This window comes from Elaeis guineensis, chromosome 1, assembly GCF_000442705.2.
Source record: "Elaeis guineensis isolate ETL-2024a chromosome 1, EG11, whole genome shotgun sequence".
NCBI classification, from domain to species: Eukaryota; Viridiplantae; Streptophyta; class Magnoliopsida; order Arecales; family Arecaceae; genus Elaeis; species Elaeis guineensis.
Genome location: NC_025993.2, coordinates 183,074,650 through 183,218,828, shown reverse-complemented (window position 1 = coordinate 183,218,828; position 144,179 = coordinate 183,074,650). Strand labels below are relative to the sequence as shown.

At 38.4% G+C, this 144,179-nt stretch overlaps 7 protein-coding genes, 1 long non-coding RNA gene and 2 pseudogenes across 14 annotated transcripts; 5 read left to right on the top strand and 5 right to left on the bottom strand.

The window, feature by feature from the left end:
• Positions 1-6,231: 6,231 nt before the first annotated feature.
• On the bottom strand, positions 6,232-7,522 carry LOC140857586 (uncharacterized). The gene is made up of 2 exons (XM_073256806.1): positions 6,612-7,522; positions 6,232-6,541 (listed from the first exon to the last, which is right to left on the bottom strand). The coding sequence occupies exons 1-2, from the start codon at positions 7,520-7,522 to the stop codon at positions 6,232-6,234; spliced, it is 1,221 nt and encodes a 406-aa protein (XP_073112907.1).
• Positions 7,523-14,385: 6,863 nt separating this feature from the next.
• Positions 14,386-17,624, bottom strand: LOC140857585 (uncharacterized; annotated as a pseudogene).
• Positions 17,625-19,039: 1,415 nt separating this feature from the next.
• On the bottom strand, positions 19,040-24,068 carry LOC105040030 (ATP-citrate synthase alpha chain protein 2). Of its 2 annotated transcripts, none has more exons than XM_010916410.4 (11): positions 23,811-24,066; positions 23,110-23,286; positions 22,771-23,013; positions 22,487-22,538; positions 22,070-22,184; positions 21,900-21,981; positions 20,280-20,375; positions 19,978-20,079; positions 19,753-19,869; positions 19,554-19,670; positions 19,040-19,343 (listed from the first exon to the last, which is right to left on the bottom strand). In XM_010916410.4, the coding sequence occupies exons 1-11, from the start codon at positions 23,907-23,909 to the stop codon at positions 19,272-19,274; spliced, it is 1,272 nt and encodes a 423-aa protein (XP_010914712.1). In that variant the 5' UTR covers positions 23,910-24,066; the 3' UTR covers positions 19,040-19,271. The 2 variants fall into 2 exon arrangements, with proteins under 2 accessions (XP_010914712.1, XP_019704028.1); XM_019848469.3 differs by having other exon boundaries at positions 19,304-19,440; positions 23,811-24,068.
• Positions 24,069-27,256: 3,188 nt separating this feature from the next.
• LOC140854869 (uncharacterized) lies at positions 27,257-28,217 on the top strand. Its single transcript, XR_012137973.1, has 2 exons — positions 27,257-27,524; positions 27,869-28,217. It is a non-coding gene; the product is annotated as an uncharacterized lncRNA (long non-coding RNA).
• A 7,238-nt stretch (positions 28,218-35,455) lies between these two features.
• Positions 35,456-38,477, top strand: LOC105040072 (putative disease resistance RPP13-like protein 3; annotated as a pseudogene).
• A 15,004-nt stretch (positions 38,478-53,481) lies between these two features.
• On the top strand, positions 53,482-61,259 carry LOC140850882 (putative disease resistance RPP13-like protein 3). 2 transcript variants are annotated; one of them, XM_073250911.1, is made up of 2 exons: positions 53,482-56,340; positions 61,132-61,259. In XM_073250911.1, coding segments are annotated over exons 1-2 (2,742 nt in total). In that variant the 5' UTR covers positions 53,482-53,600; the 3' UTR covers positions 61,134-61,259. The 2 variants fall into 2 exon arrangements, with proteins under 2 accessions (XP_073107012.1, XP_073107013.1); XM_073250912.1 differs by lacking the exon at positions 61,132-61,259 and having other exon boundaries at positions 53,482-56,198; positions 56,264-56,353.
• Positions 61,260-80,725: 19,466 nt separating this feature from the next.
• On the top strand, positions 80,726-87,993 carry LOC105040029 (putative disease resistance RPP13-like protein 3). 2 transcript variants are annotated; one of them, XM_019848468.2, is made up of 4 exons: positions 80,726-81,192; positions 81,289-83,582; positions 84,178-84,226; positions 87,704-87,993. In XM_019848468.2, exons 1-3 carry the CDS (start codon positions 80,897-80,899, stop codon positions 84,189-84,191), a joined length of 2,604 nt encoding a protein of 867 aa, XP_019704027.1. In that variant the 5' UTR covers positions 80,726-80,896; the 3' UTR covers positions 84,192-84,226; positions 87,704-87,993. The 2 variants fall into 2 exon arrangements, with proteins under 2 accessions (XP_019704027.1, XP_010914711.1); XM_010916409.3 differs by having other exon boundaries at positions 80,726-83,582.
• A 3,362-nt stretch (positions 87,994-91,355) lies between these two features.
• On the bottom strand, positions 91,356-105,468 carry LOC105040028 (uncharacterized). 2 transcript variants are annotated; one of them, XM_010916408.4, is made up of 6 exons: positions 105,279-105,468; positions 103,130-103,201; positions 98,051-98,189; positions 97,787-97,894; positions 92,562-92,636; positions 91,356-91,825 (listed from the first exon to the last, which is right to left on the bottom strand). In XM_010916408.4, the coding sequence occupies exons 3-6, from the start codon at positions 98,182-98,184 to the stop codon at positions 91,591-91,593; spliced, it is 552 nt and encodes a 183-aa protein (XP_010914710.1). In that variant the 5' UTR covers positions 98,185-98,189; positions 103,130-103,201; positions 105,279-105,468; the 3' UTR covers positions 91,356-91,590. The 2 variants fall into 2 exon arrangements, with proteins under 2 accessions (XP_010914710.1, XP_010914709.1); XM_010916407.4 differs by lacking the exon at positions 103,130-103,201 and having other exon boundaries at positions 105,279-105,467.
• An 11,566-nt stretch (positions 105,469-117,034) lies between these two features.
• On the top strand, positions 117,035-134,550 carry LOC105040027 (uncharacterized). 2 transcript variants are annotated; one of them, XM_029263006.2, is made up of 21 exons: positions 117,035-117,263; positions 117,672-117,844; positions 118,927-119,097; positions 120,270-120,380; positions 120,460-120,537; positions 121,872-122,065; positions 122,136-122,196; positions 123,184-123,267; positions 123,599-123,676; positions 125,396-125,458; positions 125,559-125,642; positions 126,175-126,332; positions 126,545-126,584; positions 126,681-126,824; positions 128,389-128,508; positions 128,600-128,818; positions 130,479-130,652; positions 130,833-131,514; positions 131,672-131,868; positions 132,013-132,142; positions 134,237-134,550. In XM_029263006.2, the coding sequence occupies exons 1-21, from the start codon at positions 117,119-117,121 to the stop codon at positions 134,395-134,397; spliced, it is 3,267 nt and encodes a 1,088-aa protein (XP_029118839.1). In that variant the 5' UTR covers positions 117,035-117,118; the 3' UTR covers positions 134,398-134,550. The 2 variants fall into 2 exon arrangements, with proteins under 2 accessions (XP_029118839.1, XP_010914708.1); XM_010916406.4 differs by having other exon boundaries at positions 117,036-117,263; positions 123,193-123,267.
• Positions 134,551-134,956: 406 nt separating this feature from the next.
• LOC105040026 (uncharacterized) lies at positions 134,957-141,224 on the bottom strand. Of its 2 annotated transcripts, XM_010916404.4 has the most exons (9): positions 141,028-141,224; positions 140,860-140,925; positions 140,471-140,776; positions 140,118-140,388; positions 138,447-138,504; positions 137,234-137,320; positions 136,968-137,099; positions 135,876-136,011; positions 134,957-135,448 (listed from the first exon to the last, which is right to left on the bottom strand). In XM_010916404.4, the coding sequence occupies exons 1-9, from the start codon at positions 141,099-141,101 to the stop codon at positions 135,220-135,222; spliced, it is 1,359 nt and encodes a 452-aa protein (XP_010914706.1). In that variant the 5' UTR covers positions 141,102-141,224; the 3' UTR covers positions 134,957-135,219. The 2 variants fall into 2 exon arrangements, with proteins under 2 accessions (XP_010914706.1, XP_010914707.1); XM_010916405.4 differs by lacking the exon at positions 140,860-140,925 and having other exon boundaries at positions 141,028-141,212.
• Positions 141,225-144,179: the final 2,955 nt, after the last annotated feature.

The following is a 144,179-nucleotide window of genomic DNA, read 5'->3' as shown; positions in this document are numbered from 1 at the left end:
CCTAATCAGGAAACACAATTGGTTGGTATTCTGAAGGAACACAAAAAGGCTATCGGTTGGTCCATTGTCGATTTAAAAGGAATTGACCCCTCTATTTGCATGCACCATATTCATTTTTAGGCAAATGCCAAACCCCATCGAGATATGCAGAGGAGATTGAACCCAAACATGCGTGAAGTAGTAAAGAAAGAGGTGGTAAAGTGGTTAGATGCTGGAATCATCTACCCCATATCCGATGGTAAATGGGTCAGTCCCACTCAAGTAGTATCTAAGAAATCAGGTATTACTGTGGTTGAGAACGAAGAAGGTGAACTGCTTCCCACTCGCATATCATCTGGATGGCGAGTATGCATAGATTATAAAAAACTAAATATCGTTACTAGGAATGACCATTTTTCATTGCCCTTCATCGACCAAATCTTAGAACGGTTAGCAGGACAAAGTTTCTTCTATTTTCTTGATGGTTATTCAGGGTACAATCAAGTACCTGTATTTTCGGATGACCAAGAAAAGACTACCTTTACCTGTCCCTATGGCACCTTTGCTTTTCGACGTATGCCATTCGGGCTCTGCAATGCACCCGCTACATTTCAACGGTGCATACTGGCTATTTTTTCGGATATGGTGGATAAATGTCTTGAAATTTTTATGGATGATTTTCCTGTGTTTGGAACTACCTTTGAGGATTGTCTCGATAATCTTTTCAAAGTTCTTAAATGGTGTATGGAGACAAATATTGTCCTAAGTTGGAAAAAGAGTCATTTCATGGTGCAGAAAGAAATTGTATTAGGACATATTATTTCTGAAAGAGGGATCGACACTCATGTTAAGATTCGAGCAGGAATAGGATAGACACTCTTTTAGCGTCTGACTGAAGACGTTAAACTTAGCACTTTTTGGGAGGCAACCCAAATTTCTTTTATTTTATTTTAACTGATCTTCATTTTTTTTTAAGAATAAAAGACCGCTCTGTATGGAAGAGTCTGTCAATAAACTTGACGTCTGGCTAAAGACGTAAAACTTAGCACTTGTTGGGAGGCAACCCAATGATTTCATATTTTTTTTACTTTACTGCAGCTACAGAAATTTAGAACAAGAGCCTATTAATCAATGAAGCTATCTTCAACTTTCGAAGCAAAATTATCCTAGGTGCACTCTCTCCTTTTATTTTTTTTGCTTTCCTACTCCATTGAGGACAATATAGATTAAGTTGGGGGGAAGAAAATTAATCAAATCCTCGAGTATGGTCAGAAATAATTAGTTTTGTGTATCCGAATTTTATTTTGATTAAGAGTCAATTAGGCATCCTAATCAATGAATGATTAACGGTCAAGATAATTTTAGAAATATTGATGAATAAATTATTAAGAAAACCCAATGCATGATAGGGTTTAGACTAGACCAAATTTTAGGAGTGATTCTACAACCCTCTTCTTACTGATCTCAATAAAGAATCTGCTTCATGAGAGATTGGGTGGAAAGGTCGAGGTATGCAAAAATTTTTCTTAAAATTTATTTTTTTAAAAAAATATTGATTTCCTACTGAGTAACCGGGTCCCTTCGCCTAAGTAAGTATTGTGGTTCACGTAAAAAGGTAGGCAATGTTAAAAAAAATAGTGGATAATAAGGGGACTAAATTGCAAGAAGATAATAAACCTCTCTCACATTAAGTTAGAAGATTTAAAGAGTAAAGTGGGGAGTTGGTGAAAGAAAAGCTCTTGAAATTTTTTTAGTTAATACTCAGCCACTAATTGGGTCAAATTGATAATCCAATGAAGTATCTTTTTAATGGTCTGACCAGATATCATCTACCTTTTGGGATGCCTAACCTAACTTTGTATTCAAGACCGAGTCGGTACACAATGCTGATATATCTATCTTACTCGAGGATGAGCAAAATTCAAGTTGGGAGGTGTGATAAATACTTAATTTAAATCATTTAAAGCAAAAAATTATAGTTAATTTATTTTATTTATTAAGAATTTGATGCTTCTTTTTATGTTTTACAGGAAAGATAATCGTCGATACAAAGAGTTTGATTCATAGATCAAAAAGACTCAAGTTTGAAGAAAATTAGATTTAAAATAAAATTTAAATAAAAAAAGGATGCATATGAAATTATAGAAAATGAAGATACTATGCAAGGAATCTAAAGAGGATATAGAAGTCATTTTAAAGAAACAAAAGTTTCTTTTTGTAATCGGCAAGGCGCAGGCGTGCGGTCACACGGTCATGCAAGGCGCGCGGTCATGCAGGCGCGCAGTCACGCAGGCAAGCGGGCACGCGGGCGAGCGCAGAGGCGCGGACGAGCGGCAGTGTGGGCGCGAGGCAGCGCGGGTTCATGGGAACAAACGAGCGATGGATTGAAAATTAAAGGAAAAAAATATATACTTGAAAATACTTCAAGAAGAAGAATTTGTATTTTCTTTATCTGCTTGTGATCTTTTCATCTCATCCATCCATCTTTTAGTCTTTAGTATTTTTTTTAGTCCCATATCAGAAAATCATGTAAAACTCCTCCTTCCTAACACCTATAAAAAAATTTTTGTACTTCCATTGGAGGGGGAGCTCAGAAATTCTTCTAGAGCCTTGCATAGAGGAAGAGAAAGGGACTACTCCATGAGCAGCTAGGCTAACAGTCTCAGGAGTGGAGAAAAAATTTTGTAACGACACAGAGTGGGTTTATTGTTCTAAATTTTTTGTATTTCTTTATATGCAATAAAAATTATACTTTTTATTTAAATCATCATGAGTTCTTTATTTGCTCTTTTTCATATGCTTTTATTTATGCTTTCCTATTAGATTAATATTAGGAACAACTTTTACTTTCTGAAGACGCGCCGTGATCTATGGGTACGGGACATGCCGAGGAAAGAAGAGTTGTTTACCTAGTACTTTCCGGAGACATGCCGTGATCTACGGGTACGGAGTGTGCCGAAGAAAGATAGGTATTTTTTCTAAGATTAATCTCATCTATTTAATTAAAAAAGAGATACAACTCTGCTAGTGCAAAATTAATTCAAAACTCCCGAGCCCTTTATTTTCTAATTACATCAATTTTAAGATAATTTATTTTTTAAATCAAAACAACGCTTCTTTCTTTTATTTTGCAATCTCAACTTAATCCAAAGTCTCTGAGGATACGATTTCGACTCATCCTACCTACGTAGTGAGTAGAGTTATTTTTGATGCTATCAAGGACTACGCATTACCAACTTAAAATTTTTTCATATTACATTAATCCTAAAACCAAAAGAAAACATCTGGGCTGCCTTGAGTTTATTGAACATAGCTGCATTATCTTGCAACACTAAAAAAAATCTAATTTCAGCACTGAAGAAGCCATGAGAATATATTTATACTGGCTTCTAACGCTGACAGGTACAATTCACCCAGCTCCCTTTGTAGCAGACTTCCTTAACCAGTGCCGCTGAAACCTCTGCTTTGCATACTCCATGTAATTGAAGTCGATGTCATTGACACGTTCCTGCAGATTAACGAACTGAAAAGGTTGAAACCAAATTCCAAGAACCAAGAGCCCAACCGAATAGGAAAGCAGACAGAAGCGACCTTGGAAAATCAACGGGGTGCGTGGAAAATCAATGGGACCTTGGAGAGGTTCTCGACGTCACTGACGGAGCTCTGGTAGACACTGATCCTGAGATTGCAGTTGCCGGCCGGGAAGACGGTGCTCATCCACCGGCACACGGTGGAGTGCTCGCCCTGTCTGCCGGGCCCGCCCTGGTTAGAAGGTGCGTCATCATTGGAAGGGACGGCCGTCGCTGCTGTCGGAGCTCCGGGATGGAGGATGAGGCTGTTCGGCAAAAGAGGAGGAGGAGGAAGAGACCGGCTCAATGGCGGGGGTCTGCTGGGGCTTCATCCGATTGGTTGGCTTATGTTCTCTCCTTCTTCGGCCGCTGGAAGCCTCCCAGCCGATTGGAAAACGGAGACTACCCAATAATCTTCCGGCCGCTGAAAGCCTCGCAGCCGATTAGAAAACGGGAAAATAGAGGAAAATGGAGAAATATTACGGAGTCATGTTTATCGCTTTGCTATAGATATATAGATAACACGAGGCATATTAAGAGATTACCCTATAATCTTAATTGTCAACATGAAATATCACCCTAAAACCTGTTATTGCTATATATATATATATATATATATATATATATGAGCTAGGCCAAAATCAAATCGGTTTAATATTTGCATTTAGGCTTAATTACTGAAAAGAAATCCTATTCTTTGGTTATTTGGCCATTAATGTCCTCGCATGGAGATGAGGTGGGAAACAACAATGATAAGGTGGCAATGATGCGGAATGAACCAAGTTACAATGGAAATAAAAAATTCTTCCTCCTACCCAAACCCTTCCCCTCCTTCCGGTCATTTCTCCACCTACCGCCTCCCAACTCCCTCCACCTCTCCCATTACCTTCTTCCATTGTTTAATCGGCATCCTCTCTCCCTCCATTTTCTTGGAATTTTATCAAGCATCTCTCTATCTTTCCATGGTAAGTTAAATCCAAGCCCATTGCTCTTTTTGTTTTTTTCTCCATAACTGGATGGACCTCTCCAGCTTTGTCTCTCTCTCTCTCTCTCTCTCTGTCTTTTTTCGCTTTAATCTTCCATCTGAAAGTAGTTTGAGGAGTTGTGAGTCTCTTTTAATCTTTAATTACAGGAAACCCTTTCTTCGGGGAATTAGGAAACCATGAGTTGGTCATCTTGTTTTCCTTTATTTAGTTACTTTTTTTTAGGCTTAATATTTTCTTTGAGAAAACTCGACTCTATTTCATTTAGCTCCTCACTTAATATGGTTCGCTTTCTTATTAGTCAGTAACTTGAGATTTGTGTTCCTGTTAGAGCAGTAATTATCGGAGAAATCTTTGAAAATTTGATGGGCATGACCACCATCGGCATGGCCATTCCCCATTCTTCAAGAAGAAAATTTAATGGACATGACAACCATCATTATGGCCATTCCCCATTCTTCCGTTCCTAAAAGAAGCACGACTGCGGCGGCTCAAAGCACCAAGTTGCGAGCCTCGAGCGTTTTGGTAGCCGGCGAAGTGTTGGAAGTGAGAGATCAACAAATCATCTTTTGAAATTCCTCTCCTTTAGGAAGATTGATTGATATGAAGTCCAGTTCATCCCAAGTGAAGGCCAAATGGGTAGCAAGATGGCCATTTCATAGCAAGGTAGAAGCCAGGGAGAAAGAGATGGCGAGAGATTTGGAGGAAAGAGAGAGGGGAATTGGGAGGAGGGAGGTCGAGGAAGGACGGAGAAGAGAGGATGAATTTAGGTAGGAGAGAGCTTGATTTAGTTTACTCCACATCTTTTCCACCTCATTACTTTTATTGCCTATGTTATTTTCAAAATTTCCTATGTCATAGCATTTTAACGGCAAACATAGATTTCAGTTAATGGTGGACCAACATTACAAAACATTTTATAAAATATATATACTTGATTACAAAATTAAAAAAAGATGCGAAACAACATGATTTTTTTTTTTTTGGTAAATATATTAGAGGAAAAATAAAACTCAGACATTACAGAAAAACTAAGCAGAAAGCAGAAACAGGCCGCTTAGGCATGGAAGAGAACGGAATCAAGGGGCCGGAGAGGAGGAAAGAGCCACCGATTCCGGCCAACCAATCCGCAGCAAAATTGCCCTCTCTGTCGGACGGAGAATTGAAGGAATTCTGCGGAGAACTGGCAAATCTCGTGCACCAAGGGGCAATTGGACAACGGGCTAAGCAGCTGATCAAGCCACTTGATAACAGTCGAAGAGTTCCCCCTCAAGGATGATGCGTGGCCTTGTAAACATCCTCTGGGCCACCTTCACAGCTTGCAGAGCTGCCCGGAGTTCGGTCAAAGGAACAGAGGAAGGAGAAAACCTCTGAGCTCCGGCATATAAGAGTCGGCCAAGGTGATCGCGAATGATAAATCCACCGCACGAGCTTCCCTCCCTAACCGACCCATCGAAATTTACCTTCAACCATTCGTGGGGCCAAGACACCAGTGTTGGTGGGTGAACAGAGGAGCTGCTAGAGCTGCGGATGTCCCAGGGCACATCGTTGAAGAAGGTGTTGTAGAATTCATTGGCCAGCCGAAGGGAAGAGCCAAGAACTGCATTGGCATCGATAAATTGCTCTGGTTGTGAGTGCGAGAATTGCGAGCAAACCAAATATACCAACCACAGTAAGCCACAGAAGTCTGGCGCGATGTGTCAGGTGCTGAAACCAGAAGCTAGCTGTAGAACATCTTCAAGAGAGTTGAAGGGCTGAGTAAGGCCAAGATACACAGCAAGTAAGTCCCAAGCTTGCCTGGCCACCGGGCAAAAAAATAAACTGTGGTTGATATCTTCTTCAACTCTGCAAACATCGCATTCTGCCTGACCCGGGGGAATGATTCCACGTTGTTGAAGAATAGCTTTACATGGTAGAGTCCCCCATAAGACTTTCCACCAAAATAAGTTTGACCCGAGGAGCAGCAACCATGCTCCAGACCGCCTTAAACCTCCTGGTATACTCAGACCCCTGACATCACGGGATATCAGCAATTTAGAAACTTGATTTACTTTTGAGTTTTGAAGCACCTGACTCTAACCAAACACATTGATCCTTGTCTTCTATGTGAAGAATCGGGAGATTTAAGATGGTATTAATTAAATCAGGGTGGAAGTAGTCTGCCGAGGTTTCCAAGTCCCGTCGCCCAGGTTCTGTCATCAGGGAGGATACCCTGTCATCATCCATAACGGCGTCTGAGTTAAGCATAGCAGGTAATGACCGGAGAGGGGTGTTCGATAGCCAGGAGTCATTTAGTATGCTGATCTCGGAGCCGTCGGCGATCAACCATTGCGTAGCATTCTCAACCACCCAATCAGATTTGCAAATGAGGCGCCATATACCTGATGTTTTCCTGGGGGGCCTGCAGCTGCTCCACCTTCCAGAAATATGGTATTTGTTCCACACCACCTGCGACCATAGGGAAGTGGGAGTCAAAATAACTCTTGCGGCCAGAGTTCCCATAAGAGCCATGCGCCTCATCCGAAGGTCTTGGATGCCTAACTCGCCCAGCTCCTTTGGCTGACAGATCTTGTTCCAAGCTAGAAGATGAATCCGTCGTGTACCAGTCTCGTAACCCCAACAGAATGCCTTAAAATGTTTCTGAATTTTATCCAGCAATCCGATTGGTGTAACACAGTGTGCTAGGGTGTGAAGTGGGATTGATGTGAGGATGGACTGGAGCAGAATCGAACGTCTAACTTGAGATAACAATTTCCACTTCCAACCCGCCATTCTGGTAGTGATCTTCTCTATGATAAAATTGAAATCAGAGGTTTTCAGCCTAGATCCACTCAAAGGGACGCCCAGATACTTCAGTGGACCGGGTTTGGGTTGGATTTGCAGCAGGTTGGTTATAGTACCACGAACGTTTCTGTCAATGGTGGGACTGAAAATTATTTGGGATTTTTGCACATTAACGCACTGCCCTGATTGGTTACAGAACCTCTGCATTTTGAGTGGTTGCTTTGGCAATGAGGATCAGGTCATCAGCAAACATGACGTGCGATATACTGGGTCCCTCAGCTCCTGGACAATAGGCTTGCAATCTCCCTTGCTGCACTGACTGATGAAGCATGCGAGATAACATCTCGGAAACTAATACAAATAGAAACGGTAACAGTGGGCACCCGTCTAAGGCCCACTGAAGTATGAAACCAATCGGAAGGGCTGCCATTCACCAGCACGGCAAATTTTGGTTTGATAATGCAAGAAGCAACCAAGTAATGAATGTGGGATGAAAGTTTACCAACTGCAAAACCGACAACAAGTAATTCCAGTTAACCCTGTCATATGCCCATTCCATATCCACCTTTGCCAGCATTAGAGCATGTCTTCTGGGAGCCTGTTCATTCTAGGGAATGAAGGATTTCCTGCACAAGCAATATGTTGTCGGATATCTGTCTGTCGTGCACAAAGGCACTCTGTTCTGGAGATATAATGAACGACATGAGGTACTTCATTCTGTTGACTAGCAGCTTTGCCACCAATTTGTAGATAACATTGCACAGACTGATTGGTCTGGAGTCATTTAACTGCGACGGCTTAGATTTCTTGGGCAAGAGAACGATAAATGTTGATTTCCAATCATCCGGCATATAACCAGAATTGAGGATTTCTATGACAGCTGCCTGGACATCCCTGCCCGCTATGCGCCAGAAGGATTCGAAGAATAGCGCGGAAAACCCATCAGGACCCGGTGACTTCTCCGAATCAAGACTGTTCGACACTTGCTTCAGTTCTTCACCAGTGACCGGAGCCGTCAATCGCCTGTTATCATCTGCGGATATTTGAGGTAAGGAGGCTGGGAGGCTAAAGTCGGCGGTCGTCCCAATAGGATTCCATTTATTAGAGAAAAGAAATACTCTCGAAAGCATTCCCTGATGTCATCCTCTTGATTAATACTTGGTCCCTGAAGATTAGTAATTGTCCATATTCTGTTCTGTTGGGGGATACCCACCGACCGACCGACCGACTATCGGAGGGCCCCGACCGGCTGGCGGCCCGACCGACCGTCTCCGGCTGGCGGCCCGACCGACCGTCTCCGACTGGCCGACCGACCGACTGACGGGCATATCGACCGATTGACGGTCGGAGCGCCCCGACTGAAAGCCGGGAGTGCCCGACTAACGGACGCTACTGACGGCTTTTCAATGGCCCAATCGCCGACTGGAGGTATGTCGGGCGTATCCCTCCCGACCGACCAAACCCAGAGGCCGACTCACATGAAACTCGCCGACTGACGGAGGAACCCGACGCCACTCTGCTGGCCACCGACCAAGAGTCGGCCGTCTCCTCCCATCACCGTACAGCCGCCAGACCTTGTCAGCTCTGACACGGACATGCGGCACAGTTACCCAGGGGCATTGTCCCGCCGAGAGCGAGGTCAACCCTGGTGATTAGACGGCCACACGGCGACATGACATTTTCACAGCGGCTCTGACAGTCTACAGTGAGTTGACAGTTCCTCACTTGTCTGCGCCATTAATGACGGCGCCAAACCGTGCTCCACTATATATACCGGGGAAGGCAACAGTGCAAGGACCGATCCGCTCGTCTCTCCCACTTACGCAGGCTCGCTCCTCTCTCTTCCTCTCCCTCTCTCCTTCTCAGAGCTCTCTGTCTGCATTTCACTGTTGCCCAGTCACCTCTCTGACTTGACCGTCGGAGGGTCCCCGCCGAAGCCGCCTCCGGTCAGTGCAGACTTTCTTTTGCAGGTGCACGCTTCCCGACGATCGGGCGACGAGGCGATTGGCCGCAACAGATTGGCGCGCCAGGTAGGGGACCCTCCGACGGTCAAGTCAGAGAGGTGACTGGGCAACAGTGAAGCTTAGCGAGTTCGATATTTAGTACCGACCGAGGCCTGCCTTGAAGGCTCAGGTCTTGGCCGACTTCATCGCTGAATGCCCGACGACCGACCGAAGGTCGGGAGCTGAAGGCCCGGGACGAGATTCGGTCTCTGAGCCAGACCCGATCTCCACCTGGGTACTTCACATCGACGGAGCCTCCAACGCTCAGGGAAGCGGGGCCGGGCTCCTGCTCACGAACTCGGATGGGGTAGTCACCGAATACGCCCTCCGGTTCGACTTCAAGGCCTCCAACAATCAAGCCGAATACGAGGTACTCCTCGCGGGCTTGAGGATGGCGAAGGAACTGGGCGTCGACAGCCTCCGGGCATTCTCCGACTCTCAGCTGATCGTGGGGCAGGTCAAGGGCGACTTTGAGGCGCGAGATCCGACCATGATCAAGTATCTTCAGAGGGTAAAGGATCTCGTGGCCCACTTCGGGCATTTCGAGATCTCCCACATCCCCAGGACGGAGAACACCCGTGCCGACGCTCTCTCCAGATTGGCAACGTCGGCCTATGATTCTTTGGGTCGGACGTTTGTCGAAAACCTCCAACAGCCGAGCATCGATCGGGTCGAAGAAGTACAGCAGCTAACGTCTGAACCAAGTTGGATGGACCCGATCATCCAGTACCTGTCCGAGGGGACCAGTCCCGAAGATCCCGCGGAGGCCAAGCGACTCCGATGGTCGGCGTCACAATATGTGATCATGGACGGCCGACTCTACAAGAGGTCGTTCTCCCTCCCTCTGCTCAGGTGCTTGGGACCGACTGACGCTGATTACGCCCTCCGAGAGGTTCACGAAGGAATTTGCGGGAATCACTTGGGAGGCAAGTCCTTAGCCTTCAAGGTCTTACGAAAGGGCTACTACTGGCCGACCATGAGGAAGGATGCGGCAGAGTTGGTCCGAAGGTGCGAGCCATGTCAGAAGTATGCCAATATTCAGCACCAACCGGCCAGCCAAATCACTCCCATTGTCGCTCCATGGCCCTTCGCTCAGTGGGGAGTCGATATTCTCGGCCCCTTCCCACCGGCGTCGGGCCAAAGGAAGTTCATCGTTGTCGCCATCGACTACTTCACGAAGTGGGTCGAGGCCGAGCCCTTGGCGCAGATCGCCGAGCGAAAGATGGAGGACTTCGTCCAAAAGTCCATCATCTTCAGGTTCGGATTGCCGCACACCATCATCACCGACAACGGACGGCAATTCGACAACCAAGACTTCAAGGACTTCTGCGCCAGGTTCCACATCCGTCATCGACTAACTTCAGTCGGGCACCCACAGTCCAACGGTGAGGTTGAGGTGACGAACCGAACCTTGCTCCATGGACTCAAGACCCGACTGAACGAAGCCAAAGGTCTCTGGGTCGACGAGCTGGGCTCCGTCCTATGGGCTTACCGAACGACCCCCCGTGTCCCGACCGGAGAGTCACCGTTCAGTTTGGCCTACGGGACAGAAGCTGTGATCCCGCTCGAGATTGGCCTGCCGTCTTCAAGGGTCGAGCAGTACCACGAGCCGGACAACTCCGAAAGTCGGAGGGCCGACCTAGACCTTCTCCCCGAACTGCGAAATGAGGCTCAAATCCGAATGGCCTCATACCGACAGAGGGTCGCCCGGTACTACAACGCCAAGGTCAGACCAAAGCTCTTCAGGCCTGGCGACCTAGTCTTGAGGAAGGCGGAGGTGTCGAAGCCCTTGGACCAAGGGAAGTTGGCTCCCAACTGGGAAGGACCCTACAAGGTTGCTGACACCTTCGGGCCGAGAGCCTATCGGCTGGAAACCCTTGAGGGAAAAACCATTCCCCGGACTTGGAACGCCGACAACTTGAAGCTGTATTGCCAGTGAATTCTGTAATTCAATTGTCGGAATACATGTTCAGTTTGAAAAATTGGAGTTCTAACTCTTCCACTACCGGTCGGCGCTCAGCCCCGACGCGCCGACGCGGATCTGGCACCGACGACACATCGGCCCCTTACACGGACCGATGCATCTACAACGACGGGAGTCAATATTCCTTCGACGACTTGTCGGACCTCCACAAAGGGCCGACGGACTCTTATGAACGGGAGTTCATGCTCCCTCTACGGTCGAATTTTCGGGCAGAATCCGTCGGCCGACAGGCCGATCGGGCCCCGACCGAAGAAAGGCAAAAAGCCCACGCGACTATTGTCGCGACTTCCGACCGAGCTACGGCCGGTCGAGGGATGTTCGGCTTACCACCGTCTGTCACACGACGCGACCTTTGTCGCATCTACGACTTGCCGACCGACCAACGGCCGGCTGAACGACATTCGGCTTACCACCGGACGTCGGAAAACATCGAACCCGACGCAGGGGTATGGGGACCCGACTTACTATCGTTTCCCCGACACTGCGCCGGACGCCGACTTCGACTGTCGGAACCCGACCTAAAGTCGGGACACATTTTACTCTCGGGGCTGAACAAGTTGCTGAAGCCCTACCGACTTATGCGAGTTGGTGACTTGACTAAGTCAGCGACTAACGTTCGACATTGCAGACATGTTTGGCATTGCAAACAGGGGGAGAAGGCAAAAGAGGAATTCATTCAAGACTTAAAGAAATTTTTTCCATAAACAAAGGAAAGTCTACAAGGTAAAGGCCGGAGCCCGATTACAATTCAAAGCAAAACAGAAGACAAAATAAAACCGACTAATCATCGGAGTCGACGTCCTCCACTGGACGACGATGCGAGTTGGTCGGAAGATCTGCTCCGACTTCAGCCATCGGAGCCGACTGGTCTTCGGCAACCGGCTCTCCGACGTCTTCGGCTTCTGCCCTGGTGGAGAGACCATCCGACGCTGGTCCGGCCGTCTCCTCCGCAGCTGGGGCCTCCGACCCTGGCAGAACCACGTTGCTGAGGTCAAGTTCGGGGTACAAGCTCCGAACGGCTTCCCGGGCATCCTCGTACCCGACTTGGTACGAGAGGTAGCCGCTCTCGAGGAGCTCTTCGCGGTACTCCTCTGAGTCCCGGAAGACCTCGACCGCCCGACCCAAAGCCTCCTTCGCCGACTCTGATTCGGCTTTGGCAACGTCTGCGTCGGCCTGAGCGGCGGCACGGCCCTCTTCAGCCTTAGCGAGGTTCTCGAGACTCGCCCGAAGTTGCTCACGCTCGCCCTCCAACTCTTTGCCGACACTGTCTCGCTCGTGTCGGAGCCGACGGATGGTCCGAGACTTCTTGGCCGCGTCATCCTTCGCCGACTTGAGCTCCGACTCCAGCGACGCCTTGGCCTCCTTGAGTCCGGAGATCTCCTCCGAAAATCGGGAGACCTCCCCCTCGAGTCGGTTCTCCCGGTCGACCGACTGTTGAAATTGGTCGAGAAGGATGGCCTTCTCGGCTTCGAGGCCCGCGACCTTATCTCTCCAGGCCGCGCGCATGTCCCCAAACTTTCGATATCCGGCCTCCAGCTCGGATATGTTGAAGACCAGCTGCACAAAAAAGAGCCGACTGTTAGTAAGCCGAACTTGCGATGCTGCGATTAAAAACAGAGGGAAGGAGAGCTTACCCGGATCATCATCGGATAGAAGGACGACAGCATGTCGGAGACACGCTGGTTCTTCATCGCTTCGATGTCGGCGGGAAGGAGGAGTGCTTGGCATAGTCTCCTGGCCAAGTCGTGGTTGGCCAGGCCCGACGCACCCTCGGGAAGCGGAAAGTCGGCCGACCCGCCCGCCGACCGACCTTCATCACCCGACGCCATTGGGGCCTTACCTCGGCTTGCCGTCCAGGCCCTGACGTCGGAGATAGACGGCAAGCTCGAGCCCGACCGAGTCTCGGCAGACGGCGCGGCGGTGGCATGCGTCGGCAGCTCAGGTTCGCGGACTTCCTCCCGAACCTCCGGAATCTGCTGGGCGGTCGGCGTGCCCCCGGCAAAGTCAGCCGCTCGACGGTCGGGCGAAGCAGCTCCCCCGACTGACGGTCCCTCGGACGGGACATCAACAAGCACTGTCGGCACCGACAGTGCGATCACCGGCTCTGCCTCCGACCCGGCTGGTTCGCTCGGCGGAACCACGCGGGGCCTCTTGGGAGGCTGCGACGGTCCGGCACCTGCCGCCGGCCTCTTCCTCACGGCGTGCTGACGTATGTCGGCTGCCGACAGTCGCGTCCTCGGCGGCATATCTGAAAAAGACGACGAAAGGTTAGAGCTAAAGAAGAAGACAGAAAAGAAAATGAAGATGTCGGGAGAATGCAAACCGACCTAAACGGGGGACCGGGCTAAGGCCGGCGTCGTACAAGGCCTGCTCGGTGACGAGCTCGCTCTGCTTCGGCACCGAGATATCCTTTAGCCGATGGAAGTCCTCCCGATCATCGGCCTCCACCCGACTGTTCTCATTTGGATCGGTTCGGGGGTTCCCCCAACGGACTGGAAACCCCCAAGGGGCAGAGGACGACGTGAAGAAGAACTGGTTCTTCCATCCGTGAATGGATGTTGGAAGACCAGTAATGAAAGAGAGCCCTTTCCGAGGAATGAAGTACCACCACCCTCGGGCTTTAGGGTGAGGGCGGAGGACAAAGAAAACTCGGAAAAGAGAGATCCGAGGTTCGGTCGGCAAAAGCCGACACAGGAGGGCGAAGCTGACTATCAGCCGAACCGAGTTCGGCGCAAGTTGTGCCGGGCATAACCCATAATAGTCCAGAACGTTCCGGACGAACTCCGGAATCGGGAATCGAAGGCCGGCCCGGAGATCCTCCAGATAGAAGGCCACCTGACCCTCGGGCGGGCTATTAACCCGACCATCGGCGCCAGGGCCGAACAGCCGAATCTGCTCCGGGACGCAGTACTGCTCCCGGAGCCGATCGACGTTCGGCCCCGAAAGTGAAGAAGCCTCCACCTCCGGGGACGACCGAGTGTCTTCGGTCGGCTCTCCCGACCGACTGCCTCGTGGGGACGTCCTAGCCATGAGCTCAAAGAAATGGCAAGGAAGAAAGGAAAAAGAAAGAGGGGGAAGGCTCTCTAGCCCTTGGAAGGAAAGAGTCGCAAATGGGAGACAGAGCGGAGAAGTACCTGGAGCGGAGGCTCAAGTGGGCAGAGTCTCGACTGTAAAAATGAGAGGGGTAAAAAACCATGTGGGGGTAACTTTGTATATATAGTGCTCCCCAACGGTCGAGATGAAGGCACGCCCAGCAAAGACTCCCCAGATTTCGCCGCGTGGCATCATCAGGGCCGTCCAACGATCCAACGGTTCGACGCACCCCCCTTCAGATTGCGCCACGTCGCCTCCATCCGCTCCACCGAACGCGAACCGATGGCCACACGCCACGTGTCGCGGCGGGACGCGACGTTTTGTCTTCCCGATGGGACACGACGGTTCCACTTCCCGATGGGACACGACGGTTCCACTTCCCGATGGGACATGACACCTGGCACCGGTTTTATCGCTGACACCAGCGGGACATCCGGCACGGCGGGACGTCCGGCGCCGACCGACACCTGATGCTGATGGGATGAGACGCCTGGCGTCGACTGGATGTCGGGCGTCAGTAAACCTCTCGACATTTACAGGGCGCCGGACACCGTATCAATCGGCGGTACGGTCGGATCCTCGCGTACGACAAATCCACTCCTAGTCGTCAGCTCACCACCCGACTTAGGAGTGGAGGGGGGCAACTGTTGGGGGATACCCACCGACCGACCGACCGACTATCGGAGGGCCCGATCGGCTGGCGGCCCGACCGACCGTCTCCGGCTGGCGGCCCGACCGACCGTCTCCGACTGGCCGACCGACCGACTGACGGGCATATCGACCGATTGACGGTCGGAGCGCCCCGACTGAAAGCCGGGAGTGCCCGACTAACGGACGCTACTGACGGCTTTTCAATGGCCCAATCGCCGACTGGAGGTATGTCGGGCGTATCCCTCCCGACCGACCAAACCCAGAGGCCGACTCACATGAAACTCGCCGACTGACGGAGGAACCCGACGCCACTCTGCTGGCCACCGACCAAGGGTCGGCCGTCTCCTCCCATCGCCGTACAGCCGCCAGACCTTGTCAGCTCTGACACGGACATGCGGCACAGTTACCCAGGGGCATTGTCCCGCCGAGAGCGAGGTCAACCCTGGTGATTAGACGGCCACACGGCGACATGACATTTTCACAGCGGCTCTGACAGTCTACAGTGAGTTGACAGTTCCTCACTTGTCTGCGCCATTAATGACGGCGCCATACCGTGCTCCACTATATATACCGGGGAAGGCAACAGTGCAAGGACCGATCCGCTCGTCTCTCCCACTTACGCAGGCTCGCTCCTCTCTCTTCCTCTCCCTCTCTCCTTCTCAGAGCTCTCTGTCTGCATTTCACTGTTGCCCAGTCACCTCTCTGACTTGACCGTCGGAGGGTCCCCGCCGGAGCCGCTTCCGGTCAGTGCGGACTTCCTTTTGCAAGTGCACGCTTCCCGACGATCGGGCGACGAGACGATTGGCCGCAACATGTTCTTTCTACGACGCAGGATGGTGCTCTTGTGAAAAAAATTTGTATTTTGGTCGCCAGCATGAAGCCAATTCACCCGCGACTTCTGTTTCCACAGCACTTGTTGTTGATGGAGGACACGTTCATGCTCGGCGAGTTTCCTTAGGAGCATGTTATGTCGAACCTCACTGAGCCCACCTGAAGTAACATCCTCACTCTGAAGAGCATTGATTTGCTCCTCAAGATCTCTAGCTTTTTTTAATAGATTCCCCACACTCCTTCTGTTCCAGTTTAGAAGAGATCGCTTCGTTGATTTCAGAAGTAGAGTGACTCTAAGGGCAGGAGGTGAGGATTGGTGCCCTTTTCAAGCACGTCGCACCACTTCATTAACGCCTGTGCAGGATAACCAGAATCTTTCAAAACGAAAGGGCGTGGGCTTCCTATTAAACTTTGATACAACTTCGATGAACAGGGGACTATGGTCTGAACCAATCCTGGGTAGATGGTAAACTTTTGCCTCCGGGGGTATCCGGCGAGCCATCCATTGGTGCAAAATCCTCTATCCAACCGTTCCCATACCCGCGCTCTCCCCTTCCGATTGTTACACCAGGTGTATGGGACGCCTGTGAAGCCCACATCAATCAGGGAACTGTTGTTGAGGGAGCTCTGGAACTCCAGCACCTTTTGACTGTATTTGAATTCTTTACCCCCTTTCTTATCGGATGGTTGAAGGGTAACATTAAAGTCGCCCACAAGCATTGTAGGAACGCCCAGAGAGATAGCTTTGGTAGCCAGATCCCAGACGATTCTCCTATGAATTCTGTTGGTGCGGGCGTAAATAACTCCGAGGAACCAGGGGGCAGACCACCGCTATAGCAATCTGATTATCAACCTTGATGAAATCTATACAGTGCAAAATCTTTTTCAGTCGATCACAGGATTGATCAGACGGTCTAGTTTCCAAAACGCAGAAAATATCGGGGTCTTTTCTCACGAGTGAGTCTTTTGAGGTTGTTGAAGAAAAGATGGTTTGTCCGCTCCCCTGCAATTCCAACAAATAATTCTCATGATGATAATGATGGGTTAGAGGTGGGAACCGATACCCTGTGGATGCTGTCGGAGACGGAGGGGAAGCTTCGTCGTGATCACATCTGGATGGCGATCCCGTGACACTTGGTGGGAGTGTTGCAGGAACACCAACCCTCGAAGAGTCATTCGAGGCCTGTGATGGAGCAACTGTCGCCTTCAGGAGTTCAACCTGTTTTCACATGTGTACTCACATCCTTTCCCTCGAGGACCAGTTCATCCGGAGAAGGGCGGGTGTAGACTTTCAAGCTAGCCTCAATGTTAACATCAGCAGGCTTTGTGTTGGTTTGTATGGGTTTACTCCCCTCCCTCGGCTTCGATTTCAGGTTTGCCACCTGCTTGACATCATCCAACGGAGTTACCTTGGGTTCGGGTTGTGTGGGTGAGGGAGTCCGATTAAGTTGGGTTGTGTGTTGAGGCGAACGCTTGCGTTTGTCTTTCTTGGCTCCAGGTCCACACTCAACCACGCCCTCCATTGGTTCACAACATGATTTTTTTTAGTAATTAAGCCTATACACTTATGTATATATATAAAGAGAGAGAGCTCCAGATTCAGTGAGGTTCCCCACCGTCAAATCTCCATATATTTTCATGCAGTAAATCAAAAAGTTAACTGCCACTTTTCCATTCATTTTGATTTAAAAAATTAAAGATATACACCATCAATGCAAATGGAACAAAAGCCCATGCTCCACTAATATGAAATAAACAACCATGGAGGGGTAGGTCATTTTACATCTCCTCCATAATAAACAATAATGATGGAGGATAAACACAGACTTTAAATAAAATAAATACAAATCATTTTAAAATAAATATAAATATTTTAAAAATAAATATAAATAAATTTTAATTAAATAAAAATAAAATAAATAAAAATATTTTAGAATTAATACAAACTCTACAAATAAACAAAAACATCCTCCAATAAACACAAATTGAACGAGTTTTCATCCCATATATATATTCAAGATGCATGGACTTCTGTTCCATCCGTATTAATGATATATTTTTTTTTATATTTTTTCAAGTCTAAATGGATAGAAAAGTGGCTGTATTTGTTGCATGTAGATTCGTACGAATTGGACGTGAAAACCTCACCAGATTTGGAACCAGATCTGGCCGACTTCGGCTCTCTCTCTCTCTCTCTCTCTCTCTCTCTCTCTCTCTCAATATATATGTATGCACGTGCACGTGCATGTGGGGATGAGGTCAGATCAAGTCAGTTGAATCAATTTTCTAAAAACTCAAATCAAAATCGAACCAAATTTTTTCATACACCCAATCCAGATTGGCTTTGCGGTTTGGCCTCTTTTCTTTTTTTTTTGGCATACTCCGGATGGATGCAAGGATCAGGGCATACATTAAGAAAGATTATTCAAGGGTCCATTCCCAGATGGACGTTCAGTATTTGCAGAACATTTTAAAGGCAACAGACAATCGCATGAGCAAGCAAACAAAATGGTCATGCAACTGGTTTATCTCAGCAAGTCATTCTACAACGATTACGTAGTCACAAGATAGTTACATATTCTGCAGAACCCCGATTTAATGCTCGATTAAACAAAACATACCTATGTGAACCCTGAAAAACAACATTATTTCAGCCTCTTCTTCTTTCTCACTGTATGTCTGTGGGTCAGCTTGGACCTTGGCACAGTTTCAGCCACAGGTTAAAACCTTCAGCATAAGGCTAGCCCTGCCTTAAAGCTTGGCCAAGGATGCTAGGCGGAGGCCCGGCTCGACATAAGTCCTGCTTTCTTCTCCATCTACCAGAGTTCTACTCTCCCATAGCAAGAGCAAAGCAAGAACTGAACATATTTCAGCAGAGCCAATCCACACATAAAGCAGGAGGAAATGCTGATAATATGACCAGACTTCTTGAAAGTTTCATCTCCATGGAGTTAGAAACCATGGTAAAGAAGCATGTGACAGTGTGCATTAAAATGAACCCACTCGAAGCTAAAAATATCTTCACCTACTACCATATCTGATTCTCAAAGATTAAGTTCATTCAATACATCTACCAGGCACGTAAGCTAGTAACATGAAAAAACAAAAAATAAAAAAATCCGCTGCAAACTTTCCACACATCAAGCTCAAAATCACTGGAAATTCAAGCTGAAATAGAAATTTTCTATGAGAACAAAACTACGTTCACTTAGCACAAGTTGCAAGTTGCACTACAGAAATTTGAGAAGGCAACCAAATGATGGTCTCGATTGACTCATTTATTCTCTATAAAAATATTTTCTTTTTATCATTCACCGTGGAGGAATCACTGAATTCTAATTTTTGCTTGACCAAAAATATATGGAGAAAAACAAAAGGAGTAATGAAATCAAAATTATGCGGTAGACATGACGCAATCAATAGCTTGCTTGCAAATTCCAGTCATCGTTGCCTCTGGCCCATACACCTACAATAAATCATCATGCGTCATTTTCATGTAAGTATCCATTAGAAACCTTGAAAGTTCTCCACCATGCAACTGGAATAGTTGGGAGAAGTCGCAACTGAAGAGGGATATAAAACTTGTTCAAGTTGTATCCCACAAGGCAAGAATTGGTGAATAACCAAATGAAATTTCATGTTTAACAAAAGAAAGGAAATGAGTGCAGATCATTACCTCAAAGGGAATGCCCAACTCCTCACCCAGAGCCCGCATTTTGGCCAGACCTCTTTGATAATTAGGGCCACCTCTTCGGACATAAATGTGCATCCTTGCAGCCTTTAGCTTGGATTCCTGCAACAAAAGGTGAAAATATTTGTTTTTGCACTGAAAATAGAAAAGGTAAGAATTCACTGTCTTAGCTGATAAACCAAACCTTCTCCCTCAGGGCACGGATAATGCCACCAAAAGTAGCAGCAACATCAGTGAAGTTAGCTATACCCCCTCCAATGAGAAGGGCCCTCTTTCGGCCATCCGGATCAGCAGTCGCAGACTACAATAGCATAAAGAAACCATAGTTTTGGGTGAATAAAATGGAAGAAGTGCCTCAAGTGCAAAAGTAGGATGAAAACCAAAGATAATGAATTGAACAAGCACTTACATCAAGAATCACTCTAGCATACTGCAGGACCTCATCCTCATTAGGGGCACCACTGTACTCTGCATAGTTTCCGAGCTCAGATGCATAACCCAAGTCACCAACCTAATAAAGTAATAAAAAAATAAAAAGGTTAGGTTTGCAGGCAGATCTTTTGCACCTGGTCTGCATTCTGTCACTTCCTATGACTCATACACCTAAAAGAAATTTGCTGCCATGTAGGTTCCAACTACATCTATGAAGTACAAAGAGATATCAAAATTTAATTAAACCATGCAAAAGGACATGGATAAATGTAAGCTTACAGTATCAGCATATATGACACTAGCGCCACCACCAGCCACCATGGTCCATATGCGTCCTTTGGGATTTAAAACAGTAAACTTCAGGGAGGCACTAGTCTGCAATGAAATAGCTTAGCGTATCATATATTTGCTCTAGGAAATGCTCAGCAAATCTCATGCATTCTCAATTGTAGAATTGCAGAACATGCGAAAGTTAGTACGCTCTCTAAATATAGCAAATACAGCTCTAATTCAGTGCATTACAAGGCTGTAGAACAAAATGGAAAATATATTAAAATGGAAGTACACTGCTATCTGTGCTAGCTGGCAAGTTGTGAATATTTCAAGGCTTTCTCTCATTCCACCTAACAGTAAGCATTTGCTATAAAGTGTGGAAACTTACATAGCACTTATGGGACTATTTGGTTGACAAGTTTTATTAAAACGCATATATAAAAAACACAAAATATGGGTTTTATTGAAACAATTGTTTGGTTGTTTTCATAAAACCTGTTTTGCCAAAACAAACAAGTGATAAAACCTGAAAATGATTATGAAAAAAGGAAGAGACTATTTTTCATAAAATCTGTTTTACAGAATCATGTTTTATGGATTTCTATTTTAGTAAAACTCAGTGGCAACCAAACAGCTCCTAAAAGTTATGAAGTATTGGGGAACCCTGCCGAGTCTTGTCTCTGTTCATAGGGACCATGATTGTGTAGCTAACAAAATTACAACAGAAGCAAAACATCCAACTGGAGGGAAAAATATATATGTTTGAGGAACTCAATGGTTCGATATTGAAGTTTAACAAACTCATGAGAATATCAAAACAAAAAGTATTCAACAACATAAAACCATATGACATGGCAAACCAAAACAAGAGAATCTCAGTATTCTTTCTAACAAAGTAGCTATTGGAAATCTATATTGATCCCTCTGCATTAAAATTTACACTAGCTAAAAAAAAAAATTCTCGTTCAAAATACTTGCCATACAATAGCTTAGAAAGATGATATTTATTTCCAAAAGTTCCATTACCAACTAGCAATTTTCCCCATTCTATGAGAAGATATTGCACATATATTTGTTCTGGTATTACACGTTTATACTCTAGTGCTATGTACGTAACAGTAAACAATAGAAAAATGCATCGCCGGTCACTACCTATAACTATAAGCCATTATGATGAGCTTTGAGAAATAGCAAGGCCCATCATATAGATAGGCTAAGGCAGTAAGGCTACTTTATCCATATCGACGTATAAAGTGATCCATTAAGAAACATTTTCTTCTAATCTAGAATTTCTTTTCCAGTTCTGCAGTTTCACTTGAGAGATATTTTATATAGCTAATCCCCATCTTTCCAGTGTTCTCTTTCTTTCTGGCCAACAATTAAGCATTGTAGGGACTGCAATCATTTCTGACAAAATGTTGAATAAGTAATCATTTAATTCATCATGATAAGGATTGTTTTGTAGGAAGGAAGATTTAAACTCAACTTCAGTGTAAACATTGGAAAGTACCTAGTACATCATGAAATGGTATTAGTGTAAATATTCTTACTTTTCATCCCAGAAAGTTTTGATCAAATTATATAAACATGAATTGCTAATAAATGTAAATCAGGAAATATTGCCACCTTCTCATCAAGTTTGTGAATAAAGCTTTCTGTAGGGCTCAGGACTCTGCCAAAAGGAAGTGGAAATTCTATATTGCCCCACCTGCACATCGGCATATAAATAGACACAAGATTCTCAAGTGAAACAATGTTTGATAAGATGATAATTAAGCCCGTGGCATTAAACCTACTTCTTGAAGTTCTTGAATGCAGCAGTGTCATCCAACTCTCCCCGCATATCCAAGGGGTATGGCTCCCCATTTACCAAACTAAATGGGTTCATCTCAAGAAAAGTGAAGTCCAAGTCTGTGATATATGCACTCAATCAATTCCATGCCAGAAAAGATGTATCAACAAAATGGCAGATACAATTGGGCCAAATCAAAAAAGTCTCCAGATCTATGTATTCAGGAAATGAAATGGCAAAAATAAATAAATAAATAAAAAGAAAGGTTCATGAGATGAAACTTACTACAGAAACTACAGTATACTGAGATTATAGACAGCCATATATAAATACGGCCTTTTAAAGAAGTTTTATACAGGATTATTAAACTAATTTAACATATTTTAGAAAAGTGGCCATGTAGATCTGTCTCCCAGCATACCTTGGAAAACAGCAAAAACCCCTTTTATGAAGTCATCTATTTTCCCTCGTACCTGAGCAATATTTGCAATAAGTATTATCAGAATAGTTATAACATTGCAAAGTAAGTCACCAAATTATAGCATTTAAAGTAAGTTAGCACTCCACCGTCCAGGAGGAAACAGCTTAAACTAGATTAACCAATAGCAAAGATCATTATGTTCAGAAATCAGGTACCAAAACTAAGATTTAGTACAATAATGCAAGCAAAATGGATAGATAGCATGTGGAACAAATGCACCTCACCTCCAGGGGAAGGGTTGCAATAAGTGGAGCACATGCGTCAGACGTCATAGGATTCTCAGCAGGAAGATAGATAGTCTTAACTTTGTCCCAGTTCTCTTCAACTTCAATTCCACCACATTCTGAAAAGCTGATGGTGCAACCAAGCCTCTCAGAGACAAACGAGAGATAGTACTCTTGGTCATGGGGAACAAATGGCTCAATTATAAATGTGGTGATCGGGGCCTTGCACCCACCCATTTCAACCTAACATGAAAATAAATTGGAATACATTTCGTTCTATTAATAATCACTGACTCAGTAAATAATTAAAAACTTAAACAATGTTAATCCCATAATCACCTCAACTCCAAGGCGTTCCTTCACAAACTGAGCCACCTGTGCCATATCCAAGTCCAGAGCCACCAAACCACTCTTGCCTCGCTTCCCAAATAGCATGTCGGGCTTCACAACCAGTTTCGTGGATGAAAGCCACGGCTCGTTTTTCACTAACTCAGTAAAGTCCGTAGATTCCGTGACCTTATTTAACCAACGTAAATATATTAACAAAAGATCACCACTACCTCCAAGAATCGAAGAGCGGAAGCTCACCATCCAATCAATAACCAGGAAATTAATTCCATGCTTGAATCAGTGAGGAAAAGTAAACAGGTTCCGCTTTATCATTAAATCCAAAACATTTCACGATCTGAGTCTCATAAAATCCCGCAAAGCCACGAGAATCGAACATCAAAAACACATTTTTAGTCAGAAAAACGGGACAACAAAATGCACTTGATTATCCAATCATAGACACATCATGTTTTTAGTTTTTTTTTTAAAAAAAAAAAACGCAAAGATTATTAGAACACAGTCTAACAGTCAAAGGTACATGAAATTAATCACAGCTTTACTCTTTTTTCCTGTCGAACAAGTACCCGTTTAGCGAAAAAGAAAAATCTCCCCGGTCTCGAGTGCAAGACGAATTTTTCGGCCAATTCTCCATCAATCACCACACGAACCACGCGGAAAACGGGATCAAAATCGAGATCGGAAGAGCTCACCTGGGCAGAGCAGATCTGGAGGTCGATGCCGACGATCCGCTTGAGATGCTCCTTGAGGAGCCGCTTAGAGTCGTATTCCCGGATCTTCTTTCTCGCCATCTCCTCCTCCTTCTTGGATCGATTTGGAGAACGATATTTCAAGAGCTCTCAAACCTCGATTCGAGCTTCCAAGGAGCGATGGCTTCGAAAGGAGATGGATGGAAGCCGAGAGGGAGATTTAAAAGCGAGGGAGGTGGGGGCTGTTGGGTGCGATCGTGGGTGGGCAGTTGCGGTGGCCGTACAAAATAAGCAAGCATCCCACCTAGCCTTTACCCGCACCCAGCGACCCCACCTGGACAACGACAGCGGTAAAACTTCAAGCGGGATTAAAGATCGGCCGTCCCTGTAAATTTTTTATTTTCGAGAAGATTGGAACGGTGAATGATTGTTCGCGTGGGAAGTTTGTCGGGACGATTTGATGGAAGGAGGAAGGGGTTGATAGCTAGTTGATGCACTTCTTTTCCGATAAGCATTTCGGACGGGTGCGACCGATGTTGCGTGGTCCCATGTCACAGAGAGCGGGCGTTCGATTGGGTTCTCGGGACTGGGTGGTTTTAGATTTGGTGGTGGTGAAGGTTGGGACGGTGGCCACGTGCGAGCGTAATTCGGTAGCGTTGCATAAAATGATAAAAAGAAGATTAAGATTAGCTGTGGAGCTGCAATATGGCAATTGGGACCAATGATGCATTAATTTTACGGTGCATATCATTTTTTTACTTTTTCTCTTTTCGATTGGGTAGAAACGCACCGCTAACATGCGATTGAAAACCATATTCAAGGCACCCTTCGGAAAGGATAGGCATTACTTGGCCTATAGTCCCACAAACTTTAGAAATTATTGGTCCGATCAAATCCAGCTCAGAAACCGACCAATGCAGTCACAATCAACATGCACAAACACAACTGTATTATTCATTTTTGTTTTTTTATTCATATTTGTGTATATTGATTTGTTGTTTAATTGATCTATCATCAAGCTGATAGATCTGATCCAATCAATAAAATAAAATATTTTATGTTTATTAATATTAAAATAAAATAAACTTAAACTTCATTAAACCAAATATCTCCTTAGAGAGGGAATGATTTAATTGGTTGGATTACATCCCATGTAGCTCATCATACTGATAATATGATGAATTGTTTTAGATGGTTACATTTTAGCTATATTTGCCATCTAATTCACCGAAAAAGAAGTCATAATTCTAGGTAGATTCAATTGGATAGAGGGAGTTCCATTGAAAAATATGATATTTGAGGATATTAAAAATTTAGATCAACCACGTGATTGAGGACTTTGTCCAAATTTTTGGACAATTTGGATAGAATTAACAGCCGGCCTACTCGGCAGTTCAATAATCATCAAATGTTCTATTGGTTTTTTGTCCCCTTGGAATACTGAAGTGCAAATTACATAAAATATATCATTTGATGACTTCACCATCCGAGTATAAAAAAAAAAAAAAGCATTGCTATTTCATAGGCACGTTTAGACCGTGGATTAACATTTTATGCAAGACATCATACAAACACATGACAGGGTATCCCATGAGGGCGAATCTCTTTCTTTCTTTTTTTTTTTTTTTTTTGTGAACTAAATTATGCAAAAATTTTAAATTTTTTAGAGATTTTCAATTTCATCATTTTATTTAGTGCAATCAAATAATTAAACTTTTAAATTTCTTCGATTCGAAAACTGACTCTAATTTCTGGCTACTTATCATAACTAGATTATCACGCAATATATATGACCCACTTATGTGGCTTTCTTTTATTGATCTTAAAAAATATATACAGAAATCCTCTCCTCTTTCTTCTATCTTCTTCCATTTAGAATTTCTATCAATAAAAAAATAAAAAAAAAATCCTCTCCCTTTAGATCTCTATCCTTTCTTCTTTCCGCTTCCTTGAAATTAAAATATGAGATTTTACTTTTAGATCGGTAAAGATCAAAACTAATGCAATTCTATCTCTTCCAATCTCTTTTCACCCCAACTCCACTTTTCTTTCACTTCTCATCAATAGTTTGGATTACTTTCTGCTCAAAATCACTAGCAATATTTGATACAAAAGCAATCTTTACATCATTTTTCAGATTAATTAAGGGATCCCTGATATAAGGATTAGAAATTATAAAAAAAAATATCTAAAATCATAATATATTTATGGTTACAATCTAATACAAGTTGAAAATATTATCATCATTATGAAAATTAAAGATCATTCACCACTGCTTGTCACCGAAGGCAAACACCACCTCTCTCAAGGCTGTCATCGATGTTTAGATGCCAAGAAGATGAGATTAAAATATGTCAAAATCTTAATTAAAGATGGGCTAATTTGGAAAATAAAAATCACTATTTTGCCTCATCATCATTTTTTGCCATATAAGTAATTTTTTACTATATAGACAAGTCATGTTATAACCCTGTCATGGTATGGTAGGCTGACGGAAATTACAACCAAGATCCGAATTGAAAAAATTTAAAAGTTTGATGATCTGATTGTATTAAATAAAAATTCAAAATAAAATTAAAAATTTCTTAAATATTCAAGATTTTTTGTATCAGTATTTTTTTTCTTATTGAGAGGGTAATTATTATAATAATATGATAATATATAATAATAAAATAATATAATATGTTTATATATAATAATATATATTAATATATTATATTATATTATTATATATAATAATATTTATATAATAAAAGATATTACGAAAAATATGATAGATTATATCAATTTATTCAGAAAAATAGTAATATAAAAAAAATATGGATAATAGATTTTCCAATTAATTTTTAATATATAAAAATATAAATAAAATATTTTAATGTTTAAATATTATCTAAAAAATATTTATTTAAAAAAATATAATTTCTTGTATAAATCTTTTATCTGCAAAACAACAGGCCCTGAATCTCGGATAAAGTGGGTCCAACGTGAACATGAGCAATTTAGCTATTACGGAAAGTTTTACCTGCATTGCTGGCCATGCCGCATGTCCTCAATGGGATCCAGAAGATTGCTTGTCCGATGCCTCGCCACCATTGACGAGAACAAACATCCCATGGCAGTCACGAAAGGTAAGTCCTTCCTGGCTGAAGCTTCATTCTTCCCATCTTTATACTGGACGGATATATTTACCTTTTATTGGTCATGATCTGGTTTAGTTATTTTTTTATTTGATGGAAAAATGATTTAGCGACCTCCTAGAGGAATAAATTTTTTTTATTTCATAAATAAATATTATTTATAAAATATAATTTATTTATTAAAAAAAAAAGAGAATATGGTTAAGTTAGCTGATGGGAAGCCGACTTATTTTTCCATAATACTTACCCACGAAAGAATGGGCCTATAACGATGAATCAAGAAACAGGACATGGATAACGGTCGGAAGACCAAAACAGAGGCTTTCACCCCTCTTCCTCTCCCCCCTCTTCCCCTACTTGTATGGCTCCTCCAGCAATCTTCTCCCATCTTCTCGTCGTCTCTTTCCAGCCTCACTTCTTCGCATTTCGATCTGCCGCACCAACTGAGGCCATCAGAGACCTACTCCTAGGGTTTTCATCCTCCCCACAATCCCCCATTTCTTTTGACATACAGTTGTGGTTGGGTTCCTGCGGGCAATGGAAGATGGGAACAGTTCTGTACTTATCTCCCTACTCTGTCAGTTGTCTTTTCCATCCACTTTACCGCAAAAGTTTGCTCATGGGTTTGCATCGCAGATTAACTGCTGTTCATTTTTATGTTTTCTTGGTTGAGATTCTTGATAGAGTTAAATAAATGTTGTTTTTATTTTGTCATTTCTTCTTAATTAGATGGAGCAGAGTTGATTACTGAAAAAAAAAATAATAATAATCGCCCACTTTTCTATTGCTGTGTTTTTTTGGTCCACGTTTGTTCTGATTGGATCCAGATTGTTGATATCTTTCAAGAAATTTTGATTGTGCTTTGTTTGAGGACTAGATCAGAGTGCTTTGCAGCTTACTTCTTCTGTTTGTTCGTGCAAGCATTGACTGGGATTTCATGTTGTCGCTGTTTCTTAAGTAAAGCAATTGGAGTTATTTACTTTTTAAGAAAGGGAGGAGACTCTCTCCATCTGCTTCATTAAGAAAATGAAGAGAGGTACAAGAATTCGGCTAAGCAACAGGTAGGCCAAGAGAGGTGCAAGAAAACGATCTAAAACATTCTTTTCCCCCTTCCCTTCCAATACGTTGTTTGACTTGTTGTAATAAGCCTCCTGTTTGGGTTGGATTCTTGATGGATATCAATTAATTTTGATCTTTCACATATATGTCTGTGTTTCTGAACCCGTTGCAATCACTGTTAACTCTGTTAAGAGAAAATTTTTTCCCCTCTCCTGTATGTTCTTTGATCTGCCATGTCTTGTTGTCGTATTAGAACATTTCCGTTGTTTGCATTTGCCATGATCTTGTGCTCCTTACATGATAAGGCATTTGCATTGCATTTGGCATAATTAATCAAGCAGTTGTAGTTTCATGTGGAAAATTACCAGCTAATGTTCCTACTTCCTTTTTTTGCTTGTTTTGGTTTATATCGATTTACTATTGAGAACTACAATAACCGATATGCACTGGGCAGACCTTGCACAGATATTGCAGTCCATTATATAAACATATCAAAGGGTAGGAAGCCAAGAATATGTTATTATAGGTCTAACAGTCCAAGATGGCACTCAAGTTAGAGTTTGTTTCATTTACAATAAGTGGAGGAATTATTTTACCTAAAGAAGTGGAGGAATCAAGCAAAAAGGTAATGAGAAGGCATTGTGTTTGAAGTTTATATAAGCTCCGATCAACAAAATTTTGTTCTTGAGTGCACATGTTTAAGAGAATGTGCAATTTGTTTAGGTTTATAAGTTGTGCTCATGCTAAAATTCCCTATTTTAGACAGTATATAACAATGTAATACTGATTAAAGCGATGGCTTTAAAAATTGTGTTCAATGAATTCAATGTACGTTCCATCTTGTTCAGAAGATGGCTTACTACTATTTATGATTTACAACTCTATAATATTGACTGCACATGTTTAACACAATATTGAAAGAAAGTTATTCTTTACAAATTTTTTGTAACATGACTATTTCAGACAACAATGTTTAAGCATGTACAATTTGAGCTTAGTAGTGGCATTAGTGGTGACATAATTTGATACGCTACTTATTATCAAAGTCTACAATTTCGTAAGTTTATAATACACAACTTAATTAATAGTAGGGGCATTGAAACTTACTATCCAATATAGGTATCATCCATGAATCAACCTATTTATAATATTGATTGAGCACATGATAGAATATAATAAATATAAATAAGAGATGCAAATATCCAACATAAAACATTACATTCAATATCATTGGTGCATAACATTGATTACCAAGGCAATTTTCAAAAGCTTAATACACTGGCTTATCCTCTTGATGCTACCACTTCTAAATTCATTACATAATCACATATATGGCAGTCACTTAAAACATGATCACTATTATTGGTAGAATTTATAAAAATATATTTGCATCATATATAGCTTCTCTTTTGCCACATGCTTTGCAAGCCCCTCAATCAGCATATTTTGCCTTCACTTTTATTGCATCATTTTTGATGTCACTAATCTCTTGTAACAAATCGATTGTTTCTCATTTTAGTTCTGCTATATGTATGTATGGTGTGTGTGTATGCACACACACAAACTAAAATGGACGCCTCTCAACAGAGAAGCCTCCATTCGACATGTGGGCTTTTGGAAAAGAGAGGAGGGAGCCGCGTGGTACCATGGCAAGCTGCGGATTTGGAAAAGAGGGGAGGAGCCACATCCATATTCGGCCACTCTAAGCATCCACTCGGTTGGGACTCCTAAGGACAGAAAAATCAGAGAAAGTTGGAAGATTTGACACATTGTGGAAGGGCAGCACAATCACAAGCCATCATCTAGGCTTCCGTATTTGGTCGCTCCAAGCATCCCATTCGATTGGGACTAGGGATGGCAATCGAGCAGATTTTTTAGATATCCGATCCTAAATCCTAATAGGATCTATTTAGCATATCCTATTAGGATTTGGAATGAGTAGGACTGAAAATGGGCCACCCCTGCCCAAGCCTAGCTCGAAATTTTTCTTGGGCTTCGGGCCAAGCTTAGGCCTGAAAGTTTTGAAAAACTCAGGCCGAGCCTGGCTCGAGCCCAGGCCCAAACTCGATTGGACCAGCCCAATCTGATTTTCAATAGCCCTCTTCCCCCTCATAAAAGAAAAAGAAAAGAAAAAAAAAAAGCCTAACCTCTAACCTCTGGCTCCTCCGACCGTGGCTGAAGATGTCGACACTTCATCCACTATCGACAGCAAATAGCTCCCATCCTTCCCGACTCCTTCATCTGCTCCACCTCCACCGTGTGCTCTTGTCGCAGTGCCAATTATGTCATTACTGTCGTCATCCTCCGCAATCTGGTCCTAGCGGTGCTTCCTCCAGGGTGGCCCGCTACCTGATCTGGAGTGGAATCTCGATCAGAGACATCATTGGGGTGGTGGAGGAGAGCGATGGAGGGGCCACTTTGTGCTCGTCGCCCAGTATGGTCGGTGGTGGCTGTAAGGAAGCCATGGTGATGGGGTTGTGTTGAAGACAAGAATGGTGGATGGGGAAGACAAGACACCCACATCAACGATGGGGAAGATGGAAGATGGTGATGGCTAGCGGATGGCCGATGGATGGACACGGACCATGACCCCAGGGGCTAGGGCATCGAATAAGGGAAGTTGGGAAGAGAATGAGAAAACGAAAAAGTGGAACTAGGTTATTTCACTCGAGTAGTTAGGCTAAATCAACTTAAGAGGGAAAGTCATGTAGGAACTAGGTTCAGGCCTCAGATACAAATTATCGGATTGAACTTCGAGCTAACATTTGGGCCTAGGCTTGGGCTGGTTCCGGACCGGACCAAAGGTATGCCCGAGCCCGACCCAAAAATATAAACAGGCTCTGCATTTAGGGCTAAGCCTGGCCTGAATTCTTTCGGACCGAGCCCGAAGCCCAATCCGAAGTCGGCTTGGTTCGATGGGTGTCGAGCCGGCCCAAGCCCAGTTCTAGCCCTAGGGATAGTTTGGGATTTAAAACTAAAATCTATTTGAATTTGGAATAGATTGAGATTTATCCCTTGGTTACCTACTATCTAAATTTGTTTATATATAAATATATAGCATTAGCCCTAACCAACATCTAAGCTTTTCTATCAGCCGCTCCAAGCCTCCCACCTGATTGAGACTCTTGAAGATGGAAAGAAAAATAGAGGGAAAAGTAGGGGAAAAGAAAGGAAATATCAAGGAAACAAGGAAATGGGAAAATATCAAAAGGTAAGACCTTTTCCAACTTGGATGATCATTTTTTTTCTTTTCCCTTCTTGTTTTTGGTCATTTCATTCTCTTTCTCTAGAGATCCATGGGAACGAAGAGCACTAGAGCGAGATGGGAAGGGTTTCTTAGGTTTTAAACTTCCCACCTGATTGAGACCCCTGAGGATGGGAAAAACAGAGGAAAAGCTGATGCAACAAAGAGAAAAAAAAGGGAAAAAAAAGTAGAAAAAATTAATAGTTAAGAGGCACCCCATTGATTGAATCAAGATTCCTAATTAAATAACTATCTTTCAAGTACTTACCTTAGACATCGATTGATCAATTGGTTCAAATAGATTAGCTTAAATGATTCAGGCTCGAGTCACTGAGCTAAATCAGATCTTGGATCAATCAATTTAACATATGAATGTCAATCGACTCAATCAACTACAATTGTTGGTTTGATCTAGAGCACTCTTAACTTAATCTTAATCAACTCTTGACTTGGTTTGATCAACTGTTCTAATCGACTGAGTTCTATTATATTCAAATCATTAATCTAGGTGTAATATAATTACTTGACTTAATTGATTTACTCATGTCCAATCCCTCATGCATAAAGTTTAATTTTAGATCTAAATTACTTGAATGAAACATTAAATTAAGATCTCGAAATTAATTTCATATCTAAGCATGCATTCATACGTCTCATAGATGAATAAAATCAGATCTAAACATGAAAACACTTTTCACATATGTATAATTTCAGATCTAATCTTAACAATTCAGATCTAATCATATCAATCCAAACCTCAACATATAAATTCAGATTTAATCATATGACTTCAGATCTTATTAGAAATTAGATTTCAACTTATTTTTCATTCATATGAACCCATGGCTCTGATACCACTATTCGATTTCGAGGTGTCATGTATGCAAAATTTTTTAAAATAATTTAAAATGATAGTGAAAATAGATTAATATAATTTTTAATCTACGCATGGATAGATCTGATCTAATACCTACAAATCTAGTTCATATGATGAAAAATAAGATAGCAACATGCATCTGATTTCAAAATAAAATAATCATCTATCTGTAGTACAAAACTTCTCTTCAGATCGGATCTGAAATGTCTGCAGATTCTATTGAAGCCGCACATGCGTCTGGCTTCTACTGGTATCCACACAGGACTGAAGCAAATCGAAGCGTCCGTGACCATTGAGGTGCTAGCTCTTTTGCAAATCTCACTCCTTCGGGTTTAGTTCTGATCTCCTTCTTTGCCTGTCATAGAAGAAGATCTGCAAGAACTACTGTCGCGCAGCATTGGAGGAACGCCAAGTTGAATTGAGAGAACTTTTTTTTTCCTCTCCTTTTCTAATCGCTCCTTCTCTGATTTCTCTCCTTTGTGGCCAACCAGATGAGGGATTTGGGTGTATGGAAGGTGGAAGGAGGATGGGGCGGCACAAGGTGGCTAGGTTGATTTTTGTTGTTGTGATTAATTGTTCCACACCCAAAAACCCTAGCCCTTTTATAGATGTAGGCCAATAGATGGATAGAGTTCAATTATTTTTAAACTCTTATCTGATAAGAGCTTAAGTTAAACTCAACCTAATCCAACCCAATCAGATAGAGATTGAGAGAGAGTCCCAAGGAAGAGGGGCATCAACCTTTGGTGCCTCTCTTCTCTTTTGTTGCATGCCAAAGGAGGGGGCACGCATCCCCACGTATGCCCCTCTTTCGACCATGAGATAGGAGAGAGTCTCCTAGTAAGACTGGGACTCTTGCATAGTTAGCTAATTAGATTTAATTTGGATCCAATCTGAGTTCAATTTGAATCTGATTCGAATCCGATTCGAATCCAATTCATTCCAGACTCATTCTTAATCCGATTAGGAATTAATTTGAATCCAAATGTCTAATTAGACTCAATTAAGTCAAGTCTAAATAAATTAAATCTGATTTAATTATTTAGAACTTGATCTTTCAACTTATTTTTCATCAAATTGGATTGCAATAATTATAATTAGGTCCTCCTAGCTAACTGTTAGCTGATCCTATCAATGTAATGCTAAAATCTCATTATTTATGGTAAGAGGTCATGCCCAGCATCAAAAAAGCTTCCAGTCGAACAAAGGATGCTGAATCAATATGAAATCAATAAATTTGCTGCAGTGCAAGCAATACTAAAAAAACCCTTCATTAGCATCACCTTAAGGGCCTATTCTTTTATGGATAAAAAATTTATCCAGAAGTCAGTATTTTTCTGGATAAATATTTTCAAATAATATTTAGATAGAAAAATAATTTATCCATATTCTTTTACATTATTAGTTTTCTGGATAAATTGCTAAGATCTATCCATATTTCTTGTAATACTTTTATTATATAAATATTATTATATAATAGTATAATAAAATATTATATGATAATATTCTATATTATTATATATTATTATAATATATTATATATTATAATATATTAATATATATATTATTTATTGCTATATATTTTTATATTATTATAATATATTAAAAATATTATATTATATAACCTCTTATATTAGTATGATATAATATATATTTTATAATATGATTATAATATATTAATATAGTATATATATTATATTAGTATATATTATATATAAAATCTTATATTATTATATTATTGTAGTATTATACAAATATTATGATATAATTATATTGTTATATATTATTACAATATTATATTATACTATATAGTATTATATATTATATTAGTATATATTATTATATATAAAATATTATATTATTATATTATTGTAGTATTATACAAATATTATGATATAATTATATTGTTATATATTATTATAATATTATATTATACTATATTGTATTAATATCTTATATTTTATAATAAAGTATATATTATTATATTATTATTATATTTTAGTATCTTATACTAATTTATTATAATATTATGATATAATATTCTATCTTATATTATAATATATATATAAAATATATTATAGTACATTATATTATAATAATATATTATAAAATCTAATATAAATATTATATATGTTATATTATATTGTATTATAATATATTATTATAAGGTTAAGGATACATTAGAATGAATTAAAAAGATTATTTTTTTAGTTAATCAGAAAATGATTTAGCCATCTTTTAGTTGGATAAGTTTTTCTTTCATTTTATGAGTAAATACTATCAATGAAAAAGTAATTTATTTATTTTGAAAATCGAAAGAATATGAATAAATTAATCAATAAAAAAATTAATTAATTTTATATAATATTATTCATAAAAATTGGATCCTAAAAATGGCTTGAATAATTTTTTTCAGTACTAAACCATCGTTGTGGTCATGAGGAACCTGCCATGCGCAATAAGCGGGCGCCCCAAAGAATTTTCTTTTTTAACAAAAATCTAGGACTATCATATATAATTTCACCGTCAACCGTGCAGCTAAGATGTTTTGGTGAGGTCGCCATGGCAACTGGACTCTAGCTAATGGCGTGACCCAATCCGTCCTACACGGGCCAGCTGGAGAATGTATTAATGGGATCAGATCTATCATGGATCGCTAATAATGTTTTATCCTGAACGTATGCTACTCGTCCAATCAAAAAAGTAAAATATATAATTATAATAATTCTTTAACTATTTGGATTGTGGCAACTAGCTTCTAAATAATGTTGCGATCGTAGACGTCCTACCTCGGCCGGCTAGAAAAATTATTAGTGGGACAAGATCCATCACTAATAAATTCATCATAATGTTTATTGCTAGTCCAACCAGATAGCAACACACATTAAAATAATCTGTTTTTCCATTTTTTTATGTATAATAATAAGAATATGTGTTGGATTAATTTATTAGTAGTATACGGAAGATGTTGTCAAACTAATAATTTCTCGCCAGCTGATATAGTAATACCGCATTTGGCGCTCAGCTATTTCTTTAAAAAAAAAAATCTATAGTTTTCTAAGCTTCAAACCACATCCCTTAAAAACTCCGACATTCAACCAGCCTCGAGAGCAACGAAGCACCACATAATGTGAAACCCATGGTCGATGAATTCCAGTGATGGCCTTGGAAAAGTGGGAACAATCGGAAGCGTTGGAACGCACGTGAAAATGTCTGAATATTAAGATGAGTTGCTAAAGTAATTGAACTTCCTATATTAATTTTCATATATATGTAGTTTGATTATTAAAAAAAAAAAAAAAGTTTTTTGTGTAGAGAAGATTCCACGGCCATTAGTGACGGATGGCATCCGGGCTGAGAACTTCTCTCAGAGAGATCAAAGCCTCTCTTTCTTGGCTTATACATTCCACCATCGTCTAAAATCCTCTTCGTCTGAGCAAGAGAGATGCCAGAAGTGGTGGCTGAGTTTGCGGCTCTTAGAGCCTGCTTTCAGTGCTTTACCAACAATCTCGGGCAAGAAGCTATTTTCTTGTGGGGTGTGAGTGATCAGATCGAATGGATGAGGACACAGCTCCAGTTGTTGCAAGGCTTCCTCAAAGATGCAGATTCCGAAAGGAAGAGAAGAGATGCAAGAATGGAGACCTGGATAAGTGAAATAATACGCGTATCATATCACATGGAAGACGTCATGGACAAAATCAACTACGTGCTCCAGAGGCGACACCAAAGGAGGGGCTTCACGGGCTCCATTTCAAGGTACTCTCACAAACCTTGTGAATTGATCACCCTCCATAAAATTGGTTCTAAAATTGAAAAAATAAGTGAGAAGATCCGCGGTATCACTGAGAGCAGAGCCACATTTGGCATCAATAACCTGGGTGAAAGTAGTGCAGTGAATGAAAATTCGCAATCCCTCAGACAATTCTTTTCTCGCCTTGATGGTGACATCCCCATGGTAAACTTGGAGGATGACAAGGACAAATTAGTGAGTCAATTGCTTCATCCGACCGAGACACGACGATGTGTGATTTCTGTAGTGGGTATGGGTGGACTTGGCAAGACCATCCTTGCAACGAAAATCTACAAGGACACCAGAATTAGAGAACATTTCGATGCCTTCGTTTGGATTTCAGTTTCTCAGGCATCCCCAGACATTAAGTTTCTGATTCGAAGGAGGCTCAGAAAGGATGCGCCACCCAGCACAGGGCGGCCACTCAGTTGTTAGGTTACTGAAGTATCTGAATGAAAAATTAATGGAAATAAGAAAAAGGAGAGAAGGAACTGCAGGAATAATTACACCACAACTATTAGAGCGGATGGGTGAAGAAGATGTGAGAGAGCAGCTCCGTGTTTTCCTGACAGACAAAATGTATTTGGTTGTGATGGATGATGTATGGTCTGTGGATGTTTGGAGAAGAATGCGTCGAGTCTTGCCTGATGGAAACAATGGCAGCAGAATACTGCTTACTACCCGTAACAGTGAAGTAGCAAGACATGCCGAGCCATGGTTTACTCCACATGAACTGCACCCTTTGAATTACACACACAGTTTGGAGCTCTTCAGCAGCAAGGCATGTCCCCCAAATCAAGGTGCCTGCACTGACTTTGCCAACGAGCTCGCAAAGAGCTGTGGTGGACTTCCTCTTGCACTGGTGGCGCTCGGGAACATCTGAAAGGGCATCCTTGTGATACGTGGCAGAGAGCAGCTAAGAACTGGGAATCTAGTGAAGCCGGGCAGAAGTGCTTCGATATATTGGGTTTAAGTTACAGAGACTTGAAATATAATTTAAAACTATGTTTCCTGTACATTGCCGCATGTCCAAAGGACTACTTCACCATCTCTGCTTCAAAATTAGTTAGGTTGTGGATCGCCGAAGGTTTAATACCACAAGAGCAGGAAAAGACATTGGAAGAAACCGCCAGGGATTGGTTGGGTGAGTTGGTCCAGAGGTCCATGATCCAGGTTGTCGAGAGAAGCGTGGCTCATGGGGGCATCAAGAGCGTACGCATCCATGATATGTTACGTAAAGTAGGCCTATCAGACGCCAGGGATAATAAATTTCTTCACGTTTGCAGGAGCGACATGGATCTCAGGCAAGTATCTACTGGTATAACGAGTTATCGTGCAGCTTTCCACGAAGTTATAAATAACGAGGTTGCTGTTTTCTCACCACATCTCCGTGCTTTGCTGGGCTTCAATTTAGCGTTGAAAGGCAGTGCTGCTCGGGGAAGATTTTGAAAGGGCTATACTTATTAAGGGTGCTGGATTTGGAGGGAGCAAGAGGTTTGAAGAAGTTACCGAAACAGATCGGCAAGATGATTCATCTACGATACCTGGGATTGAAAAACACTGGTTTGAAGAGACTTCCATCCTCCATAGGGCGTCTCTTGAATCTGCAGACTCTGGACGTGAGAAAAACGGACATTTATTGGCTTCCGAAATCATTTTGGAAAATCCGGACACTGCGGCATGTATATATTAATAGCTATATTTTTGCAAGCACACCGATAATTGGTGATCAGAAGAACTTGCAGACTCTGCGAATCACGGACTTTGAAGCTCACATGGATACCATCTGTTTTTGCAGCCGTGCAGACGTAAGATTCATTAGAAATTGGGTTGCCACACCAGGCTGTACCGAGGAGGCAAGAGTACACAAAATGTTTGAAAAATTACTCGGAGAAGCACTCGGAAAAATGGATAGCCTCGTCTCCTTTACTCTGACTATGAAAAGCTCTGGAGTCCCTGGGGATGTCCTTTTTGCGCATCTGCGCCAGCTTCGTTCATTGAATCTGGAGGGACGGTTGTTTTTCAGAGAGATGCAGCTCCCACATAGCGGTCGATTCCCCCCAAAGCTCACCAAACTCGTATTAACAAATTCCAAGTTGGAGCAAGACCCAATGCCAGTTCTGAAGAACCTACCAAACCTCAAGCTTCTTGCACTGAAATTGGATGCATACGTTGGGGAGAAGATGTCATGCTCTGCTGATGGCTTTCCTCTACTGCAACACTTGATATTAACGAGTCTGACAAATTTAGAGGTATGGAGAGTGGACGTTGAGGCGATGCCCAGCCTCACCGACTTAACCATCAGTTTGTGCTGCAGGTTGGAGATACTTCCTGATGAATTACAGCGCAGGATCACCCTTCAGAAACTAAAGCTGAATCATATCACCCGTACCTGTAAGTCACTCACTCTCTCCATTTCTTCCTCCTCTATTGCATTTTATTTCCATCCCTCAAGATTCTACTTATGGAGGAATAACCTTCTTGCGTGATTGGATATACTAAGCTTGTAATTGTAGCATGCCACATGTTTGACATAATACAATTTAGGGTATTATGATTTGCATAGCTTTATGAAATATTTATAGATTGCACTCTGTGCAATTATGATGAATAAAATGTTTTATTTTTCTCCAACCTTTTGAATGTACTAATTACTGAAATTCTGGTTGAGTTTTAGCACTTTTGATGCAGTAAGTTCGGAAAACTGATTCTAAAATTCTTTCGCTTCTCTAGCTTGACAGAGCTTTGAAAATGAAATACGGCTGGTCGTACTGGTGATTGATCTTTCCTATATCTGTTTTTTTTTTTTTTTTTTTTTTTTTGGTCACATACAAATCAGTTGGTTGACGGGATGGGGCAACTCAACCCACCCCTTGTAACACCTCATGCACTAAAACACCGATAAGACGATCAATAAACCTAATTACATATAAAATATGATGCTTTGCTCCGGAACTGCCTGCTTGCATGTACCCTGTTAGTCCCCATGCTACGGTCTCTAGGTTCATCCGCTATCTGGCAAGCGTCACGTTTTGGTTACAGACATCTCGAAGAATAGCATTCATGTGCTGACGCTAAAATGGGTTTTAAAACATGCATGCATTTCTTAGTCTCGGCATGAGAGACAAGCAGTTCTTCTTGTAACCCGTCTAATTATTACTGCCTGCCACAAGGCTTCTGCTGGAAGGCGGGACTGCGTCATTAACTTTTCGAAGCCAGAATTTATATTTATTTTCTCTTCTCATATGAGAAAAACTGTAGATGATAAAATATTATCCACCGATCGATCTGATTCATATTCGATATATTTTAAATAAATTTAAATTTAATTTAAATAAATTTAAATTATAAATAAATTAATTTATTTAATTTATTTTGAAATAGATCAAATTTAGATTTAAATTTTTTAATCTATCCAATCTTTTAATTATTTTTTATTTTTATTTAAAATATAAGTTTGAATGGCCCATTTCAATTTTGATTCATTTTCGTGACTGTGATCCACGAAATTTGAGTGGCCAGTTAAAAGCTCGACATCTATCGTCCATTGGTTGATGAAAGTCGCCTCGCTTGGCTCTTTTCATCTTTTTCTTCTCCAAAAAGTCTTAAATTCTTGCTGCCTCACCCTCCATCGTCTCTCTCTTCCATGCCAAAAGGCCAAGCTTCACGAGTTCCTCCACATCATCGCCTCTGCAGCCGCTCACTTCCATCGATCGCTCACACCAGTCGCCGCCATTGCTGACTGTCGGAAGGAACTTGATCGACGCCATCCACTGCCAGTGGTCTACCATCAGCCACACCACCGTCAGCCCTCAACCTGATCTACTCCATCCACAGCCAATGGTTCGTCGTTGATCGCATTGCCATCATCCCTCGCTGCGATCGTCGCCATCCATGGCCACTGATCCGCCATCAATCGCACTGCTATCACCCTCGCCCCAGTTGGCTCTATTGATCGTCAGACTATCAATGGTCGGTCGTTGACCATCGGCCGCACAACTGTCACCCCTTGGCCTAATCAACTCTATCTATGATCGTGAACGGTTTGCAACAGCCTCCTCAGCATCTTGGCGGCAATCACCTCCAAATGCTAGTGGTGGAGCCTCAAATGGTGATGACCTACGGCTTTGTGACTGTCTGAGTGTTGATCCATCTGAAAAAGTTTATGATAAAAATGAGAATCTCTCATCGATCATTCTTCATTTTTTTTATTGAATTATCTGATAAATAAATTATATAGAATGGATTAGATAATTTATTTATTAAATAGGATATGTTTAGATTTCAAAATCTGATCAGCTTAAGAATGAGATTGGATTGAGATTAGAAAAAAAAAAAAAAAATTTGACTCTTGTGTGTCTATATATATATATATATATATATATATTATCTGATGTATTTATATCCGATCTGGCTTGATTACCATCCTTGGCTGTCATCCAGTTTACAAAAGAAATTTAATGGATACAGAGGGAGGGACTCGACCAAAAAGCATGGAGAAACTCAAGATCTGTTCTTTGGACAACCGGTGACCCTGATTGCCATTACTGCTGGTTGTGATCCTATGACTACTTTACCAACACTTTGTTTTAGCAAAAAAGGTCGTAACCCGTCAATTCAACGATTGAAACTTAGTACGTTCTTCAACTACATAAATGAGACAGGAACATGCACTAGTTCTCGTGTTGCTTTAAGTTCAAATCATGATTTATCCATCTATTTTTTTTTTATTATTATTGAGTTCCTTGGCACAGCTCTTCTTTTATAACTCATGACTTTATAACTTCAAATATAATTTAAGCTACTAATATATTATTAGTACTTCAGTAATTTAAACGCACTCTTATTTTATAATCCACAATATGAGAAAATATGAAAGTAACCGGATGATTCTTGGTTCTCACCTTTCTGGAAGTTTTTTCCTTCATTTGATGCATCAAGAAACTTAATTCTGGTTCCTTGTAGAAGGCAGGGATTTTAGAGGTATGCTAAATTTCCACCATGCCAAAGGTTGCACATGTTTACGAACTCGGTAAAAAAATTCCAACAGTTTATCATTGCCATCCAAACAAATAACAAATCTATTGTTTTCTGTCTTGCAGGATTTCTATTTTAATTGATGTTAGTAGAAGCGATGATCCAGTCAATAAGGTTCTCTCACTTTTTTTTTTTGGTACAACTCTGTCTTTCTTTAATATGTAGATGGAGACTTTTTTAGCTATTTCTTATGGAACCATATTGGAAATGTTGATTGTACGAGTTCTTCATTTTCATTGTGACATCATATTTCTTTAGATTTGATGGAGTTGTTAATTTTCTGGAATGTACTTAAAGATGCTTTTGCAATGAACTTCTCTTTCAACTTGTGAATGCTTATCCAGTAGCATCCTTGGAAACCATATCTTTCGACGTTCTTCAGATTCAATTAGCATGTTCATTAATTCATGTTCGCTAAACCTAAGCGAATCATCGAGTGAAATTCATGCTTCTCAACCACACTTATTGCCAATGGCCTGGTAAATGATCTACGACTTATTTTTTCCAGAAATAAAGATTAGGGTAAGGTCTATTCTGAAATGTGTATGTGTGTGCGTCTGTGTATATATATTTCTTCTTTTGAAATGTTATGTATCATACTTTCATTTTCCAAATAGAAGTGAACAGACCTTACCTTAATCTTGCGCGCGCACGCACACATACATATGTATATACATATATATACATACATACATACACACAGAGACACACACACACATACATTCATACATATGTATGTATGTATGTATGTATATGTATGTATATACATATACATACATCCATATTTACATACATACATACATATATATACATACACACACATATATACATTTGTGTGTGTATGTGTATATATATGTGTGTATGTGTATATATATATGTGTGTATCTACAAATCATAATAGCTGTGCTCCAGCTCGTGATAGTAATCTCAGATATCCATATTGCAGCCCGTGGTGGCAAACTCAAGTACCACGTTTCTATTCATGGCAGAGCTATTCTCAGTTTAATGTAGCTAGTCTAAACATCTTTTTCTTGATCATCAATTTATTAAATCTCAAATATGTCAAAAATTATTGAATCATATTATATTCTTTTTAAAAATCTCAATAATCAATGTCATAATCCAAATCATTCAAAAAACCATCATTATTTGATACAAACATATGATATAGAATATACAAATAATCATACTAGTGATAATAAAACAAATATCGATCATGAGAAATTAAATCATGCAGTATAAAATATATATATATTGGTGTTTGTATCCAAAATTTTTATCTTTATCGATGATTGTCCAATATAGGAATCGATAAACTCCATAATTTGCGAATTCAAAATCAAGATATTCTACTCGACATCGTTGTATCTCTATATAATCAGGGTCAAAAATTATTGATGATTGAGGACAATGAAAAATTATGCCAATCCTAATATTATAATTTCAAGACCCTCTCAGGGTCAATCAAGATCAAGGTTACCTAAGCATCTGGACCCTCCACTAGTTCATAAGGTATCTAGAGAGAGAAATCCATGAAGAGAGAGAATATTCTGAAAAGAAAAATTAGACAGAGAAATTTATAGAGAGAGAACCTCATACAAAAAGTGGATAGAGAAAGTAAAGAGATGAGAGGGAAGAGAGAGAAATTCTCTCTCTTTTTTTTGTTTCTTTTTTTTCTTCTTTTCTTCTCTGTTGAAACAAGGGAAGATGTTCGGAAGACAGCCACTCCTATGGCGGTGAACCCTGACAAGTGATAGCCCTTTGGCACTGGCGGTGATGGCTCCAATCCTTGACGACCATGGCAAGGCTACATCCGGCAACTAGCCAATCTGATGGAAGGAGAACAAAAAACCAAAAATAGGGAAAGTTTGTTTCCATGAAATCTGGTGGTTGGCAGCACAATTCGGCCATCAAAAGTCTTGTGGGGTTCGAAAAAGAGGAGAAAAGAAAAAGAAAAGATCAATACCTTAAATACGGTGATGGTTTGACAGTGGCTTGTCAGAAATTAATCGACAAAAAAACCCCCATAACCATAATTTCAATGATGGTTGTTGGGAATTTGGGTGATGTATTGAGAAGGATGGGAGGGGGGATTTATAGGCATGGATCTAAGATCCTCGCTGGAGTTTGGAAGCCCCAAGGATTCTTCTCCGGTTCGAACTCAGAAGTGGAAAGAAAGGTTCCATCGAGAGTCCTCTTCTATTCCTTTTTTTTCTCCTGCTTTAAGAGTCATGCTATAAGGTTAAAAAAAATCTAGATGAATTCTCACATTCTTCTTCCTTAAAATAATTTCGTCCTTAAAATCAATATATTGCAAAGTTGAAACCTTAAGGATATAAAATTCTTATCTTATCATCGAGCTCCTAGATAGCTTTCTTCACTTGAAAAGAAATTCAAATCCTCGAACATAATATTCTCTAAATTAGAACCAATCTTTTCGATTAAATTTAAATGGTTTAAACCATCATAATTTCGCTGTGCACTCTGATTTAAATCTACCAAATTTCTTAGATTTGCTAAACAATCTTCAGGCCAATTAAGATCATAAAAATTTATCGATCCTTCAAATTATAATCTGAGATATAAGTTATCCATAGAAATCCAAGCCATAGTAATCATAACTATAGGTTTCAATATTTTTTATGTGATGCTATTACAATAAAATTGAATCCACTAATAGAGCCAAATATATTTTTCATTTATATATAAGCTTCATATATAATCCTCTTATGGGTTCAATCTCGAAAAATATTCCTCTCTCATGCGATGTAATTCTTTCTTAAGTTACATCCTAACAATTTCCTTCTGATAAATCCAAAATTATAGGGATCCAATAATTAGCATCTAAATTAGAAGAGTCATTATAACCTTCTCCATATCAAGTTTAGAATTTCAAAAATCATCAAAATAGCACTTGAACCAGTTTATCCAACACAATATATTAATATATCTCACTTTATTCTAGGATCAACACCTTTCATACTTAGGTCAAGCCCTACTTATTAAAATCCAAGAGATAACTCATTAATTCTATTAGAGAAATCATATGACCCTTATACATAAATTTCCTACTAATATTTATTGATTTGAAAATCAGACTTCTAATTCTTTCTACTATTTTTATCATACTCGTAGTGATCATAATCTTATACTCAAATACTACTTAAGTCACAATCCTGTGTGATCATAATCTATGCTTTGATATTATTCTATCACATCCCTATACACTACAAGAAAATAGTGAATTTGCGATCGAAAAATCGATCACAAAATTTACAAAATCGGTTGCAAATTGATTTTTGCAACCGATTTGTGACCGATTACAGTTGGTCGCACAAACCTTGGTTGCAAATATTTTGCGATCGAAAATTTCGATCGTAAAATTTTGTGACCAATTTTACGACTGATTATGCAGTTGCTAAATTAAAAAAAATTAAAAATAAAATTAATCAATTAGCAATTGATTTTTGCAACTGGTTTTTTGATCGCAAATTCTAAATTTACGATCAATTTTTCAGTCACAAATTTAATATAAATTTTTTATTTTTACTTTTGCGATAGAATTTTTGATTGAAAAAATAATAAAAATTTTTAATTTTAAATTTACGATCAATTTTTCGATCACAAATTTAATATAAATTTTTTATTATTTTTTTGCAACCAGTTTTTCAATTGCAAATTTAATATTAATTTTTATTTTATATTTTATATTTTTATATTATTTTATTTTTTATATTTTTTATATTTTATATTTTTTTAGATTTTTCGGTGGTGCGGTCCATGGAGTGGACCGTGGACCGAAGGACGGGAAATGCCCGTTTCTCGCGGCCCACAGTCCTCTCCGTGGACCAACGAAGGCCGACGCGATGCCGACCTCTTTGAGCCAGTCGGAGATCTGGGACTTCTCGAGGAGGCCGAGAATGATCTCGTCGACGGCAATGTGGAGGCCGAGACCTCATCCGACGGTGGGTGGTGGGGTGGTGGAGCCACAGGCAGAGGCCGACGGTGGAGGGGGCGTTGGGAGGGCGGAGGCCGACGGCGGAGCCACCGGTGCCGAAAGGGAGGGGGTGGTCGCAGAAGCCCTGGGAGGCGGAGAGGGGGCCGGCTGGGGAGAGTGTGTTGGGAGCCGCGGGCGCGCTCCAGGTGGGGGTGGTGGGCGCACGGAAGCCACGATGCTGCAAGCAGAGGAGCTGCCGGGGAGGGGGTGCGGAGGAGCTGCCGGTGCCGCCGGGGGGTCGGGTGGGCGCGGAGAAGCTGCGGGTAGTGCCAAGAGGGAAGGGCGGGCGACGGCGGGGAGGCGGGCGAAGGAGGAGGAGGATGGGGGGCGGTACGGCGACGGGGAGGCGGACGAAGGAGGAGGAAAAAGGCTGGTGCGCCTATATTTTTTTCAAAATTCAAATTTACGATCATTTTTTAGATTATAAAATATTAAAAAATTTATAATCAAAAAATCGATCATAAAATTTTTAAATTATATCTTAAAATTATAAATAATTTTACGATCAATTTTTCAATCGTAAAATTAATACTTTACGATCGAAAAGTCGATCGTAAAATTATTTACAGATTAAAAAAATAATTAAAGAATTTTACGATCGATTTTTTGATCGTAAATTTTTTATGTGCTGTTTGGATTTTACGATCACCATCGTATAAACGATTAAAGTAGTAGCAAAGATAATTTATTTAAAAAATAATTTTATAATCAAATGTCGTTTGACCTTTTGATCATTCATTTTTTATTTAATGGCTCAAATCATCCCATATTAAATTGACTATGATAACGATGTTCGATTGAAATGAAATTTTGATAGTATATTAAAAATATTATCAAAATTATTATTTTAAATTTTTGAATTCATCGGTGATCTCTATCTATCAAATCATCATACAGCCATTTATGATCATTAAAATCAAATTTTATTGATCGATATAGCTAGGATTATCGGATCGAGGTGATTTTTTGTGATGATGCTCTAACAATAATTATTTAGATAATGAATAATAAAAATAAACTTTAAATTTTAAAATTATATCATATTCAAAAAAATTAAAAAAAATTATATTCGACTGTAAAATATATTTACAACCGATATTTCAGTTGTAAAATCTTAAAAAATTTATGATCGATTTTTTACTTACAAAATTGATCGTAAATATATTTAAGTTAAATAATAATTAAAATTTTTTGTAACTAATTTTTTGGTTGCAAAATATTAAGATAATTTATAATCAAATAATTGATCATCAAATTTTTTAATTATTTTTTTAATCTATAAATAATTTTATGATCAAAAAATTAGTCATAAATATATTGTAAGTTTTCATATCCATCGGTGGTCTCTATATATCAGATCATCATATAGTTATTTATGATCATTGAAATCAAATTTTATTGATCGATATAACTAAAATTATCGGATCGAGATGATTTTTTGTGACGATGCTTTAATGATAATTATTTAGATAATGAACAGTAAAAATAAACTTTAAATTTTAAAATTATACTATATTTAAAAAAAATTAAAAAAGTTATATTTGATTGTAAAATATATTTGCGATCGATATTTCGATTGTAAAATCTTAAAAAAATTTATGATCAATTTTTTATTTACAAAATCGATCGTAAATATATTTAAGTTAAATAATAATTAAAATATTTGGTGATTGATTTTTTGGTTGTAAAATATTAAGATAATTTATAATTGAAAAATTGATCGCAAAATTTTTTAATTATTTTTTTAATCTATAAATAATTTTATGATCAAAAAATTAGTCATAAAATATTTAAATTAAAAAATAATTAAAATAATTTTAATAGAAATAAAATTGAAAAGCTTGCAATTGATTTTTTAGTTGCAAAATAGTAACTCCATTTTGCAACCAAAAAATCGATCACTAAATTTATTAAAAATTGAATTAAATAATTAAAATTTATTATGATCAAATTTATGATTGTAAATATATAAAAAATTAATATTTTATAAATTTATTTTTATATTCAAATTTTTGAATGCAAAATTGATTGCAAAATTTTAGTTTTGCAATTGATTTTTTTGGTTGCTATATTAATTTTTTAAATTATGGATCGCAAAATTTTGATTTTGCAATCGATTTTACAACTGATATTTTTCAATCGCTATATTAATTTTTTTAATGATCGATCATAAAATCATTTGTAAAAAATTTCGATCACAAAATCGATCACAAAATTGATCATAAATTGCAATCGAAAAATTCGATCGTAAATCTCTATTTTTTTGTAGTGCTCAAAGCTAAAATCGATCACAAAATCACTATTTCTAGTAATCATAATCTTATGTTCAAATATCTTTTAAATCACAGCCCCTAGAGATCATAACTTTAACTCTAGTATCATTCTATCACACTCTTGTAATAACCCAGATTTAAAAAAAAAAAAAAAAGGGGACGGAAGGAGACTCCCGAAGGGAGTCTCCTTCTCCGATGAATCCCGATCGGAGAAGGACTCTAGGCCTCTTAGAACTTTAGGATTCTCTATAAATAAGACTCTCCTCTCCCTCATGAGCCTCCACCGGTGACCGTCGAGCCCAATTCCTCTCCTTTTCTCCGTAGAAGCCGCGGCAGCCTCTTCTTGTGTTCGTCGGAAATTGAAGGTCGAAGAGGTCACCGGAGTTTAGGTAAGGGTTCAATCTTTCTTCCTCTCCCTCTTCTCTTTCTTTTCATGGTTTTAGACTCCTCGTCGGCCATCAGGATCGTCGAAAAATCCATGAACAAGAAGATCCCCTATTTTTTGAAAAAAAAAGAAAAAAAAAGAGAGCTGCCGGCCGTCCGCTGCTGGCCACCGCCGTCCGAACCCCATCGCCGGCCGTTGTCGGATCTCCAGCCAAGCCGTCGGAGCCCGAGCCACCGGGGGGGGACCTCACGGTCTTCCCCTATTTCAGCCAAGGGAGGCCGTGGGAAGAAGAAGAAAAGAAGAAGAAGAAGAAAAAGAAAAGAAAAGAAAAAGGAAAAAGAAAAAGAAAAGAAAAAAGAAAAAGAAAAAGAAAGAAAAAAAAAGAAAAAGAGAAAAAGAAAAAGAAAAATAAAATAAAATAAAAAGAAGAAGAAGAGAGAAAATTTTTCTCCCTCCTCTCTCTACCTTCTCTCTACATTTTCTCTCTCTAGATTCTCTCTCTATTTTCTCTCTCTAGATCTTTCTCTCTTTTTGTGAATTTTATCTCTCTAGAATCTTTCTACTCTCTCTCTGATTGTATCACAGACCCTAGGATATATTTGAATTAAAAATATGATGATTTAAAATTGCTCCGAAATTCATGCGGTAGATCTGATCCCAGTCCGATCCTATTCGAAATTTGTAATACTTGATTCATATTGAGTCATCCTGATAGGACCTCTGATGATCTCGATCATGACTACCTCATCGGAAGGATACGAAAATTTTTCTCTCCACTTTTTCTCTCTCTAAAATTTTCTCTCTCTTCATGAATTTTCTCTCTCTAGAAGTCTTATGCATCAGTGGAGGATCTAGATGCTTAAACAAATTCTAATTTTGATTAATCTTAAGATAGGTCCTCGATCTGTGTTATTAGGATCGATTATCGATAATTTTCTCTATATATGATTTTTATGTTTGATCAGGGTTATGAAGAGATGATTATCTGCATAAGATATCGAGTGAAATATCTTGTTAGAGAAATTTATAAATCAAAGAAGAACATTGATTTTTGTGTTTGGATCAGTCACCGATAAAGGTAAGAATCTCTGTACATGATCATCATTATATAATTATTTTACCGTTGGTTTTATCTCCTTGATTTTGCATCGTTGGATTTGAGATCGATGAATTTGTTATATCTGAGACACTGTTATTTATTTTGAGCATGAGTATGTGATGTGCAAATCTTAAAATTTGTAAATAAAACCGCAAACGCACAGTGTGCAGAGTAGCACGACCAGCGAGTATGGGTCGATCCCACAGAGACTTGGTTTAAAAATGATTTTCAAATCTATGTTCAAGCGAGCTTTAACGAAAATCAAAAATCGAAAGTTGTTTGCTAAAGACAATAAGACTAAGGATCTAGGATTTTTGAATCCACTAGATCTAGATTAAAAAATTCTACCTAGAATTTTTCTTATTGATCCCAACGACTACTCCTCTTGTTTTTCCCAAGCATAGATTATGGAGGGACTAAGGCCCAACGATAACCCATCAAGATTCTTTACAGGGGAGTAGTAACTAGGATCCCTTAGGGTTTTCTCCTCCTATGCACTGAATCAAGCATGAACTATGAAGGGACTCTGACCCAACTGTAGTTCATCAAAAATTTTTGACAAAAGAGGAAGAAAAAGAAACCCTAAGAAAAAGAAAGAACCCTATGTAAAATCCTTACTCATGATCTAGCTTCATCGCAAACCCTAGAAAGGATGCTTAGCTAGACATGATCTAAATCTACTTGCAAAATTTAAATGCAGAAAAATAAACTACCTTAATTTCATAAATTAAACTATCCTAATTACATAAATTTAAACTGCATAATTTAAACTAACCTAATTGCATAAAATTAAATTACATAAATTAAACTATCCTAATTGCAAGAAAAATAAATTGCATAATGTAAAGAGATAAAATTGGATAAAAATAAGATTTTATAAAAAAAAAATTATTACAAAAACTTCGAAGCTCGAGGCTTGAAAAGAAAGCTAAAAACCCCACTATCTAGGGTTACAAGCTTGATCAGAAGGAAAGAATCGTTAAAACAAGGGCCTTTGGGGGCTTTTTATAGGCATTTGGGGGTTATAAGGTTTTCAAAACTTTAGATGTGGGACTAAGAGGTTTTAGAGGGCTGTTAGGAGGATTTAGGGGCTCAAATCTCGCTCAAAAAGCACTTAAATCCATCAAAAAACCCTAGAAATTGTTTCAGCCGTCCGATCTTCATCTAAAGGACCCAATTCATCTAATAAATCAAGCCGGGAGCGATTCTGGGCCGTCGGATCATGATCAAGGTGAAGCGCTGCAGTTGGATCGCACTGCAGAGATGGGATCAGGTCGGATGCGTCGCGGACCGTCCGATCAAGGCACTGGAAGATTTCGTCCGTTGGATCGCGCTGCAGAAGGATCCCATGTTGTCCTAATGTTTATTGATTCTTGCAATTGTCTTGATTACGGTTGGATCTTGACCGGCTGCGATGGTGGCCGTCCGATGGCGCAAAAATATGGAGCGTTGGATCTTGATCGGACCATCGAGTGATGTGAAGTTATCAGGTTGCCCTTCGGACCTTCTTCTCTCTCCTCATGAGCCCTGGACCGCGCGCGTGGACCGGGCTCGCGATGCGTTGCGGTGAGCCGAGACTCGCTGATTGGCTGGTTTATGGTGCGCCGATGAGTCCATGGTCCAGGCGCCTGTTGCTGTGAACCAGGCGGCTAACCAGATCACCAAATCAGTTGATTTTTGACCAATTTTGACCTGATTTGACTCGGGTTTGATCAAATTGAGTCTTCTTTCTTCATTCTTTAATTTTTGGGTCAATTTAACTCCGTTTTGCGTAAAATTTATGCCGTTGGAATCCTCTTTCCTTGTTCTTTCTATTAATGACCTCTTCTTCTACAAAATATAATAATAAATATCAATTTCCTAATAAAGTTAGATAATTTAGATATTAATTGATACTTTTTATGTCAATTTGTGACATAAATCAGTATGTTATATCAATACATATGTATCAGCGATTGATGGCATGATTATATGGGTATGACATATTTATTACATTACAAAATTTGAATTGATTAATGAAGTCAAATATTTTATGGGGTGTATGGAAGGTGGAAGGAGGATGGGGTGGCACAAGGTGGCTCGGTTGATTTTTGTTGTTGTGATTAATTGTTCCACACCCAAAAACCCTAGCCCTTTTATAGATGCAGGCCAATGGATGGATAGAATTCAATTATTTTTAAACATCTGATAAGAGCTTTAGTTAAACTCAACCTAATCCAACCCAATCAAATAGAGATTGAGAGAGAGAGTCCGAAGGAAGAGGGGCGTCAACCTTTGGTGCCTCTCTTCTCTTTTGTTGCATGCCTAAGGAAGGGGCACGCATCCCCACATGTGCCCCTCCTTTCTACCATGAGATAGGAGAGAGTCTCCTAGTAAGACTGGGACTCTTGCATAGTTAGCTAATTAGATTCAATTTCGATCTAATCTGAGTCCAATTCGAATCTGATTCGAGTCCAATTCATTCTAGACTCATTCCTAATCCGATTAGGAATTAATCTTGAATCTAGATACCTAATTAGACTCAATTAAGTCAAGTCTAAATAAATTAAATCTGATTTAATTATTTAGAACTTGATCTTCTAACTTGTTTTTCATCAAATTGGATTGCAACAATTATAATTAGATCCTCCTAGCTAACTGTTAGCTGATCTTGTCAATGTAATGCTAAAATCTCATTATTTATGGTAAAAGGTCATGCCCAACATCAAAAAAGCTTCCAATCGAACAAAGGATGCTGAATCAGTATGAAATCGATAAATTTGCTGTAGTGCAAGCAATACTAAAAAAATCCTTCATCAGCATCACCTTAAGGGCCTATTCTTTTATGGATAAAAAATTTATCCAAAAGTCAGTATTTTTCTGGATAAATATTTTCAAACAATATTTAGATAGAAAATTAATTTATCCATATTCTTTTATATTATTAATTTTCTGGATAAATTGCTAAGATCTATCCATATTTCTTATAATACCTTTTATTATGTAAATATTATTATATATAATAGTATAATATAATATATTATACAATAATATTCTATATTATTATATTATTATTATAATATATTATTATATTATATTATATTATATTATATTATATTGATATATTATTATATTATAATATATTAATATTTTATTTTATTTTATTGCTATATATACTTATATTATTATAATATATTAAAAATATTATATTATATTAACCTCTTATATTAGTATGATATAATATATATTTTATAATATGATTATATATATATATTAATATAGTATTATATATTATATTAGTATATATTATTATATATAAATCTTATATTATTATATTATTATAGTATTATACAAATATTATGATATAATTATATTGTTATATATTATTATAATATTATATTATATTATATTATATTAATATCTTATATTTTTATAATAAAGTATATATTATTATATTATTATTATATTTAAATATCTTATACTAATTTATTATAATATTATGATATAATATTCTATCTTATATTATATTAAAATATAATATAGTACATTATATTATAATAATATATTATAAAATCTAATATAAATATTATTATATATTATATTATATTATTATATATTATTATAAGGTTAAGGATACATTAGAAATGAATTAAAAAAGTTACTTTTTTAGTTAATCAAAAAATAATTTAGCCACCTTTTAGTTGGATAAGTTTTTCTTTCATTTCATGAGTAAATACTATCAATGAAAAAGTAATTTATCCATCTTGAAAATCAAAAAAATATGAATAAATTAATCAATAAAAAAATTGATTAATTTTTATATAATATTTATTAAAAAAAACAGATCCTAAAAATGGCTTGAATAAATTTTTTCAGTAGTAAACCATCGTTGTGGTCACAAGGAACCTGCCATGCGCAATAAGCGGGCGCCCCAAAGAATTTTCTTTTTTAACAAAAATCTAGGACTATCATATATAATTTCACCGTCAACCGTGCTGCTAAGATGTTTTGGTGAGGTCGCCATGGCAACTGGACTCTAGCTAATGGCGTGACCGAATCCGTCCTACACGGGCCAGCTGGAGAATGTATTAATGGGATCAGATCTATCATGGATCGCTAATAATGTTTTATCCTGAACGTATGCTACTCATCCAATCAAAAAAGTAATATATATAATTATAATAATTCTTTTAACTATTTGGATTGGTGGCAACTAGCTTCTAAATAATGTTGCGATCGTAGACGTCCTACCTCGGCCGGCTAGAAAAATTATTAGTGGGACAAGATCCATCACTAATAAATTCATCATAATGTTTATTGCTAGTCCAACCAGATAGCAACACACATTAAAATAATCTGTTTTTCCATTTTTTTTATGTATAATAATAAGAATATGTGTTTGGATTAATTTATTAGTAGTATACGGAAGATGTTGTCAAACTAATAATTTCTCGGCCAGCTGATATAGTAATACCGCATTTGGCGCTCAGCTATTTTTTTTTTTTTTAAAAATCTATAGTTTTCTAAGCTTCAAACCACATCTCTTAAAAACTCCGACATTCAACCAGCCTCGAGAGCAACGAAGCACCACATAACGTGAAACCCATGGTCGATGAATTCCAGTGATGGCCTTGGAAAAGTGGGAACAATCGGAAGCGTTGGAACGCACGTGAAAATGTCTGAATATTAAGATGAGTTGCTAAAGTAATTGAACTTCCTATATTAATTTTCATATATATGTAGTTTGATTATTAAAAAAAAAAAAAAAAAGTTTTTTGTGTAGAGAAGATTCCACGGCCATTAGTGACGGATGGCATCCGGGCTGAGAACTTCTCTCAGAGAGATCAAAGCCTCTCTTTCTTGGCTTATACATTCCACCATCGTCTAAAATCCTCTTCGTCTGAGCAAGAGAGATGCCAGAAGTGGTGGCTGAGTTTGCGGCTCTCAGAGCATGCTTTCAGTGCTTTACCAACAATCTCGGGCAAGAAGCTATTTTCTTGTGGGGTGTGAGTGATCAGATCGAATGGATGAGGACACAGCTCCAGTTGTTGCAAGGCTTCCTCAAAGATGCAGATTCCGAAAGGAAGAGAAGAGATGCAAGAATGGAGACCTGGATAAGTGAAATAATACGCGTATCATATCACATGGAAGACGTCATGGACAAAATCAACTACGTGCTCCAGAGGCGACACCAAAGGAGGGGCTTCACGGGCTCCATTTCAAGGTACTCTCACAAACCTTGTGAATTGATCACCCTCCATAAAATTGGTTCTAAAATTGAAAAAATAAGTGAGAAGATCCGCGGTATCACTGAGAGCAGAGCCACATTTGGCATCAATAACCTGGGTGAAAGTAGTGCAGTGGATGAAAATTCGCAATCCCTCAGACAATTCTTTTCTCGCCTTGATGGTGACATCCCCATGGTAAACTTGGAGGACGACAAGGACAAATTAGTGAGTCAATTGCTTCATCCGACCGAGACAGGACGATGTGTGATTTCTGTAGTGGGTATGGGTGGACTTGGCAAGACCATCCTTGCAACGAAAATCTACAAGGACACCAGAATTAGAGAACATTTCGATGCCTTCGTTTGGATTTCAGTTTCTCAGGCATCCCCAGACATTAAGTTTTCTGATTTCGAAGGAGGCTCAGAAAGGATGCGCCACCCAGCACAGGGCGGCCACTCAGTTGTTAGGTTACTGAAGTATCTGAATGAAAAATTAATGGAAATAAGAAAAAGGAGAGAAGGAACTGCAGGAATAATTACACCACAACTATTAGAGCGGATGGGTGAAGAAGATGTGAGAGAGCAGCTCCGTGTTTTCCTGACAGACAAAATGTATTTGGTTGTGATGGATGATGTATGGTCTGTGGATGTTTGGAGAAGAATGCGTCGAGTCTTGCCCGATGGAAACAATGGCAGCAGAATACTGCTTACTACCCGTAACAGTGAAGTAGCAAGACATGCCGAGCCATGGTTTACTCCACATGAACTGCACCCTTTGAATTACACACACAGTTTGGAGCTCTTCAGCAGCAAGGCATGTCCCCCAAATCAAGGTGCCTGCACTGACTTTGCCAACGAGCTCGCAAAGAGCTGTGGTGGACTTCCTCTTGCACTGGTGGCGCTCGGGGAACATCTGAAAGGGCATCCTTGTGATACGTGGCAGAGAGCAGCTAAGAACTGGGAATCTAGTGAAGCCGGGCAGAAGTGCTTCGATATATTGGGTTTAAGTTACAGAGACTTGAAATATAATTTAAAACTATGTTTCCTGTACATTGCCGCATTTCCAAAGGACTACTTCACCATCTCTGCTTCGAAATTAGTTAGGTTGTGGATCGCCGAAGGTTTAGTACCACAAGAGCAGGAAAAGACATTGGAAGAAACCGCCAGGGATTGGTTGGGTGAGTTGGTCCAGAGGTCCATGATCCAGGTTGTCGAGAGAAGCGTGGCTCATGGGGGCATCAAGAGCGTACGCATCCATGATATGTTACGTAAAGTAGGCCTATCAGACGCCAGGGATAATAAATTTCTTCACGTTTGCAGGAGCGACATGGATCTCAGGCAAGTATCTACTGGTATAACGAGTTATCGTGCAGCTTTCCACGAAGTTATAAATAACGAGGTTGCTGTTTTCTCACCACATCTCCGTGCTTTGCTGGGCTTCAATTTAGCGTTGAAAGGCAGTGCTGCTCGGGGAAGATTTTTGAAAGGGCTATACTTATTAAGGGTGCTGGATTTGGAGGGAGCAAGAGGTTTGAAGAAGTTACCGAAACAGATCGGCAAGATGATTCATCTACGATACCTGGGATTGAAAAACACTGGTTTGAAGAGACTTCCATCCTCCATAGGGCGTCTCTTGAATCTGCAGACTCTGGACGTGAGAAAAACGGACATTTATTGGCTTCCGAAATCATTTTGGAAAATCCGGACACTGCGGCATGTATATATTAATAGCTATATTTTTGCAAGCACACCGATAATTGGTGATCAGAAGAACTTGCAGACTCTGCGAATCACGGACTTTGAAGCTCACATGGATACCATCTGTTTTTGCAGCCGTGCAGACGTAAGATTCATTAGAAATTGGGTTGCCACACCAGGCTGTACCGAGGAGGCAAGACACAAAATGTTTGAAAAATTACTCGGAGAAGCACTCGGAAAAATGGATAGCCTCGTCTCCTTTACTCTGACTATGGAAAGCTCTGGAGTCCCTGGGGATGTCCTTTTTGCGCATCTGCGCCAGCTTCGTTCATTGAATCTGGAGGGACGGTTGTTTTTCAGAGAGATGCAGCTCCCACATAGCGGTCGATTCCCCCCAAAGCTCACCAAACTCGTATTAACAAATTCCAAGTTGGAGCAAGACCCAATGCCAGTTCTGAAGAACCTACCAAACCTCAAGCTTCTTGCACTGAAATTGGATGCATACGTTGGGGAGAAGATGTCATGCTCTGCTGATGGCTTTCCTCTACTGCAACACTTGATATTAACGAGTCTGACAAATTTAGAGGTATGGAGAGTGGACGTTGAGGCGATGCCCAGCCTCACCGACTTAACCATCAGTTTGTGCTGCAGGTTGGAGATACTTCCTGATGAATTACAGCGCAGGATCACCCTTCAGAAACTAAAGCTGAATCATATCACCCGTACCTGTAAGTCACTCACTCTCTCCATTTCTTCCTCCTCTATTGCATTTTATTTCCATCCCTCAAGATTCTACTTATGGAGGAATAACCTTCTTGCGTGATTGGATATACTAAGCTTGTAATTGTAGCATGCCACATGTTTGACATAATACAATTTAAGGTATTATGATTTGCATAGCTTTATGAAATATTTATAGATTGCACTCTGTGCAATTATGGTGAATAAAATGTTTTATTTTTCTCCAACCTTTTGAATGTACTAATTACTGAAATTCTGGTTGAGTTTTAGCACTTTTGATGCAGTAAGTTCGGAAAACTGATTCTAAAATTCTTTCGCTTCTCTAGCTTGACAGAGCTTTGAAAATGAAATACGGCTGGTCGTACTGGTGATTGATCTTTCCTATATCTGTTTTTTTTTTTTTTTTTTTTTTTTTTGGTCACATACAAATCAGTTGGTTGACGGGATGGGGCAACTCAACCCACCCCTTGTAACACCTCATGCACTAAAACACCGATAAGACGATCAATAAACCTAATTACATTAAAATATATGATGCTTTGCTCCGGAACTGCCTGCTTGCATGTACCCCGTTAGTCCCCATTCTACGGTCTCTAGGTGTCACGCCCCGAATCCAACACTCAGGTCGGATACGTGATGGCCGCTCACTCTTTAGAGCAAACCCTAAAGAATATGCAAGGCCAAATTAAATCATTACAACCTTATCAACCATAATAATTTATTTCAATAATAATTCATAAAACTTGCATAATTACAATTAACATTCCTTCCATCCTCTGATCAGGTATCAACGGTACTCTATCTATGCATCCGCTCACTCACAAATCCATACCATAGCCAACCATGGACATCTTGTAACTCTGAGAAGAAAAGGAAATGAAGGGGTGTGAGCTTTACAGCCCAGTAAGAATTTCCATATCACACCAATATAATAATATAATCTGAAAATAATGATAGGCAATATCACATAAAAGTCGATGTTCACTGTCCAGAATACTGCAAACATTTATAGATTATCTGTTTTATCAAAAGAGATGCATCATCATATGTTAAATAAGTGAAACAATTTTATTCAACGATTGTTTCATGTCTTATCTTTCTATTTTCTTCTATTATCACATCATCTTTAATCCTTTCTTTTTGGCTTTAGCTTAAGCTTTGGCTTTGGCTTTGGACTACCAGGATCATGCGACGATCTTTTATTCGGATCGATTTCTGTGATCTTCCTCGGATCGAAATATTCATGATCTTTCTCGGATCAAATCATTCATGATCTTTCTCGGATCAGATTCTTCATGATCTTTCTCGGATCATATTCTTCCACACATAAGCCTGTGGGGGCTGTCCCAGGCATAAGCTCCTGGCAAGCTATTCCACATGACAAGGCCAGTCCAAACCATATTTCTCTTTCTTTTCATTTTCATGAAATTATGATATTTAACTTCATTAATCAATTCATCTTTTGCAGTACAATAAATATGTCATACACATAATCATGCCATCAATCGCTGATACATTTGTATTGATATAGCATACTCATGCTCAAAATCACATAAATAAATAACAATATCTCAGATATAACAAATTCATCGATCTCAAATCTAACGATGCAAAATCAATGAGATAAAACTAACGGTAAAATAATATATAATGATGATCATGTACAGGAATTCTTACCTTTACCAGTGACTGATCCAAGCACAAAAATCAATATTCTTCTTTGATTTATGAATTTCTCTAACAAGATATTTCACTCGATATCATTTGCAGACAATCATCTCTTCGTAACCCTGATCAAATATAAAAATCATATATGGAGAAAATTATCGATAATCGATCCTAATAATATAGATCGAGGACCTCTCTTAGGATTAACCAAAATTAGGACTTGTCTATGTATCTGGATCCTCCACTGATCCATAAGACTTCTAGAGAGAGAAAATTCATGAAGAGAGAGAAAATTCTAGAGAGAGAAAGTAGAGAGAGAAAGTGGAGAGAAAAATCTTCGTATCCTTCAGATGAAGCAATCATGATCAAGATCATCAAAGGTCCTATCAGGGTGACTCAATATGAATCAAGTGTTACAAATTTCGAATAGGATCAGACTGGGATCAGATCTACTGCACGAATTTCGGAGCAACCTCTGATCATCTTATTTTCATCTCAATTTTATCCTAGGGTCCGTGATGAAATCAGAGAGAGAGTAGAAAGATTCTAGAGAGATAAAATCCACAAAAAGAGAGAAAGATCTAGAGAGAGAAAATAGAGAGAGAATCTAGAGAGAGAAACTGGAGAGAGAAGATAGAGAGGAGAGAGAAAATTTTTCTCTCTTCTTCTTCTTTTTATTTTATTTTATTTTTATTTTTCTATTTCTCTCTTTCTTTTCTTTTCTTTTCTTTTTTTTCTTTTTCTTTTTCCTTTTTCTTTTCTTTTTCTTTTTCCTTTTTCTTTTCTTTTCTTCTCTTCTTCTTCTTCCTTCTTCTTTTCTTTTCTTCCCGCGGCCTCCCTAGGCTGAAACAAGGAAAGAAATAGAGGCTGGCTCGGGCTCCGACGGCTTGGCCGGAGATCCGGCAATGACGACCGACAACCGAGAGCAAGGAATCGCCGGCGGCAAGACTTGACCGGCGGGAGAAGAGGTTCTAAAAAAAAAAACAGGGGACCGTCCCTATTCTCTTTATTGTCCGGTCATTGGCCGGTCATCGACGGCCAAGATTTTCAGGGAAGGAAGAGAGGGAGATGGGGGTCCGGTCTCGGGGATGGGATGCCGCAACCGGCGGCACCGGTGGCCGAAAAAAAGAAGAGAGAATCCGGTTGAAACAGAGCAAAACAAGGATTTATCTTGTTCATGGATTTTCCGGCGAAGACGGTGGCCGGCGGTGAGGCTTTGGGCCAGGGGAGAAAGAGAAGAGGGAGAGGAAGAAGGGGAGGGGCTTACCTTGCTCCGGCGGTTGAGAAGAGCTCCGGTGAACTCCTTTTCTTCCTGTTCAAACAACTCGCAACAAAAATCTTGGAAAAAATCCCTCTAAACTCTTAATAATCTCTCAAAATCCCGTGATAAAGACCTAAAGGGAGGGGAAAGGGGGTTTTATAGAGGAGAAATCCATTTTTTATTCGGATTTCTCACTCTTTTTTACGGTGGAAAGAAAACTCTCAATGGAAGTCTTCTTCCTTTCGATATTCTCTGTGTTTTTTTTTTTTTTTTTTTTTTTTAATCTGAGTTATTACACTAGGTCCGTCCGCTATCTGGCAAGCGTCACGTTTTGGTTACAGACATCTCGAAGAATAGCATTCATGTGCTAGCTGACGCTAAAATGGGTTTTAAAACATGCATGCATTTCTTAGTCTCGGCATGAGAGACAAGCAGTTCTTCTTGTAACCCGTCTAATTATTACTGCCTGCCACAAGGCTTCTGCTGGAAGGCGGGACTGCGTCATTAACTTTTCGAAGCCAGAATTTATATTTATTTTTTCTTCCCATATGAGAAAAGCTGTAGATGATAAAATATTATCCATCGATCAATCTGATTCATATTCGATATATTTTAAATAAATTTAAATTTAATTTAAATAAATTTAAATTATAAATAAATTAATTTATTTAATTTATTTTTGAAATAGATCAAATTTAAATTTAAATTTTTCAATCGGCTGCACAACTGTCACCCCCCCGGCCTAATCAACTCTATCTATGATCGTGAACGGTTTACAACAGCCTCCTCAGCATCTTGGCGGCAATCACCTCCAGATGCTAGTGGTGGAGCCTCAAACGATGGTGACCTACGGCTTTGTGACTATCTGAGTGTTGATCCGTCTGAAAAAGCTTACGATAAAAATGAAAATTTCTCATCGATCACTCTTCATTTTTTTTTATTGAATTATCTGATAAATAAATTATATAGATCGGATTAGATAATTTATTTATTAAATAGGATATGTTTAGATTTCAAAATCTGATCAGCATAAGAATCAGATTGGATTGAGATTAGAAATTTTTTTTTTTTGACTCTTGTGTGTGTGTCTATATATATATATATATATATATATATATATATATATATATATATTATCCGATGTATTTATATCCGATCTGGCTTGATTACCATCCTTGGCTGTCATCCAGTTTACAAAAGAAATTTAATGGATACAGAGGGAGGGACTCGACCAAAAAGCATGGAGAAACTCAAGATCTGTTCTTTGGACAACCGGTGACCCTGATTGCCATAACTGCTGGTTGTGATCCTATGACTACTTTACCAACACTTTTGTTTTAGCAAAAAAGGTCGTAACCCGTCAATTCAACGATTGAAACTTAGTACGTTTCTTCAACTACATAAATGAGACAGGAACATGCACTAGTTCTCGTGTTGCTTTAAGTTCAAATCATGATTTATCCATCTATTTTTTTTATTATTATTGAGTTCATTGGCACAGCTCTTCTTTTATAACTCATGACTTTATAACTTCAAATATAATTTAAGCTACTAATATATTATTAGTACTTCAGTAATTTAAACGCACTCTTATTTTATAATCCACAATATGAGAAAATATGAAAGTAACCGGATGATTCTTGGTTCTCACCTTTCTGGAAGTTTTTTCCTTCATTTGATGCATCAAGAAACTTAATTCTGGTTCCTTGTAGAAGGCAGGGATTTTAGAGGTATGCTAAATTTCCACCATGCCAAAGGTTGCACATGTTTACGAATTCGGTAAAAAAATTCCAACAGTTTATCATTGCCATCCAAACAAATAACAAATCTATTGTTTTCTGTCTTGCAGGATTTCTATTTTAATTGATGTTAGTAGAAGCGATGATCCAGTCAATAAGGTTCTCTCACTTTTTTTTTTTTTGGTACAACTCTGTCTTTCTTTAATATGTAGATGGAGACTTTTTTAGCTATTTCTTATGGAACCATATTGGAAATGTTGATTGTATGAGTTCTTCATTTTCATTGTGACATCATATTTCTTTAGATTTGATGGAGTTGTTAATTTTCTGGAATGTACTTAAAGATGCTTTTGCAAATGAACTTCTCTTTCAACTTGTGAATGCTTATCCAGTAGCATCCTTGGAAACCATATCTTTCGACGTTCTTCAGATTCAATTAGCATGTTCATTAATTCATGTTCGCTAAACCTAAGCGAATCATCCAGTGAAATTCATGCTTCTCAACCACACTTATTGCCAATGGCCTGGTACAATGATCTACGACTTATTTTTTCCAGAAATAAAGATTAGGGTAAGGTCTATTCTGAAATGTGTATGTGTGTGCGTCTGTGTATATATATTTCTTCTTTTGAAATGTTATGTATCATACTTTCATTTTCCAAATAGAAGTGAACAGACCTTACCTTAATCTCGCGCGCGCGCACACACATACATATGTATATACATATATACATATATATACATACATACATACATACATATATATATACACACACACACAGAGACACACACAGAGACACACACACACACACATACATACATACATACATATGTATGTATGTATGTATATGTATATACATATACATACATCCATATATACATACATACATACATATATATACACACACACACATATATACATTTGTGTGTGTGTATGTGTATATATGTGTGTGTGTGTATGTGTGTGTATCTACAAATCATAATAGCTATGCTCCAGTTCGTGGTAGCAATCTCAGATATCCATGTTGCAGCCCATGGTGGTAAACTCAAGTACCACGTTTCTATTCATGGCAGAGTTATTCTCAGTTTAATGTAGCTAGTCTAAACATCTCTTTCTTGATCATCAATTTATTAAATCTTAAATATGTCAAAAAAATATTGAATCATATTATATTCTTTTTAAAAATCTCAATAGTCAATATCACAATCCAAACCATCTGAAAAACCATCATTATTTGATACAAACACATGATATAGATTATACAAATAATCATACTAGTGATAATAAAATAAATATCGATCATGAGAAATAAAATCATGCAGTACAAAAATATATATATATTGGTGTTTGTATCCAAAAATTTTTTATCTTTATCGATGATTGTCCAATACAGGAATCGATAAACTCCATAATTTGCGAATTCAAAATCAAGATATTCTACTCGACATCTTTGTATCTCTACATAATCAGGGTCAAAAATTATTGGTGATTGAGGACAATGAAAAATTATGCCAATCCTAATATTATAATTTCAAGACCCCTCTCAGGGTCAATCAAGATCAAGGTTACCTAAGCATCTGGACCCTCCACTAGTTCATAAGGTATCTAGAGAGAGAAATTCATGAAGAGAGAGAATATTCTGAAAAGAAAAATTAGACAGAGAAATTATAGAGAGAGAAACTCATACAAAAAGTGGATAGAGAAAGTAAAGAGATGAGAGGGAAGAGAGAGAAAATCTCTCTCTTTTTTTTGTTTCTTTTTTTTTCTTCTTTTCTTCTCCATTGAAACAAGGGAAGATGTTTGGAAGACAGCCACCTCCTATGGCGGTGAACCCTGACAAGTGATAGCCCTTTGGCACTGGCGGTGATGGCTCCAATCCTTGACGACCATGGCAAGACTACATCCGGCAACTAGCCAATCTGATGGAAGGAAAACAAAAAACCAAAAATAGGGAAAGTTTGTTTCCAAGAAATCTGGTGGTTGGCAGCACAATTGGGCCATCAAAAGTCTTGTGGGGTTTGAAAAAGAGGAGAAAAAGAAAAAGAAAAGATCAATACCTTAAATACGGTGATGGTTTGACAGTGGCTTGTCAGAAATTAATCGACAAAAAAACCCCCATAACCCATAATTTCAATGATGGTTGTTGGGAATTTGGGTGATGCATTGAGAAGGATGGGAGGGGGGATTTATAGGCATGGATCTAAGATCCTCGTTGGAGTTTGGAAGGCCCAAGGATTCTTCTCCAGTTCGAACTCAGAAGTGGAAAGAAAGATTCCATCGAGAGTCCTCTTCTATTCCTTTTTTTCTCCTGCTTTAAGAGTCGTGCTATAAGGTTAAAAAAAATCTAGATGAATTCTCACATTCTTCTTCCTTAAAATAATTTCGTCCTTGAAATCAATATATTGCAAAGTTGAAACCTTAAGGATATAAAATTCTTATCTTATCATCGAGCTCCTAGATAGCTTTCTTCACTTGAAAAGAAATTCAAATCCTCGAACATAATATTCTCTGAATTAGAACCAATCTTTTCGATTAAATTTAAATGGTTTAAACCATCATAATTTTGCTGTGCACTCTGATTTAAATCTATCAAATTTCTTAGATTTGCTAAACAATCTTCAGGCCAATTAAGATCATAAAAATTTATCGATCCTTCAAATTATAATCTGAGATATAAGTTATCCATAGAAATCCAAGCCCTAGTAATCATAACTATAGGTTTCAATATTTTTTATGTGATGCTATTACAATAAAATTGAATCCACTAATAGAGCCAAATATATTTTTCATTTATATATAAGCTTCATATATAATCCTCTTATGGGTTCAATCTCGAAAAATATTCCTCTCTTATGCGATGTAATTCTTTCTTAAGTTACATCCTAACAATTTCCTTCTGATAAATCCAAAATTATAGGGATCCAATAATTAGCATCTAAATTAGAAGAGTCATTATAACCTTCTCCATATCAAGTTTAGAATTTCAAAAATCATCAAAATAGCACTTGAACCAGTTTATCCAACACAATATATTAATATATCTCACTTTATTCTAGGATCAACACCTTTCATACTTAGGTCAAGCCCTACTTATTAAAATCCAAGAGATAACTCATTAATTCTATTAGAGAAATCATATGACCCTTATACATAAATTTCCTACTAATATTTATTGATTTGAAAATCAGACTTCTAATTCTTTCTACTATTTTTATCATACTCGTAGTGATCATAATCTTATACTCAAATACTACTTAAGTCACAATCCTGTGTGATCATAATCTATGCTTTGATATTATTCTATCACATCCCTATACACTACAAGAAAATAGTGAATTTGCGATCGAAAAATCGATCACAAAATTTACAAAATCGGTTGCAAATTGATTTTTGCAACCGATTTGTGACCGATTACAGTTGGTCGCACAAACCTTGGTTGCAAATATTTTGCGATCGAAAATTTCGATCGTAAAATTTTGTGACCAATTTTACGACTGATTATGCAGTTGCTAAATTAAAAAAAATTAAAAATAAAATTAATCAATTAGCAATTGATTTTTGCAACTGGTTTTTTGATCGCAAATTCTAAATTTACGATCAATTTTTCAGTCACAAATTTAATATAAATTTTTTATTTTTACTTTTGCGATAGAATTTTTGATTGAAAAAATAATAAAAATTTTTTAATTTTAAATTTACGATCAATTTTTCGATCACAAATTTAATATAAATTTTTTATTATTTTTTTGCAACCAGTTTTTCAATTGCAAATTTAATATTAATTTTTATTTTATATTTTATATTTTTATATTATTTTTATTTTTTATATTTTTTATATTTTATATTTTTTTAGATTTTTCGGTGGTGCGGTCCATGGAGTGGACCGTGGACCGAAGGACGGGAAATGCCCGTTTCTCGCGGCCCACAGTCCTCTCCGTGGACCAACGAAGGCCGACGCGATGCCGACCTCTTTGAGCCAGTCGGAGATCTGGGACTTCTCGAGGAGGCCGAGAATGATCTCGTCGACGGCAATGTGGAGGCCGAGACCTCATCCGACGGTGGGTGGTGGGGTGGTGGAGCCACAGGCAGAGGCCGACGGTGGAGGGGGCGTTGGGAGGGCGGAGGCCGACGGCGGAGCCACCGGTGCCGAAAGGGAGGGGGTGGTCGCAGAAGCCCTGGGAGGCGGAGAGGGGGCCGGCTGGGGAGAGTGTGTTGGGAGCCGCGGGCGCGCTCCAGGTGGGGGTGGTGGGCGCACGGAAGCCACGATGCAGCAAGCAGAGGAGCTGCCGGAGAGGGGGTGCGGAGGAGCTGCCGGTGCCGCCGGGGGGTCGGGTGGGCGCGGAGAAGCTGCGGGTAGTGCCAAGAGGGAAGGGCGGGCGACGGCGGGGAGGCGGGCGAAGGAGGAGGAGGATGGGGGGCGGTACGGCGACGGGGAGGCGGACGAAGGAGGAGGAAAAAGGCAGGTGCGCCTATATTTTTTTCAAAATTCAAATTTACGATCATTTTTTAGATTATAAAATATTAAAAAATTTATAATCAAAAAATTGATCATAAAATTTTTAAATTATATCTTAAAATTATAAATAATTTTACGATCGATTTTTCAATCGTAAAATTAATACTTTACGATCGAAAAGTCGATCGTAAAATTATTTACAGATTAAAAAAATTATTAAAGAATTTTGCGATCGATTTTTTGATGCTGTTTGGATTTTACGATCACCATCGTATAAACGATTAAAATAGTAGCAAAGATAATTTATCTAAAAAATAACTTTATAATCAAATGTCGTTTGACCTTTTGATCATTTATTTTTCAATAAATGGCTCAAATCATCCCATATTAAATTGACTATGATAATGATGTTCGATTGAAATGAAATTTTGATAGTATATTAAAAATATTATCGAAATTATTATTTTAAATTTTTGAATTCATCGGTGATCTCTATCTATCAAATCATCATACAGTCATTTATGATCATTAAAATCAAATTTTATTGATCGATATAGCTAGGATTATCGGATCGAGGTGATTTTTTGTGATGATGCTCTAACGATAATTATTTAGATAATGAATAATAAAAATAAGTTTTAAATTTTAAAATTATATCATATTAAAAAAAAAATTAAAAAAAATTATATTGGACTGTAAAATATATTTACAACCGATATTTCAGTTGTAAAATCTTAAAAAAATTTATGATCGATTTTTTACTTACAAAATTGATCGCAAGTATATTTAAGTTAAATAATAATTAAAATTTTTTGTAACTAATTTTTTGGTTGCAAAATATTAAGATAGTTTATAATCAAAAAATTGATCGTCAAATTTTTTAATTATTTTTCTAATCTATAAACAATTTTATGATCAAAAAATCAGACATAAATATATTGTAAGTTTTCATATCCATCGGTGGTCTCTATATATCAGATCATTATATAGTTATTTATGATTATTGAAATCAAATTTTATTGATCGATATAACTAGAATTATCGAATCGAGATGATTTTTTGTGACGATGCTCTAATGATAATTATTTAGATAATGAACAGTAAAAATAAACTTTAAATTTTAAAATTATACTATATTCAAAAAAAATTAAAAAAATTATATTTGATTGTAAAATATATTTGCGATCGATATTTTGGTTGTAAAATCTTAAAAAAATTTATGATCAATTTTTTATTTACAAAATCGATCATAAATATATTTAAGTTAAATAATAATTAAAATATTTGGTGATTGATTTTTTGGTTGTAAAATATTAAGATAATTTATAATTGAAAAATTGATCACAAAATTTTTTAATTATTTTTTTTAATCTATAAATAATTTTATGATCAAAAAATTAGTCATAAAATATTTAAATTAAAAAATAATTAAAATAATTTTAATAGAAATAAAATTGAAAAGCTTGCAATTGATTTTTTAGTTGCAAAATAGTAACTCCATTTTGCAACCAAAAAATCGATCACTAAATTTATTAAAAATTGAATTAAATAATTAAAATTTATTATGATCAAATTTATGATTGTAAATATATAAAAAATTAATATTTTATAAATTTATTTTTATATTCAAAATTTTGAATGCAAAATCGATTGCAAAATTTTAGTTTTGCAATTGATTTTTTTGGTTGCTATATTAATTTTTTAAATTATGGATCGCAAAATTTTGATTTTGCAATCGATTTTACAACTGATATTGTTCAATCGCTATATTAATTTTTTTAATGATCGATCATAAAATCATTTGTTAAAAATTTTGATCACAAAATCGATCACAAAATTGAGCGTAAATTGCAATCAAAAAATTCGATCGTAAATCACTATTTTTTTGTAGTGCTCAAAGCTAAAATCGATCACAAAATCACTATTTCTAGTAATCATAATCTTATGTTCAAATATCTTTTAAATCACAGTCCCTAGAGATCATAACTTTAACTCTAGTATCATTCTATCACACTCTATTAATCATAATTTAAAATTTTGATATCACTTATATCACAATCCCTAATGACCTTAGATTTAAACTCTGCTACCATTCTATCATTATCTATTGATCATGAGCTAAAATTTTGATATCACTTATGTCACAGTCCCTAATGATCTTAAACCTAAGCTTTGATATCATTCAGTCACATCCCAATCTCAGCATCCGGATCGGATATATGATGGCTGCATACTCTTTGGGGCAAATCCTAAAGAACATGCAAGATCTAAAAATACGATACAATAATGATCTAAATTTTATAATAATTAATAAAACATACATAATTATAAATTTAATTCTTTCAATCAGATATCAATCATGCTCTATCTATTCATCCGCTCATCTACGAACTCAAATCACAGTCAATCATGAGCATCCTACAACTCTAAGAAGAAAGGAGAAGTAGAAGAGAGTGAACTTTACAGCCCAATAAAAATCTCCACACACTTACATCAATATAATAATATAATTAAAAATAATATATGAACAGCATCAAAAGAAAATATAAAGCATGAAATCTCATATCAAGTATCCAGTATAACTCAATATCAATATATACCAAAAATATACATTGTATACCATCAAATATTCATCTTCTTTAAAAGTGATATACTGTATATATGTAATTAAGTAAAATTTCTCTTTACTTAATTTTAATTTTATGTTTTATCATCCATATCTCATTAAAATAATCTAAATTAATCAATAATTGTCTCTAGGATTTCAAACTAACTACAATCACTTTTCAGCCCATGACTGGTAAATCATAATAATAATCACGCTCCAGCTCGTGGTGGCGATTCATACTAGCTACACTCTAGCCCGGGGCGGCAAACTATACTAGCCATACTCCAATCCGTAGTGGCAATCTCATACTAGCCACGCTCCAACCTATGTGGCAAACCATACTAGCCATGCTCCAATTCGTGATGGCAATCTCAGATATCCACATTGCAGCCCGTGATGGCAAACTCAAGTATTACGTTCCTATTTGTGACGGTGCTATTCTCAGTTTAATATAGCTAGTCCAAATATCTCTTTCTTGATCATCAATTTATTAAATTTCAAGTATACCCAGAAAATATTGAATCATATTATATTTTTTTTAAAAATCTCAACAGTCGATATCACAACCCAAACCATCCGAAAAACCATCATTATTTGATACAAGTATATGATATAGAACATACAAATAATCATACCAGTGATAATAAAACAAATATCGATCATGAGAAATTAAATCATGCAGTACAAAAATAAATATACATATCCACTATAAGAAAATAATGATTTTACGATCGAATTTTTTGGTTGCAATTTAAGATCGATTTTATGATCAAAATTTTTTATGATCAATTTTGCAACCGATTATTAAAAAAATTAACAGAACAATCGAAAGATATCAGTTGCAAAATTGATTGCAAAATCAAAACCGATTTTGTGAACGATAATTTTAAAAAAAATTAATATAGCGATCGAAAAAATAAATTGCAAAATCAGTTGCAAAATTAAAATTTTGCGATTGATTTTGCAATTGAAAATCTGAATATAAAAATAAATTTATAAAATATTAATTTTTTATAGATTTACAATCATAAATTCAGTCATAATAATTTTTAATTACTTAATTCAATTTTTAATATTTTAGCGATTGATTTTTGGTTGCAAAATGGAGTTATTATTTTGCAACCAAAAAATTGGTTGCAAGGTTTTTAATTTTTTATTTCTATTAAAATTATTTTAATTATTTTTAATTTAAATATATTTGTGATCGACTTTTCAATCAAAAAATTATTTGTAGATTAAAAAAATAATTGAAGAATTTTGTGATTAATTTTTTTATCACAAATTTTCTTAATATTTTGCAACCGAAAAATCAGTTGCAAAATGTTTCAATTATGTTTTAACTTAAATATATTTGGATAGATTTTGCAATTAAAAAATTGATAGCAAATTTGTTTAAGATTTTGCAACCAAAATATCAATCGTAAATATATTTTACAATCTAATATAATTTTTTTTATTTTTTTGAATATGATATAATTTTAAAATTTAAAGCCCATTTTTATCATTTATTATCTAAATAATTATCATTAGAGTATTGTCACAAAAAATTATCTCGATCCGATAGTCCTAGCTATATCGATCAATAAAATTCGATTTCAACAGTCACAAACGACTACATAATGATCTGATAGATAGAGACCATCGATAGATCTAAAAATTTATAATGATGATCTTGATGATATTTGTAACCACTATCAAAATTTTTCGTTAATCGAACATCATTATTGTGATCAATTTAGTATGGAATGATTTGAGCCGTTAAATAAAAAATGAATGATCAAAAGGCCAAACAACATCCAACATAAGATGATTTTTTAGATAAATGATCTCCGCTACTACTTTAATCATTTGTACGGTGGTGATCGTAAAATTCAAACCGTGCGTATATGAACCATCTACATTAAGTATATCTTACAAAAGCATATGTCTAATTACCTAAGGACTTTAAGAATGAGTATCAACAGACATATAGTTTTGGATTGTTCATATACGTGCAGTTTGAATTTTAAAATCACCACCATATATACAAATGATTAAAGTAGTAGTAAAGATCATTTATTTAAAAAGTTACTTTATGATTGGATGCTGTTTGACCTTTTGATTATCCATTTTTCATTTAATGGTCCAGATCATCCTGTACTAAATTGGTTATGATAATGACGTTCGATTAAAGTAAAATTTTGATAGTGTGCTATAAATATCATCGAGATTATTATTATAAATTTTTGGATCCATTGATGGTCTCTATCTATCAGATTATCATGCGATTGTTCGTGATTATCGAAATCAAATTTTATTGATCGATATAGCTAGGGCTATCGGATTAAGATGATTTTTTATGACGATGTTCTAACAATAATTATTTAGATAATGAACGATGAAGATAGATTTTAAATTTTAAAATTATATCATATTTAAAAAAAATAAAAAAAAATTATATTTGATTGTAAAATATATTTACGACCGATATTTCGATTACAAAATCTTAAAAAATTTTATGACCAAAAAATCGATCACAAAATTTTTTAATTATTTTTTTTATCTATAAATAATTTTACGATCGATTTTTTGATCGTAAAATATTAATTTTATGATTAAAAAATTAGTCATAAATTATTTATAATTTTAAAAAATAATTTAAAAATTTTACTATCAATTTTTCGATCATAAATTATTTTAATATTTTATAATGAAAAAAAATTATAAATTTAAATTTTCAAAAAAAATATTGGTGCACCCGCCTTTTTTTTTTTTTTTTTGGTAAAAACACCGTCGCTCTATTTTAAAACCCCCTCTTCCCAGTCCACCACACCCCCCTCCTAAAACCCCACACCACCACACCCACCCCCCCCAACCCCCCGGCGAACCCCCTCTTCTTTATGACCCTCCCCACCGTCGCATGCCTGCCGTAGCCCGCCTCCCTGCCACCGCACCGCCCCCCATCCTCCTCCTCCTTTATCCGCCTCCCCGCCGCCGCACCGCCCCCCATCCTCCTCCTCGTTCGCCCGCCTCCCCGCCGCCGGCCGCCCTTCCCCCTTGGCACCACTCGCAGCTTCTCCGCGCCCACCCGATCTCCCGGTGCCACCGGAAGCTCCTCCGCATCCCCTCCCCGGCAGCTCTTCCGCTTGCAGCACCGTGGCTTCCGCGCGCCCACCACCCCCACCTGGAGCGCGCCCGCGGCTCCCAACACCCCCTCCCCGGCCGGCCCCCCTCTCCGCCGCCCAGGGCTTCTGCGACCACCCCCTCCCTTTCGGCGCCCGTGGCTCCTCCGCCGTCGGCTTCCGCCCTCCCAACGCCCCCTCCGCCCGTGGCTCCACCACCCCACCACCCGCCGCCAGATGAGGTCCCGGCCTCCACCTTGCCGTCGACCAGCTCATTCTCGGCCTCCTCGAGGACTCCCAGATCTCCGACTGCCTCAAGCAGGCCGGCATCGCATCGGCCTTCGTCGGTCCACGGAGAGGACCGTGGGCGAAACGGGCGTTTCCAGTCCACGGCTCGCTCCATGGACCGCGCCACCGGAAAATCTAGAAATAAAATATATAAAAAATAAAAATAAAAAATAATATAAAAATAAAAATTTATATTAAATTTGCGATCAAAAAATCAGTTGTAAAAAAAATAATAAAAAATTTATATTAAATTTGTGACAGAAAAGTCGATCGTAAATTCAGAATAAAATTTTTTTATTATTTTTGTGATCAAAAAATCAATCACAAAAATCAATCATTAATTGATTATTTTATTTTTAAATTTTTTAATTTAGCAATCACATAATCAGTCACAAGATTGACAGCAAAACTTTGTGATCAAAATTTTTGGTCGCAAAATATTTGCAACAAAGGTTTATGCGGCCGACTATAATCGGTCACAAAAATCAATTTGTAATTGATTTTGTAAATTTTGTGATTGATTTTTTGATCACAAATTCACTATTTTTTTTGTAGTGATCGGTATTTGTATCCAAAAATTTTTATCTCTATCGGTGATTGATCCAATACAAAAATCGATGAACACCATAATATACAAACTCAAAATCAAGATATTCTACTCGACATCGACATCATTGTATCTCTATATAATTAGGGTCAAAAATCATGGATGATTGGAGACAATGGAAAATTACGGGAACTCTAATATTATAATTTCAAGACTTCTCTTAGGGTCAATCAAGATCAGGGTTATCTAAGCATCTTGATCCTCTACTAATCTATAAAATATTTAGAGAAAGAAATCCACAAAGAGAAAGAATATTCTGACAAGAGAAATTCGAGAGAGAAATTTATAGAGAGAGAAACTGAAAGTGGATAGAGAAGATAAAGAAAGGAGAGGGAAGAGAGAGAAATTCTCTCTCTTTTTTTTCTGTTTCTTTTCTTTTTTTTTTTCTTCTCCGTTGAAACAAGGGAATGAGATGTTTGGAGGACGGCCACCTCCCATGGTGATGACCCTTGATGAGTGACGGCCTTCAGCATTGGCGGTGATGGCTCTAGTCCTCGACAACCATGGCAAGATCATGTCCGAAAACTGCGGCTAGTCCGATGGAAGGAAAATAATGAACCAAAAATAGGAAAAGTTTGTTTCCATAAAATTTGGCATTTGGCGGCACAATTCAGCCATCAAAAATCTTTTGAGGTTTGGAAAAGAGGAGACGAAGAAAAAGAAAAGATCAATACCTTAAATACGATGATGGTTTGATGGTGGCTCGTTGGAAATTAATCGACAAGAAGAACCTCCATAACCCACAATTTTGCTGGTAGTTGATTGGAAATTTGGGCGATGTGCTGAGGAGGATAGGAGGGGGGATTTATAGGCATGGATCTAGGATCTTCGCTAGAGTTTGGAAGCCCCAAGGATTCTTCTCGTGTTCGAATTCAGAAGTAGGAAGAAGGATTCCATCCGAAGTCCTCTTTTATTCTCTCTTTTTGCCCTACTTTAAGAGTCGTGCTATAAGATTAAAAAAATTTAAGTTCTCACAAGATAAGTATTCAAGTTTGGTATTAAGTTCGGATAGAATTGGATCGGATCATTTATCTCAAAATCTAAATTAATTCAAAAATCTTTTTAGATCGGATCGGATTGAATCGGATCAAAATTTAATAAACCTAGATCTGAATAAAAAAATAAAATAAATCTAATTTAGAATTCAATCTAGATTCATGGATCTTTTAAAATAATTTGAATCGAATTTTTATGCATTGGATTAGATTGGAATATAAATCAATTTATTTTATTAGTAATCTTAATTAAATATATTAAAATTTTAATTTGGGAAGTTACTCATGGGAAGGAAAGTCTCCTCCCCACGAATCAGATGAGTCCTCCGAGATTCAAACCTCCGGAGGTTTCCAGAGCTTTCTTTATAAAAAAGAAAATTGCGAAGGACACCTGGTGACAGGTACTATTAGTAATACGACAAAATCAAGGTCACGCCCAGCGTCAGAAAACCTTCTAGTCGAACAAAGGGTGCTGAATCAGTACGAAATCGACAAATTTGCTGCAGTGCAAGCAATGGGAATAAAAACCCTTCATCAGCGTCACCTTAAGGGTGACTTGAATAAATTTTTCCGGTGCTAAACCATCGTTATGGTCCCGAAGAACCTGCCATCTGCAACAAGCGGGCGCCCCAAAGACTCTTCTTTTATAACAAAAATCTAGGACCAGCATATATAATTTCACCGTCAACTGTGCAGCTAAGATGTTTTATTGGTGAGGTCGATATGGCAACTGGACTCTAGCTAATGGCGTGACCCAATCCGTCCTACACGGGGCCAGCTGGAGAATTTATTAATGGGATCAGATTTATCATGGATCACTAATAATATTTGTCGGGATATATCGACGGACCCCTATATATCGATTTATCTTCGGATCGATCCGATCGATATTCGACTCTACCGACCGGACCGACGGACGACTCCGACGATCAACTCCGACAATAACTACCGACAATAGCTGCCGACAATATCCGACCGAAGGTATGCCGACCGAACAGACCCATACTGTTCCCGACCGACTAAGCGACCGAACCCAAAACACCGACTCACTATCGGGGGTGGCGGCCGACGTCCGACTTCCACAAGGCACCGGATCAGCCGACGGTGTCTCCGAGTCACCACCCAACGTTCCGACAGTCGAATACCGATATATAGTCGGCCAGTCCGCCGAAACGCCGTACAACCGCTATGGGCAGTTGTCCTGTCAAGGACATGCGGTATGGCCGCCCTGGGGCATTGTCCTGCTAAGGACATGGATTAATTCTAGTGACTTGACAACCCACGGCGATTGGACAGTCTCCGGCAATTTGACAACTCCCCAGTTGTCTGCACCATTAATGGCGGGACCATACTGTATTCTACTATAAAATGGGGTAAGGCAACAGTTTTGGTAAGCTTTCTCAAGCTCTCTGAGGCGCCTCTAAGCTCTTGAGCTCTCTCTCTCCCCTGCTGAGCCCCTGATTTTTCACTGTTGCCTGGTCTCCTCTCTGACTTGATCGTCGGAGGGTCCCCGCCGGAGGCATCTCCGGTCAGTGAGGACTTTTCTTGCAGGTGCGCGACCCCGACGATCGGACGACGGGAGAATTGGCCGCAATAGATTTTGGCACCTATCAACTTGAGACCCTGGAAGGGACGGCCATTCTCCGGACTTGGAATGCCGACAACCTGAAATTGTATCATCAATGAATTCTGTATGCCCTTGCTCGGAATACAACTCAATTTCAAAACTCCAGAGTCTACAAAGTTCGGCTCTCCGTCGAGGGTCGGCCCTCACCAAAAGTACGAGCCTTGACACCCCAACTTGGGCCCAACGTCTCGTTGGGAACCTACGGCTCGATCGCCGAATCTACGTCTCGATCGTCGAATCTACGTCGAATATACATCTCGATCGTCGGATCTATGGCTCGATCGCCGATGACACATCAGACTCTTGCGAGAATCATTCTGTCTACGCTAACGGAAGGCCAGCGCTGGCGATAAAACCTCTCTAAGTCGAGACCGCGCTCCTTCCACAGACGACTCTCGATCAACGCGGCTGGCTAACTTGCCAACTTAGCTTCAACTAAAAAGGGCAAAATGCCAAGACAACTGCAGTCGCACTTGCGACATACTGACTTGGTCATGACCGATCGAAGGATATTCGGCTTGCCACCGTTTATCATGCATCGCGACGTATCCGTCCGACCAAGGTCCGGGCAATGGATATTCGACTTGCGACATACCGACTTGGTCACGATCGGTCCAAGGATATTTGGCTTGCCACCGTTTATTATGCAACGTGACGTATCCGTCCGACCAAGGGCCAGGCAATGGATATTCGACTTGCGACATACCGACTTGATCACGATCGATCGAAGGATATTCGGCTTGCCACCGTTTATCATACGTTCCGACGTGCACACCCGACCAAGGGTCGGACAACGGATATTCGACTTATCATCGTTATCCTCTCCGAATACGTTGGACACTACTCGACTATCAGACCCTACGGAATGATCGTGTCAACGAGCTACATTCGGTGATTGGCCGACACTCAGCCTAATGTACACGCCCGACCAAGGTCCGGGCGGCGGACACTTGACCTACAATTGGTACGGCTCTCGACCATCGGATCCTACGCTATCTGTATGACGGTCGGGATGCCGGCCCGCGATCGGGGCTTGCACTGCCCTTAGCACGGTGCACGTCGCTGACTACTTTGATCGGCTATGCTAGATCCTACTAAACATCCTGACAGGGTATGTCGGAGCTACGACCTATACTCTCAGGGATGGCTCGGCGAGACATACACTTTGAACCATGCATGGGGAAAAGTTTGAAAAATCTTTGATTTCATTTAGTTGAAGTGACTAACAAAATTGGGCTGAAGCCCGATTACAAAATTGGATTGAAGCCCGATTACAAATATCAAAGACGAAACAAAAAATAAAAGGATACAAAGATAATGGAGCAGACACTCTGACTATTCGTCGGAGTCGACTTCCTGCATCGGGGATAGTTCAGGAGCAACCGGCGTACCCACTCGGGTCGGAGTGGAGCCAGAGGTTGGAGCCACCTCACCTTCGGCAGCTCGCTCCACCGGCCCAAGATCGGCATCCCCCTCTGTGGCTTGGTCCTCCGACCCTGGAGGGACGATGCTGCTCAGGTCGAGCTCCGGGTGCAGACTTTGAATCGCATCCCGGGTGTCCTCGTACCCCACCCAATAGGAGGCGAAGCAACTCTCGAGAAGCTCCTCTCGGTACTCGTCTGAGCTACGAAAGTCCTCCACCGCTCGGCTCAGCACCTCTTTGGCCGACTCCGCCTCCGCCTTCGCTATGTCAACGTCGGCTTGGGCGAAGGACAAGTTCTCCTCGACCTTAGCCAGGTTCTCTAGGCTAACCTGGAGTTGCTCGCGCTCGGCCTCGAGCTCTCTGATGCACCCGTCCCGCTCACACCGCAGCCGGTGAACAGAACGGGTCTTGCGCTAGACCTGCTCGCGGGCCGACTGAAGCTCGGCCTCCGAGGTGGCTAGGCCGTTGGTGAGTTGGGAGATCTCCTCCTCGAGTCTAGCCTCGCGATCAACCGACAGCTTCAGCTGGTCGACCAGCGTCGCCTTCTCAGCTTCGGCGATCTCGGTCCTATTCTTCCAAGCCGCCCGAACGTCGCCGAACCTCCGGTACCCGGCCTCCAGCTCAGACATGTTGTAGATCAGCTACAAGTAGAAGGCCAGTCGTCAGAAAAATGAAATGATAGAAAACAATAATGAACAAGAAAGAAGAAGAAGAGAAGCTCACCTGGATCATGATCGGGTAAAAGGAAGAAAGCATGTCGGTCACCGGCCGACTCTTCAAGAGCTCCCAGTCGGTCGGGAGAATGGTTGCCTGGCACAACTTCCTAGCCAAATTATGGTTGGCCAGGACAGACGCTCCTTCGGGAACCTGAACATCGGACGATGCGATGCGACCCGCCGACCTTGAGTCGTCTGCCGGCGCCATCGGAGCCTTCCCCCGATCGGTCACCCAGGCCCGGAGATCGGAGAGAGATGGGAAGCTCGAACTCAACTTAGTCCCTCCCGAGGGTGCGACGGGAGCCGCCACAGATCGTTCGGGCTCACGTGCTTCGGCCCGAACCTCTTCCATAGGCAGGGGAGCCGACACTCCTTCGGCTGCCCCCTCTGCCGCCCCTTCCTCGGACGGCACCTCGGGTGGCACCACCGGCACCGACAGGATAATGACTGGCTCAAAGCCCAATGCACGTTCGGTGTCGAACTGCGCTGCCACCGTTGCAATGTCGGTCGGGGATGATATCTGAGGCCTCTTGGGGGGTCACGAAGGTCCGACCCCAGGCGCCAGTCTCTTCCTCTCCGCATACTGTCGAATGTCGGCATCTGTCAATTTCACTCTCGGCGGCATGCCTGCAATTTCAACGAAAGATTAGCACAAGATCGAAGACGGATAAAAAAGATAAAAAATGATCGACAGATCGAATTGTACCTAAACGAGGAACCAAACTCAGGCCAGCGTCGTACAGAGTTTGCTCGGTGACGAGCTCCCTCTGCTTCGGTACCGACACATCCTTCAGTCAGTGAAAGTCCTCTCGGTCTCCAGCCTCCACCCGACTGTTTTCATTCGGTTGAGTCCGAGGGTCGCCCCAGCGAGAAGGGAACCCCTAAGGTAGCGAAGAAGAAAAAAAGAAAATTTGATTCTTCCACCCATGGATCGACAATAGAAGATCGGTAATGAACGAAAGATCCTTTCGGAGATTGAAGAACCACCACCCTCGGGCTTTCGGATGGGGTCGGAGGATGAAGAACGTCCAGAAGAGAGAGATACGGGGAAAGGTCGGCAAAAGCCGACACAACAAAGCAAAGTTGATTATTAACTAGATTGAGTTCGGTGCCAGTTGCATCGAGCAAAGCCCGTAATAATCCAAGACATTCCGGACGAACTTCGAAATCGAGAAGTGAAGACCTACCCGAAGGTCCTCGACATAAAAGGCCACCTGGCCCGGAGGCGGGTTGTTAACCCGACCCTCAGCCCCAGGGGCGAAGAGTTCGAACTGCTTCGGGATACCGTACTACTTCCTGAGTCGTTCGACGTTTGCCCCCGAAAGTGAAGAAACCTCCACCTCCGGGGTCGATCGGGAATCGTCGGTCGGGTTCCCCGACTGACTTTCTCGAGGAGAGGTTCTAGCCATAACACTAGCCCCAAAAAGGAGAACAAAAAGAAAAATACCAAAGGAGAAAGGATGCGAGGAGACAAGAACGGAAAAAACTTCGAGAAGAGCTTTCAAAAAAAGAGGACGGAAACAACTACCTGAAACTGGGGGACAACTCGACAATGCCTCAGCGTCAGGAACAGATTTACAGCAAAAAATGAAGTTTTGGATGTAAGTGGCCACATATATATAAGGCCCTTCGACGGTCGAGATGAAAGCGTGCCGAATGAGGGTTTCCCGGATGTCGATACGTGGCAGCGCCTGGGCCCTTCCTCGATCCGACGGTTCGACACACCTGTCTCCAGATCGAGCCACGTCGCCTCCATCCACGTGAGCGGTTCCGGCCCAATAGCCTCCTGACATGTGGCGGAGAAAATTGCGTCTCAGAATTGATTAACCAACGGCGATTCACATTCCCAATGAGACGGCGACTCGCGTTCCCCAAGGAGACGGCGGTTTGCATTCCCAATGAGATGGCGGTTTACGTTCCCAATGAGATGTCTGACACCGGATCGTTCGTTGGTACAGTCGCCAGAGTCGGAGCATGACGTGATGGAAAACCACTCCTTTCATCCGAAGCCGTCGCCCACGTGAAAATGCGAGCCAACACGACATCCGACTCAGGAGTGGGGGGAGGCAACTGTTAGGATATACCGACTGACCCCTGTATGCCGACTTATCCTCGGACCGGTCCGACCGATGCAAGACTCTACCGACCGGACCGACGGATGACTCCGATGGTCGACTCCGACAATGACTGCTGACAATGGCTGCCAATAATATCCGGCCGAAGGTATACCGGCCGAACAGACCCATACTGTTTCCGACCGATCGAGCGGTCGAACCCAAAACATCGACTCACTATCGGGGGTGGCGGCCGACGTCCGACTTCCACAAGGCACCGGATCAGCCGACGGTGTCTCAGAGTCACCACCCGACGTTCCGACAGTCAAATATCGACATATAGTCGGTCAGTCCGCCCAAACACCGTACAACCGCTATGGGCAGTTGTCTTGTCAAGGACATGCGGTATGACCGTCCTGGGGCATTGTCCTGCCAAGGACATGGATTAATTCCAGTGACTTGACAATCCATGGCGATTGAACAGCCCCCAGTGATTTGATAACTCCCCAGTTGTCTGCATCATTAATGAGGGACCATACCGCATTCTACTATAAAACGGGATAAGACAACAGTTTTGATAAGCTTTCTCAAGCTCTCTGAGGTGCCTCTAAGCTCTTGAGCTCTCTCTTTCTCTCTCCCGCTGAGCTCCTAATTTTTCACTGTTGTCTGGTCTCCTCTCTGACTTGATCGTCGGAGAGTCCCCACCAGAGGCATCTTCGGTCAGTGAGGACTTTTCTTGCAGGTGCGTGACTCCAGCGATCGGACGACGGAGGGATTCGCCGTAATAATATTTTATCTTAAACGTATGCTACTCGTCCAATCAAAAAGTAATATATATAATTATAATAATTCTTTTAACTATTTTGATTGGTGGCAACTAGCCTCTGAATAACGTTGCGGTCATGGACGTTCTACCTCGGCCGCCTAGAAAAATTATTAGTGGGACAAGACACATCGCTAATAAATTCATCCTAATGTGTATTGCTAGTCCACCCAGATAGCAACGCACATAATAATAATCTATTTTTTTTATTTTTTATGTATAATAATAATATATGTTGGGATTAATTTATTAGTAGTATACGGTAGATGTCGTCAAACTAATAATTTCTCGGCCTGCTGAAACTGTAATACTACATTTAGTGTTCCAATAAAAGAAGCTAAACTTTTTTTTTAAAAAAAAAATCTCAGAATAGTTTTCTGAGCTTAAAACGACATCTCTTAAAGAACTCCGACATCAAAAAAAAAAAAAAAAAAGAGCTCCGACATATTTTATCAAAAAAAAAAAAAAGAACTCCAACATATAACCAGCCTCGAGGACAACACAGAACCGCATAATGAGAAACCCATGATCGATGAATTCTGGTGATGGCGTTGGAAAAGTGGGAACAATCGGAAGCGTTGGAACGCACGTTTCGGCTACTAATTATTAATTGGCCCAGGTCCAATGGACCCCGCCAAATTCCACGGTGCACGTTTCATCAATTCCCAAATCCCACGGTGCACGTTTCATCAATTCCCGATTCGTGCATATGGTCCGAGATTTGCCCTGATCGACTTGACCAGGTCCATACAATAATTTGTCCTTTTGGCGGGGTGGGCGACAACAGCTGAGAAAGAGCGGTGGAATCGCTGCTCCGTTGCCCTGCTTCTTTCTGACAACGTAATGACAGTTTGGCAGCTGGCATAATATTGGAATATATTAAACGTCAGGTCTCATGAAAATGTCTGAATATTGGAATAACTTAGACCTCAAGTCACCGGGTAAGAAGTGCTGCTAGAGTAATTGAACTTCCTATATTATTTTTCATGTGGAGAGTTTGACTAAAAAAAAAAAACAAAAAAACAAAAGTTTCTTGTATAGGGAAGATTCCACCGGCCTGATAGCATCCGGGCAGAGAACTTCTTTCAGGGAGATCAGGGCCCCTCTTTCTTGGCTCATACATTCCACCATCGTCTAAAATCCTCTTCGTCTTGAGTAAGAGAGAGGCGAGGAGAGATGGCTGAGTCTGTGGTTTCCAATGTCGTGTCTCAGCTTACCGACCTTCTCATACAAGAAGTTCTTTCTTTGGGTGGTTTGCGTGATCCGATCGAATGGGTGAAAACACAACTCCTGCGATTGCAAGGTTTCCTCAAAGATGCAGATTCCAGAAGGAAGAGAGGAGATGCAAGAATGGAGAGCTGGATAAGTGGGATAAAACGTGTAGCCTATGAAATGGAAGACGTCATAGACACCATCAACTACATGCTCGAGAGGCGACACCAAAGGAGAGGCGGCATCGACTCCATTTCAAGGTACCCTCACACACCTTGTGAATTGATCTTCCAACATAAAATTGGTTTTGAAATTGAAAAAATAAAGGAGAAGATCCGTTGTATCTCTGAGAGCAGAGACATATGTGGAATTGCTAACCTAGGTGAAAGTGGAGTTGAGAAGAGCAGTGATTGGGTTGATAATCTGCAGATACTGACACAATTCTCTCCTTATTTCTACGACGACACTGGCGCCTACACTGATGCCATAGGCTTTGAGCATGATAAGGAAAGATTAGTGAAACTATTGGTTGATTCGGAGAACAAAAAGCGCAGTGTAATTTCTATAGTGGGTATGGGTGGACTTGGCAAGACCACCCTTGCAAAAAACGTGTATAATGACCCTGCAGTTAGAAAATATTTTGATGCCTTTGCTTGGGTCGCAGTTTCTATAAATTACCGAGTTATTGAGCTATTGAAAGACATCGTGAAAAAAGTAATGGAAATCAAAGAGAAGAAAGAAACAACTACGGGAATTACACTAGAAGAATTAGAGCAGATGGGTGAAGAAGAAGTGACAGAGCACCTCCATAATTTCTTAAAAGACAAAAGGTATTTAGTTGTGATGGATGATGTATGGAGTGTTGATGTTTGGAGACAAATGCACCACATCTTTCCTAATGGAAACAACGGTAGCAGAATACTGCTTACTACGCGTAACGTTGAAGTTGCAAGACGTGCCGAGCCATGGATTCCTCCACATGAACTGCACCCTCTGAACGACACTCAGAGTTTGGAACTCTTCCGTAGGAAGGCATTCCCACCAAAACAAGATGTCCCGACTGAGTTGGCGGCATTGGCCAAGGGGCTTGCAAAGAGGTGTGGTGGACTTCCTCTCGCACTTGTGGTGTTAGGGGGCTTTCTGTCAGAGAAAGATCATGATACGTGGTCGAGAGTAGCTAAAAGCTGGGAATCTAGTGGAGATGGGCAGGAATGCCTTAGTATTTTGGGTTCAAGTTACGATAACTTGCCCTACCCATTGAAACCATGTTTCTTGTACATCGCTGCATTCCCAGAGGACTCCACTATCTCTGCTTCGAAATTAGTTAGATTGTGGGTCGCCGAAGGTTTCGTACCCCAAGAGCAGACAAGGACAATGGAAGAAACTGCTAGGGATTGGTTGGATAATTTGGTCCAGAGGTGCATGATCCAGGTTGTCAAGAGAAGCGTGGCTTATGGGCGGGTTAAGAGTATAAGCATCCATGATATGTTACGTGACTTCGGCCTATCGGAAGCCAGGAAGGATGGATTTCTTCATGTTTGCAGCAGTGACAACATGGCAATATCTGATGGCTTATCGAGTCGTCGTGCAGCTTTTCACCATCGTATAAATGACGAGATTGCGAATTCCTCAGCACATCTCCGCACGTTGCTGGGCTTCAAATTAGTTTTGAACGATACTACAGCCGTGGGGAGATTTTTAAATGGGTTAAACTTACTGAGGGTGTTGGATTTGGAGGACGCAACAGATTTGAGGAAGTTACCGAGACAGATTGGCAACATGATTCATCTACGATACCTGGGGTTGAGAAACACCGGTTTGAAGAGACTACCATCCTCTATAGGAGATCTCTTGAATCTGCAGACTCTGGACGTGAGAGAAACAAATATTTTTTGGCTTCCAAAATCATTTTGGAAAATCCGGATGCTGAGGCATCTATATATTAACATAGATATGTTTCTAAGTGCAAAGATACCTGGTGACCACAAGAACTTGCAGACCCTGCAAATCACGGGACTCGGTGGTTTTGTAAATGTCTACCATTTCAGAAGATCATTCGGAAAAGCACTTGGGAAAATGGACAGCCTTGTGTCATTGCTTCTAAACGTTCGGCTTTTACCTATGGACGTTCTTTGCGCTTGGGCACCAAACCTGCACCACCTCCGTTCGTTGAATCTGTATGGACAGTTGTTACTTGAACAGCAACAGCTCCCAGATGGTTGTCAATTCCCACCAAACCTTACCAAGCTCATATTAAGAGAATCTAAGTTGGAGCATGACCCAATGCCGGTGCTGGAGAAGCTGCCAAACCTCAGGCTTCTTGCATTGAAATTAGATGTGTATTTAGGGAAGAGCATGTCGTGTTCTGCTGGTGGCTTTCCTCGACTGCAACACTTGATATTAGAAGGACTCCATCATTTAGAGGAATGGAGAGTGGGGGTTGGGGCAATGCCCTGCCTCACCCACTTGACTATCGATGGATGCTGGAAATTGAAGATGCTTCCCGAGGGATTGGAGTGCGTGACCACCCTTCGGGAACTGAAGCTGATTGAAATGCCTCGTGCGTTCAATGATAGGGTCAGAAATGAGGAGGAGGATGGGTACAAGGTCCGACGCATCCCCTCCATTATTTTTGAAAAGGAATGCTCCCGTAAGTCACTCCCTCTCTCCTCCATTTCCTCTGTTATTTCCATCCCTCAAGATTCTGATAATGGAATAAACTTCTTGCATGCTTGAACGCACTCACAAGCCACATGTTTGACATAATATCATGCAGAGTATTATGATTTACTTCTCTCTGATTTTGAACGTTCTAATTGCTCAAATTCTGGTTATGTTGTAGCACTTCTAATAGAGAGGTTAACAAATCTTATTCCAAGATTTCTTTTCCTTCTCTAGCTTGAGAAAACAGAGCATTGAACTCAACCAAGTACTGCTGATCTTACTGGAGATTGATCTTTACCATTTCTGTTTTTTTCTTTTTGGTCAAATACAAACAGTTAGATGACAGGATGGAAACCATGGAAAGAATATATGTTCTCTCCAGTTTTTAGTTTTCTTTTCATTCAATGCATCAAGAAATTTAATTCTAATTCCTTCTAAAAGGCTGGGTTTTTTATATTTTTGGTAAATTTCCACTATACCAAAGGTTGAGCATGTTTTATGAATTATTAAAAAAGAATCCAGCGATTTACCTTATTCTTTCCATCAAATGAATAACTAATACGTTATTTCCTGTCTTGCAGGACAGCTGTTTTAACTGATGTTAATTGAAGTGATGATTCAGACAATAAGGTACCACCTGGCTTTCTTTAATATGTACCTTGAGACATTTTTAGCTATTTCTTATGGAACCATCGAACTGTTGACTGTATTAGTTCATTTTCATTTTCAAGCCATATGTTCCTTTAGATTTGATGGTGTTGTTAATTTTCTGTAATCTATTTAATAACTTTTGCACATGAACTTCTATTTCATGTTTCTCAATCACACTCATTGCCAATGGCCTGGTAAAAGGATCTAGAACATTCCCCCTTCTTTGGAAAAAAAAAAAAGATTAGGCTAAGGCCTAATCACTTTCATGCGGAAATTAAAAGAATGATATATATCATTTTAGAATAAGATATATATGAGAGATCAAGATTTTCTCCCCGTTTTTTCTCTCACTCAGCTACATCTTTGAAACAATAGTACTCGAACATAAACAAGCTTTAGATCCTTTACAGTACGTAATATTTAAATTAGACATTTCCTTATCTCCATGTAAATGAGTCTTTACCAGGGGAAAGGAAAAGGCTCTTTAAGCGGCTTTGCATGAAGCTAAATATCTTTAAACCTTCAGACAGCTCCATGAAGGTTGTCCTCTCATAGCTCGTGATCTTACCATCTCAACAAATCCAACTTCTGAAATATTCTGCAGATCCTGTGACAGAGGAATTGACTAAGAATGCCTAAACTACACCTACAAAAATGGGTGACCAAGTTTTTACGTATGTGAAAAAAATTCAAGAATGTCAACAAAAATTGGTAAATGCTAACGAAAATTGGAAGTCGAAGAGAAGAGAAACAGAGAGAGCATAGACTTGATTACTTAGAGAACAGTATTCCAACTCAACAAACAGCATAACGATTGTGAAATTGTACGTCAAAATTCTGAGTTTTACCAAGCATGAAGAAGGAAATATGTCACCAAATAAACTTTGATAATACTGCTCTTTTGTTGATAGACGTAACCGCCTTGGGGCCTTACTCTGCCCATAAAGAGATACTGCAAAGCTAAAAGAAAGTGAGACTTTCAATGAAACTAATGATGCGGTCTTATAGTGACATATAAATGAAATTGTAAAAATTAAAAATAACATTTCCATTCGAAAACAAACACAAAGCACACTTAATTCCCAAGGTCCAACGAACTAACCCATGGTGACAGCTGAAACATTCCCTCCATTATTATTGAAGATGAGTGCGATGAGACATAATATCACCGGTGCAAGTCACTCCCTCTCTCCTCTATTTCCTCTCCCTCTGTTGATTGTTATTTCCATCCCTCAAGATTCTACTAATTGAATAAACTTCTTGCATGATTAAATACACTCAAAGCTTGTAATTGTAGCCCGCCACATGTTTGACATAATATCATGCATAGTGTTATGATTTGCATAGCTTTATAAAATCTTAATAGGTCAAAATGGCAATCTATGCAATTATGGTGAATAAAATGTTTTATTTCTCTCTGATCTTTGAATGTTCTGATAGATGAATTTGGTTGAGTTTTTGCACTTTTGATGCAGAATTTAAGAAAACAGATTCTAAAATTCTTTTCCTTCTCTAGCTTAAGAAAACAGAGCATGGAACTCTATAAAGCACTACTGATCTTATTGGTGATTGATCTTTATTATGTGTGATTGATCTTATAAAACTCTAATTTCTTATTTATTTACATAGTCTCGAATTAAGTGCGATAAGAAAATTAGAGCTAAGACTAATTTGGACATTTGAGCTGAAATTAGGAATTTAGAAATGATTTATTTATTTCTTGTATTGATGGTTGATCAAGGATGAGCTACATTTGTATTGATGAATCGGACATGCTTAGTGTGGCCTAGTAAACAGTATATTTTTGTGCGTGTGTGTGTGTGTGTGTGTTTTTGGGAGATTCCAATTAGTTAAGTTTGTTTACAACATTGCTTTCTACTTTGATAAATGGGTCAAGCATGTTATCTTTTCTATTCTAGTTAGTTTACTCTTAGAAAAAATACACGAACATTGTATGTATTTTGAAACTCTTAAAACCAAGTTATTTTAGCCACATGACATGTTTTGAGTGATGAGTTGGAAACTTGACTGGGTAATTTATTGATTTGCATTTCAAAATATTCTCAATATACCTATGATCTAGTTAGTTTGCTCTTAGAAATAATTAATAAGAACATTGTATGTATTTTGAAACTCTTGAAACCAAGTTATTTTGGAGATATGACCTGTTTTGCATGATGAGTTGGAAATTGCATATAAAATATAATGCTTTAGTCCTGAAGTGTCTGCATGTATGCACGCTGTTGATCCCCATGCTATAATCTCTAGCTTCATCAGCTCTCTGGCAAGTATCATGTTCTTGTCACGTTCTCGAAGAATAGGGTTCATGTGGCAGACACTAGAATGGGTTTTAAAATATGCATGCATCTCTTAGTCTCGGCATCAGACATAAGCAGTTCTTCTTGTAACTGCTATTTAATAGTTACCGCCTGCCAAAAGGCTTCTAATGGAAGGTGGGACTGTATCATTAACCTTCCAAAGCCAAAATTTTTTGTTTCTTTTCTCTTCCCAGATGAGAAAAACTATCACCCAGTTCATAAATGAAATTTAATGAATACAAAAGAAGGTAGTTGACCAAGAACACTTAGAAAAGGAAGAAAACAGACATGGAGAAACTCGGGATATGTACTTCGAACAACTGGTGACAATGATTGTCATTACTGCTGGTTGTGATCCTATGACTTATTTATCAAAACTTTTGTTTTAGTCAAAAGGTGGTAACCCATCAATTCAAAAATTGAAGGTTAATACATTTCTTATGCTTATATAAATGAGACAGGAACATGCACTAGTTCTCGTGTTGCTTTGAAGTTTTAAAGTTCAAATCAAGATTATCCATCTAGATTTTTTTTAAAAAAAATTGTTAAGTTTATTGGCACAACTCCCCTTTTATAAATCATGATTTTGTAATTTCAAATATAATTCAAGCTACTAATATATTATTAGTACCTTAGTAATTTAAAGGCACTGTTCTCTTAGAATCCACAATAAGGGAAAATATGATTTTTTTTTTTTTTTAATGAAAGGAAAATATGAATGTAATTGAACGCATCTTGGTTCTCACCTGTTTTGAAGCTTTTTCCTTTATTTGTTGCATCAGGAAATTCAATTCTGGTTCCTTGTAGAAGGTTGGGTTTGTATATATATGCCTGTTTTGAAGCTTTTTCTTTCATTCGGTGCATCAGGAAATTCAATTCTGGTTCCTTGTAGAAGGTTGGGTGTGTGTGTGTGTGTGTGTGTGTGTGTGTGTTTCCACCATGTCAAAGGTTGCACATGTTTTATGAATTATGTAAAACAAAATCCAGCAATTAACTTTATCATTTGTGTGTGTATATATATATTTCCACCATGTCAAAGGTTGCACATGTTTTATGAATTATGTAAAACAAAATCCAGCCATTAACTTTATCATTGCCATCTAAATAAATTACTAATGTGTCGTTTCCTGTCTTGCAGCATAGCTATTTTAAGTGATGTTAAGTGATGATCCAGTCAATAAGGTTATCTGGCTTTCTTTAATATGTACAAGGAGGCATTATTAGCTATTTCTTGCCGAACCATGGAACTATTGATATTAGTTCTTCATTTTTATTTCCATAATTTATGGGGTTGTTAATTTTCTGTAATGGATTTATAATGGTTTGGGACAAGAACTTCAATCTATGACATTTATTGCCAATGGCTTGGGAAAAGGATCGATCACATTTCAGAAGAAGATACACGTGAGGAATTTTTTTGCCTTTTTACATATTCTCACCAACTCCGGATGTTAGTTTGACATAATATTTGACAATAGTTGGTTGGATTTTTACTTAAACCAACTGCTTGTGATCAAATGAACTTGCAGACCCTATGAATTCTGGAGAGGGGGTCTGTTTACCCATTTGAGTGTGGCTTCATAAATGAGATCCGTTTGATCATTTGTGTAGCCTTGCTTTCCCCAAAAAATAGGGTCCTCTGCTGAGATTTACTAGGATTTGGATACTAAACTTGATGGAATGATCATGCATTAACATTCCTTGCCGGAAATTTGTGATTAAATATTTGATCGAGTGTGCCATGATCATGCATGTATCTTTCCTTGCTCTCAAATAAGACGTTTTTCTGCTTGGACGTGGATTTTTAATCTCTATTTGTTTTTTACCCCCAAAAAATATATATATATCTATTTTGCTAGTTGCTATGAACATGGAAAAGCATTCTGCATTACAAGTTTTCCTCTGTTCTTTGTTTTATTCTTCCCTTTTAAATCAGGATTAGAAATCTGCTATAGGGTTTTAATTTTGAGTGCAGATCTGCACCGCAGGGTGCGGTGCACCCATCGATGGCTGCCATCAGAGGATAGACCGTCATCAAACAACGTGCATGGTGTGCATGGATGGCCCTGGCTCAGGCACAGATTGTTCAACGGCCGTCCATCTTGTGATAGCGGCCATCGATGGGTGTACCACACCCTGCAGTGCTGCACGTGCACTGTAAGAGATCCATACTCTTTAATTTTTGCTTGGTCACAGGGTAATTGACTTCTTTGTCTGTGTCACCATTGATCTTGATTTCAGGCTTCTCTGGCTTTGTCTTGTTAGAGTTCATGTTGTTGATGTACATATCTAGCATATAGTTGTGACTCTTGGTGGCTCCCGGTTCACTAGCTATCTCATGATATTGGTCCTTAAATACTGATACACCAAGCTTTAGAGTCTTTTCTTGGTGGGTGATGAAATACTACCATGTCCCTAGTATCGGTAGCATGAAAGCTCTATTTCCACTAAAGGATTCGGTGGCTTATGCTTCACTATATCAGAAATCTACTTTGGTGATGATAAATAAATAGAAGTTATTATTAGGATGACATCTTGCACCATAAATGACATAATTGATTGCGTACTCAAATGTTATAATTAATATGTCAAAATTTATGGAGATCATACGGAGCAACTAGCATATTATTAGCATGTGTCTACTCTAAATGTCACGAGATGAGTATTTTCTTACCCAAATATTCGTGCGGTGTCCCAGTATATCACACACCAAGGCCAGCCCTCTTGAGTTCTTTCTTCGGACATACCAATGAACACGCAGCAGTCCAGTCACGTAGTCAAGCTTGCACCTCTATGCTCCTGCTTGGCAACACTGTTATACTGAATAGAGATGACATCCTCAAGTGCTCGTAAGTAATCCGATCCCTCGAATCAACTGCAATGTTCATGCGTACCTTCATGTCATAACCTAGACTCTTCCCATGAGTGCTCCGTAGTTCAACACCTCTATGTCAACTCTAAGGCTTTGCCCTTCAAGCCAAGCACTGCTCATCCCAGATGTCTTGATCCTCAACATATCCTCGTGTCACTGATCCGCAATCTACCAAGTTGCTCTTCAGTACTACACATACCAAATCCACATAGCACGATCATGCAATGCCACCACTACGCATGAGGCCCGGGTAGCGAAATCAGGTGGAAAAAGGCTATCATCGTATTTTCTCTCTCTTTTCTTTTCCATGCTTTAAAAGATTGTGCAGCTCTCTTTGGGCTTTTATTTTCTTTTCTAGGTTGAGTTTCTTGGCCAGTCAAACGGACCTCGCCCAGTTCATTTTAGGGCAGGGTATTACACGCCAATTCTCAGCAAGTATGTTTAAGCGGGGAATGTGATTTTGTGGAGCATTAAGCAAGAATTAGAACCTTTCTTCATGATGGGCCCGGAGATATGATGATGATGCAAATCTGCCATTGTCCTTAATTCGGTTTTCATGGGGAAAGTCCTTCAAGTTGGTGCTATTTTCTCGCATTTGGTGAGAGATGCTTGCAAGACTCAGTTTTAGAAGCTACTGATTTTATTGTGTCGACATCTAGTTCTTTAGATGCGATGCGCATAAAATGCAGAAGATTAGTCTCAGGATTGAGTCCTTTTGGAGGGGACCAATGGCAAGGATGTTTTAAGAAATTCTTGGATCTGACATACACATGGACAAAACAATCAAAAAAGGAGATGCAGATGAACATGGTTAAAGTCACCACTGATATGATTAGTGAGTGAATTTACCTAATCTTATTACACTTATGAAGTTTCTCTAGGTTCCAAATCTCACAAGAATGAAAGCAATTAAAAAATTTAGGATGTTGGTTTTGTAATACCATGTAAATTAATCTATTTGTTACAAGCTTCTGAAGGAATCATTCATTTGTAAAAACTTCAACCATATCACTTAGCTGGTGGTTGAAAGCATTGCTGCAACGATGCCGCTAAACAAACTGGTAGTCATTATTGTAAACTATGGTTACCTTCAGTTCACTTTGAAAGTTTCAAGTCACATAATTTGCACATGATTCATTGACCTGATACCAAATTCCTTCCATTATAGCCTCATCAACATCATTTATTTCCAAACTTACAGATCATCCACCCGGAACGAAGGGTAGTTTTTCTTTTTTGCACATAGGTCTCTAAATTTTGCCTTCCAAGGAGTTATGGATAAGCATCAAGGAGAGGTGATATTTTAGGCATATTGGCTGTTCCAAGTTCCGTTGCAAGACTTCCATTAAAAGAAAATGTTACAAGACAAAAGCATAGCATATATAATATAAAAGAATATCAACCAGATTGCAAATTATATAATTAGCCCTTCCAATTGAGGACATCAGCATGCCAGTATCCTCGCTGTCAAAATATTACTCCTGCTCAAATATGTTTTCAATACAAAGTATATTGGGGCCTTCCATTTGAATTAGATTGCTGAAATCAATGAATCTTCATTATATAAACATAGTCATGAACAGGGTATTAGTGCATAGCACCTCTAGACAAACCCAGACCATCATGAGACAGTTTGGATTATACCATCTAACCCATGAGTTTCAAATGCAACCTCGCTACCTCACCAATAATGGAGTTCATATCATCACAGAGGTTTAACGTAAGCCTCACTTCTGATAAGCACAACTTGCAGCAGCCTAGAACTGATACAAATTACTTTTTCTTCTAAATTAACAATCTCAATCCATCTAACGATAAATCACCGTCTATGGTCAGAAGATCTGCTCAAATAAGTTTGACTGCCAAGCATATCTAGTGGTCAAGCAATTTCAAGCAATCATGAGACAGGAAAGGAACATAAGCATAAATCCTATTTATCTTATTGCTCTGGTCCATGACTCATTATCCATAATAAGAGGAGACAAAAGAAGCAATTAGGTCAGAATGTTACAGTTCACTACTACGATTCACAGCATGATACTGGCAAGTTTTTTTTTTCCCCCCAAAAGCCCTGGCTATGCGCACAAAAAGTACAGATACTTTTCATGCCTAGCCTCTTGCGAAAAGAGAAATTAGTTAGAAAAGAACTTCCATTATGCATTCAATGCATCGTAGTCATCCAATTTCTCATTATATTCCATCACCTTTCGTCTGATCTTTGAAGAATCCACCCAGGTCACGAAGTCCTCCAAGTTCCTCGTCACAAGGAATGCAGGATCAGTGACCGTCTCTGGTCCTACCCGTACATGCCCCTGCTCAATGTATGTCACAGCCTCCTTTAAATGCTCAGCAAACTTCAGGTTCACCAGGACACATGCCAACCTGCGTCTGAAACACAGCATACCAGAGAAAAAGACAGTCAGTTCTTCCCTGGGGTCCTTTTCCTATATTGATTGCACATGGCAATTCATCAGCAATATCTAACATCAGAAAAACAGACCAGTTCAAACAACGGCGACAGCTCTTTTAGAGAGGGAAAAAAAGAAAGAAGCCTACTTGTTATGGTTGGTACTATATGCTAGCTATCATGAAATATCGGCATAGTTTGAGCTCAAATTGACATTAAAGACTTGCAAACCAAAAAGAACCATAACAAATCTGGTAAGAGCTGAATTAGGAAAATGTCAAAGATCATAAATAAGAATGTCAAGAATGCATGTTGGTAAAGTAGAAGCAATAGGTAACAGAACTAGAATACAAGACCAAAAAAAAAATTATAACTTGAGGTACTGGAGAAGTATTATGCCGACTAAATGATTTTGGTCCATTAGGTGCAAGCTGCATAAGCAATGGATAGCCAAAAAAGCCAACATTGAATTACTTGCTATGGCTTCTTTCTGATAGATGATCTGCTTTGTTGATAGACCAGGAAGACCGTATGGTGGCATGCCATGAAGTGTTAAATCAGTAATGAGCAACCACAATAAGTAAACAAAGAAACATCAATCCCTTCTCACAATTGCGTTGCTCTTTGTGAATCTAAAAGGGACAATTAGGCGAGGACAATCTGACAGCAGCATGAAAAGTCTCTATTCATTCTCTTTAAGATAAGAAATGTATTTACCTGCAGAATGAACTCACAGATAGTTTCTCACACTTCGCCAAGCTCTTCTTTGTCGAGATCACACCCATATTGTAACTGAAATGCATGGAAAGGTAATCATAAGTAAAAATATGTAATTGTGACCAACATAGCATATTGCTCTCCAAGCATTTTAAAAACATGAAGAGTATTAAAACATTTTTAATAAGAAGATCCTTGCATAAAAGAAGAACCAACAACCCTATTTTTTCCAGAAAAATAAATGAAGTTGAAATCAAAGTATAAATTATTCATGTTTGGGCCTCACAAAAGATCTACATCCATAGCTTAATGGTAGTCATTCTTATTGTTAGACAACAGAAATATGACTTAGATAACTCCAGTTTCTAAAATGAACAAATAAAGGGTTACATATATCGCCGTTTCCCTCCTAATGAAAAAAGAGAAATAATCTTCCATTGACTTTCAAGTGTTGTGGGTAATCATGACAAGCAGAATTGCTACATTGAGAAAACATCATGTAGAAACTGTTACGGTATCCCCAAACAGTTCAGCAACTATGTACAGATCAGTAAAGTACCCTAGGATGCCCCAACACCCTGAAGGACAGGAAAAAGGAAACACACTAAAAAAAGAAAATCAAATATATAAATCATCTCTTCAACTCTGTAGAGTTTCTTTTTTTTTTTTTTTTGCCCTTTTTTGTGCATTCACAAAGCAAGGGTGGGTGCAGGAGTTGTATAAATTTGTAATTAATCCTCTAAGAAAAATAAAAAATTAATTTTTAGTCCAATAATAAAATCTATATCCTCATATATGATGATATCTAACTAGTACAGAGTACAATAAAATGATTCTAGAACTTCCTAAATTGGACCTATAATCAACCTAAAAAGCTACTGAAAAATGCTTCTTAACATGCTGCTTTTCTATAAAAGAAAAGTGACTTAAATCTGTCTTGATTTCTTTCAAATAAAGCATAGGTCTAAATGCTTGTTCAGATCAAGATTTTCAAAAATTTCAGATTACATGGATAATTCTGATAGACAATTGAATACATGCACTTAGAGAGAGAGAGAGACAGCAATGCTTCTTTTATATAGAATTTGATAAAACTATAGCGAAAATTAAAGGAAAAGACTGAATTTGATCTTGCAGGTGAAAATCAAGATTATCATGAATTGAGAGAGTTTTTTTGAATAAGAGAGATTTTCTCAAATTCAATCAACAGAACTAGTGCCCCAAATGGATGGCCACTTCTTGTTATTCCTATATTTCCTTATTTCATTCATACTTCTTCCTCTCCTCTTTTTATTTCATAAGGTTAGCCAATAAATTGCCCTATTCTATTGTCGTGACCAAGGTTGGTGGAACCATGCCAAACTGGCTGATTCGGGGCATACCGAACCAAACAAGTTCGTTGCCAGCACAATTCAAGAGCTCAATTCAAGACATCCACAAATCCCCTCGATCCAACATGATGCAAGAGAGGAGGAAAATGAAGCTTCAATATCCTCTCTTTGGCCCTTGAAGGGGAAATTACAAGATGGAGCTTGAAAATAGCTCAAAATTGGCTTCGTACCATTGCTCCAATGGAAGACGACAATGGATCGATTCGGAATCGACTCCTACTTCTCTCTCCTCCTCCTCCGAATCTGACCTCTCTCAAGCCTCTCTCCCACATCACAAAGCTATCGAAGGGCATCCAATCCCTTCGAAGCTTGTCGGTACAAGCCCCCTCCCTCCCTCCCCTTCTTCCTCTCCAGCCCTCTCCCTCTCCTCCTCGTGGTTCGGCATGCCTAGTTCGATACAGTACAGACTGGTATAGTACCATACAAATCACAAGCCAGCGCACCTATCAAGTGCCGGTTTTGCAATACTTGATCATTGCATACACACCCTAATGAGGCCAAATAAATTTTTGACAACTTAAGAAGTGAAAGGGCCTTTCTCATTGCCCCTGATATATAAAACCACCACATAAAATAGCAGTTCCTTTAACCCAATCTCTAGATCAAGTCCATCACATTTTTCTCTCACCAATTTGAAAAACAAACCTAAAATAACAAAGGATTCCTTAATCTCTTAAAAATGACTCCCAAGTCACAACCCCTTATAAGCAAGAAAAGATAAAAAACAAAGTCGTATATACCCTTCCATGTCTATATAATAGTAATATATTCAAACTAAAACCCCTAGTCAACCAACTCGTGTCCATTTCACTATAGTTCTTTGATCCCCCATCATGATTTCATTAGAAAAGATTTCAAACCAAAAAACTAGTATTTCTATTGGTGGAAGTCCATACACCAAAAAAACTTTCTAATTTTAAATTTTCATATTACGATTCACTTCTAAGAAATAACTTTTCTTAGCTCACAAGTTTAAAAACTTCAGTTTGGGACAAATGTTTTCTAATCTCATTAAACTGACAAATTCTCAAACTTCTTGCATCAGTTAAATCTTCATAACCTAGAGTGCGCCATGAATAGCAACCTTTTCCAACTGCTCAATTTTCATCGATACCAGATTGATGTAAAATGAATTTAAGAGTTTAAAATTTGTCATGGGGTTAAGGTAAATCAGGACAAATAATAAATGACTAAATAAAAAAGCATAAACAGAAGAAGATTAAACTAATGAAAGAGGGAAAAGAGGAAGAAATGATTAAAAGAACAAAAGAATAAGGGCTGGGTTTTCAAGTGTGTGTGCACGCGCGCGTGCGTGCGTGTGTGTGCGTGTGTGTGTGTGTGTGTGTGTGCGCGCGCGTGTGAGAGAGAGAGAGAGAGTTTGGATGATAGACTGCTAGAGGAGAAAAGTATTGGGGTGAGGGAGGGGAACAGAAACCAAAAGAAAGCAAAGAATCAGAAACAAATAAATGGGATGGCACTAATTAAGTTAAATAGAAGAGAGAGAGAGAGAGAGAGAGAGAGAGAGAGGAGCAGAAAATAAATGTACAAGAATGAGAAGAGGTAAGGGAGGGGAAAAAGCTGGAGAGAGAGAGAGAGAGGTTACGAGAGATGTTTCAAAGCTACTTAATCTATATTTAGTTACATGCTCCTGTATCGCTAAAAATATCATGATTATAGCAATACCTCAAAAATATATAACCAAACTATTATACTGATCCTAATCAAACTGTGATTCTTAGTGACACCAAAACCTCTATTTTCCCATAAAAGGGCATTTTTGACCAATTATAAAGTAAAGAAGCGGAATTAAAGAGTACTACACCAAGCAAATACTCTCAGTCACACTGACAAAATAAATGATATCCCAGCATGCTTGCATCACCCTACTTTTTCTAAAAAATAACAGTTGCATGACCCTAATCTAGTCGTGGTTCTCTTCCCTGCAATAATATCAAGGCTGCATTTGGTTCAGGGCAGAAAAAGGCACTTAACCCTTTTATTTTGCCAAACACTGGAAACTTAATTCCTTTAACCTAGAATAAACTAACCTCACAAACTTCCTCTGACAGGCTAACCCAGAGAAAACTGCTTTACTAGGAGGATTGTATAAGTTTATTCCATAATTTTAAACCCCATACCAAAAATAACCATCAGCTCTATTTTCTCCCTCCTCTCCCAATAAAAGGCTTTGTTTTCACACCCCTCTCATGCCTCATGAGGCAACACTGCCTTCCCATTGTGATCTCCCACCTCCCCCAGACCCAATATAAGTGATTGATAGCCGATTAGCACCCTAGGCCAACAGATCAGCCAATCTTGCATCGTTCCACTCCCCCTCTCAAAGAACCTTCACAAACTCAATTTCTCCATCTATCTCCCCCCTCCCCAATTCTCACCCCAACAGTCAACCTTCAGATGGATCAATATCTATCACAATTAACAAGACCATTGGAGATATCTTGATATGTCAAGGATCTGTTGCAAAACATTTGAAAGATGATGTGAAGCTAGAAAGACACTCTTCTTCCTTTTTCTTTTTAATTCTACACACTCTTTGTTATATTTAACGATTGCAGAATATTTATTTCAGGTAGGGTGATATGGTAAGAGGTACAGATCCACATGACTGTGAATGGCTTAATTAGCCCGCTGGACTCAAGACTCTGAAGTATATATCAGAATTGGAATGTTCCATTTTGTTATATGGAGTCAGATAGATGATATAATAATGTATGCAAAGCAGTTTCAGAGGTTTAACCCACTCTGGTAAATTGGAATATATGCTCGAGTTTTTGCAGCAGACATACTTATATTGCATGGTGAGTGATAAAAGCAATTATTGAAAAGTTTTTCAGATGTAAGCTTCCATAGTTTTCCTGCCCAGCATCTATTCATTTACATGCAATGTAGAAATTGGTATGACAATAAAGAATATCAATCTAAACTCTTGGTTAGAAAATGGATGGCTTTATTACAATGCAAACCAGATATTCCGATAATGAAGTCCATTGGGATGTAATATGAAAGATAACTAAAATTTATAAATGGATGTCTGTGTTACAATGAAGAAATAAGATTGGGCAGAAAATCCAAGAAATTGGTTTGGACATGTAATAATGAGAAATTCTATGCATGCATGCAGCTACGAGAGACATGATTAATTCAAAAGGATAATCCTTTTATGACAGCAACAATGAAATCAAAACATACGATATCGACATCATAATAGGCTATTGAATGCATTAATTTCTTCATGTATATTGAAAATATCCACCATAGTGTTATATTAATGTAAAATAATGCTACCACTATCAAGCACGAAAAATATAATATCATATTCCCAATTCCCATACTTGGTTCACTTACGAAAGAAAGAAAGAAAGAAAACCAAAAAAGTTTATGCTTAGCCTCCTTATTCTAGTTCTTCCAGCAAAACAACATTCAAACTTCACCCCAATAATACCAGATTTTAAAGAAATCCGGAAACAAATTATTCCAACAATATCATTGCATAGCCAAACAAAACTTCACCCCAATAATACCAGATTTAAACGAATTATTCCAACAATATCATTCCATAGCCAAACACCAGATAAGAGATATAGTTGAAAAAGTAATATACATTTAGTAAGTAACAAGTAATCGAAATGATCAGTCAGAGCAGCATTCCAAACTGACACAAATGGCAAGCCTTTGCAAAAATGCTACTACATTTACAGCAACATAAGGGAAAGGCCGATTACAGAGCTAAGAACCATTAGGAGTAAAATAACATGCATTCATAAAAAGAAAAAATAGACAAAAACAAGATCTACTAATGATCTAACAACATACAGCTTTTCTAGAAGCATATCTGTCATCTCAATGCGGTAAGGGTCTCTTGGATCCATTTGCTTCAGGAGGTTCACTAGCTTTTGTACCATCCGACATATACTCGCATACCTAAGATGAAGAAACAAAAAGATTATATAGATATTAAAGGATATAAAATAACATTTTTCCTATATTTGGAAAGGCACAATCTCACACTGTTTCCACAATTCAAATAACAGTCACTTTACCAATTAAACTAGTAACAGTGGGAACAAAGAATATTACTTCTTGTAATCATCCCTTTCTGTGAGGTGGTATCGGCGTGTGACAAGAGCTTCACGGTGACCCCCTTCTCTTTTATACTCAATAAAGTTGACCTTCTTCAGGAGCTTCTTCTCGTGAAATTTTAACTTCCTCATGCTTGCTGTCACAACCGAAGAAAGAAAAATTAGAATCAGAAAACAAAAGACACGGAATCAATTCCAAGGCCTGTGTGTTAGTATCCTTCAATTTTATCTACCAGTGAAATTTTTATGTACAATTTGATCAAGCTCGGATTGAAACTAATTTCCAGCATAATATTTGAGATCAAGCTCTATCTATTTAACACTATATCGATCCTATTTTCGGATCACGCATCAAGATAAAATCAATTCAATCTTTTCGAATAAGATCTGAAATCATCCCTTGGTTCTGGCATGAATTAACATGTACAGAGGACGATCAAAATAGAGATTAATGAACAGTTCTGTGGCACTAAATAAATACAAGGGAAAGAGTGAAGACCAGCCTTCTTTGGTGGTGGCCTTTGGCGGTGGTGACCGATGGGAGGTGGTGAAGAAAGCCAGGGGTGGCGATGGTGGTTGCGACTAGTGACCAGGAGTGGGAGGCACCTTCTTTAATGATAGTGGTGACCGGTGAGAGGTAGAGAAGAGGACTCGAGGTGGCATTGGTGGCTGGCGGCAATTGCTGCCAAGGTCATAGCCTCGTGGAGGCCTTGAGGCTAGCGGTTAGGGTTCAAGAAGAGAGCGGGTTAGAGCGGAGAAAGAACGAAGAGCTAGGGGATGGTGGGGAAGATTAGGGATCGCTCGAGGAGGTGGCAATTTTAACCGACCCGCCGGGTGTGTCCAATCCGATCCAAATGAAATGGTTTTTATCTGATCCGAAATCAATATAGTTTATTAAAAAAAAAATATCCGAAATAGAGTTGGATTAGATATGGATGATAGTATACCCTAATCCGAATATAATTCGATATAATCTTCCTAAGTAAATATGATAAATAGATCAGGATAGCATCTACAAAAAATATTAGGACTATCAGTAAACGAGGACAATACGATACGTTTACCAACTGATGAAACTTTAGCATCACACAGCATCCTTCAACCTATAGTATTTTTTTGTCTCCTATTTGACATAGAACTTTATCTTTTAGTATTACTCTATTTAATTTTTTTTTTCTGAAGGTTGTTAGTATTTGTACCCTAATAGATCTTTGATTTGTAAGTCAAGATGGAAGTCAAGCTTCCACCCACATGGTGGTTTATTTAAAACAACCTTTGGGTTCTCCTTTATGTGTGGAATCATGTGTGAAATCGTGGGAAGACCATTGAGAACGGTGTAAGAAGAAAGAGAGAGGAGAGATTACTTATGCGTGATTTAGTCAAGATATCATAACTCTCCTCTCTCTTTCTTCTTACACCGTTCTCAATGGTCTTCCCACGATTTCACACATGATTCCACACGTAAAGGAGATCCCAAAGGTTCTTTTAAATAAACCACCATGTGGGTGGAAGTTTGACTTCCATCTTGACTTAGAAATCAAAGATCTATTAGGGTACAAATACTAACAACCTTCAAAAAAAAAATAATTAAATAGAGTAATACTAAAAGATAAAGTTCTATGTCAAATAGGACAAAAAAATACTATAGGTTGAAAGATGCTATGTGATACTAAAGTTTCATCAGTTGGTAAACGTATCGTATTGTCCTCCTCATTTACTGATAGTCCTAATATTTTTTGTAGATGCTATCCTGATGTATTTATCATATTTATTTAGTAAGATTAATATCAAATTATATTCGGATTAGGGTATACTATCATCCATATCTAATCCGACTCTATTTCAGATATTTTTTTAAGAATCTATATTGATTTCGGATTGGATAAAAACCATTTCATTTGGATCAGATCCGATACACCCGATGGGTTGGCTAAAATTGTCACCTCCTCGAGCGATCCCTAATCTTCCCCACTGTCCCCTAGCACTTCGTTGTTTCTCCGCTCTAACCCACTCTCTTCTCGAACCCTAACCACAAGCCTCAAGGCCTCCACGAGGCTACGACCTCGGCAACAATCGCCACCAGCCACCAACGCCACCTCGAGTCCTCTTCTTTACCTCTCATCGGTCATCACTATCATTAAAAAAGGCGCCTCCCACTCCTGGTCACTAGTCGCAACCACCACTGCCACCTCTGGCTTTCTTCACCACCTCCCATCGACCACCACCACCAAAGAAGACCGATCTCCGCTCTTTCCCCTGTATTTATTTAGTGCCGCAGAACTATTCGTTAATCTCTATTTTGATCGTCCTCTGTACACAAGGGTGGCAATCGGATCGGGTCGGATCATAAACGGGTCGAGTCGGATGCGGGTCGGGTTAAAAAATATCTAATATGAATCCAACCTGTTTATTAAACAGGTCAGATTTTCAAATCTAAACCTGACCTATTTATTAAACAGGTCACCTGACCCGACCCATTTAATCTGTTTATTAAACAGATAACCTGTTTAATCGATCCGACCCGACCCATTTAATCTGTTTACTAAATAAATAACATGTTTACCAGATCCAACCCGATCCGACCAGTTTAACCTGCTTGTTTCAGAAAATTGGTTGTTTTTGGGCCTTTAGCCCAATACTATTTGAATTTTAACCTATTTAGTTTAAACTTAACAACAAACTTAAATATAAACATCAAATCAGACATCAAAAGCAAATAAACTTAAATTTGGAGTCTTCGCCTCTGTTTTTTTATCAGGGTAATCTACGAGGATTGATCATAAGCTAAGCTACTGCATAACATCATCAGACACAATTAGTAGACAGACTTTAACACCTCATATCGGAAACTAATTTGAGATTTTTATGACAAATAACCAAAACCATAAACATTCAAATTGCAATAAAGCTTATTGGAGGTCAAACATCATCTTCCTAGCACCTCAAAAAATAAACAGCAAGACTGCTAACATTAGAAGATTTCTTAACAAACTATGCAAGTATGGAACACCATGATGCAGTTTGGAACAATAGTTTTCCAACTAATCTTGCATCTCTAATTAGAACGGATGCTTATGGAACACCATGTAACAGTCAACCAACAGACCAACAAATAAACACAGAAGAAAGAATTGATCTACACCAAAAAAAAAAATTCAAAAACCCTAGATTAAGGATTAAGAAAATATACTTTGAAAAAGGCTAAAGAAGCACGGAAGGAGAAAAAGGTCAAAAGGGGGAAAAAATCCTTGATCTCAGGTGGCCTACTCCCTCGGCACCAGCCACCGAAAGAGAAAAAGGGAAAAAAACCCTAGATCTCGAGCGGCCAAGGTGCCAAGCAGCAGCTGCAGCACAAACCCTCTCTCAGCGATGGCCGAGGCCTGACAAGCCCTCCTCTCAAGGATCGACGACAAAGGAAGATCGAAGGAGGAAACCAGAGGAAACCGCAAGAGGGGAGGTGCTCCACAATTCACCCGGCCGTCGTTGGGAAGGAAGCTGGAAACTGAAGGAGTGGAGGAGCCCTAGCCACCGCTAGGAGGAAGCACCCATTGAAGGAGTGGAGCGGAGGAAACCCTAGATCTAGAAGTCAGAGAGGGAAGATGAAAGATCAGAAGAGATCAGAAAGGCAAAGCGAACGAGCGAATGGCGAATGGATTCAAATTGCTTCTAGGTTTTAGGTTTTATATTTAGTCCCAAGGCCTGTGGGTTTATGGGTTACAACCTAATCCGACCCGATCCATTCCAACCAATTTATTAAACAGATTAAACAGATTAGGTGGGTCAGCTATCTGAAATCTGAACCCGATCCGATTAATAAACAGGTTGATCCATTTATGATCCGAACCTATTTAATCCAAATCCAAACCTATTTAAGATGGGTCGAACACAGATCCGATTGGCAGATCGAATCAATTTTTGCCACCCCTATTTGTACATGTCAATTCATGCTGGAACCAAGGCATGATTTCAGATCTTACTAGCAACTAGTTGAATTAGCTTTCCAAGACTTGAGTATATGCCAGTTTCCTTAAGTGGTCGTTTGAAAGGAGTAGAATGACCTCCCTCACGCAACCTCTTTGGAGCACTACTCATAATGTTTCAAATGTTACAACTTAGCTGTTTCTTTGACAAATAGAGAAAAAGCAATTGACTGAAAGATCAGGTAGCTTCAATTAACATATGTTCAAAACCTCATGCGGACAAAAAAAACTCAAGGATTTGGTCTGTAGCATAAAAATGAACAGAATGCGTTGTCTTATCATTCTGGATTGACTTTAACGTAACAACTCCAATTGTTTCTACACAGGCTGAAATACTAATAATGGCCAAAAACTATTTGGATAAATATTAAAATTGAAAAAAAATGCTTGACCAAAATATAAAATATACGAATGTCAAATGTTGCAGTGGTACACCATAATCATATCCACGTATTCTAAATTCTTAAAGTAGATTATGTCAGGCATTCTTAATGTGTAATATTCATAGCTTATCTTGGTAAATCTAAAAATCTAAGAAAATCCATGAGAAAACTGCAAAAGTATATGAATGTTGTGCATGGACTAAGTTATGAACTTCAGATTACATATTATAGCATCATATGTACAAAATTACAAATAGTAGATAATCTACAAATAACATCAAATTGTACTTGGGCTTAATGAATTATTGATATTTGAACCCAAACATAAAATCAGTATATCAACACCCAATTTTATCCAGCGGATACATATACACATATGAACATTGAATGATAAGTATTGAAATCAGTAACCATAAATTCTTGAGAGATGCAGATACAAATCCAAAAGTAGCCATATCCATAATAGTTCTAATGAATGCAGATACAAGCTAGAGAGCATTTATATCCATATGAATTATACATATATGAATCAGATACTAATGGGTGCATATAATGAATTTAGACCAAACAATAACCAAATGAGAAATTAGAATCTAATTAATCATATAGTGGCTGCATCTAATATTATTATCTTAAATTTATAGAATTATCAGATAAGTAAATAGGCCTTTACATCTGAACCGCATTCAAAGGCTTTAATTTCAGAAGCATTACATGTTTACATTCACATTAAATCTGCTGAATTCCGAAATCTGATTTACCAATAACTGCCAAAATTCAATGGGCCTGACACAAAGAAGAAAGAGTTGGTTACATATGAGTCCAATCTAATTCAATCCCTGGGAGGAAAAAAGAAACGGACTAACAGAATGACAGGTTCTCAATGTTGATTGATATGGCTCGTCCGAAGAAAACAAAGAAAAATTGATATGACAATCATAATTTTTATTAAAAAACTATTTTCAACAGTAAAAGGAGAAAAAGTGATTTTCCCGATAACAGAATCATCTCAATTTATTTCCCATGACAAAAACCGGAGAAACACAAACACACGCAACTATGAACTCTGTTCTCCGATTCATCCTCTCTCTTCCCAACAGCAAGCAAAGCTCCCTCCACAACAACAAGCAAAGCTCCCTCGAGAAGAAGAAGAAATTATCTCTACTACCCGAAGAGATGAGTCACAAGAGATCAACGGGAAATAGCAGCTCGGTATACGAAAGGGGAAGGGGAAGCGGAAGGAAGGGAGAGTCTAGGGCAGAAGGGGATGGAGATTGGAAAGGGGTACCGTCGGGTCGGGTCGGTTAACGCTTTGTTTGGATTGGGGGTACACGAGAGTTCATAAAGATAGGGGAGAGGAAGGTAATGGAGGGGAAGGGAGAGGAGGGTAAGGGAATTAATGAACCCTTGTTTGGAAAGAGAGGGAAAGGATAAAGAAAGGTACATACTTTATCCTTGTTTGGATAGAGGGGTTAAGAGAGGGGTAGAAGAACTTTTATATATATTCTGACAAATATGTCCTTTCTCACTAGTAGATTACCGTCAACTCAGACACCGGCAGGTTTTGAATCTCTGTCACTGGAATCTGCCTTCCAAAGATCGTGATATCCGAATTTGCATGAGGAGCGGCCTGCAGGTGAAGGGACGGCTATAGGGTTTCTGAGTTGTACGAAGAGCAAAACACGGTTGGAAAAATAGAATATATAATGGTCTAATTGTAATTTTAAAATTTTATTAATGATAAGTTAGGAAAATAAAACTTAAGCTTGAACCTTCCCCTCCGTTACACCCCAAATCGAAGATACAGAAGATACAGAAAATTGAGTAAGTGAGGGGCTCTGTTGAGAATCTCCTTTACCTCTCAAAAAAATTTACCTCTCAAAAAATTTTACCAAACAGGTTTATTCTTTACCCTCCCCTCCCTTCCCCTTACGAACCCTCGTGTACCCTCAATTTATAAATTATTTTGTGTTCATCGGTACAATTATATAGTAAAAAGAAAGAAAATATTCAGATTTAAACTATAAATTCTTACATATTAATTTTTTCAATTTTTTCTAATATCTCATCGCCATATAGTTTTATCATTAAACTCATAGTGTTTATTTTTTCAGACAAATAAATTCATTGATTTATACTTAAAAATCATGTAACATATGGTTCTCAGTTCTCACACAATGTGTAGTCACAAATCCCACATATTAATTTTTTTCAATTTTCTCTAATATCTCATCGCCATATATTTTTATCATTAAACTCGTAGTGTTTAATTTTTCAGACAAATAAATTCACTGAATGATGTAACCTATAGTTCTCAATTCTCACACAAAATGTGTAGTCATAAATCCCACATTCTCAATTCAAAATGTGTAGTCACAAATTCTCAGATCACACAATTTCACAAATCCACATGCAAAAACCACTTTAGCCACAATCTAAACTTCCTGGCCGCTCCAGTCTCCCACTCACGGATCTAAACTTCTCTTCCCACACGATTGGGATTCCCACATTCTCAGATCACACAATTTCACAAATCCACATGAAAAAAACCACCTTAGCCATCGTCTAAACTTCCTGGCCGCTCCAGTCTCCCACTCACGGATCTAACTTCTCTTCCCACACGATTGGAACTCACAAAATACCACAACGAAAACAAAGGAAGAATATAGAAAAAAATCAAAGAAAACAAAGGAACGGTGGAAAAATTAAAAAGCAAAACTTTTTACTATATAGATTGATTTTTTTTTTTCTTTTTCGGAAATGTGGGAAGCGGAGGCAGATGACGGCGAAGACCGGTGGGAGGTGGCGGTGAGGAGAGCAGATTAGAGATCAGCGTTAAAGAGATCTGTGGGAAAGAACGCACCTGAGGAAGATTGGAGAGGGGATGGCCGACGCCGTAATGATGAGAAGGAAAGCGACGACGGAGACCAGCGGGAGGTGACGGCTAAGAGAGTAGGGAAGAGGTGGTCATGCGCGAGGGCTCTGCAAGGCGGTGGCGGCGAGAAGGCGGGCGTTCGCTAGGGCTCGAGAAGTGTTTGAAGAAAAAAAAAAAAAAACAAAAAAACAAAATAAAATACTGCCGAAAATCAATCCCAGCTAGACGCGTCGCGCCCTAAGAGAGCCCTGGACTCTCGTTCATCGTATTGTATAGATAGGTGGTGGGCACGTGTTAAGGCATGGAAGGTCCAAAAATTAGAGAGCCTGATGGTCAAACTGTGAAAGCCAACTTATTTTTGAATAAGTTTTTTTTAAATAAAATTTTAGAAGAAGTAATGTAACAGAGAAATAGTTTATATCTGACAAAATTATTTGGTAAACACTTTTATCTGTAAGAAATAGTTTGTTTTTGACAAATTTTTTAAAAAAAATATTTTTGACTGTGAAAAAAAAGATAAATTTACTTTATAATTAATATTATTTAAATAAATAAATAATTTTAAATATTTATTATGATTAATTTTAATTAAATTTTTTATTTTTTTAATTAAAATATAAAAAATTAAATAACAAAAAATATATTAAAAATTTTAATCAATATAAATATAATTAAATCAAAGATAATACATATTGAATATTTTATATAATTTTTATATGATAATATACATGTATCAAAATACATCATTTATTAAATATTAAAAATTTACATCAAAAAAGAAGAAGAATAACTCATTCACGAGGAGAGTTCTCAATAATTTCATTCTTAATTCTATTACACGTCAACTCTATAATAGTAAAAAATCGGCCTTGCATTTCTAGAGGAATGCCAGAGAGCCTATCTCTTTCTTCAATCTCCAACATAATGTCATCACCAGCATAACGCATAACGATTGAACTCAATATTAATGGAAGAATGTCATCGTATGAAATTATGTATAGCCATAGTAGCCGAGATAAAATGAACTTAAGTATCAAACTTGAATGATGGCATTGAACGTAAAATAGGAAACATATTTTTCCATACTCCAAATGTTCTTTCAATTGTGTATCTCAAATTAGAATGAAAAAAATTAAAAACCTCATTTCGATTTCTAAAACTAGTAGCATGTCTAAAATCCGAGAGATAATAATGTTCACCCTTATATGGTCCTAAATAGCCAACCATTATTGGATAGCCTGAATCTACCAAGTAATATTTACCTAAGCCAAGTAACAAAAAAAATATAATTAATTGATATTATATAGAAAATAATATTTATATAATAAAATGATATGATGCATAATATACTTACTTGGTAGGAGACGGGGAAAGTTAAGATTTTGCCTCCTAAGTGCTTTGTTAAATATTCCAGCAGTACCTTTCCATCCAGGCCATACAAACGTGAAGCGCATGTCCCAATCACATAAGACCGTTATGTTTTGGGAAGTGAACCCCTTCCTACCTATGTATTTAATTTGCTCCTTAGAAGGAACAACACAAAGTGCATGCGTGCCATTAATAGCTCCAATGCAATTTTTAAAATATGGTCAATACCTGTCATCTTCTCTTATTTTAAGGTGAACATTCGAAAAATCATGATCTTTTGGCTTAATAACGACCATAGCCAATTTCAAACATGCCATTAAAACTTGATGAAAGTATCTACTAATAGTCTCTCCAGAGTGTTGGAATCGTTCTTGAACCATTCGATTCCCTACCCCATGTCCTACCACCATTAAGAACATAGCAACCATCTCCTCTATGGTCATTTTTCTTATTGATTCCAAACCATATTGTTCTTGTAAAGTTCTACATAAGGCAAGAAAAACATAATTTTCCATCTTAAACATCTCATAACAGCATTTATCATGTCCTTCAAGCTTGTCTTTGATAAAATGAAAACCTGCATGAGGAGATGTTCTGCATGGAGTCTTTAAACAAAACTTTAAGTAATACTCTGCTCTAAGAGCCACAATAATCTGGAGGAGGAGAAGAAAGAGGCAGAGAGGAAGAAGAAAGGGCGATGAGGTTAGGAATAATGGGAGGGTTACATGAAAATAAATAGGAATAGTTATAATAAATAATGATTTTGAATAAAGATATTTTTATCTTGAAAAAATTAATTTTATGCTTTTGCTTCTACTTCGAAGGAGAAGCTCCAATTTTCTGCTTTCTTCTCCTAGCAGAAAAATTATTTCTACTACCACTCAGAAGCAGTTATTTTTTAAAATAAGCTTGGCCAAATATCTTATTTTTTCAAAATAAGTACTTGTTTGAAAAATAAGCAGCTTCTTCCTCCCAAAAGCTTGGCCAAATAGACCTGAAATACGAAGCCCTCCCAAAAACTCTCAAAAATGGCCGAAACATAATATAATATTTTTTAAAAGGAATAAAAAAAAAAAAGGGTATGGGAAGACAGTGTGTCCCATGCCAATGATTGGTTGAGGCCCATACTGGCTATAGTCTGGAGTGGGTTCACTTCGACCTCCCTATGTTTTAGACATCATTATTTTATAGATAAATATTATTAAAAAAATAATTAAATTTTATTGATCAATTTAATTATATTTTTATTTTTTAAGATGAATAATTATTTTTTCATGAATAGTATTTATCTATTAAATGAAAAAAAGTCTTACTCATCTAAAAGGTGGATAAGTCATTTTTTCATCAACCAAGAAAATAATCTTTTTTGTTTCATTTCTAATATATCCCTAACCCCATAGTAATAATATAATAATATACAATATTATCTAATATAATATATTATAATAATATAATATAATCTATTATATTATATTACATATTATAATATATAATATATTATATTATATTATATACTATTATAAAATATATAATAATATTTATATAATAAAAGATAATATAGAAAATATGGATAGATCTTAGCAACTTATCTAAAAAACTAATAATGTAAAAGAATATGGGTAATAGATCCCCAAGTCATTTTTGAATGCACAAAAAAAATATTGATAATTTTTTTTCTATCTAAATATTATCTAAAAAATACTTATTCATAAAAATATAAATTTCTAGATAAATATTTTATCCTCAAAAGAACAGATCTTTATGGTATACGAATCAAATTAGTCCCACGTCAGCTGGGAAATAAAATAGATTTGCTTAACTTTAGCTCATGATGTAATGTTAAATTATTTAAATAGGATCTACCCCATGGGCTTAGACAATTATATGTTCACTTTTGCAATTTTAATCTTCTAAACTCAAGTTAATTTTCATGTTAATTTTTGTGTCATCTAAACTCAATTTCTATGGCAAGATTTCATTTCACGCTATTGTATGTGGAAGATTTTTAATATGTTGAAAGGAATTGTTTATTTATCCATCTATCTATTTATGTATTTATTTTCAAAAATAAAAGAAATACGGCAAGCTTAATATCTACATCTTTAATTGTTAGAGGTGACAGTTGTCTTTACAGAACAGATGATATTCAATAATTGCAGAATTTGAGTGATCTTCTAATTCTTCGTGATGAACAGTTGATGATTTATAACTTGCTTTGGAGAAGGACAATATTGATTGTTAAGGAATAATGAGATAGATTTAGCAGTTAAACTGTTTGTTTGTATTTATTTAGCAAAGGAGATACAGTTTCTTCCATTTGAGCAAGAGGATAGGGGTTCGATTTTTGTTAGCACTAGTTTTGAGCTCGCATGTTATGTGCAGATTCTAGGTCATATCATTGATTATTTATGAAAAATAATTATTTCTTAGATTAATAAATTAATATGGCAACATAATATCCATCTAAATTCGTGATATCAATCCATATCTTTGGTTACATATACGAGTAGATTTTAACTGCAAAAATGCAATAATATCATGCTTTAATCATATCATTTAATTCGCATACATGGACTTCAATTCAGTCATTTAATACTATAATTTTATTTTATTTAATTTAATAATATTTTATAGATTTTTTTTGATCCACATGGCATTCATAGGTGATAAGTTGATGCATACATGGACAGCTTAACTTGCTAACATATTTTCTCTCAATTTCTGCTTTCATATATATATATATATATATATATATATATATATATATATATATATATATATATATATATTGAGCCCGCATGTTGTATGGGGTTCTAGGTCATATCATTGATTATTTTTTAAAATTAATTATTTTTTAGACTAATAAATCAATATGGCAACTATTGTCTATCTAAATTCTTGATATCAATCCATATTGTCGGTTACATACATGAGTGGATTTTAATTACAAAAATACAATAATATCATGCTTTAATCACATCATCTAATTTGTATATATGGACTTTAATTCAATCATTTAATACTATAATACTTTTTTTTCACTTAATTTAATAATATTTTGTAGATTTTTTTTAATCCACATGACATTCATAGGTGATAAGTTGATGTTTACGTAGACAACTTAACTTGCTAACATATTTTCTCTCCGTTTCTGCTTTCATATATATATATATATATTAGATTCAAAAAGATTGAATTGATTTTATCTTGATGTGTGATCCGAAAATAAAATCAATGTAGTATTAAATAGATAGAGCTTGATCTCAAATATTATGCTGGAAATTAGTTTCAATCCGAGCTTGATCAAATTGTACATAAAAATTTCACTGGTAGATAAAATTGAAGGATACTAACACACAAGCCTGGGAATTCATTTCGTGTCTTTTGTTTTCTGATTCTAATTTTTCTTTCTTGGGTTGTAACAGCAAGCATGAGGAAGTTAAAATTTCATGCGAAGAAACGCCTGAAGAAGGTCAACTTTATTGAGTATAAAAGAGAAGGAGGTCACCGTGAAACTCTTGTCACATGCCGATACCACCTCACAAAATGGGATGATTACAAGAAGTAATATTCTTCGTTCCCACTGTTACTAGTTTAATTGGTTAAGTGACTGCTAGTTGAATTGTGGAAACAGTGTGAGATTGTGCCTTTCCAAATATAGAAAAATGTTTTTTTATATCCTTTAGTATCTGTATAGTTTTTTTGTTTCTTCATCTTTGGTATGCGAGTATATGTCGGATGGTGCAAAAGCTAGTGAACTTGCTGAAGCAAATGGATCTAAGAGACCCTTACTGCATTGAGATGACAGATATGCTTCTAGAAAAGCCTAATGTTGTTAGATCATTAGTAGATTTTTTTTTTTTTTTGTCTATTTTTTCATGCATGCTAGTTTACTCTTAATGGTTCTTAGCTCTGTAATCGGCCTTTCCCTCATGTTGCTGTAAATATAGTAGCATTTTGGCAAAGGCTTGTCATTTGTGTCAGTTTGGAATGCTGCTCTGACTGATCATTATTTGTTACTTACTAAATGTATATTACCTTTTCAACTATATCTCTTATCTGGTGTTTGGCTATGGAATGCTATTGTTGGAATAATTTGTTTCTGGATTTCTTTAAAATCTGATATTATTGGGGTGACATTTTGTTTGGCTATGGAATGATATTGTTGGAATAATTTGTTTCTAGATTTCTTTAAAATCTGGTATTATTGGGGTGAAGTTTGAATGTTGTTTTGTTGGAAGAACTAGAATGAGGAGGCTAAGCATAAGCTTTTTTGGTTTTCTTTCTTTCTTTCTTTCTTAATTGGACCAAGTATGGGAATTGGAAATATGATATCATATTTTCCATGCTGGATAGTGGTAGCATTATTTTACATTAATATATCACTATGGTGGATATTTTCAATATACAAGAAATTAATACATTCAATAGCCTATTATGGTCCCGATATCTTATGTTTTGATTTGATTGTTGCTGCCATAAAAGGATTATCATTTTGAATTAATCATGTCTCTCGTAGCTACATGCATACATCGCAAAAGAAAATCTTTAGCGATAAAATAATTTTTCATCGCAAAAACCAAAAGTCTAGTGATGAATTTTTTTTTTGTCGTCGAAGTTCTATTTATTGCGACGAAAATAATAATTTCATCACAAAAAATATTAGCCCTTGATTTTTATATGATGAAATATTTTTTCATCGCTAAAATTTTATCGTAAAAAATCAAATTTCTTGTAGTACATGCGATTGGCTTGCAGGGCACTATTCTTTCAATCTCTCACTTGTACTAAAGCCAATCGCCCCTATATCTGATGCCCATGCAATCAAGGTGGCAGTCAAACTACTGCTATGATAAGACCTTAGGGAATGAGTCTATTGTGTTGTTCTTTATATCGATTCGCTCTAAGATCATATCTTGTCAGTCAACAATCTTATTGAAGGAAAATTTAAAGCATGTATGCTAGAACAACAAAAATTTTATACATGTAACGAAGGTGAATTTATCTAACATGCATTTTACAGATCTCATCTCATGAGATCATTCCTATCATATTTTTAGGATCTATATGTAGGAAATAAAATTTTAGCAAAGCAAAATTATGAAGATCTCATCTCTCACCTTTGCATGGATAAGTATTCACCACAATTTGATGATCGTAGATATCTCTTTGGTTCTTTTTAGAGCCACATAAGTGTCCAGCCTATACAGATAGAGGTGTTAATGAGCCGAGCTAAGCTCGAACATCCCCTTATTCGAGCTCGATTCAAATACACAAGACTCATGTTCGAGTTCGTGTTCATGTTTGACAAATAATCAGACATTCTGTTCGAGCTTGGCTTGCTAAGAAAATGAAACTTTCGAGCTCGGCTTGTTAAATATGTCTAAAATATTTATATTAGTTCTAATAACTATTATTATGCTTAAAATATATGACTAATTATGTGTAAATGAATGTTTAAAGGAAAAGAAAAAAATTTGAAGGTTACAATAGCTTATATGAAGGATGTTAGGATATTATTGTATAAATAATAAAAGAATATTTAGTCATTACATATTCTTAATGATTAAGACTCACAAGCTTTTGAGCTCGAACAAGGAGTTATTCGAGCTTGAGCTCATTAAGCTAACGAACACCATCTCGGGCTGGAGCTTGAGCTCAAAAGCTCATTGATCTTGGCTCATCGAGCTTCTTAATGAGTCGAACATGAGCTTGCTCATTGAGCGTCTTTGTCAGGCGACGGTTCAGCATACCGTCATCGGATTCAGCCATGATAGATCATTCCATGATCATGGTGATTGACCAATAAGATGCTGACAGATGGGTGCACCTATTCGACATTTTCAAATATCGCCCTTCCAGTAATGATGATAGGCGGATCCAGCAAATCATTTTCTGAAAAGTCAGATCTCTTCATTTTCAACCAAGCAATCGATTTTGATATTATTGAGATACGATGCATTTATATTTGATGGTGAAGCCATCAGGTCGGTAAAGCCCCGAAGGGCCCAAGCATTATCCGATCTCCAGATTGGCAATGCCTCGAAGGGCCCCAACTATTACTTGACCGTTAGGTCGGTGTACCCTTGAGGGACACAAGTAATATCTAATCATCAAGGCGGTTAAGCCTCGAAAAGCACAAATAAGAATGGACCACTAGACCGACAGAGGCACAGGTAAAATCTAGCTCATAGATCGGTGAGCTCCCAATCATCATGAATAAAAGTTCAACCCTCGAACCAACTTTCTACTTCCTATGTTCGATAAGATAGCTATCACTTCAGATATGGGAAGTAGGGGGCAAAGTGTTGGTATACTAAATCGATCCCAAGCCACGTGGCGCCCTTATGGGAAGTCAGGGAATCATCAATCTTGAAGCATGGGAAAAGAAACATATGCTTAGGTCGGTAGATGATTGGCTTGACTAAAGATGCCTTTGCACCAGGGAATTATCAAGGTGGTTTAGGTCGGTATATGACCGACCTTACTGAAGATACCCTGGCACCCCTCGCACCCGAGGCGAATGGTCTCAGCTGACATCACCCGGCCTTCTCTAATGAAACCTCAGTTATATATCAATATCAATCGTGTCGCCAGTAATCGGACTCTTTCCCACCATGGTATTTCACCGGAGTGAACTACGACTGTCACTAGCAGACAGCTCTCCCTATATTACCCCGATATTTTACTGAGATGGACCATAGCTCAGCTACAGCTGGCCATGACCTCTCAGACGGTTGTAATCCAGCTCATTCACGGCTATCCACAATGGCCTAACCAACTCTAAATGGCCTAACAAACTTTGAAACGGCCTCACTGCCCCCTATAAATAAGGGGCCAGAGATCCTCTACCAGTAAGTCCAGATCCAGGCAACTGGGGGGACTCTGCTGGTGCGAAACCTTGTCAGTTCTCACGAAAGAACCTTGGTTTCCGCCCAAGTCTCCTCTTAGCCCCTTTCGATCTCTTTCTCTTGCTCTCTCTCCTCTTTTCCATCCTATTCTCAAGGCTAGCCACTGACTTAAGTATCGGAGGGTCGAGAGTCGGGGAATCCTTATCAGGTTTCCGGTTTCTTGGCTTTTTTCACAGGTTTCCGAAGGGTGGATTGATCCGCATCGCGATCTCCTTCCTCTCCTGCTTCATTCGATCAGTTTAGCTCCCAGATCCCTAGCCTTGCAGCAACAGGATGCAAATTCTTATTTGAAATTCTTAAATCTTAATACATGTAACACGTGTATTTCTCATATAAAGACCTGCTTTTATTTGCTGGAGTCATCAAGGTAGCTTTTGTAGATATAGAAGTTAATTGCAGCATTGCTTTTGGGACAAGTGTGAGGATAATGCTGATGATTAATGCATGGCAAACTAAGAGGAAACATTTGCAAAGAACTGGTACAGACTGTGTATAAACTAACATCAATATAGTACAGATAGCAATACTTAATTGTGAGGATATAAAGTTTTGGAGCTTCATCTGAGTCTAAACAAGAGCACTAATAAGAATCTTTGCATAAAAAAGACATACTCGTAATTTGGAAAGAATAGAATTAGGACTATGAGATAATTAAGATTAGAGTCCAGCCTTGCTCAAAGATCTAAGTTACCTGATGAGATAGAAAGAAACCAAGCATGGCAAAAGAAATCTAATACTTACTATGCCTCGGTAATTGATTTGTCTTTCAGTTAGAATTTGATATCTGATAGGAACACTAATGTTTGAAATCTTTTAAACATTTTTTGGATGTTCCACTCATGATTTTTCCACCAGCTGTATTAGGCATTTTGGAGATTCATCATTATTCTCTTCACTTTCCCTTACTTTTCTTCTCTTCTCCGGAATACATCCTTGGAAGATAAAGGTGGCTCATCTGCACCAATTCAAAAGCAAAGAGGGGACAGAAGACGGGAATGATCTGAGAGATCATTCGACATGGCAAATTCTAAGCATGAGTTTTCCTAAAAATACAAAAAGAAAAAAGGAATAATTCTTTGCATATTCGGTTGATGTGCAGGCCATTATCTTCTTTATACAAGATTTTATTCTTGAATCAATTTCCAAGTAGCATGCTTCCAACAATGCAAAACATTATCTTTCAGTAAGGATGCATCATCATTGATCATTGATTCCTCCTGTTTTGTGGCTAACAAACACCTTTGGAAACTCTCTCTCTCTCTCTCTCTCTCTCTCTCTCTCTTTGTTTTAAAAGATCTGGTCCTTGATGCAAGGGAACATGATTTGTACATTTTATTTATCATAGGAGAAACTGTTCTGACATCGAGTGTAAAGACATTTCCATTGCTTCTGATTCTTTGAATGCTATGAGTGGCAAAATTTGCAAATAAAGGTCAAAGGTATGGTATAATGGCTGCAGGGTGGCTGAAATTTAACTGAAAGTACTTAAATGACTTTGCTTTTTTATCTCTGTTGATGAGGTCAAGCATGGGATAGGCTGGACCAGCTTGTCTTTGGTTTATTAACCAATGAGATACAAAAAAAGCTTCTTGTATAGATTGATCAGGGATCTTCTTTGCTGGTGCCTGGAACTAACACTTTGGCCTCTAATCTGATAGCACCTCACATAGATCTCAGGGAGACAAGGTACGTAGTCTCGAAAAGACAGTATCAGGCACCCGATGATGAAGTTTTATGGGTTGAGTCGGTACAGATCTGATGCCTACCATTTTCCTGCTTACTGATTAATGTTTTTTTTTCAACTGGTGCATTGAACATTTATGATCAATCCTGGCCATCAAGATTTTCAATTAAGCTACTTTGCATGTGATTGGCATGTCATGCACAAAATAACTGGTAGGGACTTTTACTCGTACACCCTATGTGAGCATGCGGCCATCCTCCAGAAAAGGTCTTCACACATTGCCTCAGTTCAAATTCTAGTTTGCGAGCACCGGGCATGTTTCTGATTGTCTGAGAAAGAGGCTTTGATCGTCTACATTTTTAATGATGGCTGCTGTACTCCAGCGCACAAGAAGGATCACCTACATGGCGGAATATCATAAGTGCAACAATCATTTCCATTGGACATTTTCAAATACAATTCTTTACTTAATGCACAAATCTTGATTGGACTCATCAATTTCCATGAGAGAAACAAGACAAGTGAACCAATACAAAGTGAATCTAATCAGTATCAAATCTAAATGAGACCACAACCATCTGTTATGCTTCTTTCTCGCAGGTATCTATTTGCCTAGGTCTAGTTGTTCATATATTGTGGAATGGTGGATGGCTCGTTCTCAGGGCTAATGACCTCCGCCATCAATGCCATTTTGCTTCGAGGATTTCTAGATTGTGGCCAAAGTTTATCAGTAGAGCAACGATCTCTAGAATTCTGATGGAAGGATCTACTGTAAAGCTCAATGATTACTTTCTTAAAGTAAATGGATGACCATGATTTGGTTATTGCAAGAGTTCACAATCACATCCCAATTCTTTTGTTGGCAAGTTCTTCAAATTCAACAATTCATCTGAATATAGTTTGGTCATGTCCCAAGTTTATCAAAAACAACAAAAATTACCTTGCACGAATGTAAATCATTTTAATTTTTGAATAATAAGGGATGCTTTTGCAGCATCAAAGCCAGAAAGGATTGAATTATTTACAGGTAGAAGCTTGCAAATAGTACCCACAAGTATGTGCTGTATTTTTTCACTAATAGAGATTAGATATAGCAAGGCTTTGAACAATGGTGTTGCATCCATTATAAATTTATAATGGATGTATAATGGTTCCAGCTACCCTTTATTACATCATATATATAATACATTATTTACAATTACAACAATCCACTATAACGTAAGTAACAAACACTATTTTTATTTGTACGTTACTCCAAATAAAATATTTAATATTTTAAAATTCATTTTTTCATTATTGTTTCTCTCCAAATAGACTATCATTCACAAAAATATTATTTATTCAATAATAAGTGAAATAAAATGATGGCTATGATAAAATTATTATAAGAACCCCTATAACAATTTTTATCTATAACAACCATTATCATAGTTATTATTGAAATAGTAAAAGCTTCAAATTCTGTCTCTCAGGTAAATAATCACCGTTGCAGCCATTATGGTGTTGCGGTGTGCGTTGTAATGGTACAGTGCATTATCTAAAGCCTTGAGGTATAGAAAACTTGCTGCCTAAAGTTGGACAACAGGTCCACATCAACGCAAACATTGTAATGAAAAGTAAAACTAATTTCATAAAAAAAAAAACTAAATAGGAAAACTAAGAGAAATGACATAAAATGGGCGCTAAATCTAGACACCAGCCGAACAGCTCGTGTGGCACATCTTTCCCGCCACTTCGTTTTATTCGTTTTATTTTTTTCCCTTGATATAAATACCGCCGCTTCTCTCCGAACGCTAACAAAACTCGACAGTGGTCTTCTCTGCCTCCAAAATTAGGGTTTCGGCGCGGCGGATCAAATTGCTGCGATGGAAACCCTAATTCCCCAGGTCTCCCGCCTCCTGAGCGACACCCTGAGCCCGGAGAAGGCCCTTGTCTCGTCCTCCACCGACGGCCTCGATCGCCTATCCACCCTCCCCCACTTCCCACTCTCCCTCATCGCCATCGCCACAGGTCCGTCCTCTCTCTTCCGTCGCTTTCCATCATCTCTTACCCTTGATCAGTGATCAATTCCATGCCTCCACTCTTGAGATTAAAAAATTTTGCACGAATAGTTGAGGGACGACGAAGAAGAAGAACAGCAGTTTGGACTGTGTGTTGTGTTGTTCAATTCCTGCCTAATCTTGAGTTTTCACTATTTATCTGGTATTCTGATAAGAAAAAGAAAAGATTCTCAAGAGGAGATGTGCTCAAGGTTTCCCGTATGTTTTTTTCCCAATAAACGAACTAGGAAAGAAGAAGAATGCTTCAGATTTCTTTCCGGGTTGTTAAATTATTTGCTTTTAAGTAATTATGTAAGAGAATGATTTGATTTTTTTAGCTAGATTGTATGATCAAATATGTAAGATTATGTGATTGTAGGAGGCGACAGCCAAGGGCTAAGATTGGCTGCGGCCACTTATTTAAAGAACTTCACGAGACGCCACATGGACGAAGACCCATCTAATCCTGAACTGCATAATGAGTTCCGGAACCAGCTTGCCCTCGCTTTGCTCCAAGTGGAACCTGCAGTTCTGAAAGTTCTAGTTGAAGCTGTAAGTATCTGTTTTCTTGAATAGGCCATAAGTAAATATGCACGCAGGACTTCTATTGTCAACAGCATTTCCATATTTTTTCGCTTTGGCAGTTGGAGATTCTAACAAGAGTAACCTGAGATCTGTCACTCTTCCGTACTTGAAATATCACATTGACTTTGATGATACATACTTTGAAAACAACCGTTCTTCCTAATGATGCTTTACTTTTGTAACAATGTTTGAACTCATGAGTTTTGTGTCAATATGGTCTTCTTAAAAGATTTGTCTTCAGGATGCACCACCCTATAACCATGGGTTGGCAAAGCCCAGCTAAGCTGTTAAGCCATAGATGATCAATTGCTTTCACAGGTTGCATTTTTATAATATGCAAGGATAAGTTTAAGTCTTTGTTATCTATTTAACGAAATTCTGCCCGCCAATCTGGGTACAGTCCTCGATGTTTAAATCCTGATACCAGTCAAACAGGTTCACTTTGTCCAAAGAGCCGAAGTTGGTGGGACGTGAGTTCTCCCTTTCCTTTCTGGGCAATGGGAGGTAATGCCTTGTGCCCAAGGTTTTTAGGAGCCAGAGATTTTGTTATTGCAGTGAGGACCAATATTTAGATGCATGTGTTCTCCCTTTAAGTGTGCAAACAATCTTATGCCTCTAAACTTGAGCAAAAGAATGTCCAATGTTCTTAGTGAAAAGTCAGTGACAAAGCTAATGAGCTTCTGCTAGTGACACACCATTTCTTTACTTTTTTGGATGATTAAATCTTGTCCAGTAGCCTCAAACCCATGGATAGTAGTTTTCGTGGTTACTAACATCTACCTGCCCTACCTCACTTTGTGGTGGAGATGGAAGTACAGACTTCAGTCATCATGTCTCCATTGTCAATTGCCTTTTTGTAGTCAACAATGATGAATGATGGCTGCATTTATATGTTTGTCTTTTTGGTTGGTTTCTTTTCTCAGAAAGTTTGTAGTAAAATTTACAAACTTTATTGAAGCAATTTGTTTTTGCTTTTCAAATACTAGCTTCTGATTTTTGTCTTTGCACAAATAAATGACAGATTATTTGCTTTTTATTATCTCGTGCAGTTTCGCTTGATTGTCGGCAAAGACTTTGTGAAGGAGAATTCATGGCCTGAACTTGTCCCTGAACTAAAATCAGTAATTCAAAGCAGCAATCTCATTTGTCCAAGTGCATCTTCCCAGTGGAACACCATAAATGCGCTTACAGTACTTCAAACGGTCATTAGACCATTTCAGGTATGTTTTCTAAATTTATCAGCGTCTATGTTTTTTTCAGCCTTTCCTTATTAGAAAATTGATATTGGGACTGCATTTCATTTGGCTCATGGGCTCATCGGTGCCATAGAGATATGCTCCTTATATTAAAACTTAGAAGTATCACAAATTCCTCCTTTGTCTACACTCTTTAAAAGTCTAGGGGATTTTTGAAGGGTCATTTCTTGGTCGCATGAGCTCAGACTGCAATTAGAAAGGTAAATTTCTCTATCTGCCAACTGACTTTGCAGGTTGCATGATCTGCCCCTCTCTTGCCTAAATTTGCCTTGGCAGGAATTTGCCTCGATAATTTAAAGGGCTGATGTCTGTGGGCGAGCCTTAGCATTACGGTAATGTTGCTCCATTATGACTTTCCAAACATGAAAACACCATTTCCGCATGTGGGGTTAAGGCTGCGTATATCCGACCCTCCCCAAACCCCACAATGGTGTGAGCCTCATGCATTTGGCTGCCCTTTTTTTATTTTAAAGGGTTGATACCAGGCTGACAACTAGGCATAGAGTTTGTTCAATCTTTCACTAGGGCCCTCTCTACTTAGAGTTCTTCTCTAATCTGATTGATAAAAAGCTTGGATGTTGATGATGATGATTATGAAGCAACTGATAAAAATAAAAGCACTCTAGCATGATAAAGCTTCTTTTAGTAGATCGTTGTGACTTGCCACATAGTTATGACTGGCTTTATAATGTTTTTCTTTTTCCATAAATTTGATTTTAATCATATCTAAAGGGAGGATGCTGTCGATGCTGACCGTGGTAGATTTCTTGTATCCTGTTTTTCAGTTAGACTTTGATTTCGACAAAATTCCACTGCTCTTTGGAAGCCACTTGTCTATTCTCTTTTGGAGTTACTGTTCTGGCTTTCCGTTAGTCACGCACCTTGATTTTCTTTCTTTTGGATTTTCTCTGTTGAAAACATGTTTTTGGCTTGAACCGTATTTTGTTAGATATGTAATTTAGGCCATTGGATGTGATTTTATTTCTCTTCTTCGGTACTCTTATATGGATGTCTCATGGTTTTCATTGTGGGCAATATGTGTGATGCTGGACTTGAACAGATTAAGGGATCTGTATATTTCTCTTTTTTTATTGCTTTTCCCTATTACTCTAATCGATTGGTTGGATATTGCCCAGTACTTTATGAATCCGAAAGTTCCAAAGGAACCTGTGCCATCACAGTTGGAGCTGATAGCAAAAGACATTCTTGTACCTTTACAAGCAACATTCCGTCACTTCATTGATAAGGTTGTACGTCATATTCTATATATTTCTTTGCTGCTTCTCTGAGTCTCAGTCAAATAATCTACCTGTGATTTAATTACAGGCTTTATTGCTTCAAGACAGGATACAAGTAGAATTTGAACAAATCCTTCTTCTCATATGCAAGTGCATGTATTTTGCTGTAAGTTCTTTATCTGGTCTCTTAAATGTTATGAAGTTCTATGCAAATAACTGGGTTGGCTTGGGCATGCATCCACTCATAGTCATTTAATAGATCACCATGTCCATGCAGACACATCATGACTAGCATACTGCTTGGAGCATAAACCTGCTATGAATAAAAGTTGTACACGTAGGGACTCAATTGAATGTAAGAGTTTATAGTTCCAGAAGACTATGTTTATACCTGTACAATATTTAAAAGTTTTCAGCATCAAGATTCAGTTTATGATGGTATGTAGCTTATCTTTTGCTACTTATAATACAATGGCAAAACCTCTATAGCAAGGAACACCAAACCGGTACTGGAGGGGGTACTGGCTGGCAACTTGTTTGGCATGATATGGGTCCATAGTCCATACCATGTTGTTCTAGGGAGTACCGACACAGAGGAAGAAGGAGAGGGAGGGAGGGAGGGAGAGGTGGGGGAGTCAATTGCTTGGATCAATTCATGGCCAGGTCCCCTAGGTTTGGTGGCCATAGCTGGGGAAGGACAGGGAGAGGGATGAGAGGGGGGTTGCAGCGATTGCGAGTGGATCGAGTAGAGGAGGAGGCAAAGGGACCAGAAAAAGTGGAATTCATGATGGGGGTGCGGTTTTAAGGGCTTTGAAATATGCATGGGGTCAGAGGGAGGGGGAGTGAAATAGTGAGCAGATTAAGTGAAGGGTGAGCTGGGAGGGGCTGTTTAATAGTTTCTGCCCATTTACCTTGCAGACATGGTGAACCATTCTGGTTCCTTGTCAATTTGCTTTGATATGCCCCGAACTGCCTGGTTCCAGGCAATACTGCATTCCATGATTGAAATACCATGGTTGTTCAATTATCTAGATGTACTATTGTGGTTGAATAGGCAACAAAACCTCTATAGTAATATGTTTGTGCTTCCATAGGTGATGCTTGAATTTATGCGACTGAGTTGTGGGCTAATTGAGAGCTAAATTTTTGAACCTGCTCGACTTTCTCATCTAGCACACTTGCTTTTCAGTCTGTTCCATATACATAGTTACACGCAGGTAGCTGTCATTTCTATAAAATTCATACACTAGTTAACATGGCCATCCAAATTCCAGCATTGTGGTTATATGTTGTTCATGCTTTGACTTTTTTATTTAAAGTATGCAATAAAGAGTCAATAATATGAGTGCTAGCTATTCCTATAGTTCTAATCTATCTCTTAGTTGTAATCCTTAATGGGATAAAATGGCAACATTTTTTCATTTTATCATAAGTTTGAAATTACAATTTCCGGATATCTGTACTTCTTTCTTGGATATTTACAATATATTAGTTGTATAGGTGAGGTCATATATGCCATGCGCATTGAGTCCACTTTTGCCTTCTTTTTGCTACGACTTGTTCCGGATACTGGATTCATTAAGTTTAGATGGTACTTCTTCCGAAGATGGATCGGTGCTGAGGCTGAAGACTGCAAAAAGAAGCTTAATAATTTTTTGCACTTTGGTCACTCGTCATCGGAAGCATACTGACAAGTAACATATCATTTTCTCATCTTGTTTAATTATCCTTCCATCTCATTATTCACCTTGCTTTTTCTCTCAGGCTGATGCAGAGCATTGTTAATTGTGCTTTCAAACTAGCCAAGCAGAGCACTTGCATTGCTGTAAGTTTTTCTCTTCGATGCTATTTTCTTGTAGTGACTGCGGCAATAGATAGTTTGCAATTTTAAAATATATTATTAGATAATCTTAAGTTTGCATGGACTATTTAGACAGCACGAATCTCTGTTTTTTATGTTTTATACATGTGTATGTGAATACTTGATAGTTTGTGCATACCATCTTGAGTTCCTCTCCCCTCATCTCCAGTTGCCTTGTTTCATTTGTAAACATCTAGAAGGAAAATCAACTAATGGCATAGACTGCCTCAGAGCTGCTACATAAAATTCTAGTAAAGTAATATCAAACATGAATATTGCACAAAAAAATTAATTTACATGCATGCATGCATGCCTGCATGGTGTATATTTTTGTATATGTTTACATAATGCTCATGCATGTCTGTCTAACATAAAAATGTATATATGCATGTGCATATATATATATAGGCAAGGTGGAAATATAGGAGTTTGCACACTGCTGACTTAAAAAATGTCTTCAAAATGGAGGCTGTAATATTGAAATCTAAACCATTGGACATGATTTGCGAGGGCAAAAGCTTCTAGATGTAAAATCTTATGTTTTGGAGATCTCTTGCCTATTCATCAACAGTTGACTTATCTCAAATGAGTAGGCCTAAGGGCATGGTACAATGCATTGATTTTGGAATGATATTAATGTGATCCCCAGAAAATGTGATTTCTTGTTTGATAACCATTTCAGACCTTGTAATTGTATTCAACATTTTGATTTCTATATTGTGATCCTCATCCTTGAATTTGGTAGTGTGCGCAATTTCCTTCTTTTCCCTTCCTATGTGTATTGCATTATAACTTTCACTTATGTGTTTGTATGCATGTGCTCAGCTGAATTTCCACGATAGGAATCTGATCTGTGCAATAGGAAATTACGAATATTATGTGCTTATCAGAGTCATTTATATAAAGCTAGTCCATCATCATTTATTCTTGTGAGATTCTGATATATTGAAGGTTATGCAGAAGCTCGATCCCTTGTCAGAGCGGATTGTTTCATTGGCATTTGATGTAATTTCTCATATATTGGAGACAGGCCCTGTAAGTTTCTCATTGTTTTCAAGTTGAAGTGACCTAAAAGAGCTGTGTGTTTTGCCTAATGGTTTCATACTTATTAAGTAGAAAATTACTTTGCTGATTGCATCTCAAGCTGCTTGCTTTGAACCAATTCAATTGCAAATTTTCAACCCTTCTTGAAAGTTTAATAAAGACATCCTGGTCTGCATATTATACTTTGCACTTTGACAGCCTTACCTCTATGACTGCTAGATAACATAGCCGAAGTTGTTCATTTTCCATTGAACAGGTCCTGTCCTTTTTATTAACCCTGAAAGTCTCAACTGCATCCTATAATTCTGAATATTCTTTGCAGGGATGGAGACTTGTATCACCACATTTTTCTTCCCTTTTGGATTCAGCAATCTTTCCTGCGTTAGCATTGAATCAGAAGGTGAGCTGTGTCTTGTGTTTGTAGTAATAACCTTTTCTAGTATGGTTGTTCTCTGATTATGCTCAGCTAACACCAATGGTGAGGTGGCATCATTGTCCGCTACATGGGTTTGAGCAAGAGTTGAGCCTTTGGATGAAAGGATCTTGGAGTCGGTACCATAGATTTAAAGAGTTGCAAAGCTTGTGTAAAACATTCTACTTTCATTAAGTCAGAGAATATTAGAAGGCCTGCATCCTTTCCACTGCCAATCCCCTAGATGGATCGCAATTTCCATATTTTTGGGGCAACAGTTTGCTCAAAGGGGCAATATACCTTTCTCACATCTTTGGAGAATTTAACTAAGTGCAGGTCCCATATCATTACAATTCTGCAACCAAGTTCCAACAATAGAGGGGATAAGGGTTCAAAATAGACTATGACAAGTAAACTTTTTGAGAGAAAGGTTTCTGAAATATTAACTGAGTCACATTTTGTTCCTCTTTGTATATTAAGAATATGAGAGAAAAATCAAGGTGAGCATTAGCCTCCTCAATGATTCCATCTATTTGTTTGTAAGATGTCAGATATGAAATTAATTTATACTTTATCACAATTGCTATATTATTTTATTTTAAAGGGTTTTTTATAGTAGTGATTGAGATCTTCCATAATTGTGTATTGATCCCCATTTTCTGTATTTGTATTTTAATCCCTGAAATCTTCTAACTTTTTGCTTATACATCCCTCAGGTTAATTTAACTCGATGGAATGGTATATTACACTTTCTCCTAATGTTATTAATTTCATATCTTTTGGACATTTTTGCCCTTGGTCCTTAAACTTAACCAGTTCCTTAATTTATGACCCTCCATTGTTGGTTCCATGGCAGAGAAGTCCTGAGCAAGAAGAGGCTGAAGCGAGCAAAAAGTGACCAAGTTCTAAGCCTGATTTGTTGTTAAGATGAGGGCAATTTCGTCCTTTTGCAACCCTGGTTAACCTTAACTAGGGGTTCAATTAGTAAATACTAGCACAAAGGCCAAGTGATGCAAATAGTGTTCATTCCAAGGATTTTTATATAATAATAGATTAATATGCTAATATGAATGATTTCAGGGATTAATCTGCAAAAAAACACATTTTATAATGGACTAAAAAGCTCAATTGTTCTCTTTGTTTAATCAAATTTACATTGACTCACTGCTGAACCTAAAGGACAGCTTGTATCTGCATTCTACTAAATTACCTCTAAGTCATTTGATAGGCTTAAATTCCAAATCTACAGAGAGAAATGGTTAAATCTTTTACCAACCAATGAATGAAATCCAGAATGTCAAAAATTATTCGCTCAAAATGTGTATAGTGTTTACGTGGTAATAAGTCCTTAGAGCACCATGAATCAGTCAGCAGGAATATAAATTTTAGAAGTTGGGATTTCATGCACCTTTGTTCATCTAAGAATTGATTTATGGTATGCATGTTTTGCAAATGCTAGTTTGGACTTTTCTTTTACTCTCTTATATATTGGAGTTCTAGTCACTTAAACCATAGGATAACCTGTTATTTGGTACCTTTAAAATGCAGCAATTTGCTTTCTGATATCGATCTCAAGTCCTAATGTTGCCTGCTAACATGTGCCCTTCAAATTCAAAACAACCTCTATATCATTGCTAATTCTTGAAGACAACTTGTTCTTTGATTCGTTCCCTCATTCTAATCCTTTTATTTATCGTTATCATGAAGGATTTACTGGAATGGGAAGAAGATACTGATGAGTACATACGGAAGAATCTCCCATCTGACCTTGTATGAATATCTGCTGGATAGACTGCAGATTCCTTTTGTGCTCATATCCTGCTTGAATGTCATTTTGCAGCATGCTCATGTGGCGCCATTTCCAATGCAGGATGAAATTTCAGGATGGGCTGAGGACTTGTTTACAGCAAGAAAAAGTGCAATTAATTTACTTGGTGTTATTGCAATGTCAAAGGTTATAATTCCCAACAAAATTAATTTCCTTCTGATTCATTCCAGATTACTGTATTTCTTCTTGTTATTTCTGCCTATAAATGGGTCCTGTTTGTCTGAGTTGTCAAAAGAACAAGATGATTAATTTAGAACATGTCTGCTCTAGACTAGATTCCAGAATTGTTCAACCATCCTGTTCATTAGGCTGGGCCTGATCATGTCATTTTTCTTCTTCGAGGACTTTGTGATATATTTAAACGATTTATAAGTTTGAAGTTTCCTGCAACCATGATTTAATATCTTGGTGGTTGCTTGAATAAATTGATATAACTTAGTATCTGGATATGTGTGGCTGCATTGTTCGTCAATCATTCATAGAACCCAATGCCCACCAGAACCCATAAACCATCCATGTTGGATGATTTGTCCACTTTCAAACTGGATCAGAAGAGCTGGGTGGTTGGGGTAAGACCCAGTCCAGCAGTCTGGTCTGGTTTTTGAGCATTCCCTTTTCTTATATATATTTAAGTTATTCTGGTTTGTTGTGCTTCCAGGGTCCACCTACCGCATCTTCAGTTTCTAAACGCAAGAAAGGTGACAAAAGTAAAGGAAGTCATCAGAGATCTGTTGGGGAATTACTGGTGATACCATTTATATCCAAGTTTCCCATGCCCCCTGAGGGGGAAGAGGCATCATCTAAGATATTGAGCGAGTAAGTTAGTTCAGATTTGGACTTTGGAGTATATAGATGAAAATTTTGATCCTTCTTTCTTTTTCAAAAAAAAAAAAAGTTCCAATTCAATAGCGTTATGAACTCATTTTTGTCTTGGATTAAGCATCTCCTGTGATTGAAGCATTATCATTTTGCATTTGTTGGGGAATCTCGATATTCATATGTAAGAGTTGTTGACAAATTTTTGGCAGTTATTATGGTGTTTTGATGGCATATGGAGGTCTGCAAGATGTAAGCTTTCTTCCCCTTTTTGACATATTTATCTTAACCAAGTTTTATAAGCCAAGGGAAATGATTCTTCAGTTGTTAAACTATCTTCTCTTACAGTTCTTAAGCGAGATAAGTTCAGCATATGTGACTACTTTGGTTCGCAATCGAGTACTTCCACTATATTCATTGTGTAAATGCTCTCCATATTTGATTGCTACAGCAAACTGGGTCATAGGAGAGCTTGCATCCTGTCTTCCTCAGGTACTTTATTGCATATGTAGTACATGCTTCTTTTATTGGACTCTGAAAATATTTGTGAAAATTTGTGCTGTGAAAATTTGTGCTATGTAACACAGACACATTTGTATTTCTGTTTATTTTGGTACTAATGGATCAGGTCAAGTAGGGAATAAAACCTTCAACCTGTACCCCGCCTGTTTATAGTTTGGTTGAAAAGATTAACCCCATACTTAAACTATTTGTCTCTATATGGACCTATACCTGACCCACTAACCCAATATGGCTTCACTTATTAGTTATGTATTTTGAAAAATGAAAGTGGCATAAGTCCAAAATGAGGGGGCCTGTGGTTTAGCATCAAAACAAAAGGTTAGAGAGAGAAAGAAAGGAAAACTCAAAGTGAAAAATCAAACTGTCATATGCCTGGAACATTCCTAAACGTTTGAATCAAGATTACACTACCTAGTGACGTAGGGGCTAGGTTTTAAGTAAGGTTTTAAATCCCATGGGATGGGATTGTCTCGGTTTTCTCATGGAATAAGGATGTACCACCATCTTGTTTTGGTCTAACACTTAGGACCAGAGATGTCCTAGGATGTACCAATGTGGATGTTTGGATGATGGCAGGACACTTCCATCTCGACATTTGGGACAGTACCCCATCTTGGCATCTCATGGGATTTCCCACTGAGATTTGAAACCATGGTTTTAACTTTTAAGAATTGGTCGAACTTGTTGCAACTTGTTGGGTCCCAGTGCTAAACCCAAGCCACCTATTTCTTAGCAGGTTGCAACCCAAACATGGCTTTTTTGTTGAATCATCAACCAAACTCTTTTGTGTTGGGCAGGTTGGTAGGTTAGGTCAGAATTTGCCTCTGTTTATTCCTCATGTGACCTCTTAGGAGCATATTTAGGTTATACTCCATGGAGACAGTAGCTTTTGCTCTTTAATGTTCGGTACTAAAATTTAGATTTTCTGAAATGTTTATATTTCTTATGGTTTTTTTCATAACAATCTAAAAGGAAATCGGACATAGGGTATTCTAATATGCATAGACATGCTTCTCCCAGTTGGCTGCTTTATGGCCCTTCGATCAGATGTAACGACCTCACTCTAGTCTCAGGAAAGTTGGATTACATTTTGAAAGTTCTATAGATATGTGTTTTTTTGTCAATATATTTGTATTTGTACTATGTCTGTGTCTTTATAACTCTGTATGTGTATATACATGCTCATTTGTATATAAACGCACATACACATGTGCTACACATGGAGAGATGTACACACTCACATTCAGATATACAAAATCATTCTGCTGTGGAGTTGTATTATTTGAAATCTCCTGGGAATCTGAATATGTCTCTTTCCTGAGGTTTATTGCTCATCAAAGAAGCTCAAGATTTTTACTTAGGAATTACGCTTGCTTTTAATAAATATCAGATTGGTCTGGGTAAACCAACTTTATACACAATTTACTTTATAAAAAAATTAGAACAGTTCTATGATTATGTCACATTTTATGCAGTATACATTGTGATATACTTTAATGCATGCAGTTTCTAATAATACTTGGTTTTCTTTTAGGCTTTGAATGCAGACATCTATAGTTCATTAATGAAGACATTAACCATGCCAGACATTGGCAATATTAATTGTTATCCTGTCCGTGCTTCTGCTGCTGGGGCAATTGCAGAACTTCTTGAAGTAAGATCAACCCTGTGATTTTGTGAATTTAGTTTGCTTATGAAGTGTATTGCTTGATTATATATGTTTTTCACTGTGTTACTTTTGGCAGAATGATTATATTCCACCTGACTGGCTCACCCTCTTGCAACTCTTGGTTAATGGGATGGGTAGTGAAGATGAAAGCGAGGCTTCTCTTTTGTTTCAGCTTTTAGGTACTGTGGTTGAGGCTGGGCAAGAGAATGTGGCTACTCATATTCCTGTGATTGTGTCCAGTATTGCTGGTGCTATTACAAAGCACCTACCTCCTATCCCAGAGCCATGGCCTCAGGTAGCTTAATTCATTCTGTTGAACATGCTGGTCTTATGTTGTTAACATATGCAAGCAACGAGCCTTCTATCCATTCTGTAAAATATCAATACTATGTGGCAAGTATTGTGACTTTTTTATGATATGGTCTTCTTTTCTGAAACTTGGACTGGTCACTGAATTGCAAATTGTCTAATGAACAAAAGCTGATATTGGTTAAAGTTCCATTTGGCAAGTGCACTTGCCATTAGGGCTGAAACCGGATTGGATATGGATTGGATACCGGTATATCCATATCCATATTTGTTTTATTTGACAAATACAGATACGGATATTAGTCGAATGCAAAAATTTATGTCCATATTTGTTTTAAACCGATATAGATACAAGTCGGATACTGGAAGTGTGGATAAAAATATGCATATAAGTTGGATAACTAAACTTTATGACCACAAAATCAAAGATATTACTAGGTGGATTGTAAATCAAATTAATAGCATGTCAATCTGGTTATATATTTTCCTTGAAAGTTCATAAGTGCTATATAAAATTAAATAAAATTATAAATATAATTGCTTATTCAAATATGGATTGGATAGTTGACTATCGATATCCATATTCTTTTTTTTTTTTTTTTTGACGGATATGCATATGGATATGGTTATTAGTCGGATGTTCAAATTTCTATTTATATCTAGATAGATTTAGATACAAAAATAGATCCAGACGGACCAATCCACTTTCACCCCTACTTGCCGTATCATCGTGTCTGACTTGGGTGTCTATACATGGTTATGTTGCTGTTGGTGTAAGTATTCATGTCCATAACTAGTCTAATTTTTTAACAAAGAGAGGGTTGCAAGAAGCCTAGAAGGATATCATGTAACCATGGAGTCAAAAAACCCCAGAACTATGGTACTGTCAGTCTCATACCATTCTGATATGAAGCCAGAATCTGTATGAATGTCAGGATGCAGAAACCATCTGTACCAGTACATACCTGCTTAGCAGTGCATGTTGACAATACCATACTTATAGTGGCGACCGATATTGGCCATCCTTTTTTTTTTTCTGATGTTCTACAGTTTTACCATGTACCATTGGTACTGGTACTATACCAATACCATACTGTTCAAAATAGTGCAAGGTTTGGTACTGGTATCTAAAACCTTGCATATGCTTATGGAGAAAGAACAAAAGAGACAAATCTTGAGTTTAGCATTCTGGTGCTTAAGATAATAATAGTGTATTTGTTGAACATGATGATGCGGGTTTGATATATTTGTACTTGAAGATGCTTTGGATCTATTATGTTTTATAATTATGCATATATTTCTTTGTTATGCTTTCATTTAATGTGATCACAAAACTTGTTAGAGTAACTTATTTCGGTTACATGCCATACAAATTTGCTGACATGATATTATATAAATTTACTACATGCGGTCTTATAAGTGTATAGCCATATGCCGCTGTATTAAGATTTTGGAAATTCGCTGTCATCAGCACCCACATCTTGTTCACTATGTGACACCAGTTTTTGCATCAGCCAATAAGGAGTTTGACCTTGTATGATTTATGTTTTTTACCTGCCATTCTTTAATATTATCATTTATTTTATTCACTTTGCTTTGGTGTTTGTATTGGTTTTACAAAATGAACTTTCTGTGTTTTCTTTTAGGTGGTTGAGCGGGGCTTTGCTGCATTAGCAGTGATGGCCCAAACTTGGGAGGATTGTATACCAGATGAAACCAAGAAGCAACAAAATCAGGAGTGGCAGTGTGGCCGGGCAGCCATTGCTAGGACATTTTCAAGTTTGTTGCAACGGGCTTGGCTCATAACTTTGAAGCCTATGGTGGGTTCATATTTTCTGATAAAATTCTAAAACATGTATAAATTCGTGTAGTGTTTTAAATAACACAAACTAATTTTACTTGACTTCAAAGTTCTAAGTTAATCTAATTGTATGACTGACTATTTTAATAACCATGCACAACTTACATTTTTTATTCTTCCTTTATATGATGGCGATCAGGATGCAGCAATATGTAGTACATCACCACCTCCATCATCCATAGATGATGCTTCTGCATTGCTTGGATTTATTATGCAGTCTGTTATTACAATGGAAGAAGTTACAGAATTGAAAATTACGGAGCTATTAGCAGTATGGTCTGATCTGATTGCGGATTGGCATGCTTGGGAAGAGATTGAAGACTTGGCAATTTTTAGTTGCATCAGGGAAGCTGTCAATTTACATAGAAGAGTTGACTATATGAATTTTTTCATGAGAAGGATGTCATCTCATATTTCTTCAGGTTCAACATGCACCATTATCGAAGGCATCTCTGCTTTTGTCACTAAGGCCATAACAGCATACCCATCTGCGATGTGGAGAGCTTGTTCATGTGTGCATGCATTATTAAATATTCCACGATTCTCATTTGAGACAGAAACTGTCAAACAGTTGATTGCAGTTGCCTTTGCACAGGAAGCATTTTCTCGTTTCAAAGATATGCATAACAAGCCTGCTGCGCTTTGGAAGCCTCTGTTGTTGGCTATTTCATCATGCTATCTATCTTATCCTGAAAAAATCAAGCAAATTCTTGAAAAGGATGAGGATAATGGTTTCTTGTTATGGGCATGTGGGTTGGCTCATGTCTCGAGTAGCTCTTTTGAACCTTCTCTGTCATCAGAGTCTGAGATCAAGTTAGCTGGTAAGTTTGGTTAAGTATAATTTTGATGATTGTCATTGCAGTCAATTTTTCATTTGACTGTTTTCCTCTGAACTGCTAATTCACATCTTTCTTTACAAACATCAAAATTTTTTTGTTGATCATTGTGAAGACTCATGTTAGGTACCATGTCATGCAGTGATAACATTAGCAAAGGTGGTCGAGCAGCTTCTGGGGTCTCCTTCAGATGGTGACAGTAAGCTATTGGGGGATTGCTTTGTGTCACTGATGGAGGCATGCCTACATCTGAAAGATGTTGGGCAGGAGGATGAGGAGGATGATGGTGCAGAAGACATAGACAATGAAGCTTCAGATGAAGAGAGTGATGACGATGAGGTAAATGATCTTGGATTGATCTATCCATTAGATTAAATGTTTTTCTCAATTGAGAATTATTTTTTGCTTACTTGTTGAGGTGCAGGCATATTATATCTTAAAACTAATAAATAACTTTCATTGCATGTGTTCCATTTTTTTCAGGATTCTGAGGAGGATGAGCATGAGGAGACAGAAGAAGAATTCTTTGAGAGATACGCGAAAGCAGCTGATGAGTTGAGTGAGATAGTGGAAGAAGGAGATATAGAAGATGAGGGACAGGAGCTTGAACTGGGTAAGACCACCATTTTCCTAGTAGTTTGTTTGATAGGAGTGGCTACTTGATTTACTTGTGCTCAAAGAAGATTGTGTGTTTTATCCTTCTTACATTAATTACTTTCTTAGATGAAAAATTTTTGCAAAGTGAAAACCCTGGCAGCCTTTTTTCTTATAATCAGAGTCATCCTTCAACCAAAAGGAATATATAAATGGGGACCACTTTGATGGGCTTGGGTCAAAGTACTATGCACCACCATAACCAAAAAAGAGTAATAGGCTCATGTTATAGCCCTAGCAAGGCTTGTCAAATTGAACTAGAGAATTCATGTGGCAAAAGTAGTGCATTATCTCCTTAAAAGAGATTAATTTTCCATGTTGATGTTAGATAGGTAGCTTGGCTGAGGAATTCGGCTCCAGCTTAGAAGATCGATGTCAAGTTGACAGCTGTAAAACACTCTTCAACATTGATGGAGAATCCCTTGATTTGCAAAGTTGACTCCCTATCTATAAGATTAGGCTTGTTGGATTGGACACTTTTGATTCTTTTTATTTTGTGAAGAGAACTTATGCACTAATCCCATCTACTGCCATATTGTTTATATAAACTTTTCACCAATGAAGGACAAAACAGATGTATCGTGAGACAAGGAGTTGCACATAGTTATCAGACCTGAACTGGATTGACCATTCCAATGGGCTGGGACCGCTGGGCGAACTAGCTGGGCCAGAACATATACAAAGATATAAAATTTAAAAAACTCATAGCGATTCAATGAATAGAAAGCAGAGTGTATATGTTTGTTAGGTTAAATCACTAAGATAATTTTGTTTAACTGGAAATATGACAGCTTGTGAGAAACATTTTTTTTTTCCTAGAAGTGGTCAACATAGAGTATATTGGATGCCCAAAATTTCAAGACAATGCCAGTATCTTGAAACCTGATTTATCTGATCTTTTAAATTTTTGCAAAGAAAAATGATCCACTGTGGTATGAGCCAGTGAGGACTAACTACTACAGCTGTAGGGTGAGTAGCAAATCCTTCAAGACCCTTGGCTGGCCAAGCAAGGGGCGAAGGTAGGCTTTTTCCAGCAAGTGCTACTGAGGCTTGAGCCATGAAAAGAAAGGGAGAGGGAGGGCTTGCATGTGTCCAGGGGACAGGCTGGCCTGGGGTGGAGTGGAGGTTAAAGGGAGCAAGGGAGGGAGAGCACTTGAGTTGGAGTAGGTAGCTGTGCATAGTGGAAGCCCAGCTGCAGGTGTCCGTGCTTAGGGCCATGGCAACAAGAACCAAACTCGCCAAGAACAAAACTGCCAACAGGTGTATAACTTAAGGGAGTCTTAACTCTTGCACAAATTTATCATTTTGTGCTGGTTTAATATGTTCATTTCAAAACAACTAGTTTGCTGGTTCATGGGAAAAGCACTGGATTGCACAGCTTTTTCTGGTTTGATTGCAATTCGGGCCTTTAGGAGAACTGAAATGGTTCATCGGTTTTTCCCATTCTGAGTGGCTGGCCCTGTCCAATTGTGGTAATTATGACTTCAACTAATTGACTGCATTATGTAATGAAGATCCATGTCTTCGTAGATAAGTTGTTTTTTTATGAAAGTCTTTGTAGAAAAGTTAACAGTCCACACTTGACCCAAGTAAGTTTGCACAATCTATTGTTTTCTTACACTATTTTCCTTTCGGATTTTATTTTTAAGTTCGATGCCTGATTTTACATGCCAATTCCAATTGCTTAACCTTGCTAACAATCCCTGTTCTAGATAAAAAAGTTAAAATTACAAGATTTGGGTATGTATGAAAGAATGCCGGCCCCTTTAAACTGCACTTAGGAAACATATAGAAGCACTCATGTCTATGAAAAGATGAAAGGGCTTTTTATAGATTAGTGCCTAAAATCTTCAGGTTAAGTTGATTATTCTGCTTATACTTTTTTAATGGTGTTAATTTCATATCTTTTGGATATGCAAGTTTTCAGGGATTAATCTATTAAAAACTCCAAAAAAAAAAACCAATGATTGCCTTAGCCTGGATTACCTGGTGTAATGACTTGTGTGATCACTTTACTATAAGGATTCTATAAGATATTATTGCGTGACTGCAGGTTCGTTGGATGAAGTTGACATACAAAAGACTGTGCTTTCACTAATACAGAAACACCGCCCAATCCTCATACAAGCGCAAGCATTACCATTGCCATCTAGTGTGTTCCAAAGGGTGCTGAACGCATTTCCGGAATATGGCTTGTTATTCCAAGCCTCCTGATGGGAATCGTTGCATCAGAATTTGTAACACATTCAGATACCTGTGGTTAAATCAATTTCTTCTCTTCCCGATTCCTTTGTTTTGTCACTGTACATTGTTGAGTTGTATATTTTGTTTATTGATATATATATCTGTTTTTGCTTTGTCCTTTAATCTCACTGACTTGTTAAGCTGCCCCTCGTTCACTTCTATCTACTTAGTAACTTCATATAAGTTTATACGGTTGCTGAATAAATGCAGCTGCGTTTGAATTGCTGTTAGACGGCCTCTCCACATGGTAGAAAATGGCACCGATTATTCAGTGTTTGCATCTTTTAGAAATTGCCCAATTGAAAGGAAACGCTTCCATGGTATATGCTCAGCCATGAGTAGGATGCCGCTAGTAATTTTCTATAGTCATTCCCTTGGCCAATAAATGATGTTGGTCAACTGAATGTGATCTGAAGATCCGTTGAAAGCTATCCTCAGGCGATTGTGCGTATTGCAGTCTCAGAAAGAGGATTGTCCAGATAACAAAAGATCAGGGAACATTAGGTCTGATATTCTTTTGCTCATAGTAGGCCAAACAATTGCAGTCATATCATCCATTCTGCGAAACCAATAAATTCACATTTCAAATACTCAGCCACATGAGATGGTAGTGTTCAGCGGTGGTGGCTAGGCACACATTCTGACATTCGATTTTCTCTCTTTCTGAATCAAATGCCTCAAAAGAAACAAGCTTAAACCCACCTTACTAAAGAATATACGCCAGATACATTGCTCTAAGAAACTATCAATATTTGAATTTTCACCAGACAACAAAACTGCTTGAGAAAGTGTTTATGATTTAAACCTACTTTTAGCAACTAACAAGTGATTTTCGGGAGAAATATTTGATGAGACATACTTTACAAGCTGTGCATCCAACCCATGTTCTCTCAGCCACAACAACCTCCCAGTATCGATTATCTCTTTGCACATAAAACCCAAGATGGCTCTTTCCACAGCGGGCATATTTTGTATAGCTTCTTCAACACCTCTGCCCTCAATATCAGGTTCTTTTAGCTCACTACATAATATGCCAAGACAAGGAAAAGCTAAAAGTCAGATTTGAGAGATGCAAAGGTAGAAGCTACAAATGATAAGATGAATGATATACTTGATTTCTGCATTCATGTTCTCATTTATTACTGGTCATATTTAAGAAATCATGTTCCCTACTCTTATCAAAATGCTCAATTTTACTAGAACCTCATAATTTTCAAAAAGAAAAGTACAATTAATTCAGAAGTAAATTGTAACAAATAATTAATGTGTTTGCTTAATGGGTGGTTGAACTATTAAAATCATATAACCAACCATTTACTAAATGGTTTATCACTCCAACTCCAGTAATAGAAAATGACTTCTCCATTGTCCATTCTCGCCACTGTCACCAAAGAGAGAGGTTTCTCGATTTGTTTGAAAACCATGTCACATTAGACAGACAAGCATACCTGTTGTTTAGACATGGTCCATCAACGATGTTAGAAAGCTCATAGCTATGATCAGCATCTACGGCCCAGCTGCTAAACCATGTCATCGCATGAAAGTCCTCCTTTGTGATCCCCAGACCCATCAGAAATTTTGTATCTGCTTTCAAAATTCAGAACAGGCCTATTAAGGGGATTACATTACAGAATCAGACCATGTTATCACAACATGACAAGAAAAACTCCAATTACTCTGGGACTTTTTTTTTTAAAATTAAAAAAAAAGAAAAAAAGACAGCATGAAAATAAGATTCTAATTGCTTTTGCTTCTTATTGATGGTTTATATTGCAGTCTACACCTTGGGATCGTCAGGCATCAGTCAAATCAATTAAAAAGTTGCAAAAAGATATCTGGAATTTTGCTTTTATTTTTATTTTTGAACAGATTGCATATTCTTTGTTGATGCCAGTTCCCCCTGGGCCATCCCCCAGCTTGAAGGGGGAGGAGAAGAAGGCACAGGCAGGCTGAATGTCATACTCTGCATTTGTAGGTTAAGATGAGTGATGACTCTATATCCTAGCAATGTAAACATAGACTACATGATTTCATGGTCGATCTATATAGGTCATAGATGAGAACTGACATACAAAGTTAGAATGACCCAAATGTGCGAGATGCTATAGGGATATATATTTTATAATTTTCAACATTCTTACGAAATAAAGAGGAAATAAAAGTGCAGATGAACTCCATGGGGGGTTCTCTTTTATGTTTTCTTATTGAAATTTTCCCCATAACAACAGCTGCAATAACAATAATGAAAAGATGCAAGGTCTTTTAGCATTGCATGCTGACTGTGCTGATTTTTGTACAATTTCAGCACATAACATATGCTCCTGGAAAAAAAATATTGTGAAGAAATCAGCATGAAAAGCTTAAAAGAGCCATCTCATGCAAATGCAAATATTAAAGGTTCCAATAACGAAAGGCTTAATTGTGGATCATGTTATGACATGTTAGTCATTTATAGCACATCAACATTAATGAAACGGAAACCAAAACATTGAAAAACAGAAAAACGTGAGACAAAGATAGAATTGAGAAAAAGGAATTACTTGAATAGTGCTTCCACTGGCAAAGATGGTGGCAGCATGTTGCTAGGACAACGCCTCGCAGAAAAGAATTACTTGAGAACCTTCCCTTATTTTGATTGTATTGTGCAGTGAGACAACACCTCATGGTCAGATCTGCACAACATTTGAAAGACATTTATTTACTCAGTTATCTGATCATGAATTTACCAATGGCTTCTGTGGAAGAAATTCATGAGTATATCCATAACACATTAAGTTGCATGTCTCTTGTAGACAGCAATGTTCACCTGTTGCTGGTCCACAGAGATGCTTTCCAATGGCCAAGTATGGTAGGCCTCTCAAAGATTCTACTGCATGCAAGTTCAAATCCTCTACTGCAAAGCAATAAAGATCCCATTTATTAGAAGCAAGGACATGATGCAGTAAACATAGAATATATAAACAGTGTGCTCTGTGTAACATTTATTAATGAAACAACCAACGTATGAAAATCAGATTTGATGCACCATGTGCATAATTTTTTAACACTCATGGGACATTATAGAGACATGCTGGTTAAAACTATTGGTTGAAAAGCTAATCAAAGTTTCACTTTGTACATTACAATCCTAGGAAATCCTCTTTTTCCTATTTACGGAGAAGACGTGAAACCTTATTGTTCTACTTAAGATTAGCATTTTTTTTGGCCAAAGGCTAGTCATGGCAAACTTGATATGTCAGAGTATCTTCATCTAATCACCTGTGCGCATCTCTTTATTTTCTAGATCATTAAATTCATATTTGACCTATTTTATATATTTTTTATTTTAGGAAAAACTAAGAAAAGATAGACAAAAATCAACAACCACCAAATATTCAAAAGCTACAGTGTTACTGATCAGTGAGCTGCAAATGGCCAATCATCTATGTTTTCATCTGCAGCCACTCATGATTTTTTTCTCTCATCTATGTTGTTGTCTGCAGCCACTCATATTTATTCTGTATTGCACCTTAAGTCGATAACTTTTTCATTCCCTATCATTAAAAAATTAGTTTTAGTTAGAAAGTTTGTGCAATGCACCTTACAATACTACATAAGTTCAATAACTACTTAACTGTCTAGTAATACATCCAGACACATAAAATCATCTAAATGATTAAATATTGAGTATTTAAATATGGTTTTGACACTCACAATGCCCAATAACTAAACTGGTCAGCTAACACTTCATGTCCATAATAAATAGATTGTAATGTACCAGAATCAATAAGCCAGTACTTTAAATGATTCTTTAGGAGGAACATGTCTACTTTTGTTTTATGACCAAAAGTAGATTCTCGTGTTAGTGGGTCAGTAGTGTCTTTATTATTTTTCCTCTAGGAAGGGGGAGGGGGTTGCTATGAGTAAGGAAGACCAGCAGAAAAATACTTTGATTGAAATAAAAGCACCCCCATTTAGAGAAGAACACAGAAATATGCAAGAGTGATAATCAAATGCATGATAAGTAATGGAGGTCTTACTGTCAATTCTCAAACGCTCTAAAATTATGCTTTGGCTTTGCCGCAGAGTTCGATCAGCCTATAAGTTATTTTTGCACAATAAAGAAATTCATTATATCCCAATATATCACAAACAATTTAACAACATAGAAAATATTTTTTATCGCATGGGAACTATTAAATATTTGGGTTCAAAGTACAATATCAATGCATAAAAGGACATAGGGAAGACAACCATAATTAAGGAGAAAAAAAAAACAATCCCTCAAATGACTAGGATATTAAAATTCAATAGCAGGACAAGGCATTCCTTAAAAAAAGAACAAAGAAATGGAAAGAAGAAAGAAAGAAAAATTGTTCAATTCTCAAAGATTTACATATACAACCTTAAAATAAATCTTTAGAAGCATGGAAGGATGCACGTATGCATGCAGGTACAAGTGGACAGATGCATGCATGCATGTGTGGAAAATGAAGGCATGTATCGACGATGAATGAGGATAAAACGAAAACATGGACTATGAGATTCAAAAACACATACACAACTAATAAATAAAAGAATAAATCAGGGTCCAAGATACGTGGATACAGGTCTGTTCAGCATACTGACACTCATTATGCATCTAGTGCAAAGTATCAATTCGAGACTGATACACGGTATGCCTAGCATGAGATAGTACACACCACTACAATGAACCTTGAAAAAAAAAGGTCTAAAAGTAGCATCTATAAAGTTTATTAGTATGGAAACTTTCTAGAACCTAGAGTGCATGGTCATATCTACATTATTGATGGGTGATTTTGTAGGCCAAAATGCCAATTTTACCCCTACAGGTTCATAAAGGGGCAAAAACAAGTTTGCATTCATTTGGGGTACATGAAACATCATTCTTCTTTAATATGCTTCTGCCTATGCGTATGACATGTACAAGATCTAAGTGCTATTCTTTTGAGGCCATGAGGAACAACAAAACCTGTCAAAATGGTATCCTCATGTATGATAATAATTAAATGCCATTTCTACAAGACAGATGCGTTGGATTTCGGTTATGGGACTTGATCTGATAAGAAAAGGCATAAGATGACTTAGACTGGTGAGAAAAGGATTTGATCTAGTCAATCATATTAGGGCATGGATTGAATAAAAAGAAATATGTGGAAAATATTCATATAGAAGACTGCAAAATATAAAACATAGCCTTTCCAGGTAGGGTAATATTCATGGATTCAAAAGATTTCAATGATATGGCAAGTTCACCATATAATATAGAAGTAGTAGAACAACAGAAAAATAATTGCAGAAATGATCACAAACTTGAAAAAGGCATATTCTTATCATACCTAGGTTTGTTCTGTATAATGGAACTCCTTACACTAGAGAGTCGCTATCAGAATGTCTAAAAAAATAGATTGTTACAGGTAACCATATGTCTTGACTTATTATTAAGGTGCAAAAGAAAGGACGTGGGAGATTTATTACCATCATCCTATGGCCTAAGTTTCAAATTTGCACAGTTTTCTCAAGTTTATATCTATCCAGCATTTTTCCCCTTTCCCCTTCTTCAAAACATCAAACTACGTGGTATCACAATTCAGAAAGAAATCAGCTACAATTCAACCAAAAAAAAGTCCAAATAACAAGAAACTTTGCCCCAAGTAACCATGTCTATATAAAAAGATGGAAGGACCGACCTTGAGCTTGTAGGACCTGCGTTCAACTAGAAACACCTTGCTTATCCCATAACAATCTGCAAGCATGTGAGTCAAATATCCCCTCCCAGCTCCAAACTCAACAACTGCAGGGACCTCATGTTCCTCGCGATGCAAACCATCACTTATCTCGCATTCCCCGCAAACCACATCATGTGACTCCTTTGCTGGCTTTCTCAGGATTCCAAGCTCTTCCATGTTCCCCAGAATCGACGCCTGCTGCAAGACATGCTTCTTCTGATACGGCAATCTCCTGCCCAAAATACAACACCCCATCTCACATAACCACCTCCCAACCAATTCCTCAAAGATTCAAACTTTAGAAAGAAATCCACCTGTCCACCTGCTGCTTCAACCATTTATCGCAGGTGTCCGGCATGACATACGAATCTTTCAGTCCCTCGACAATGGCGGAATGTATGGACTTGATCTTCTTCACAAGATCATGGAACTCCGTCACAGACAGCTTAAAGATAGCCCTCCTCTTCGCGGCAGAGCCCACGTTCTCCTCTTCCAAGTCACCGGCGCCACCGCCACTGTTGATGCCTTTGGAGTAGTAGGGCTGGGACTCCAAGGCTTGCGCCTGTTTCCTGAAAGGGCATCTTTTGATGTGGGATTCCAGGTTCTCGTGAAGCACGGAGCTGAAACGATGAGAAATGGAATAGTATAAGGAGAATGGACGAGAGAATTGAAGACAGATACAACTAGAGCGAGGGTTTCTAACTGGGACGGATCGATGGGGCAAGGCACCCGGGAAGCTCCGGCAGAGGGATTGTGATTACCGCAGAACCTCAGAAGCAGAAAAGAAGAACAAGAGATCGAATCTTAGGGCAACGCGAGTGATTCAGCGAAAAAGAAGAGGAGGAGGAGGTTTAGCGGTTTAGGGTTTTACTGGGAAGAAGGAAGAGGAGCGTTGGCGCAGAGGCGGCGCTTGTTGGGGACCCAGAACTGGCATCGCCTCTCCATACTTGCCTCTCCTACTGCACCTCCGCCGCCGCCACCGCGGCCGTCGTCCGGCGCCGCCGAGGAGGGGAGGAAAGACAAGATTCAGACTCTCGGTACGAAGGACTCTCCATCAGTGTAAACAAACAAAATATATATAGCAAATTATAAAAACCACCCCAACCTTACGTCTAAGTTACATTTACATCCCATACTTAGAAAAACCTATACCTATATCATTGAGATTTGTTTTTAGCCTACGGTTTAACAAACAGTTAAACTTGAATAGAACCCAAAATGCCAGAATAAATCTATAAAATGATAAATAATCTTAATTAACCAAATGGCTAAAAGGAAGTAGAAAATCCTCTTCAGCTATTTTTTTCTTTAATAATTAGTCTCCTCCCCCTTTCTATCAATTGCATTCTTTTCTTTTGAGCAAGAATGGCCTCCTACTCGCATGGACCTTAGCTTTCTAACCCTAGTGCGCTATGGATATCCACTAGAGCCTTTTTCAAAATTCTCCTCTCTCATTTAAAATCTGCTTCACCCTCTTTCTTTCCTACCCCGTCTCGTTGCTCGATCTTGAGCAGGCCTATCGAAACCTTAGACCTCTATTTGAATTTATTAGAGACCATTTATCATATATTTATTATTTAAAATTTATATCCTGGCATACATGTGTCTACACACACCGACAACAAAAAAAACTATTATGACCATTTCTCATCTCATTATTAGTTTTCAATATTGACCTAATTCTCATTGTATTTGGGTTTATTAGGAATGAAAAGAGCTTGTGTAAGGATTGAATTAGATAGGATAGAAATCCAAGGTTGAATTGTAATCCTAATAGCAATTGTTTGAATGGTTTTTGGGCATCTTCACTTGATGTGTGTTAAGTAATAACACTACAATGGTCATAGAAGTTATAAACTAGCCAGATAACTCCAATGAATTTCTAACTCAAAAGCCTTGAGAGCCTAGCCGCACATGCCTAGAGACTTAAAACTAACAAATGTCACCTTCCACTATTTCTCTTCTCAAGCATAAGTTTTTCATAGTGTTGTTGTTTCGATTTCATAATTGTCACCTAAATATTTCATATTTATTATGAACTAGGGCTTGCCTCAAAAAGCAAAGGCAGATTTTTCGGTGGTACATATGGACTTGTATAAGTAACCCTCCTTTTTTTTTTTTCCCTCTGAGGAAACTACATATACACACAAGAGAGAAAAAGAAACTACTTATCTAACAAAGCAATTATGGAAGTGCATTCCAATGAGATGAGTAGCCAACCTTGGATCTTGAGCCAAAGGCCTTAGTTACAATTTGCCTGATAATTCCTTCTGCCCGTGGGCATGTCTTTTAATTGATAAAAGCCCACCTTCAAAGACAGATGATACAGCGGCCACCATTGAGATGGCAAGAAAGAAAACCATACCATAACACATTGGACGCATTTGAATTAAGCAAATTATGTTGTCTGTCTGTGCTATTAGTTATCTTAAAGACAGAAGGTGATGTAGAAGGTATTCTTTACCAATAAGCAATTATAGGCTTGGAAAATGATTTTTTTTTTTTTTTGAATGGAATGGAGAGTGGAAACTTATCTACTTTGTTTGGGCTTGTTCAATTTATTCCTAGCTTGTAGCAGCTTAATTTGCTTAACATTTTTATTTTAGGACAACATAACAAACCCTCTTTTTTTTTTTTTCCCCTCTTTTTTTTTTTTCCTTTCCTTTTCTTTTTTGGTTTTGAGGGAACGAACACTGTTTCTTTTTCTTTTAATCTACTTGGAAAAATGTTGTGTTGAACGACAAAGGCACCCGCATGACAATACTAGGAAAGTGGTAAAGATGGATACCATATTAGAGGCTGGCATTGGGGTCTATCGTTGTTTGAGACCAAGTCTCTCCATGGTTTTCATGGGCGTGAGACTGGCTGGTGTTGGGTTGTCAGCAACGTCTTCCTGTGAATGTTATCATCAAAAAAAAAAAAAAAAGTTCTCACTGTGAATGATTCAAAAGCTCTCCTTAGCCTATTGCAGTGACTAAAAACGAATTGTCCGGCCGCTTGCGTGCTTGGAGATGTATCTCCAAAGGTTTGAGCCAACTAGGACCAACATTATCTCGTTGGTAACATATTCTTGGAAAATGGCACATACACGAGTGATCTCATCTGTTCCTCGTGAAAATGTGATGAGGGAATGGGTGCAATTCATGAGAGGATGGACAAATCATGACATCTCTTGCTAATTATGCTATATTGATGCACACATGAAATTGAAGGGTTAGCTGAGTGAAGCTCGGCAGCATTCTTAATTCATTTTGATTGAACTAATATTTGGCATGTGACTTCATGAGCTACATCTGACAGAAGAAGGCATCAATAAGAAAACTTTGCCTGTGGGTGTCTCTCTCCTTCTTTTCAGGGTTGTGATGCTTCTGTGCTCCCGGACTCAATTCCAGGGCAGCCATCAGAGAAAGAAAGCTTGTAAACAACCCAAGCTTGCGAGGATTCGAAGTGATCGACAAGGCTAAGGCCGAAGTTGAAGCACGATGTTCCAACACTGTAATGCCCCAACATCCTCACTTTCGCTGCTGGTGACAGCGTGGGAGCTTGAAGCAAGTCAGGAGCTCCCACCCCATTCTTTAACGCGACACGACTAATTGAGAGCTTTGCAAGTAAAGGGCTGCCCATGTACAAGATGGTCGCACTCTCTGGTGCTCACCACATAGGACTTACCCGTTGCGCTAGGTTCACTGACCAAATATGCTCCGTCAATGACACAAATCAGCCAGACCCTTCCATCAATAAAGCAATTGCTATTACACATAAAAACGAAGAAAGAGGAGTTCTGTTACACATTTTTTTTAAAACAAAGGGAAAATGGAGCCTAGCTCCACAGTGGTAAGTCCCAAAAATCTTGCCCCCCAGCTCCATAACATGTACCAAGCATTTAAGTTCCTCAATATCATTTTAGATTTATTCTATCATTATTGGCCTCTTTTTGGGGCCTTACGTTTGCCTCCAGACTCTTCATTTTCTCTGCAAAATTATTAGCCGTCATATTAAGCGCACAGCGGCATCAAGCCATTA

Coding starts and splice junctions, on each gene's coding strand:
- LOC105040029 (XM_010916409.3), top strand. CDS start 80,897: ATGGCTGAGTCTGTGGTTTCCAATGTCGTGTCTCAGCTTACCGACCTT.
- LOC140857586 (XM_073256806.1), bottom strand. CDS start 7,522: ATGCAGAGGTTCTGTAACCAATCAGGGCAGTGCGTTAATGTGCAAAAA. Junction 6,542..6,611: donor GACAAGGATCAATGTGTTTG/GTTAGAGTCAGG, acceptor CCGTGATGTCAG/GGGTCTGAGTATACCAGGAG.
- LOC105040026 (XM_010916404.4), bottom strand. CDS start 141,101: ATGGAGAGGCGATGCCAGTTCTGGGTCCCCAACAAGCGCCGCCTCTGC. Junction 138,505..140,117: donor GCAGGTCCTACAAGCTCAAG/GTCGGTCCTTCC, acceptor AATAACTTATAG/GCTGATCGAACTCTGCGGCA. Junction 137,321..138,446: donor AGAGCGTTTGAGAATTGACA/GTAAGACCTCCA, acceptor ATTGCTTTGCAG/TAGAGGATTTGAACTTGCAT.
- LOC140850882 (XM_073250911.1), top strand. CDS start 53,601: ATGCCAGAAGTGGTGGCTGAGTTTGCGGCTCTCAGAGCATGCTTTCAG.
- LOC105040027 (XM_029263006.2), top strand. CDS start 117,119: ATGGAAACCCTAATTCCCCAGGTCTCCCGCCTCCTGAGCGACACCCTG. Junction 117,845..118,926: donor TGAAAGTTCTAGTTGAAGCT/GTAAGTATCTGT, acceptor TATCTCGTGCAG/TTTCGCTTGATTGTCGGCAA. Junction 120,381..120,459: donor TCCGTCACTTCATTGATAAG/GTTGTACGTCAT, acceptor ATTTAATTACAG/GCTTTATTGCTTCAAGACAG.
- LOC105040030 (XM_019848469.3), bottom strand. CDS start 23,909: ATGGCGAGAAAGAAGATCCGGGAATACGACTCTAAGCGGCTCCTCAAG. Junction 23,014..23,109: donor AGGAACGCCTTGGAGTTGAG/GTGATTATGGGA, acceptor TTTTCATGTTAG/GTTGAAATGGGTGGGTGCAA. Junction 21,982..22,069: donor GCATTCAAGAACTTCAAGAA/GTAGGTTTAATG, acceptor GCCGATGTGCAG/GTGGGGCAATATAGAATTTC.
- LOC105040028 (XM_010916408.4), bottom strand. CDS start 98,184: ATGAGGAAGTTAAAATTTCACGAGAAGAAGCTCCTGAAGAAGGTCAAC. Junction 97,895..98,050: donor GAAAGGGATGATTACAAGAA/GTAATATTCTTT, acceptor TCTTCATCTTAG/GTATGCGAGTATATGTCGGA. Junction 92,637..97,786: donor GATATGCTTCTAGAAAAGCT/GTATGTTGTTAG, acceptor CATGCATTTCAG/TTACAATATGGGTGTGATCT.